The following is a 121,896-nucleotide window of genomic DNA, read 5'->3' on the forward strand; positions in this document are numbered from 1 at the left end:
GAGAAGATGAAACAGTTTGTGTTGTTATCATTATGAGATGGCTAAGTCGTAATTATTTCTCTGAGCTTGTCTCACATAGACACATTCACAGTGTCATAAAACAGCAGGGGTTTGGTTTTTGATTCTTTGTTTCTGTATTACATCTGAATCTCATCAGGATCAAGCTTTCCTCCTAGCCTAAATCATAATCTCCCTCAGGGTCATAGCAAGTCATAAAACAAAAGAGCTTCAATTCTATAGGGAAACGCTTTCAAATAACTGCTGTTTTACTATGTTTTCCCATTATATAGTCCATCTAAAATATGCAGGACACATTCCTTTGGAGCCAGAAATGTGCATCTCTGTTTTTAGACATATTTGTCCCCTTTTTTTTTAATTTTACATGAGGTGTGTTCAACTCAAATTTTATCCTCTTTTACGATTTTCTGCCATAGAGACAACAGACCTGGGAGGGGAATTCAGACTCTTCAACATATTCAGCTCCTCCTTAGCAATTATATGTCACTTTATGTTGGCGACATCTGTAAAATAGTTTGAAATGTGTGGTACTAATGTGTCAAGATGTGTAAAGGTCCAACAGGAATAAATACTTTTGCAAGACATTTAATTCTTTAAGGGATTTCTGGATTCGCCGTTTAGGTTTCCTCCCACTCAGACATTCCCGGAAGAAACTTAAAGGAAAGCAGCTTCCAAATCAGGAGTCATAATCAGCTCAGCTGTCTCTTTCTGTGTCACAGGAAAAATAGCTACAATCTGTGCTCTTGTAATTTTTATGAGCAACATAAAAATGAAATGTTGTTTAACACTAAACATCCAGGCAATTAAAAGTGCATAGACAATAAAGTTTATTAACCATCATTATGATGAATAAATAATAAAAACTTTAGAGATAAAAATTTATAAGCTGGAGAATAAAATTTATCCTAAATGCCACTCAAGAAGAAACAATGAGGTGATAAAACTAATAAGTCCCAGTGATCAGAATCAGTTTACAGAGAAGGTGGAGGCACTGTTTGATGGTAACAGGGTTCTTGAAAAATGTTAAGAATTTGCAGTATTTAAATCTCCAAATGACAATGCCGCCAACAGAAGGCTGGGAATGATAGTTTGAAGTTTACCCTGCTGAAATCAATGATTATCTCCAAACTGATGTTGAATGTCATGTTATGAAACCAAGTTATGAGCTGTTCACATAAACTAAAGCATCATGATCAAACTTTATGAGATAAAAGTTAACACTGAGCATCCTTTAGGTGATCATTGTCTCAATGAAAATATTTTTTGCCAACTCCTGTGATTTTTGTATCTCTGCAGAAATGTCCACATGCAGGTTTAATAATGTGAGAAAGATTACTCTATTTTCCATAGGACTCAACATCAAAGCAGATAAAAAATCTTTCAGTCTTTCAGACTCAGTTTACAGAAAATGCACTTTCTGTAACTGAAGATGACACAGATCTCCGTTTTTGAATGTTGTTTTAGTGGGAGATCACAGTAGAACTCAACTGTCTTACTGTGACAGATTGATGGATTTTCTTCTGCAGCTCAGAGGTTTCTTTTCCACAGCTGATGTGCAGTGTTGAATTGCATGAAATGAGAGATAATGCTGGAACAAACTCAAAAGACAAAACAAAGTGGGCTTCTGTTTTCCAGACACACACACAAAAAAACATCCAAGAACTATTTTAAACCTTATTATCTATGCAAAAGTGCAGTACTTATATCCATTTAACTTTTTCACATTCCCTCACATTAGTTCCATAAATCTTATTTTATTGGAATTAAAATGTTTGATTAAAAAAACTGTATAAAGTAGCACATGGTTGTAAAGCAGAGGGGAAATTATAAATTATTTTGGAAATGTGGATATGTTACTGATGGATGGACGGACGGACGGATGGATGGAGAACCAATTATGTATCTTCCTGATTGAAATTCCAAAGAATGCTTGATTTGGTCAAAACCCTACATTTTTTCGCGAGGAAAAATAGCCTGGAATACATTAAAACTTACATCTCATCTTTACTATTATCCAATTTTCACAGTTTCCACAAAGTCTTTTGTTTAGGTTCTTCAGCAAACCAGAAGGTTGGTATTATACTGAGATTAACGGCTGCCTCATCCTAACATATTAACTCATTAACGGCACTAATGAATGTGAGTTTAGCCTTTATCTTTGCTTTGATCTGAAAGGACCATTGGTCCTTGCATTTTTAATGAACCTTGTTTTATTTTTTTCAAATGTTTTTCTTTGCTCTCTCCTATGGTTTATTAATCACTGGGAAGCAAAGCCCATTTAATTTAAAAGCACACTTTTTCAAAAAGTAAAGCAAGTTCCTTTTATCACACTGACATTGCAACATAGGAGCTATCTCCTTTACTATTTTGTGTTCATTGCAGAAGCTTAAATCAGGTCTCCTGGGGAAAAAACACAAAACACTTTTCCATGCAGTGCAATGGCTTAGACTTTGAGTTGTCTTGCTGATTTAAATTGGCTCTGGGCCATAGTGTTGCTTTAACTTTGGAGACATTAAACTCCCTTATAGGTTGTTCAGAGTAACACAGAAGGAAGAAGGGACTCATTCAAACTGATATACTGCGTAATTTGCTCTCACACCTGACAATACACTACCCTGTAATTCCCCATATAAACAAGAAAGAGATTAAATGGCTTAATAGCTGTGACAATTAATCTGAGAAACAAAAGTCACATTAAGTTTGTTTGAGTGCCATGAAAGGCCTGAATGTAATAAAGTGTGTTAAACCTGAGTTTTCCCGGCATGTAAATCTGCAGGAGCTTGTAATTTTGTGAGTGTGATCTTCCTGTCACCTGCTTCTCCACTTCTTTATTTTGCTAGAGAACTTGGAGTGTCTCTCAAGGCTGACTGCTGCAGTTCCCAGTAACAACATGTGACAAGTCATTTATCAGTTTGCCGCCATTCCTGTCTCATTTTCTAAAGCCTCTCTGACTGTTTTACTTCTCTTTTCTCCTTTCTTTTTTTTTGTTGCTGTGACGATAAATAGATAAATGTCAGCTGAGGAATGCAATCACCATCCCACATGTTTGATCACAGGCTAACTGGGCAATTCAATAAAGGACTCTGCCCCAGCTGGAGTTTTGTCAGGCTTTTGTATGAAAACACAATTCCTCTTAGTTAGAGGTATTGATGTGTTGCTCCAATGCCTGACTTGTTGCTCAAATCCCCTCATCCTATGCCGCTGAAACAAGCCAGCTTGGAAGACGTAAAATCATTGTCAGCATCAACGTAGAAAGACTTCACTGATCTCTAATAGAGCTCAACAGAAAATTTGTTTCATATTAACATTTACTAGCCTTATTGAATGGGTCGTCACTCATCAGAAGGTAGGCAAACACCAAAAATAATTGGTTAGGTTGGCTTAATAAATTTCTAAAAGTACAGCTTGGATGTGCTTTCTCACTCCGGGGAAATATTCTCTCATTACGCAGTGTGTGGGGGAGGAAGGAGGCAGCAATAAGTTAGATTTCATCCGAGGCTCAGGAGAAAATGAAACCTTCCAATGACAGTAGAGCATGTTATGTTTTCATCTGCTTCCACCCGTGGAGGAAAATTAAATGAAAATTACCGCAGGATGCTTTCCCTCCTTTTCTTTCATTTGCTCTGCGACAAATTGTTTCCTTTACAAAATTTAATATGAATGGTAGTCTTAACTGAGCTAATTTCTTTATAGTTACATGATCACATGTTGAGCTAAAAATAAATGAAAGCACTTTTTGGTTCAGGACATGAGAATATTGTTGAGTTCGCTCCAGTTATCACTGCCTACAAACCCAATATAATCACTTAATAAAGATGTTTATTTTTCTGAAATATTTTCAAATTCAAGAAACATTCCATGTAAATGGTAAAGAAAAACTGCAAAAGTTATGCAACAGGGCAGTTATCCAACCCCAACAGTACACCCACCTATGAAGAAAGAAGCGAAGTAAAGTTTTTGGAGTGGTCTAGTCAAAGCCAGGATTGAAATTTAACTGAGATTCTAAAAAAAAAAAAAAGATTCTCAAATGTGTTTTAAAACTGTCCGAGATGATTGCTGCAGAATTCTTCCACAGGACTGTAAAATACTTATTGTTAGTAATAACAAGTGCTTAATAGCACTTGCTGCAGGTCACCAGTCCATCACAATGCAACACAGAGACACACAGGACAAACAACCATGCACACACACAGACACAGGCAAACCTTAGGGCAATTTAAGAGCAACCAACCGCACCACCATGTTTCTCTTTTTTTTATATAAAACTGTTGGAGGATCTGAAACATGTTGGTTTGACAAAAATTATATGTTTAAGCTAAAAAAAAATATCCACACACATTAAAAGTTTAAACTCTAACCAATATTTAATTTTTAATCTCACTGTGTGATTTGTCATTTCAGTCTTCCCATACATGCGGGACAATGAATGCCTACTATGTCTACAAGCACTGCTTTTGTCAATGAGTGGGTGATAAGCACTTTTACATAATTTGGTACAATTATATTAGATACATGCTATATTAGGTTTTGAAGCACCCAAGAGAAGAAATCAATTTCAATTGTCTTCAAGAATACAGAATATAAGATTACTTTTATTCTTTGTTTTTTTTTTTGTTTGTTTGTTTTTTTAATATTTCCTTTTTCAGTCTATAACCATTAGCATAAATCTGCTCTGGGATATATTTAACAAACCATTCCCATGCATCATCATGAGACTTCCACTGAATTTCAGTGAATGGAAATCATCCAACTGGAAGACCTTTTTTGACACATTTTGCATATCAATATAGGCATCCAAGAATCAAAATCTTCTTTTTTTTTAAGAGATTGCATTTCAATGAATTCTCATTACAGGACTGCTGGCTATGGGTCAAATGGAAATGTCATCACAGGCTGAGCAGAGGCTGTGCGGCAGGGGCGCTCTCCGATGGGTAAACAGTCTTTTTACAGTTTGAACACCTTCTCCTGGGAGATGAATCATGGAGTTCGACAAAGAGGGCAGATGGTGAGGAGAGGGTGAATGAGCGATTGACGAGGTGCCAGTCAGCCTTTTTGTTATCACCTAATATAGCTGCTATGGTGTTACTCACATGCCATGATCGGTTTTAGTCAAACTGCTATTTTATTTATTTATTTTTTTGTTAAAATTCAGGAAAACTCACAAACCAGCGCAATTATGAATAAAGTAGACATTGTTTTTCTTTTTTTTTTCTTTTTGCATTAATGGTGCCAATGGGATAAATCTGTACCACCCATTTGATTCATACAATTTTTCTGTTTACACAAGTTCTCTATAAAAGTGTTGCATGTAAGAATGGAGATTTCCATTTGATTCACTGAGACTTTTTCCAACAATCAACTTCCCAAACTATTTGAAGAATCTGTTAAAAAGAAAAAAAAAAACAGAATAACATGTAACCTGATTGCGGAGGATGGGTTACCGGTTGGTGGCCTATGCCTCTTGAGGGTAAGTGTTTTGTCTTAATGTATGTTGTTGTTTCTAACTTCTATGTATAACCACTTTGAGCTGCCCTAGGATGAAAGGTGCTATGTAAATAAAGTTGCCTTGCCTTACCAAATGCAGAAATTATACTTCAGCTTTCTTACGTTTAAGTAAAAGGCTCTTGTAATTTACTTAAAAGTGTGTGTCCTTGCATACCATCAGATTGCAAAGCAGATAATTAGCACTGTATATAAATGTGAATGGTAATGTCAAAGTCAACTTTAAAACAAACGCCCAGCACCAAAGAGATGCTGAGCAAGAACACAATAGTAATTCAAGGCCCATTGGTGTGACAAAGATAATTGTTTTCTTTCCCTTGCAGGTTAAATATGTTTGATTAGCCAAATAATTGACAATAAAAAACTATTTCACGGGGCTGCACAGTGGCGCAGCTGGTTGCACTGTTACCTTGCAGCAAGAAGATCCTGGGCCCTTCTTGCTGCAAGGTGAATCTCGGCCCGGGGTCTTTCTGCATGGAGTTTGCATGGCCTCCCTGTGCATGCGTGGGTTCTCTCCGGGTTCTCCTGCTTCCTCCCACAGTCCAAAAACATGACTGTTAGGTTAATTGGTTTCTCTAAATTCTTCCTAGGTGTGAGTGTGTGTGTGCATGGTTGTTTGTCCTGTGTGTCTCTGTGTTGCCCTGCGACAGACTGGCGACCTGTCCAGGGTGAACCCCGCCGCTCGCCCGGAACGTTAGCTGGAGATAAACACCAGCACCCCTCCCGACCCCACTAGGGACAAAGATGTAAGAAAATGGATGGATGGATAGAAGCTATTTCACTCTAAATCTTTTAACATCTTCAAAGCATGAGGCTTTTTGTGTAATGTGCTTCACTTTTTATAACGTTATCTGAATTGACTTTTTCTCCGCTCTCAGTGGCATTGAGTTTTGAATGGAATGAATTCACTGAAGGACGCTCACCATGGTGAGCTTGACTCAGGCTTTTTCAATAGCCCCTTCAGCACAAATATCAAGTTTGTGTCTATTCAGCTCCACATTAGTGGAATCTTAGTCGAGGTTGGGAGCCAAAACAGTTCAGAAACTTTACCTTTGTCGCCGTGGAAACACTTCTGCCATTACTTCAACTTCAAGGTGCACGCTGCCTCCCATCCCACTCAGTGCCATCTCTGTGTACTCAGCTTATACAGCCGAAATATTTCACAGACGAAATGCTGCGGGGGGACAACGCGGCTGGTTTGTATATTGGTTCTCACAGTTTTGCATTGTCTATTTTGATGAGCAGGAGGTCACAGACGACGACGCTGAAGCCGATGTCCACTGATGTAGAAGTTCAAGCTGCGAGGAGAAAGGCGGTAACGAGCCACCTGTAGTGTCGCTGGCTCACGAGTCTGGAGTGTCAATCCGGTAATGAGGTTTCATTCAGACAGAGGCAGCCCCTACATCAGCCTCATGTGTATGGAGAAATATCTGTTTCACCACAAAAACGTTGTGTATTTGCCTATACAGTCTAATGATTAGCACTACTGAAAATGAGACAAGGAGACGGGGGCATGATGAAAAGTGGAGGGATGTGGATATGCGCTCATACTAATATCTGATTAATTACATCTCCATTCTCTGACTCCTCTTTTGTTTGTGTGCAGGGGGGAGCCGAGGTCCACCGGCTGATTTGGGAATGGTGTGCTAATGCTGGGGAGACATTAACCCCTGATCCCTTTTGATGCGAGATCACTTGTCAAGCTTTAATCCCTAGAGCACTGTGGCATGTCTCCATCTGCCTGCCAATCTTATTTCCTGGATGGCTTGAATGCTTATTTCATTTTAGCCTGTTTCACAGCCTCATATCGATTTTAAAACATCAGGTCAGAACGTAGATTGAGGGCCCTTCTCTGAACACTGGTGCACATAATGGGCTTGTTGTGCTTTGCTCCTAGTTGAGTTTTCTTCTCCTTTAAAATATAATTCCTGGATAACATATCCCATTATGATTTGATTTTTCATGTTCAGCCTTTGCCATTCAGTTAATTTTTTCCATCCCTTCAGCGCGGTACTTGTGCTGTATGATCTTTTCCTCGAGTTTCATGCTCTTTTATCTCAGTTTGACTAACCTTTCTGTTTCCTGTCGTTTATTTCCCCTGTTGCGTTTTATACCTAGTGTGCTTCTTCTTTCTGTGGCAAAAACCAGCAGATATGAGACAGCAGCAGGGTATCTATGGCGGCGTCGTCTGTCTCTCAGTCCCTTTGGTACATTAGCAGTCCCTCACCATGTATTATTGATTCCCTCCCTCTAATCACTGTCTCCAGTGTTGCGGATGAAGCTTTACTATGAGCAGCACCTGGACTCGGAGGAGTTTATAGTGACCAAAGGTGTAACTCTGAAAGACAAAGAAGAACTAAAAACAACAGGTAAGCTTGTAATAAAGCTCTATTTCAGAGGAGTTTAATTTGACTATCTTTATGATGTGTTCATCACACACTTTAACAAAAAAACATTATGAACTGGGGCAGATATAGCGATACTCCTTCAGATTTAACCGTGGGATTGTTTTGTAAGGAAACAACTGAAGAGTGCGCACTATAATAGGCAAATCCCTTCATGCGTCTTTTATTTTCTCAGTTCAAAGAGTCTGAACGACGCTTCTCTCAGAATACAGAAATACTACTCTCACTCAGATCTTCGAAACCCACAATTCAAGAGAAAAAAAAACATTTTACAACTGATGCTATTTAGAATTTTAAAAAAGCTCTACATTTCTGCTAAAAGATCAACGAACTTATCTGAGAGTTTCTCTCTGGCTGTCTGAGTGTGAGCACAGCTCTGTTTTCTGCTTGTTGCTTTTTCCTGATGCAGCAAAATGAAACTTTTTTAAGAAAACCACATTTCATTCTTATGAAGATTACACAAGCCGGCCTGTAATAATGGTGCCTTAAATGACATTTTTTCCTTTCTCTTCAAATTGGCTGACTAGCAAATCCACACACAGATACAAATTTGTATTTCTGAGGTTTTTAATATTTCATGTTGATTTCCATTCAATATAGCAACTCCATTTGTGCCTAAACCTGATGCTAACCCTAAACATACAAATGGAGGTCTGATACATTAAAAGCAGGCTTTGGTCTCCATAATGCCTATCAAAAATGGTAACTGATTACACCAGAAATGTCCTAGCAGGATAAAACAAAGAAATAGACATGCATGCATAAACACACACAAAGGAAAGCTGCAGGTTAAATTGAGAAGATAGGACCTAATTATAAGTGATCAAATTTAAAACCTGTGAAATCTTCTGAATTACTTGATCATTTTTAACCAGTAGTTAGTTAGAATTATGGCTCTTTTACAGATTTATTTTCAAATGTATTCAAAACATCAGGAGTTACATCTGCTCTCCAAATTAAGAAAACTAAATGTGGTTTTTAATCAAATATATTTATCTAAAGACTTTCACAAAACCAGATTTTTGCACTTTAATTTGAGGAACAAAAACACAAGAAGTTGTTTCTGACCAGTTTATTACATATTCTACATGAATTCAAGTACTAACTCTTCCCTACCACTGCAGCCTTTGTCAGTGGCCTTTGGCCCACATTAAATTTCTGTCCAATCGCACAGAAGTTATGAGAACTACCTAACCCAAAGTTTGAAAATACAATATATTTAAAATATATAATTTTATTCTTGCAGCCCTGGCAGATGGAATAAATTTCTTCTGTTGTAGGAGTGACTGAGAGCACAACCTCTGGTACCAGTGAAAAGTATAGTTAAGCAGTTTGTGTTGACTACTAACCATATGTAGCAAACTATATCGTTAAGTAATGTAGCTTTAGCAACTTTGAAAAATATACAGTTAGTTTTAATTGAATAAATGTGAAGTGATGTAAAACTTTATGTCCATCTATTCATCGTCTTCTGCTTAAGATCAGGTAATAAAGGGTAGTGGCTCCAAGAGGAAAATTTAGACTTATCTTTCTGTAGTAATCCTCTCAAGGTTATTCAGGGGATTCTAAGATGTTCTGAGCAAAGAAGGCACATATAGCCATTTCAACAGGTTTGGGATCAGTCCCAGAGTCTCTTCCCAAACGGATGTAAAATCAAACTAATTCAACAAACTCCTTTTGGTGCAAAATAGAATCAGCCCTATATGTAGGACATTCTTTTTTATCTGCTTTTATCTGGGATGTCATTCTTTTTGGTCACTGTCCAGCTCTATACTCAGAGCTATATCCCTCTGTGTCCTTGCTTTCTATTTCCTGTTTCCATTCATGTTTCTCACCACATTCCCAACCTGCAACTGAAAAAGTGATACTTAAAAAAGTCAAACACAAAGTTAATTGGGTCCCAAGACACTAGACGCCACATTATTATCCATGTAAGACATATTTTACCTTTCATGATAGTGCAAGAGCATCCCACTGACTGCACTCCTCTTGAGGATGACACTAGAAACCAAACCCAGTCGTGTGTGATGCTGAGGCAAAACCATGGCTCCAACTTTTCATGAGGTAGATAAGATTATGCTCCTGCTACTGTGTATGTGCTGATACACATCAGTGCTTTCTAGATTGTTCATAGCTCCTCTGCGTGTTAAAATAGAGCTGAAGTCGTAGTTAAATCCGCAACTATAATTAACCGCAGGACATTTATTCAGACCCATCCTCCTAATGTTTGAAAAATGAAGGTATAATTATGTCATAAATAATTTAATGTTGGTGTTACCACAGAATTTGGATTTGCTTGCAAGGGAGTTTTTGTTTGCATATAAGAATTCAGGGCTGGTTATTGCTCCCATGATCTGCACAACCCATGATAGTCTGTAGAAATGAAGTATATAAGAATAAGAAACGTGCCACCTCCAAAGAGAAGTAACTTAGCTCAAGTTAAGCCACAAATAAAGAGAATATAAATATTTATAATATATTATAGAAAACTGTCAAAAATCCTGTGAATTAAGATGGACAAATGGAAATTCTCCTTTAAGATTCACTCTATGATTCAAATGATCAAGTATTCCACCAAGACTGTCTGATTTTTGCTCTAAACATCTTTCACTCTTGGCTAAGAAAAGGAAAATCTGACACATCCTTTGTTTTAATTTAGATTTTAGACAGTAGCAGCTGTGAAGTGCACACTGTGTGGCAGTGCTGATCATATGTTTGCGTGAGATAGAGGAGTCTGAAAGGTGAAAGGTTCGGATTGTTGCAGTGGATCAAAATATTCTGTATAATCAAACAGTCTTGTGTGCCATGAACTGAGAATGGCTGATTAAAATCCATTTCAGTTTTAAAAAGTGTTTATGATAATATTTGGTGAAGTAATTTTATGTAGGAAGTTGGAGCCCATGAGTTTAATTTTTACTGCCAATACTAAGATTTCCTCTGTTTTCTTTTCGTACTGAAGGAATCCCTTTTGCAGCGATTGCGTTTTTAGGTTTGGAAGGAACAATTGTTTATTTACTTTTTGTTTTCTTACCCACAGAAAGTACTGCTGGCTTAGTACTTCTTTGTTTTTGTCTCTATGCTCTATAACGCTTAACCCCCAAGTGTTTGCAGCACTCATACCAATCCTGGTTCTTCGTGTTTAAAGAGAGTGATTTCCTCCCACTTTTGCCATATGCTTGCTGAGGATGAGGGATTGCTGCTCAGTCAGTGATTTGATACAATCAGCTGGCTTCTTTACAAAAGTGAAATTTTACTAATTGCCGTTAAAGGATCAGATACATTTGATGGTACTGTATTATTTTACAATTTCTTTTGTATCTTATATATAATATAAATATCCATATCATTAAATCTGAATTCCATTATATGATTAGATTTTAGTTGGATGGGTTACAGCTTGCGTCAAACAAATTTGAATACAATTTGGACAAAGCTTTGTTTAATTAAATTGAAAATTTAAAACATCATTACAAATTTCAAGAAAAAACTCAAATCATGAGGAAATTCAATACATAAAAACTTGATTTTTTTATGTATTTATGTACCTATCCTTCCTCTTAATATTCATGCATTTTCCGTGTTTTTGGCTATGATGACTTTTGGCTGTCCTTAATCAAACATAATTTGCATACAGTCATCTGACAGGTATCAATCTGTAATGAAGCAACGACATCCATAAAAAGGTCTGACTCTCTCCGTGCCTTTGACAGAGATTAGCTGACAGAGCTCAGAGATAGAGCTCAGATTTTCACTGCCCTTTAACTGTTCTGTTAGTGTTTGTTCACCGTCTGAGAGACAGATTTCTCACAGCAGGGAATCAATTACATCCAAACCACTATGGATCAGAGACCGTTGGGTTTCTGCATTTTCTCTTTTTCGCCATGTGTCTTACTGAAGAACAAAACATCCAAAGTTTTTTGTCTGTAAGGGCTGAGTACGTTTGTGTGAGTCTCCGGCGGGTGCATTGGCTCATTGCATGACACATCTCCAACAGGGGGTGGGCTTCTTGTGGGAGGAAGAGGACTGGCCCTGAGGGAATGTGCAAGAAAAGGTGGCAATACACAAAGAGGTTGTATAAGTCAGAGCATAATAAAGTGTCTGATGTCAGGCTGACATCACAAACACCCTCACTGGCCACACACTCAACACAAACATTAACATAACTCTTAGTTATGCTGCAGCTTGATGAAGTGGATCAATATAAAAATCGTTTCTTATGAACTGAAATGACAGGCACCTCAATCTCGTTAACATGTTTATCACCTTGAAACTATAATTCCTCCACAAACTTTGTGTTGCCCTAAGAAGATCGTCACTCTAAAGTTTGACTTTAAACCAAACTTTCACATGTTGAAAAGATTGCACCTCTTTTTCAAGAAGTGCAGCATTCAAGCCAGACCTCAGGGTTACTTCTTTTTTCACACTTTTACACAAAGCGCAGATGGAGAAGTGTTTGCTGCTTCTCAACAACAAAAGGCACAAAACCTAAAAGAGGCTTACGCAACCCATGTCTGATTCATAAGGGTCCTTGACTAAATTACTCATGGTTGGAAAGAATGTCACTGCCTCAATAAAAGGTGATATTACAGAAATTAAAAGAGATTGAAGTACAGGAGAAAATCAAAGAGTATGAACGATGAGAACTACTTTAAAAATTGAAGGCTGACTGCAGGCTTTATGTGGGAAATTGCAGGAGAAGTCAATCCCCTATTAAAGCCAGGCATTTTTTTACTGCTATAATTCCTTGTCAAAAAGGGACAATATTTCCTAAGTCTTAAACCTGTCATAAAACTTGCAATTTTTGGTCTTTTCTACATGCTTGGGTTTTCAAGTAGTGGTAAGATGCAAACACACTCTTGGAGGCAGACGAACAGTTGAAGGTGACTATTAAATATTCATTCAACCAAGACAAGATGTTGAAGATGTTGTAAGAAGAAAAGGAAATAATCCTCACAGAGCACAGAAAGTAAATAATCAAACTACAACAGATACGATAGACTCAATAGAAGCCATTTTACTCATTTGGATTTGCATATTTGTTGATTGGACAGCCATGACATGTAGATCCTATTCCACCATTTCCCAGAGGTGCTCTATTGGACTACAGTGGCCACTGGAGTACAGTATTTATGTTGAAGAAATCAGTTTGAAATAGCTTGACATTTTTGTCATCAACAATACACAAGTTGTCTGCTTAAACGATGCTAAAGTGGGCCAGGTCAATATACTCCTACCGTTCATTCAAGGTGGAATGGATCAATGCCTTCATGAAGTTTACAGCAAATTCTTACTCTGCCATTTAAACTGAACTGAAACTGAGAGTAATGAGACCAGGAAACACTGTCCAATATTGGTGACAAAAATGAAGAACAACTCGTAGCTCAGTTTTCTGTTGTTAGCCAACAAGAGTGGCTGCTTCAAGGTTCAACATGCTGTGCATTTTCATAACTGGTTAATTTAGCTGATATTATCTTTCAATCATGTTGAATGAGTCTGCCTATTTCTCTTTGACGCCTCACACCCTTCTTGCAAATTTAAGAGATGAATGTGTATGAAAATAGCGGTAGAGCAGCAGTTTCTGAAATCCTTAGACATAATCACCTGGAACTAAAAACCAGCCTGTCTCCTTTGTTCCAGTAGTTAGCTTAAACTCCAGCCTGCAAGTTGTCTTCTCCATATCTGGATGCATTGATATGGTTGGTGCCATGTGATTGGCTATATGACAAACAATTGAACAAATTTATCTGATAAACGGGAAATGTAGGTGTACAAAAACTAGAAAACAGAAACAAGTCTGCAGGAAAAGTGAAAGAAGATTTAAACAACCAGTGGCATTAACTGGACAGTTAAGCAGGAAACAAACACAAGAAGAACAATAATCTTTTACAAAGCTGAAAAACTAGTCAAGATAAACAGGACATGAAACACAAAGAAAGGGGTCTTGAGAATACCAAGTAAAACATGACCTTAATACATAAAAAAAAAACAAAAAAACATTGAATATCTGATGAAATGAAAATCTTTTTTCATTGCCAAATATAGTCTTCCAGTGACTGTGATTTCTTTGCTCAGAAGAAAATCTATTGTAAATCAAAACTAATTAGGTCCATACATGCTTTCCAAATTCATCGAAAATGAATACTCTTGATTAGTTCATTTACACCAACAAGATTTCAGTCACATTTCCATGGACATTGTTTTGTGGATGTCTTTCCCATTTTGAAAATTTTCCGCCATATTAAAACGTTCTCTCTAGTCAATTAAAGCAGCATCGTATTTTCTTTGCCGTTCCAACAAAATTTGGTTCTCTTTCCTTTTTATTTAGCTTATTGTAAATAAATGGTATAGGATGAAAAAAAAAAGTATGTCACCGGGTGTTATCATTCCACAGTGTATTTATCATAACCCGACACACCAAACAGGAATAATAGCAAACAATATGGCTTAACATTGTAATACTGTATTATACTGAGCAAGCTAAGGTTAAAGCATTGGGATATACTGTTGACATCCATGGTTAAAATATCTTCAAAAAGCTTTAACTCTACACCAGATGCAGTGAAGATGGTAATAACCATAACAGTACTGGAAGTTGGTTGGTTGTAATCTTAATGGCTATTATTATTCATGTAGCAACATTTTCAAAATAATAACAAAACATTTTTTGTCCCATGTTGACTTCAGTAGTTTCTTGCCAGAACCCCTCATGAAGCACACAGCTTTTCATATTTGGTCAAAAATTTATTCTGCGGCACACAACATCAACTCTTGTTGCTCTGCAAAAATTATGAAGAACCACTTTAGGAATCAAGAAGAAAAGCAAGTGTTGAGATTGATTGCACAGTCCCCTCAGAGCTCTGCTCACAACACCTTGCAGTCAGTCAATGATTTTAAGTGAGAGCAAGCAACACAGGAATAGAATACACAGAGGAACCTTCCACGGTGAGCCTGCACGTCTTCTAGTTGAGTAAGTATATCAAGAGGAAACGTAAAACCTAAATAAGTCACATTCGATCACTCTGCCTGAAAGTAACAAAGTAATAATATTAAAAGCATAAACAGGTTTTTGTCTTGGACACAGCACTTTCAGTGAATTGAAAAAGAGCATTTCCAAATCCAATGCTGTCAGCAAAACAAGAAAGTGACTTAACTGAACTCAATGCATAAAGTCAATATCCCTGGCATTTTCCAGGTGAAGTCTGACTTATGCCTCCCACACAAGCTTACTCTACTACTATCACAATGGCTTCAGCAAGGGGACTTGGGTTTTTTTTTGCAAAAGTAACTATTGTAATTCAAAGCTGACCAGGTACTTTCTTGTCAGACAAACAAAGGAAACTTACAAGATAATGCCATGGAACAATATATAAGTTCCAGAAAAGCACCTGGTAAATTCCTTGAAAGTTTCAAAGAATTACATTACGTTTCCAAGCAGTGTTCCAGGAGACTCCCGAAAGCGTAGATACCCAGTAGGTTCAATTAAATTTTCATTAATATATAAAGTAAATTCCAGGGAGTGCTCTCAGTATGAACATGATAAATTCCACAAAAGTTTGATGAAAACACCTACTAAGTTAAATAAAAAAAATGATCCAGGGAAATAAAAAATGATCCAGGGAAGCTGTCAGAAAGAACAGTTACTATAAAATTTTCATTAGAAAAAAATTTTTAATTCTGAGAAAATGTTTCTGATAAGTACATGGTTCAGTTCAGTGAAATATATAGTAGACCTGGTAAGTTCTGGGAATATTCTGTGCTCTAAGTTGTGAAAAGCTAATCTTTAGTTGTTTTTTTTTCTAAGTAACCTTTGAGCAAGTTCAGGCAGTAGAACAAAGTGATATTAAATGCTTGGTGTCATTAAGTGGAATAAAAATAATAGCTATTTTACTCATTCCTTGAAGTCATTGAAGATGCATGTGTTTCCTTATGTATTCTGCTTTTCCTGTTTTCTTGAGACCACTTTGCTATAAAACGAAAGTTTCCAATTAGCAATGGTTTTATTTTTCAGCCTGAATTTTCATTTCCTGGTGCCACCAGCAATTATCTCCTTGCCATCCTCAAACAAAACAACCTGATTACCTGAGTCAAAAAAATGTAACCTCGACTGCAACAAATATTATGTACCTATCACACACCTGCATGCACACAATCCCTTGCTGATAAGCAGATGACTGTTAATGAAGCTCAGTAAAAAAAAAAGCTCAAGAGCTAAGATATAATGTGACACCAAGCAGCAAATACCCATATAATCCTATTTCTTTTAGAGGAGATAATCATGTGTTAGCTGGATAAGTGTCAAGGGAGTATGGATGAAAAGAAATGTTTTCAAGTTATTTTGATTGCGATGAAGATAGTGTTATTTTATAGAAAAGACAATCATACATTTTTATTAAAAACAAACATAGCACAGGTATTTCTCTTTTTGGATTTTGCTTTTTAATACAAGATGAACACCAGCCAGTACTAAAAAAAATCAATCTGTAAGAATAATCCACTCCAGATATGTGCAAATGTAAGAGAAGTACAGTTGAACAAAGTTTGTTCAGATGAATGTAGTTCAGGGAGAATAGATCTTTGCCTCACTGGTGGATTCAAGATCGACTTAGGCATTAACATTTCATGATTCAGGGAATTACCTGACTACAATTTGTCAGGCTGATGATAAATGCAACGTAATGACTCCTAAACTCCAAACACCACATTTTTGGATTTATAAGGTATAAAAGTGTGAAAATGTACCTTGGCAGTAAAAAGCAAGGCAGTATATCAACGTTATACATCATTTGAAGGTGTATAAGCTTTAAATAGGTTTTTGGTCCATCTTGACTCTTGATCTCTTTTTAATAATTTCTAAATTTTTAAAATTACTTACATCTTTTATGCGCTCACCATTTCACTCTAGCTGTTAAATTTGTAATGGCAGATCTATTGGCAGTAGCATTTTATAGCATTTTCTGTACTGCTACTGATTCATGCATACAAAAGTAAGTATGAATCAAGATGTCGTTTTTATGTTAATGTTTGAAAGCAAGTGCATTGTAACTTCAAATGTGTGCATGTTTTATTGTTTATTTTTAAATGACCTTCATTTTGCAGTACCATAAGTATCATGGACATAATTGTAAGTTAATAATGAGGCTATTGAATAGAAAGCAGGACTATTTTTACATTGTAAGAAGAAAAACAATGTGCTGTTGTGGGAGAAACAAAACTCTAGTTGAAAGTAAAGCTAAAAATTTGCAGAACTGTAACATCCATGAATCGGACAAAGGGCAACTGAAAACCTACAACTTGATGCTTCTGCTTCAATGCAGGGAGCTGAAATTTAACAGGATGCAAATGAAAACCAGCTATGAATTCAGGATTTTTTGCGATTTCATACATGCACTATAATGTTTCATCCCAAATTTGTACTCATGAAAAAACTGATGACTTAAGAAATACATCAGAGAGCAATAGGAAAACATGACAAAGCCCCAGGAACCTAATAGTGGTTCCTGAAAGAAGAACACTTTTTAATTTAGGAATTTAAACACTTCTGATATTTGATTAATTAATTCTTGTTAAAATAGCATTTTTCTTTGTCACAGTCGCCCTGTGCTTGATCAAGGTTTGCTTTGATGGTTTCCATAGAGTTTTCTACAATTATTCTGAATTCAATTTTTGGAGAACATAATTTTAATTGGATCAAATGACTCTAAGGATCATAATTATGAATGAAAGAATGGTACTAGATTTTAATTTAGCCAAACTATTGTCAAGTCCCTAGAAGTGTCTTCTGATTTTTCACTGTATAAAAAAGGCAATGCCACAAGCACTAACTAAATCATTAAAATACTTACTTTCTTTTTAGCTTTATTCATTTTGTCTCTATTAACCATAAGTCCATGCCTGTTGTCCTGAAGCAGAATATATATATATATATATATATATATATATATATATATATATATATATATATATATATATATATAAGCGTACATCGAACGACATAACCAAGTTGCAGGCATAGTGTACAGAAACATCTGTGCAGAATATGGACTGGAAACCCCGAGATCAAAGTGGGAAACACCCCCAAAGGTGGCGGAGAACGCCAGAGCTAAGATCCTGTGGGACTTCCAGATCCAGACAGACAAAATGGTAATGGCGAACCAACCAGACATTGTCGTAGTGGATAAACAACAGAGGAAAGCCGTTGTGGTAGATGTAGCAATACCAAGCGACTGCAACATCAGGAAAAAGGAGCACGAGAAACTAGAGAAATACCAGGGCCTCAGGGAGGAACTGGAGAGGGCCTGGAAGGTGAAGACCACAGTGGTGCCTGTGGTCATGGGGGCCCTCGGGGCAGTCACCCCCAAACTGGACCAATGGCTACAACAGATCCCAGGAACAACATTAGACATCTCAGTCCAAAAATGTGCAATCCTTGGCACAGACAAGATACTGCGCAGAACCCTCAAGCTCCCAGGCCTCTGGTAGAGGACCCGAGCTCAGAGGATAAGAACCACCCGCGGTGGGTGAGAAGGGAATTTTTATATATATATATATATATATATATATATATATATATATATATATATATACATATATATATATATATATTCTGCTTATTTATACTTAAGATGTGCTTAATTATACTTAAATTACTGCTAAAATGGATAATTGGGGTGACACTTAATTATGTTAGGATGAAACGTACCACTCAGCCTCTTTGAAAACAATATTGCGATATTAAAATTAACCACTTAACACCACAAGAGATCTCTGATGTTAGTCTTCACCAAGCTGGATTCTCTTTAGACATGTCTTTACCAATATACTCTGTGAAATGGGTTAAAAAGGAACAATATTTATGATTTTCCCTCGCCAGGGCAGTGCTTAATTCAAGGATCACCATTCATTAATTTAATTACTCACCGGCCGAATGGGCCGACCCACCTGAGGTGCCCTCAGCTTTTCCTAATTTAGCGCGTGGAGGGTCATGTGGATTCAGATCATCTGTTGTATTTGCTCAGTGGCTCCCAGAGACTTCTCAGCCCCTGACGCAATCTCACCTCATTAACATTTTAGGTGACGAGGATGTCAAGGCCATAATTAACAATTCATGAGGCTGGCTTATAGCTATATTAACATTTTACAGCCAATAAATCACCTCCTCTAATCTGCTGTGTGTATCTCTGTGCTCAGACTTGTATCTGCATGGAGGTGGGAGGCTTTGTGTGTGAGTGTGAGTTGGCGTGGGTGGGTGTGCATTATTTGTGTACATCCACAACAGCCAACAATATCTCGCCCTTTGTCTCCAAGCTCATCTTCGTGTCTGCATCTGACCATGACATTTGTTTGAACTTTCCCTTAATCTTGTGTTCTGATTGTGTCATTGGAGGAAGCCATGTTGATTATTTTTCTTTATCAGATAAACTTGAAAAACCAAACCTTTAAAATAGATCTGGTAAAGTTATTCACCGTTCTTTCAATAAATAATACAAAGGAACTAATTGTGATAAGGGTCACAGATAATTGCTGAATGATTATGTTTTTTATTTTCATTTGCAAAAGTGAGCAATAAAAAGTGACAGTACCAGTGATTGTTTGGGTCCTTCCCAAATAATATGCAAACAATATGATGGATCTTTTTGACTGGCAGTGTCAGGTGAAATTTGCTTGACAGAAGGGACGTTGTGAGTTTTCTTCATGTGGAGTAAATGACTTTATGGCATCACAGACCTATTCTGGTAGATGCTTAAAGTGGACAGATTACAACAGTTAGAAGCAAAATATGACGACCAGTGGAGCCAACAAGAATCACAACTATAACACTTAGTGATTCTGGATCAATTTATCCCTTTTACAAGTCATATCCCCATTTCAAAACTACTCTTAACCAGTCCATCCTTTGCTTCTTCCATTTTGTACTTGTTAGCAATCATGTTGTAGCCCTATACTTACACCATTGTGAATCAATTACACAAGGCTGTAATTGCACAATTCTGTTTTTTTAGCTACAAAAAATGCCAATTTTATTTTTGTAGCTAAATATTTAACTTCAAAAAAAGTATCTTTGTACTTTTTCAGATTTTCAGATTCTTGAGCCTGGTACTAGGCATTGCAAGGGGTTGCACCTGCCTCCCCAGCTTAGTAGGTACAAATCATGGTAAATGTGAAATATAGAAAAATACGATACTGTTTCATATCCGCTCATCACATGGGTACAATACGAAGCAATTAACACTACAAGTTTTTGCAAATGGGAAAATGGCCAACATTTGTGACAGAGCAGGAAGAAGATAAAAAGTGCTTCTAATCTTTTCTTTGGTAAGCTAAAAAGCAGATAATATGAGTGGTACAACAAGACATGGAGGATAAATCTGCAATAGCACTAGAAGGTAGTGTGGTACAAAGGATTTCTTTAGGTGAAACAAATTCAGACTCCCTTGCACTAAGCACATCTTAAGAAATCTTCTAAGAGTGGATGAATCAGCCAGCAGTGGCAGATGATTTCTCAGCTACTTTATTTTCCTATGAAATGTTTTTGTGTGTCTGTAGGAAGTATGGTATAGATTCAAACATCTGCTTCTATGAGGTTTCATAACAAATAATTTAAATTCTAGTCAGATCCAAAGAGCTTTACAGTGAGCATATAAAGTAGAATGCATGACCAAAACATCTCAGTCACAATACTAAGAGTTAAAGGAGAGAAAACTGAGTATATGACTTCAGTATCCTTAGGCAGCCCCTTGACCCCAGGTTGAAAAGTCCCCATGTGGGCTGCATGCACAGACCTATGCCCTCCCACTGAGTCACCTGGTGAAAGTGAAGTACAAACAGGGCATGATGCACACGATAACCTGTGGTGATTGCCTGCCAAATCAAAGAGATCCCTTCAACAGTGTTCACTCTCACCATAGGTGTCAGGTAAGTATCGAGAAATAAATGGATATTTAGTGTTGAGAGGCCTCAGTTCCCACAAAGTCTACAGGGTATCTATATGTTCCAGTTACATCTGCTTGAAATTTAGCATGGATAAAAGGAATGTTTGCGTGTGCAAGTTTGGTGTCAAGGATCTGACACAGAGCACAAATGTGGTCCTTTGAAAAGAAAAGTCTGCTTTGTGTTGTCTCAACATCCGCAACCCCCCATATCCTCCAGGCAAGCCAGCCCGTTTAAGGTAAAAGATCAAGGTCACAGCTATGATGAATTTAAAGGAATCAAAATGAGATGGAGCGTGTGTAAAATGGATCTCTCTGTGACAAATGCCTTAGATGCTGCAAGGGATTCTCCACAGCTTCAATTCAGACCTCTCCAATTCCAATCAGTCCTCCTGACTTCTGCAAAGTCGAAAAATAAGACATTGATCCAAGAGGGGCGGAAAGTAGAAATATCCCTAGGATTTATGGGTGAAACCGTGCTGAGATCTTTTATCCTCTTAATGAAAGATATAGCTTGGTATTTTCCTTCAGTTGTGACTCATCTGGCTTCATGCTCCCTATGAATGTCAGGGCAAACGTGAAGTTAATGACTATTTTTAACTTGAATAGACGACAGGTGTTATACAGCCTGATAATGTCAAGACAGGAGATTTGGTAAATCTATCAACAATTTAGTCAGTGAAAACAAAGTTATCTCTTGTAACAACAGGTTATGAATGCTAATGCATAACAACAGAAAAATCAGAACATGGCTCTGTCTTTTTTACTGTGATCCCAATGTGATCTTCATGGGGGATGCAGAGATATGAATCCAGAGCTCATACTGGAGATAACTGGCATTAGCATAATAAGGTATTGAAACTGGAAATATAGCCGTCATATAGCAGTAATGAAATGTTCTGTACTCAGCAAAGCACTTTTGGTAAGAAAAAGCTCAGAGTAAAAGTGGCTTCTTTATTGCTGTTATGCTGCCCTCTTCTGGTCACTAAATTCACCAATTGACTCATGAAGTGCCCTGCGACAGACTGGCGACCTGTCCAGGGTGTACCCCGCCTCTCGCCCGGAACGTAGCTGGAGATGGGCACCAGCAACCCTCCCGACCCCATTAGGGACAAGGGTGAACAGAAAATGGATGGATGGATGGATGGACTCATGAAGTAAGCATGAATACGCTTTTACAAATGAAATAAGCCTTTGAGTAGCCTTAATAAAATTCTGTGTGCGATTAAATTGGAAATATTAAAGACTAATTCCTCTGTTGCTCATTCTGTTGCCAAAGTTGAACTCTGAGCAAACACTGTCCGTCTTCATAGTGTATTCCAGCATCCATTACTTGGCAGACCTGGTGCTGGTTGTTTGACGAAACAGTGCGGTGTTATTCTGGGAATAGCTGTCTCTGTTCTGACAACAGTTCAGTCAAAAAACATGTTCGGTGGTAAAAGGTTGTCTGGGGTGGGAATGAGCTGCATCTATTTCTTCTGCTGCCCAGCATCCTTTCTGAATCCCAGCAAACACTCTGACTTTATTTACAGTCCTTCTCAATGTTTCCTGGTTGCAGCCGCACCTCACATCCCCTAAATACTGTCAGTTATTCTCTTTCATTCCCACCTGCCTGTACAGTGCTTGCCAAACTATTCATACCCTTTGAACATTTTGTCACATTTTTTCATGTTTCTTCAAATGTCCTTGTATTTTATTGGGATTTTATGTGATAGGGTGGCACAAAGTATTGTTTACCTGTGAAAGGAAGGAAAATGATAACTGCAGTGCACATTTGTACTCAGACCATTGAGTCAGTATTTTGTAAAACCTTTGTTGGCTATAATTATATTTGCAAATCATTTGGGAGTGTGTCTCTACCAGCTTTGCACATCTAAACAATGCTGTTTTTCCCCATAAATTTACGTTTTCTAAACTGAATTTATTCCTTGATTTTAGCTACGCCACTCTAACAGGCTTTGATCAAAATCAGGGAAGCCCACATCCAGTTATTGGGAGCAGTTCTGCTGCAACTTTTAGATGCATCCCTTCTCCAAAACACCTGAATCCACAAAGTAGGGATTCATCTAAAAGTTGCAGCTCTGGAGATCTAATGCTGGGCACCTTTGAACTGTTAGCTCTGGTGGTAATTAACTGGTGTTGTTTGCAAGAATTGTTAAAAAATATTGCATTGTATTTACTGGCCCTACTAAAGTAAATCATCCACACAGCATGATGCTGCCAGCACCATGGAAAATTATGTGCTTGGGGTCTCCCACAAAAACACCACAGCACATTTTGTGACATGTTTGCTGTACTGCCTCCATGGCTTGTGGTTGGCTTCAAGCAGGACTTCTTTTGGCTTTCTTTCAGCATTAGCGTTCTTCTTGCTACTCTTCTAGATTACTCAACTAATAGTTGTCCTTTTGATAGATTGTCTTTAGCTGAGCAGTGAAACACTAGAGCCCCTCCAGAATTGCAATGGGTGACTTGGCTGCTTCTCTGACTAAACATCCCTTAGCCTACGGCCATTTTAGGTGAACGTTCATGTCTTGGTAGGTTTGCACTCCTGTCTCGTTAAAGCTTGGGGTCTTGTTTTCTAATATAGCTTTAAACATCTTAACAACTTTATCTTGGGGCTGTCTGGAGTGTTCTCTAACAAATTCTGAAGTACCGGTATTTACACAACAGCTGGTTGATTATATTTAAAAGTTATGTGAAAAAGATTGGCTATCGGATGAATCAAAGATGAATAAATACAATTTCAATCATAATTATGCATTACCCTGTAGGCCCTTTGTGTAAAATGGCAATGAAATATACTTTAAATTAATTTTAAGCACTGTACCCTTTTCACGAACACAGTTTCACAGCATCACAGTGCCTGCTGAAGCTCACACTTTGGAACAGTGATAAAACACTGGCAGTGTATCGGTGCCCTGAGTGCTGTGAGCTGCAGCCCTTGTAGTCTATATCCACTTTCCCACTCAGTGCACGTTAAAAAATCTGCAAATTGCCTAAAATTTGTTTTAAAAATTTAATTGGCACCAATGAGCTGCAACACACATATTACAAAACGTACTAGGAAGGGGGCAAACAGAATGTAAATTACTACTGTTATCCCTGGCTATGAATATCATTAGCACCAGCAGAACACGCACCTCTTTCAACTCCTAAGCACATTACCATGTTATTCATCAGTGAGGTGTGAGTTATTGGCTGATAACTGTCTCCGAGGTGGCAGCGAATGGTGTCCCCTAAAACAATCAGCCCACGACTTAAAAGAGTAATGTAATTAAAGCCAAGCAAAGAAATAAAAGTGTCAGAGAAATCTGGGTGCGTTCCTTTGGAGGAGGGTGTAGTCCCTGAACGTCACTCCCACAGAGTTGCAGTGACTGCGGACTTCCCCAAAGTTCACTTTTTGGAGTTCAGCTGCAATGCAACTTTAGGTTTTGGCCGCGTAGCGCACAATGATGACAGGGTATCGCCTAGTTTATTTTTAAGCAAAAATGCACATGTTAGCACGTTTGTTAAATAAGAAAAATAGGCACCAAGAAATGGACTGGCGGTGGACTGTTTTTACCCTGATCCTAAACTTTCACTTCACCTTTGGGTCCCCGTCTTATTATGACTTATTCCACAGGTCTGCGCACACTGGAGCGGTCCACAGACACAGAAATAGGTGAGTGGCGTGTTTTTCTATGCTTTTAAGACGAATGTGTTAAGCTACCTAGTCTATTTGAGACATATCATATAATGGAGGTTTAAAGAAAAAAGGTGTTAATTTTCTGCGTAGCTCCAAGCCAATAAAAATGCGATAAGTTTCAAATTTCTGACTGGACACCAGGTCTGTGAATTTTTTCTGCCTCTTACGTTTCAAACTGTTGTCTTTCACTGCAGTTTTATCAGGCTGCTCCTAAATGTGGCTCCACTGTTTCAAAATAGGCGATAAGAGCTAGATAAACGCTGGAATGCCGCAGATTACTCCTGTATCTCATCAGCAAGAGAGTAAACGTTTAGTGATATAAAGTAGAATAAATAACATATTCATGATAAATAGCTTAAGGGGAGGGACCTTTTAGTAGAAATACCTTACACATGTGGTACTAATTATGTTGCTTTCTTTAAGCAGTATCTCTAACTTCTGTATACCTCCATCCACAGGAACTGGTGCGCCTATGTGGTGCAGAGGAACGTGAGTTGCGTGGTGCAGGGGAATGGGGCGAGCTTCCAGGAGCCTGTGGTGGCCCCCTGCCCGGCCTATCAGCCCGATTGCCAGCAACAAGTGACGTGAGCATCCAGGGAGCAGAGAAATGGGGGTTGAGAGTGAATGTTGTTTTTTTTAGATATATAAGGAACACTGGAAGCAAAATGCTTCGTTGAAAATCAGCTAGAGGTAGAAATATTAACATTTGCTGAGTAAAAACCAAACAACAAAGTAAGTTGATAAAACCAAGCATGCATGACATCCCTCCACCCCAACAAAGCCCAACTAAGAATGCAAGAAGACATGTGGGGGATGTGACAAAATCACAAGTTAGACTCAATCTCTTTAATAATCTTTTTTGTGTACTATAGAGGGATCGCTTTCATTTTCATTTGTAACAGGGCACCCAGTTTATTCCTGTGGTTTGAAATGCAAATCCTAATTCCCAGTAAATACATTATAATTTCAGAACAATAATTAATTTAAATCGACAATACTGTGATACAAGACTTTTATGTACAACTCAATAAATACCACTGTTCATGGTGTTGGAGATAAAATAATCTCTACCAGTAAACGCAAGCAATAGTTGAGATGATTTTCTGGAAGATAATGTGTCACAACATAAGGATATGATGTTCTGTGAATCATTTTCAGTTCAAAGCACGTGCAGTCTGTGGTTTAGGTTTGTGGTCCACTTACACAAAGAGATGCAGCGAGGCCCTGTGATGTGGAAATGTTTCCTGGAAGATGATCGCTGTTAAGTCACTGGGCCGCAAGTGTCTGCGCAAAGTAGCAAGCGAGTTTCAATTTATCTTCAGCTAAAATGATATTTGACTTCACATTGATGATCAGAGATGAACTATGAATTGATGTTGCTGCACAGGTTTTCATTTTTTTTCTGCTACCTAGAACATTCTTATAAGTAAGTGTTGGGAGGAGATGAAGAATTTTTTCAAACATAATTTTTCCAGATGTTCTTACGTGACATGACCCCAGCCTGCAGAGAAGTGATATCATCTAATATTTTACTTGGGAACATTTGTTTGGCCTGGAAAAGGTATTTTTTCAACAAATACAAAATGCAGGGGACACATAGGGGATAAATGTTTCCAGGAAAATTAATAACAGCAACAGTTTTCATAATTTGAATTGCAAAATATCCTTAACATGGGAAGGAGTTCTATTTGTACTCATAAGTCTAAGTTTCCATTTGGAAATGTTAAGGACTCCCCCTGAATTCAGGATTCTGAATGGAGAAGTTGGACGTCGAGGGCTCCTATAACTCAGTTGCGTATAGCCACGCATGTAAAATGGAGTGAAGGTTATAGCTATAATCTATTTATTAGCCGCTTAGATAAAGTTGGATTATAATTCACCTGTTTCACCAGATTCTATAAAAACTTCCTTAAACTAGGATGTTTATTTCTAATATAAAACGCGTCAAGGAGGTTTCAAAAGACAACAGAATCATGTAAAATAAATATAAATTTTGAGTTTTGGCTATTTGTATTTCTCCACCTATATTTTGATTACTTATTTTTTATGCTAAGTTTAAACTCTCTAAGGTTTGAATGCCTCTTTGCCATCTACTTTATATTTAGCACTATCAACTGATTCACAGTTAAATTCAAATTCAGATTGGGACTGTGACTATACTGCTTCATACAGCTGATATTACTTTCAGTCAAAAGAAACATGTTTGAGAAATGTAAAGATTTGGCCAAACAATTTTGGGCTTAACTGTATGTGTGTAACTTTAGCTTCTAAATACATAAAATGGAAAGAAATACATTACTAGCTTGCATTACCAGTGGTAATTAACACCAAAACAGTTAGTAAAACCCACTGGGTTTTCTGGTTTGCACTTAGAATTCGGGTCTGGTTTCATTCCCAGTTTCAAGCTCCAACAAATCAAATGCACCCAACAATTTTTTTACAAAAAAAAAATGCAGATAGTCTCATTTTGATGTTGACATCTCAAAATGCTAAACATGTTTATGATTTTCCTTTGCATTACAGATACCAAACAGTGTTTAGACCCACGTACAAGATTGCTATCAAAACAGTTACTCAGCTAGAGTGGAAATGCTGTCCTGAGTACAGAGGTCCCAACTGTAAGGATTTAAAGCCACCCACAGATCGGCAAACAGTGCAGGGAGCATTGTCTCTCCAACCAAATCCTGGATACTCACCCAGACACACACAGAGTAAGAAATTTATTTTCTGTTCCACTTTGAAAAAGAAAACTCAAGAAATATGTTTATTTATTGATATTTTTTTATAGAGAACATAGGCAATGATGCACTTTTTGATTGATTATATTTTTATAACATGTCGGCTGATTATAGGGGCCGAGAGGAGGGAGACTCCACATTATGAGACTCAACATGGCGTCACGGATAAGGTGCGTTTTCTCGAACGTGAAGTTCAGCGTCTGTCCCAGACGGTCTCGGATCTTCAATCCACTTTAACAGGATTAGCCACCAACCTCCGCACAGACCTTCAGGACGACACAAAAAAGATGCTGGAGACACTCCTGAACAACATGCGTCCTCCAGAAACTAGCAGCAATGCAGAGGAAACTCCAGTGGTAATAGACGGGCATCAGGCAACCAGGGGAGGGATTGGTGGAGAGAAAACCCTTGAGAAAATTGAAGCTCGCTTAGATGATATTGACAATGCTCTGCGAAACAAGGACGAAGCTTTGGAAGATCTAAGGGGAATCTCATTAAGTCATGAGGGGCAGATACGTGTCTTAATGGATGCCTCTCAGTCTCAGACTCCAGCCATAGCTGATTTTGAAGGCATACAAACCTATGTTGATGGAAAAATTGAAAAACTGAAGAAGGAGCTGGACGAGAATGTAGAGGAACAAATGGTCAAGTTACAGAACCTTTGTAATGACAAGATCTCGGCAGTGCAAAAGACTTGTGAAGATAGCCATGACCAAGTTGGTGTGAAGTTGAGCAAGCTTCTGGAGAGCAAAGAGGCTGACCTGAGAAAAGAGATCCAAACAATACGTTTGAACATGGCTGCTTCAGATGGGCCTGTGCAGACTTCAAGACAGACAGAACCATCTGAAAAGAAGGACTACAGCGACCATAAAGACATATGGCGCGAAATTGATCGCATAGCAGAGGCTCATCGAATCCTTAATGTCCGTTTTGACAATGAACTAGGTCACTTATCATCCCTTCAGGAAATTGGTGATTTAGGTGTACTAATTCAAGAACTGGAGGCACGTGTGAATATTACTGAACAAAATGCAGAAACTCATTGTTTCTACATTGAAGATAAGCTGACACGGATAATTGCAGATGAAGTGGAAGCACTCCGGCAATTGCTGGATCAGCGCCTGATCACAGCTGAGGACCAGTTCACAAACATCCTGGTGGAAATGAGCAACAACTCCTTCCCAAGAGTGTCTGGCGACTCGACGGCTGCCCTAGAGACAGAGATCAACAATAACAAACTCCTTCTGAAGGGGTTGAATCAGAAAGTTAAGGCTGTTGAAGACTTGTACTCTGCTGGATGTCCAGGCTCTAAAATTATAACTGATCAAGGTAGAATTGCATTCATGCCCGGTCGTGTAGAAAACATTGTGACGGACCTGAATCGTTACAGGAATGATTTGGATGTTCTTCGCACAGATGTAAGTTCTAACACACAGAAGCTCCAACAACTGGAGAATCTTTTTATAAGACAGCCAGTTGGAAATGAGAGACAAGTAAAGACCACAGAGGATTTCCAAAAGGGACTGATAAATCTCCAGGATAATGTTCTTGCTTTGGCTGATGCAGTTACTGGGTTAACTGACTCCATGAGTAAATCTAAGCAGGATATCCAACATATAAGCTCAACGTGCTGTAATGCAGAAGTAACTGGCCGTGGAATGCCATTACAGCCCAACTTAGCTTCTGTTGATGGCACCAGCCGTCAGATACAAGAGCTGAAGAACAGACTTGATACACTTAACACACAGGTATCTTCTGAACTGAACAATTGTAGGCAAAATACTGATGGGATCTCAGCAATAGGTGGACGTGTAAGCCGCCTCGAAAATATTTGTGGAAGGTTGGATGGAGTTTCTCTTAACATCAGAGAATTGAAAAATGGACTGGAGCAACATGTTGGGGGCCTGCAGAACTGTGTCCAAAGGATGAACGTAACTTGTGGAAATCATGGAGCAGAGATCACCTCACTGTCGAATTCCTTGCGGAAACTCCAGGCACAGATGTCCATGATAACTAAGCATGTTTTGAAGGATGTTGCTGCTAAAGAGCCAGGTAAGAAGTCTTTTTGATAGCATCACTGGTATTATTTAGGATTTTTTAAAAAGGAATTCTGACAAAAAAGTTCAATATATCAATTTTAATGCCAATCAAAATGATCTTTGTGAAAGTTTAGTAAGGTGGTATGATTTATTGATATTATGTCAATGAGCTATGTATAGTTGGTTGATTGATTGGTATATATTTCGAAAAAATGTTAAATGTAAATGTATCTCTATATATGGGTTGGGTCACACAGTGGAACAGTTGTATTGGCAATACTGTTGCCTGAAGTCTTTTTGTATGAAGTTTGCATGTTCAGCATACAAAACAGATGACTGTTAGGACCTCTCAAGGTCACCATCAATATAGTGCCTCTGACCACTATATTCAGTCACTTCAGATAGTGGTCTTTACAATCCTACATACAGTAGATAAGCAGTATGAACAATGAATGGGTGATTTTGGTGTTACAGGTAGGGCCAACCATAGACCTAAGACAGTGAATACTTTAAATACAGTGGACTCCTGGTATTTGTGGGTAATTGTGGTCCATGCTTATCATAATATGAGCCATTTTATAGCACAATCAAGCAGCTATGTTTCCTTCAGTTGGTAAAACAGTGCTGTGTATGCCAAACATGACTTAAAACAACTTGGACTTCTTAATTTGATGCCTTATAATTGAGAGTCTTTCTTGTATTGCCAACAACATTGCTGCAGTACTGAGCTTTGGTAGTTCATGGTAGTTGTCCGTGAACATCCCAATAAATCTTTGCTTATCTGAGCACTTGGGTTGGAGGGATTCAAAGACATTGATTCCAAACACACCATCAAAACCAGATTTATAATGAATAAAGCAGACTAATAGTACTTTTTATCTAATCTTTATCTAATAGTGGCTCTGACCTTAACCCTGTTGGACATTTATGAACAATGCTTTAAAGCAGTGTTTTTTAATCTTGGTTCTCAAGGCACACTGTCATGCATGTTTTAGGCATTTCCCTGCTCCAACACACGTGATTTCAATTGATGGCTGATTAACAGGCTTTTGCAGAGTTGCTGTCATCTGAATGGGGTGTGTTGAAGCAGGGAAACATCTAAAACACGCAGGTCAGTGTGCCTTGAGGCCCAGGGTTGAAAAACTGTTAGTTAAAATTGGTATGTTTGTCCCTGCAAACATGCCAACCACTTTAAATAAGCTCTGCCAGTTCTGATAAGAACAGTGGACAAATACGTAGTCAAAACTAGGCCATGTGGTTTCTCTGTAACTTCCCAAGCAACATTTAACCAAGTATTAGTGGAGATATGTGTAAATATTTAACTCTATATAATTTGGACTCTTTGTAGTTTTGAGAAATTCCACATCACTCTTAAATAAACAAAAGTTTTTTTCAGATCCGTTTTTTAAAAAGCACATTGTTAATTATGAAGACAGATTTACATCATTTTTATAGTACTAACAGAGAGAAAGAAGATTTAACTTATTGTCACCATAGAGCTATACGAGCTATGCGTAGACAACAATATGCCTCCTGGATATAAAGAGGGACATTTTATGCAAAATGCATACCACAGCTTTAACAATATAATCATTTAGGAACTAAATGACAGTTGTATCTGTGTAAAATGACCTTACTAAAATAGTTAAAATGATCAAAACCTATGTATTTATCTACTACTGGCAGTAAAAAATATTACACATTGTATGTTTGGCTCATTAGCCAGTTGATATGATATGATATGATGACAGTAATTGGCTTGAGATTATGGCCCATTTTTGTCTCTTGAACAAACATTAACAGTCAAGTGCGCAGTAAATACCCCCATTAGTGCAGTCAAGCCAGAAATGAATCAAATAAAATGAACAGTTTTATCTAGAATAGCAGTCTTTCTCAGCTTTCTCTTTTACATCCAGCATTTAGATTTATTAAGTGTGATTAACATCTGTGTAAGCACAAATCTTTCCTCAAGATAATCCTCCATGTAATGCATTCTGCTTTACTTGGTTTAAATGCTGCACTGGAAAAGGAAATGATCAGATCTTGTGAATGGCTGCAGGGTATTTCCCATAGTGGGAGGGCGTGAGTTCATTGGGCCTCCTGTGTTCGCCCCGACTGTGTCATTCAATATGTCCTGACAGCATAAAGGAGAGGCCCGACTTCCTGTGACTTGTGTTGGGTTGAATTCATTTGTTTTATTATAGGAAAAGAGGTAGATGAATAGAAGGATGTAGTTTTCACTACTATTGATTTTTCCCTTCCTGCTACAGTCTAAGTGCACAAGCAGACTGCTCTATCCTCTCTATCTCTTCAATGGCAGGGTTTCTTTTTTTCACCATGATGAAGGTTTTTTTTTTACTCATACCACAGTACTTTAGACCTTAACCTCAGTTCTGATTCTTCCAGTGCATACAAACATACATTAAACCTCCCTTCCTGCTCTTTTTCTCCTAACACATTCCCACATACCAACCTCCAGAGATTCTCGTAGGGTGATCTCAGTCTGATGCGTGGAATCTGGTCCTCATTAAGAGCCCTGACTCACTCACTGCTGAAGTCAGTCTTAAGAGAATGAGGAGAAGCAGGGCTCCACGCCCAGGACCAGATGCTTGAATTACCCTGAGATGTGATGTCACAACTGGGGCCCCTATCATCGGTGCCTCCCTTTATTACACCATCGGTCACAACAATAACTTGATGGTGAGCTGAGGAAAAGAAGTGTGGCAGATGGATGAATGTTTGTAGTGTAAAGGTAGCATTAATGAAGTTTATATTCCTTTCTAGTTTTTGCCAACTACAGATGGCTTCTGAAACTGATTTGATTTCATAACCTCTGCAGCTTTCCGAGATATTTGATCCAAACTCCACAAGTCATCTGATTAGCTGTGAGAGGTCAAACAAGAACAGCTCCTTCTAGGTCATATTCTTAAGTAACAGTGGCAAACGTATTCACACAGCTTGAACCTTCTTCTCAGCTTCTCTTTAAGGAATACCCCTCCAAAAAATATTTTAGTAGTTCATAATGTTAAAATGGAAGTAAAATGGTACATCTTTTTATCTAAAACGGAAAAAGTAAAGTGTGGTGGGCATTTGTATTCAGATTCCTTTCCTATAATACTCTCAAATAAATCCAGTTGCCTTATTAGTGAAGGGCTTTTAGAAGTTTCTTAGAGAACATTACTGAACAGACTGACTCAGAGACCAAGGATCACATCACACATTAAAATAATTTGAAGATTTTTTCCATTCTTGTGCTCAGTGTGATTGGCTAAAACTATGCTTATAGCTGAATGTTTGCATTTGACACAACATAACCTGTCTGACACTGCAGTAGTAGACCATCATAAATTAGCTAAATGATTGGCAAACAGAGGCTCTGCTCTGTCTAAATGTAGCAAACCTCTGACCTCTGGAGCTCTAAGATAAATTAACAGCAACTTTCTGTCAACTTGTTGCCTGGTAACTGGTTGTGGCCACACAACTGCGTGTAATATGCTGAAATGACATGGATAAGATACAGTGACGTGCGGTCAGGGGAGGCAGGTGAGGCAGTGCCTCACCAGCCATCATGGAAAGAAAGAAAATATATAATCATAAAGTAATTTAAATTGTTATATTCATCCGGTGGTTTGTACTAAAAAATATTTATTTTTCATGTAGCTTCACCAATTTCGATTTTTATTTGTTCAAAATCGCTGAATTTTCTTATTTTCCCATTCAAATGCTTGGAAGCGATGCCGGTGAGGCAGCAGCGAGCTCTGCCTCACCTTGGATTGCGCAACCCCTGGCTCTGCGCTGGCTGCTAAGCGGAGAGAGCATGTTGCTGTACGGCGTCAATAAAATGGTTTAAACAAATTTAATATGTGAACTTATTTCCAATAATTTAGCTTATGTATATAATGTACAGTGCTTTTTGTCACCAACTGTGTTTGTGTAACGTGTTTCGTGTAATGAGCGATTATAAACGGCAGAGAACAGGTTCGAGGTGAGGCAGGCAGTTCTCTTGCCTCATGGCAGGGGGCGCTCAAGATCCCAGACGTTCGTCTTGTTCACTCCTCAACTGCCGAGTAAGTGACAGCGAGCTAGGCTAAACGATTCGGGAAGCAAGTCAAGTGCAGCAATAGATTATAATAGAGATAGTGATTTTTTTCCTCTCGCTTATCCCGACTTTCGACATGGATGACTACATTACAACACTAAAAAGGTTTTCTCAAGTGGACTTTCAATCGAAGCAGGTAAGACAGTAATAACATTTATTTTGTTTTGTTTTTTAAGGAAATGTGTGTTTTGTGAGCTACAGTTTGTATGTGTAAGAATGCAGAAGTGAAACAACCTGTAAACTGCTGTCAATCTATGCATCTATTTGCAAATCTGATTCTGATGACGTCAGTGCCTCACCAGCTATGAACCTCACCGCACGTCACTGAAAGATATTTTTACCCAATGTTAACAAACCCTGCACTATATTTGAATTATTTCAGTGTAAGGAAGCTGACTACAATTTTCATTTTCTATTTATGACATAAAAGCTTTATAATAGAAAAATCATATTTTGTATTATATGTGCAGCATGACTGGTTACAGGTCAGAGCACTGTCATTAAAATAAAAAGTAAACTATAGAGTTTTTAAAAATATATTTTAACAAACATTGTAACAGATGAGTATATCCAAAAAAAGAACAGTAGGTGTCAGATATTGCCTAAACTTCCTAAGCTTCTTAAAAGTGATATTAAAAAAAAAAAAAAACTGTGTCCTGCATCTCAAACAGACATCAAAAAGCAACTGATTGTTATGTTGGTGTAAGAACTTTGTTACAAATTAAACAGTGCTTAAATATTTGCTGCCATATTTGTTCTCATTAATGGTGACAAAATGATGGCACCTTCTACTTTGGCAGGTCTGTCTTCCGTTGCTCCAGCTGGTTTTATACATTCCCAATTTGAATGTGGTGAGTGTAAACCTGACCCAATACCAGTAAATCCTCATTGCTTTACCTCCATCTGTAGCAGATCTTTCCAACCTTTCGGGTTTCACCCTTTCAAGTTTATGGCAAATGTTTGGCTCCCACCAAGTGGAAAGTTTATGCAGGAAAGAGGGTGTGTTTTGTTTTTTGGTCTCTTGTTCACACCCCGATTTATGTAAAGGATGTAAAGGAGTCACAGTCACGAAAATGTAAAAAAAATAAGCCTCTATTATTTTCTAGCAAACAACCAACTCTGCCTGTAGCTGGGCGGCAGGAGACACTCCATGGTGTTACACCCAGTGATCCTTTCCATAGCATCAACAATGCTGTTTTAACAACCCAAAAATGGAGCCTAGTAATCTCTCTGAACGTGGCATAGTCCAGCATAAAAATTTGCACCCTTTAATCCTCATGACATAAATACCACAAAACAACTAAGTGACATATGTCCACCACTAATGCCTGTATGTGCATATTCAACACATACCAAAGTTATATTGGAAGCACACCTTTAATCCTAATAATGACTTAAATCCACCTAAAAACCACAACACAAATAAGTGACATATGTCCACCATTAATGCCTGCATGTGCATATTCAATACATACCAAAGTCATATTGGAAACACAGCTTTCAAGTTGTTAAGCAGATAACTCTAAGCTTTCTACCAGAGGACATAGTCAACTAATTTATCAACTAATATCGACTTGTTTTACTTCCAGTGCTCATTTGTAAAAAGTAGAACAAAATACATTATATTATGCACAATAAATAAACTTTAACAGGTGATCAATCTATTTTTTTTCTTTAGTAAATAAGACAATGTTGTTCAAAACATCTAAAATCAGCATGTTACTTTGGTCAACAGTTGGAATAATTGGCTGTTCTTTTAAATGTTTTTGTTTTAACTTTTATGTTAATACTATGTTACAGTGGCATTTTAATCAAACACTAAAATCATACTTTGCCGCATTAGTACTAGTATTGTTCTTTGGGCAGCATCCTGAACTTTGAAAAAGTGAAAAGAATTTCACCTTCTGAACTTGTTTACCATGCCTTGGGCAATTCTGGAGTATCAGGCCACAACATAGTAGCTATGCTGATACCTAACCTCTGGCACTATTTCTTAACATACCTAAGAAAATAAAACTTACACAAGTCCTTTGAGTGTAATTATCTGTTTCTTGTTCAAAAAACAGTGCAATGCAATGTGTGGTTCAAAACTCCGTGGTTTCCTCAAGCTTGGAAAGGACAAAGTTTGAACAGAGATAAAATATCCACAAAATTTCCCAGCTCTCAGGGTGTGGTGTTGGTTTCCTCTCAGTATTTGAGCTCATGTTCTCCACGCAGTCATATGATGACCTCGAGGAGGTTTAGAACAGTTGAAGCGTTGTAACACATAACTAAAAGATTAACAAGAATAGCCTTGCTCTGTCACAGTGTGACTGCTGGATGAAATTCTGTGACTTAAGTTGCAAAATGTTGGCACTGCTGCAGCTGCAGATGTTTAATTCTGCCCTGACAACATGAGTCTTTTAGTGTTTTCCTCTTCCTTGAGGTTTACCAAAAGGGGCTCTTTCTGCATTTACACTGCTTTGCAAAAGTGTCCACATCCATTAAGTGGTACAGCATTTTGTAACTTTACAACCACTAAAATCAAGAGGACTGAGATTTTGGGAAATTGGAAGATTGGTACTTGGGATTTTATGCGATAGCCTTACTCACAGTAGAGCCTAATTCTTAATTGTGAACTGAAAGAAAAAATGATAAATTATTTATTTTTAAGAAATCAGAAAAAAATCATAGAGTGTAATTATCTGTTTCACTCAATAATTTGACCTTTTTTTGTTCAAATTACATTAAATGTTGTTTTAATCATTATTGTACAGCTACAAATTCTTTGGTCATTCTTCGTAAAATAACAAAATCTCATTTACATTAAATAGGGAGCATTTGTGAATATTATATCAAAGCACATATCAACTGCATTTTGTTTGGATTTATTAGAGTAAATTTTATTCTAACAAAATTTAAATTTTATGTTTACTCTAACATAAAACTATGTTAGAGTAAACATAATTTTGCAAGGCACAGTAAATATTTAAACATTGAAGGTATCGGAAATAATCCGAGACATTTCACTGTGCAATCTATTAAAGTATGTTTTATGCATTTTAGTCAGTTTCTCTAGTTTTACAAAGTGACGAATCAACCTTTTTGTACTTGTTTGATCCTCAATCAGCTTTTTTTTAAAAAGCACTTATCTCTTTCTTTCGGTCTCTCTTTACTGTCTCACCAGTCTCTGTCTGAACTCTTTTTCTTTTCAATTTGTCCTTCCAGCAGCGCTAGAGGACTTCTCTTTCTCCTCTCCCTCCACTTTGTGCTGTAATAGTATATTGACAGAGGAGGCCATCAGTAACCCAAAAAGAAAAGCAGGGATAAAATAAAGGCTTTGATTTCATGGATCAATGCTTAGCAATTGATCACTCTTGCTTTTTATTGGACAGACAGGCAAAAAGATTATGTGTCTGCTGTGATGAGGAAGTACAAGAAGCGCAAGACATAAAAGCCTCTTTGAAGTCAAAGGGTGTCTGTTGGGAAAGAATGGAAAATTGTATTTGACAACCCCCCTGTGACACACACACACACGTACACACACGCCTGTCCTGTATATATTTAGGCACTACCAGAATTTTGAGGAGCTCTTTGACAGCAAGTGTTTCCCTGGTGAGGTATCTAAAGCTGAGAGGTGAGGTGTTTCCATTTCTGACCCAGGAGCCCATCTGGAAGTCTTCAGAGGAGAAACACACACACCATAGGAGACAGTACACAATTAAAGCTTGCCGTCATTAGTGACATTGCTGGAAAACAAGGGGTGGAGGATGAAATTACGTCCATGTGCACAGCGAGAAATTAGAATAAGAAATAGAAACACGCATTCCGGACTGTGAGTGATGCCGCATTGTATTTCTGTAAGCACCACGCCCTGCTCTATGGCCAGACCCTCGAGACCGTTTTCCATTGCGCGATCAGTCTATCTAATGCAATAGTTCTTGTTGCTTTTACGCACTGCTCCACACTCACAAGCTGCCACCTAATTCTGAGGAGGCGCAAGTGACGAAACCATCCATCTCCCCCCTGCTCTGTCTCGCCCCTGAATGTTAACATCTGGTTCTGTGGATGCTTTTCTATGTATTTCAAACTGTTGTGCCTCTCTCTCTGTGTGAGTTTTTTTTCTCTTTTTTTTTCTAACTCTGCGGTTGCCCCCTCAGCGAGAAAAAAACAGACTGAGAGCTCATGGGAAATATGCACTCTGGCAGTCGGTATTCTGAAGGAGGCACGGGGAGGAAATGAGGAAGAGATTTCTGATTATCTCAGAGCAACATGATTGCTGAGCTTAATTTATTTCTGATTATACATGTGGCTTCTGAGTAGTTTGTGGTAACATTTGAGGGAAGAGGGGAGAATTTATTGGCAGTTGATGATTTTTTATTTGGTAGTAAAAGAGAACCTGGCAGGCTGCAATATAACGTAGTCTTAGATACTCTACGACTGATCTCTGGCTCAATTTACAATGAAATTACCTGTTACCGTTTGATTTATTTTAACATATCTGAAAGAGGAAGGGAAAAATCTACAGAATTTGATACAAATATTTATTTAGTGAGATGATCCTTTACACATAAAGGTCCAAAATGACATATCTAAAATACTATGAAAAAGATTTCTTTATCTATAGCCTCAATTTAAATCTATAACAACTTAAGTGAAAAGTCTTATGTCCATGTGAATCCAGCCCCCTTGACTCAGCATTTAGTATCACGTTTTACTGCTGCAGTTACAGCTACAAGTCTTGTTTCTACCAGCTTTGCACATATGATTGAGAGCGTCTGCTAACATCAGTTTTCAATTGTATCTAGGTCTGGGCCTTACCAGGGGCCTTTCTAGCACATACACATGTTTTATTCTGAACCATGACATGTTTTTTTTTTTGTCCTGTTGAAAGGTGAACCTGTGCCCAAGTCTCAACTATTTGGCATCTAACAGATTTTCTTTCAGAATTAGCCTGTATTTAGCCCTACCCATCCTCCCATGACCTCAAACAAACCTCACACTTACTCCAGTCCGACTCTATTATTCTATAATCATGTTGTGTTACAATGGAAATACCACATTCCCTGTTATGTATAATGATAGCTTTCAAAAATGTAATTTTTCACACTCCAAAATGTACATGTTTTGTCTTCACTAACTAGAGTATATTCCCTGTTTGCTATATTTCCTACATAACTTTTGGCTAACTTTAAATGGAACTTGTAGGGTTTTTTTTGTTTTGTTTTGGGGTTTTTTGCCAAAGGTGTAATTTATGCCACACTTACATATACAGTAGATCAAAGTTGAATTTAAGTGCATAACTGACAGCTTTCATGAGTGGCAACTCTAAACAGCTCCTCCAAAGCTGGTTTGGAGGAGCTAGTTACATCTTTGATTAATGCTCTCGGGGCCAAGGAGTCAGTTTAGCTGGACGGTTTTGTCTTTATAGTTTTTGAATATTGGTAATTTCTTTCCCTTGTTCTCATGATGTTCTTTCCTCATTAATATTCTAACATGTTAAGCTTTCACAGAATAGCTGAATATATAATGAGAACAAAAGTACACCTAGTTGGAGTCTACTTTGTATTTGACTTAAAATGACTTTTGGGGTATCGAAGAAAAGTGGGCTAAACATGAATACAGAGCACACTTTTTAAAATTATAATTCTAAAAAACAATTTCAATTTGAAGACCACATATAAATTTATTTCCCTTTCACAATCATACACTGTTTGTGTTGGTCTATCTAAAAAAAAAAAAATACTATTAAACACAGAATCCTGTGGTTGCAATATAACACATTGTGAAACAGTGACAGCGGTACTTTTGCAAGGCACTGGAACTTAATCTGTTATTTAAAATAATTGTCTGTTTTGTCGGCTTTTTTACTAAATTTATTTGAGCTTGAAAGCAGTGAATGATCAACTACAATAAAACTGAGCAGGAGAAGTTTCTAAAGCCCCAAAAAGCACATTTGGGTCTGTTTGTACAGAACACGTTCCAGACAAAGCAAAGACACACTCTGTGAAATTCAAAACTGATTTAAAACTAATCTCAAGCCAGATGGTTGGTTACACAGAACCACCTGGGAACTATTTGGAGAAGACCCTCTATGTTCGGCAAATACAGTGTATCATTGCAAGGTTTCATTGATTTAGAGCGTGGATGGTGGAGACTGTTTCTAAATTTAAAATTCTTGCCCACACCAAGTGATGGAAAAGCTTTCATCTTTAACGATGATTATGCAAAAACACTCTTTTATTTCCGGTATAAGGCATTCATTAAGAACGCTAAAGGCAGCCGGTGTTGACTGTTGTTACACTAACAGCTTTCTACAGTTATGATGGATTGTCCATAACTTTTATGATTATATATTTCTTTAACAAATTCTACATAAATATTTTTTTCAAATTGTTGATTTAATGTATGTAAAACAAAAAAAACAGCACCAGGTAAAATTACTAATTAATAACTGGTAGTTCAACATTTCTCAACATTTTGATTAACAAAAGGTTTACCATAAAACTTTGGTTACATTTATTTTGTAGGAATTGTTAACAGTGCCAAGGACTGTAATATAGGTCATTTTATAACATATTATCATCTTATAATTTCTTTTCATTTTTTTCCCACTCATTACATGGACTAAGTGTTTGCATCTGTCTAAAATCATTGCAAGGTGACAGTATGCTACTGCAATGAAAGATTAACTTATTTTAATGAAGTTTATATGTGTTTATCAGGGGTGTGAATAAGTGTGCCAGCAGATGCTTTGGATGCAGTAGGTTTTAGGAGTTGGTGTTAGCTGTGAATGTCAACATCTTGAGCTCCTTAACATGTTGCTTGATCCAGAGCGGTGGGGCACGCTGACCTGCTGGAAACCACAGATTGAGATAATTTGCATGAGTAATTTGACAGGAGGGTAAAAAGAAGAACACCTAAATGCTTTAGGGATTTCTATCTGTTATTGGCAGCTTTAAAGAGGTCATATTATACTTTTTGTGGATTTAACCTTAAGTTTAATCAACTTTTGTGGGGCATGTCAAAATGTTTTAAAAGTATTCTTCAAAGAAGAGTGGGCCGACATTTATCTGCAGAGATGTAAAAGGCTCATTCCCACTAATGGCAACTTCCTCATGGCAGCTGCTACTGGCAGTTATAATACTGCCTATTATAACTGACACAAGTAGTTATAATAGGCAAAATACACTTTCATTTCAGGCTACATTAGTTGGAGAGCTTCTTTCCAAGTAAATTAATTAATCCTTTAAAGTGTTTGCTGTTTGTTTTTTGTATTTTGTTAGGTTATCTCTGTCTGATGATAAAAATTATTTGATGGTCTAAAAGTTTAAGCAGACATTTGACAGAAGTATTTGGTACTGGAGTACATGCTCTTTTAGCCATAAGATGTGTTAGTTTTTCTTTGTCCTGTTATCAACACAAATGAATTACTTGCGTAAGCTGACTATCAGATGGTTTCTGTGTGTCAGCAGACTGCTGACTACCAGAAGCATGTGATTCGATGTAGAAAGTGGCCTTTGTGACTCCAGCTATGCAATAATATTTCCTCCATGCTGAAGCCATTGTTAAATTCCATGTAAGAAACAGTAGAGCTTGGCCGATGTGTGATATTTTAATATTTCTAGTTCACTGAATGCCATTACTTTATCTATTCTCAATATAATTAACATCACTCCCTAGTTCTCTGCAAAAAGCATCAAACAGAACAATTTATTGTAACTGCATTGAGAGAAAAGTTTCTCTGACCTCTAACTGTTAGAAACAGCTGGATCAGTAAAGAGATATTCAGAATATTTGTCCTCAGGACACTCACTGCTTGCTTTCACTTCAGACGACACTTTTGTGATGTCCTATTCCTTCAGGAGATCCAGGAGGCAGTGATGTTGTCTCCTTCTTCACTTGAACCTCCTTGCTTAGAACCCTTTTCAGTGCATGCTTTCATGAAGGGTAATGTGACTGAGAGGTGCAGTGATAGGTAAAACTCAGTATGTCAACTAAATACAAACTTTTTATTTGAAGATTCATAGGACAGGAGACATGTCCAGGGAGATTCTGAAGGATTCCTATTTTGTACATCTGCCTTTGTACTGGTTTGTAGGGAAATGCTTTCTGTTTAAGTGAAAGAACAAGTGAACTTTACATTTTCTGCTCTTTTGTTCTCCAAGGAATGACACTGAGACCAGATCGTCCCTCTTCTTTGCCTGATACATCTCAGAGAAGAGCCCAAATCAAACAAATCCACTTCCCCGTCATCATTCCTCCACCGTCCTCGGGCTCCAACCAGCCTACACAGGGCAACAAACACGCAATCAGGATCAGTAAACCAAACCAGCCATTGAATCCCCAGCATCCCCGTTTGCCGACGCTGCCTCTGGTTCCTGTAAGGCCTGTGGTGGAAACAGGAGAGGCCGGACCTCCGGGATACATCCGACGACTCAATGTGCGCAGAGGAGCCGAGGACTCATTGAGCAAACCTGTCCAAGGGTTTGCTGGAGCGCCAGGTGAGCTCTGCTGGGGTTAAAGTTAGGCTTATTGTGACATTACTGTCTTGTTTATTTTTTTTAATGATCACCTGACCATTTCGGGCTGAAGCTTAGATGGTTTGAACACAATCTAGCAGTGCCACAATTTGGTCAAATAAATATCAGGTGAATTGTTAGGAATATATTTTGCACAACCCAGATGTTTTGAGTCACATTAAGCAGTCAGCACACTGAGGTGAATGAATCTTTGTTTGTGTAGACAGAAGGTCTGCATTACGTTGCATGAGGCAGCATGCAACTTAATGCAGTTGCATGCTGCCTCAACGCATCAAGTCGTATTCACAAAGTTGCAACCAACCTCCTACGCCTTACCAACCACCAAACTCACTCACATAATAAAATAAGATGCTAAATGCCCACTTCTGAAGTCACTGATTAGTGGTTTCTGCTTGGCTCATGTCATTGCATGTGAAAAGGTGAGTTGAACAATCCATTTTACTTTCTGGATTGTTTTATTTACCGTTTTATTTACTATATTTCACACAGTAAATACAGCTTACTGTGTGAAAATACAATAAGCTGTATTTTCACACGTCGGTAGAAATTTAAATATTGGCATAAACATATTACATTTTTCTAAATAAAGCATCATCACACCATTTCACTATTTGTCAACTATTGTTACTTTTTGTTTGACTTCATAAAGAGTGGTGACTAATCTTAAATGTTCTGTTTGATCCTCTTTATTAGTACATCTGGTAATATGAATGCTTGTATTGCATGTAGGGTAAAGAAGGTATGTAAAAGAACAGGCAAGTTTTTTTAGATTATAGTTTTTTAAGCTTTAGGTAAGAATAAGCTGCATAGGAAAAAAAAATCTAAATCTAGCATAAGTGTACATGATTAAAAACCTACCAAATAATAAGTAAAAGCCTCTGTTTTAAATGTGAATTTGATCTTCTACTCCATCCACAGGCTTTACTCCCGAGTTCAGTTACATGGGGTTTGTTTATTTCTTCTGAGCTTGACATGCATAACACATAACAAGGCTATAAATTACATAACGTTATAAATTTGCATTAGATGTTCTGTCATCCCCATTAATTGTTCTTACAGCTTGCCCAGGGCATGTCAGTGCAGGCCAAATCCAATAAAATAGCAGACAACAAAAGGAAACAGACTTTGCTCTGGAGTTAATTAATGCATTGTAAATGCGTTGCATGGACGAAGTTTAAATAACAAAGGAAAAAAAATAAGACAAAGGCTGTGTTCTCACCTTTATCTTGTTTGGCAGTAAAGCGTAGAGAACAGCCTACATCAGTTATAATCGTACCTTATCGTGTGGGAGATCGAGTCATGTACTGCCAGTGAGCTTCAAAATCTTAACCCAAGAGACAAAACTTATTTTCAGAAATAACATTTCTTGTGTTTTACTTGTAGTTTTATGTTTATTTGGGGGCGAGGATTGTTCTTCTAGATTCTACAGAGTTAATATTCAACATAGTTAAAATAATAAAACATCTTTATTCATTTTTTAGATATAACTCACCAGGATTAGAAACTCAGCAAACTTAAGAATTTTATTTTTAGACGTTACATATGTTTTAATTTTAATTAACATTATTTCCTAACTTCACCCCACAGGTTAGAAAACATGGAAAACTGCTAAAAATTGATTATGAAAAGTCTGAAACAGAGAATCCAAAGGTAGAAATTAGAATATTTGACATGTTTCCATACCTCTTTAACATTTTCACATTTTGTTACAATACAGCCATACACTTTACTGCTTTTTATTGGGAACTGACATGATTGAATGGAAGAAAGGATTGAGTTTCAACATTTTCTACAAATAAAACTGAAATGTATAGCATGCATTTGTATACCCGGACGTCAAAGAGCTGCTGGAATTCTGCTGTAATTGCAGCTGCAAATTGTTTGTTGCCATTTATCTTTGCAAATAGCTCAAGCTCAGTCAGATTGGATGTACATCGTCAGTGAACATAAAGTTTTAAGATTGTTGATCAATCTAACTCTTGAATAGACTTTTATCTAGCATTTCACTGTAGCTCTGGCTCAGAGGCTTCACCTCTGTCTCAAGTCCTAAGCAGCTTCTAAAATGGTTTCTTTTTTTTTCTGGATTGCTCTGTGTCTAGTAGTTAATCTTCAGCATAGTTCCATCTTTATATGAACTCTTGCAATTTTCCATTTTCCTGCCGATGGAAGCAAGCATAATGTCACCACTACCCTACTCCATAGTGAAGGTACTGTATCCAGGATCATGTGCAGTGGTAGTTTGTCGTCACACAGTTTTCTGCATTACACGGAGACTCAATTTTTAACTTTATTTGAATTACTTTGAATTGGTTTGAGATGTAAAACCCAGATGAAATAGCATTAAGGTCCATAATTGTAAAGTGACAAAATATGTACCAGGTATGGATATATTGCAAGTGTTGTGAATGTTGTTTTACTTTTTCTACCATCTCTGGCATGATATTTAGACATGAAACCAAACTACTTCTGGCAGAAGCACCCTAACTCATCTCCGTCTTCAGTTGATGATAAAACATAATGTGTTTGTCATCTGTCTCTTCCAGGCTATCCTCCTCTGCAGTCTATGCCTTCCGAGCCTAAACCAGCCAGCCAAGGAGGTACGGCAGCTGTTACAGTGCATGCATCTGCAGCTTTTCTTTTACACCAAAGCAAAAAATAAATAAAAAAATAGCTGGAACAAAGCTGTGAATAATTTGTAGCCTGGAAGTGCGAGGGAGTGGGAACTGGATGTGTTTTTCTCAAGAAGGTGTGGGCAGATTGTGAAAGATTTTAAATTGTATGCAGGCACCCGGTACAAAGTTTTAAACTGGCTCTGATAACTGATTTTATTTAAATTATTATTGCAGATCATTCTCAGCTTGCTGTGCATTTGAACTTTACATTGATGCTGAAGAGAGAAGAAATATAAATAAAGCATTAATGAAAATAAAGATGCCCGTTTTCAAGTTTTCTGCACTTAAGATAACATTTTGACCACAATGTTTTACTTTGTAGCTACAGCAACACCAAAAGCGCATTTGAGCCCGGTGAATCCACATATATCAGAATCGCCAGGTAGTCTTTCTTCAAACTACCTTTCTATTTTAAAAAAATATATATATGTTGCATTTGTTTTCAGAGTTTAATATTGATCCCTGATATTGGGACTTGTTATAAGTTTATGATCAGGTTTATGTAGCAATATATAAGCCTGTGTCACTCTTCCTGATCTAGATTCAGTGAACAGCAGCATCTCTGCAGACCAGTTCTCCTTCTCTGCTGGCCTCACACAGAGCCCAACCTTCAGTGATGATGTTGGGCTCAACATCATTCTCTTTAACAAGGTGCTAGTCAACGATGGAGGACACTACAACCCCCAAACAGGTACAAACTCATGTTCACTTTCACCTCAGGATTTTTGGTTGTTCATAAATCAAACATTAAATTCTTGTAAAAATATCAGAAAGAAAAACTGTCACATCTTCAATGTCTCGGAAAAGTCTTGATGCCTCTTGAGCATTTTCTAACTTTGTCATGTTACAACTTCAAAGATCTTTAATTTAACAGTATCGGCACAAAGACATCTTAAAAAGCAAAAGACAATGCTCAGGCCAAAAGAAATTCAGGAACAGAGGACCTAATTCATTGGTGTCTATTGGTTATGACAGGGTTGCAAACTTTTGCTAACATTTTGGAACTCCAGACAACCACAGCGAGAGCCATTATCCCCAAACTGAGGTGAACCTTCTCAGAAATGTCCGCCCTACCCAAGTTAGTCCAAGAACAAATCAATGACTCATCCAAGGGGTCAAAAGAAACCCCAGAACAATTTGTAAAAATTTGCAGACCTCATGATTCCACAATGAGAGACAATAACCATTTATGTATTCTATTCCAATCCCAGCTAACCCAAAACAGGAACAATTTATCCTGTTTTAGTGTCAAACAGTAAGACAGAAGGTTAGCTTGTCTTTATTTACAGCGAATGTATAAAGTGTTGAGATGTGCTGGTCTTTATACAAGGTTCATCCACAACACATAACAGCATGTTGATGATTATTCAGTGAGTTTAAAAGGATCACTCTAATATTACATCTTTTTTCCTGTCTACAGGAGTTTTTACTGTTCCACACAGGGGCCGATACTCGATTTCAGGCTTGCTGACTGCAAAGCAGGGCGACTGGATAGATGCAGTGCTCTCCGTTTCAAACCGCAGTGTACACAGACTCAGGAGCTCAACCAGGGCCTCGGACGGTGCTAACTGCGCCTGTGGAGGAACCGTGTCCTTCAGTCTGATTCTACCACTGAGGAAAGGAGACCGTGTCAGTCTGGTGAGGACCGAAGGCCAGCTGGCCTCGACTAACTCCGGGGAGGTTCTTTCCACCTACAGTGCCATTTACTTGTACTCGCCGGCGGCCAAAAGTTAGCCAGAATGCAGTTGAGACGCTCATTATCAGACGCCCGGACTGGACGGAATGATGAAACCTTATTTTACACTGACTTGCTGGGATGCTGCAGATTAATATGCTGTGTTTTTGTGTGAACACTCCCAGTAATATGTTCATTTAAGAAGCCGTTACATTGCAAGCCACTAATAGAAAGACACCTGAGCTCAAGAGGCAGGGTTTGTATCTAATATATTGTTACAATGAAATTTTGTATCTATTGTGAATTGTTGTTTACCAATAAAATGCATAAAAACTTGACTTTTCTGTAACAACAAAAATGTCTCAAAAATATTGTCAGCTGACAATATTTGAGGCTCTTTGATATGGGCAGCTGTCCAGGGGAGCATGATAAAGAAGAGCAGAAATATAACTTGTTCTGTTGCGATTTCATCCCACCCCAGAATCTGCAAAGAATTTTAATTGGTTGGGATGGAAACTGAAGGAGTTCATCCATGCAAGACCTCTCATTGATCAACGAAGACTTGAAAATATACAAGGCAGAACTATAAACACCTGTGCCTTGCAAAAGTCTTTACATCAATTTTCATTTTTTTTCCACTTTTTTGTTTCTGGGAACTTAATTGTATAACATTATATAATGTACAGATTAAATTAGATTTAATCTGTCATTTTAAATCTGTCAATTTAAAATGACAGATTGAAACAAAGTTGTGCGTATTTGTTAAGTGGAAGGAAAATCGTACATAGATTTAAATTTTTAGGGAATTACAAATCAGAAAATCGGTACGCATAATTTTCTAGAATTTTCTTCCTACATAAAATTAGTGGAATCGGTTGTAAGCCGTTTAATTTCAAGGGTCAGGCAAAGGAAACAATCCAAGAAGCAGCAAAGAGGCCTGTGAAAACAATGGAGGAGATGCACCAATCCACAGCTGAGGAGGGAGGATGTGTTGACATGGCAACCATTAGCAGTGCACTCCACACAAGATGGGCGAAAGAAAAGGCAGAAGAAATCCTGTTTAAATAACAGCAGTAAACGTGTGCTCTGTTCAGATAAAACCAAAACTACAGTTTTGCTCCATGTGTGGCAAAGTCATTCAGGACATCATTTTCACTGTTAAACATGGTGGCGACAACATCTTGTGGGACTGCTTTTCTTGAGCAGAGACATAGATGTTGGTCTGAGCTGATGGGAAGATGGATCTAGGGGGCTCACTGTGTTGCAACAAAAAGAGGTTCTATAAATGGGTTTTTGATTTTCAACAAAAAATCCACTCTACAATGATTCTCTACTTGTGTTGTTCCTAGAGAGACATAAAGTGTCACAATGAGAAAAGTTTAGGAGTGAATACTTTTGGTGGGTATTCCAACACAAAAATAAGAGCCTCCTTTTTTCCCTACTGTGTACAAGATACCAAGAAAGAAACTGCAGATGATTAACAAATGTATTGTAAATAACATTAAGATAGAGAGATTGCAACATATTCTTTTAAAATGTCAAACTTGGCCGCCTTCAGAAGATGTTCTAAGAAAGACGAGGTTAGAAGGCAAAAATACTCCCTGGGAATATTGCGTAAAGTGGGTGTGCATGAAAGTCTCCCCCCGTCACTCCTGAGATTTGGAAAATGTTCCAAAGGCAAGAACTTTCTAGACATCAATTCAGTTTCTGCTAAGCCCTAAAAGTCAGACTCTGGTTTTAATTAAAAACTGCTCTGCTTACTGTTTCTATTTGATGTTCAGTAAAATTTGTGAAATATTTAACAACCTAAGGGAGTTGAGCTAAAATATATTTTTAATGCATTTTATAAATGGCATCAAGTATCAGGCTAAAAGTCGAAGCAACTCCAGCAGCCTTTGGTTTTAAGTTTTATTGACTTGAAATGAAAAGCAATTCAGAGACAAATGGATTTAGTTAGATATTTAATACAAATAAGACCACAAGCCACATATTGCTAATTTCATCAGGCCTGTATTTTTCTTCTTCTCACCAGAGATTTGTTTCTTCAAACATACTTTAAACCACATCTCTATACAAATCAAACACAGCATACGTATAAGGTGTTTATATTTGTCAGAAACAATCAAAGAGCAAGCGTTACATCCAAACAAAACAAATTATGATATACATTTGTAAGAAATGACATGAACAAAAAAGGCATCGAGACAGAAAAATGTGATGATTAGCATATACACCGGATCCTTTTTCACAGCAGTGAATATGAGCATTTTATATTATATATCCTGGAATCATAGAGGATGAAGTGTGATTCTTTCACACAAGATGCTTTACTTTCATAGAAAGAATGAAATTCCTTTTGTTAATTCTAAGATAAACGTATCTAACTTCAAACTTTGTAGAGAAGAAGCTAAGGAATCAAAAAACACATCATATATCACAAAACATCAGAGCAACATTACTCGAGCTAAGAGAAACTAGATGTAGCTATAGCTTTTACGTTGTGCTTTTTTTCTTTTTTTTCATCCACGTAATCTGGTTCCATTTGTTCCAACTCCGTCAGTTCTCTAAAGCACATCCTATGTCATACTCGGGAGAAAGATATGATCCTGGTCATTAAATCATGTTCTTCGAAATCACACATAAAGCCAAGGAAGAGCTTCAAAAAGCTTCCCGGACAGAGTCAAGTATTTCCTGTTTATGTCCAAACTAGAACTAATGTCTCTTCCTCTGCTCATTGAAGAAACTCCATCGGTTCTCATATTATCTGTCATACAAATAAACATGCAAAACTACACACGCATAATGAAGCTACAGGGGGGATCGGAATGACAGCCTTATGTTAGTTTTATGATTTCATTCTCAGTTTTGACTGGCAAAACAAGAAAACCCTCCACCGTTAAACACTTCTTCAAATCATTATATTTGAGATAAAACTGATAGATGTTAAAGATAAAACTAGAACTCTTGATTTTGTAATAATGGCATACTTTAGGTTACTTCCTATGAAGCGCATGTTGGTTAGATGCAAGTGTTTAAGTCTGCAGCTTAGACAAAGTGCATTGGACAAGTCTCGGAAAAGCCACTGAGGGAGAATAAAGGAGTGCAGAACACTGCCACCCCACCAGCAGCACTCAGTGATTAGGTAAGCACACATACATGCATGTACACACACACACACACACACACACACACACACACACACCAACATCCTATAATCTTTCATAGAAGAAGCTTTCAAACGGAAATCCCTAATTTTTAAGCTGCTTTCGGATCAGCCCATCTTCGCTGTCGCAACTTGAGCGTCATCGCTTATATTTACATGTATTAATACTAGAGCTGTGGACTTTGAGGTTTGCTAGGAATCTTTATGTGCCTTACATGTCGAGAGCTTCACCATTAAATAAAATAAACAGCTTGCTGTGGGAGACATGACTGAAGAGAGATCGGACAAAGCTGAGCAGCTCTGGTTAAGCGCGTAAGAATTTGTGGCCAACCACACAAAATACCATTTTAAGCATTTTCTCATTGCACTGGAGATAAATTACTTTTTTCCTGACAGGCAATGGAATTACAACAGAAATCAATAACTTAATATATTAATTTTAAATAATGACTGTTAACAGAACACATCTGGTCTGTAAAGCTTGTACAACAGAACAAACATTTTACAACAACCGCTGGACAATATACCATGAAGCTGCTTCATTTTTGCCACAACTAAGTGTGGATCCATACATTCTTGGCATACTCTGAGTTTTTACCTCGATTACAAACAATATCAAACATAACTCACTGCGCATGTAGTTCATGACCTTTAGAAGAAGCCAACAGAAATGTGCGATGTAATTAAAGAGTGTCAGAAAAATTTTACTTCAAGCAGCATTGCTACAGTAGGCTCCTGCAAACTAATGAGTTCGAGCATCACGGTTGGGGAAATCTGACACCAACCAGCTATTACAATCATTGTTCACTTTTTTGTCAGGTCACACTACGCCTGCTTAGTGCCAAACTCCTCTCACACGGTATAATTAAGAAATGTGTAAAATGAAATGAAAAAAAGTAAACTGAGTGCCTTCTGAGTTACTAAAAGTATTTTGTTTGAAAAAAATATTTATTTTAGATTGCTATCCCTGCACAACTCAACTACAGGCCGGTCGTCGAGTAGAGCGACCTGGCATTAGTAAGCGATTAGTCCGTTTTCCAGTGTTGAAGTTTCAGCTGATGTTAATCTCCACTCGTTAAAATAAATACAGTTTTCAAGTTATGTTTTAGTTTAGTCTTAACCCTGTTTCTCTGGTAATCGTAGAGCTGTGTGTGCCTAAGTGCTATTGGATCCACTCCACATGTGTTTAAGTTTAGTCCCACATAGATGAATGGCTGGGTGAGTGTGCAGCGTTAGAGCGGTTCATCGAGGTTGATTTCTGGTAGCGGCTGTCTCCAATAACAGAAGGAGCTAAATTCAGGCATCACAAAGGCTTCGTTCTGCTCCTTACTCAGCAGAGGGAAAACGTGCTCCACCAGCTCACTAAGTCTGCCGTAGCTGTGGACGGAAAGAAGCGTGTTAGCAAATTTTAGTCAGACGTATTATATTTATAGAAAAGCAGCTTACAAGAAGTGATGTACAACATTTATTCAATAGTAAAGGACCCCCAACATGCATTTAGGTAATGACTGATTACTAGTATGTAGGTATAACAAGGTTTTGAAAAGTTATATTTTATTGTAAGAGATGTTTTTATTTGATGATTGAGAGTAGTGGTCGCTCTTAAACCAACTTAATTTGAATCCAGGTGGTTCTGTTTGGTTAACCTGTGAGCAAATGGAAAACTGAACTTTTGTTACTTTAAATAGGACCAGAAGCAGCAGAATTGCTCTTTAGTTTTCAGCTTGGCCAGAGTTCACAGTAGTTTTTTTAAAGACAAAGACTAGCTAAATGTCGACAAAATAAGTGTCCACAGAAGCATCATTAGACAGACTGGAGAATAATTGAGACAATTACAAGCATGATGTTACTTAAGGATGCGAGTTTAGAGCTTTGATGTTGAATGTGAGGAAGTGAAGAAAAGTCCCTGTGAGACAGTGATTTGCAGTATCAATCAGATCATTCTTTTTTTTAAATTTACTCACGATGACTTGTTGCCCTTGGTCTGCTCCTGGATCAGCTCCCCTTTGGGGTTAACTGTGAAGATCCGACACAGCGGGACGCCAACCTCTTTATAGGCAAAAACATCCTGAATGGAGACAATGATAAGGGGCTTACTGTATATGCTGAAAATTAGAATTGAAACGAATCCAAATGAAGTGTTAAATGTCTTGGGTGTGCATGTTCTGTGGACGGAAATACACATAAGGGTCTCTTCACCCTCTTAAAAAATAGGGTGAAATTATAACCTCAATAAAGAACATCTATAAAAGCCACACGAGAGAAACGTCGATAACCTCACATAAACATCCACACTGATATGTCACTAACATTAATCACACATTTCCTGTTTTTGTTCCTCTAAGAGCATTCGATGGAAATATTTCAGCTGTTAGAATAGATCAGCTTTTGTGTTTGTTTATTTAATTTAGTTTTTTCCTGTGCTGAGTAACAAAGTTTCTATGGTTGCTTCATGGGGTGTATGTGTTTATACAGCTGAAGACAGAAGAGGATGATACTCTGCCCATGCTTCCCTCCCTTCCACATGAGGTCACACAGACTCAAACTTACCAAGTGACCTCAACTCTGGTTCAGCCCTGTACTGATTCCACTTGTTTGTGTCTGCTAACTGATAGCCAAAGAGTCATGTTGACATTGCAATACACCCTTGAGTGCAACAGCTTGTAATATAAAAAAAAGAAAAGGAAAAAATAAAAAAACAAGTTCATGTAGAAAAACAAGCACTTCAATATCTGGCAGCCTGAGCTTTTCTAACACGCATTTACTCACATTAGCTCGATTCCCAAAGGCAGCGTAGAAAGGCTGCTTATTATTCTGAAACAGGTTCTTGATGTCTGTAAGGCATTCGATCTTGAAGATCTCTGGTTTTTTCTCGATGACCTCCCTGAAAAAAAAAATGGTTTTATGAGTCCTCTGTTTGCTACCATATTAAATCAGAAGGTTTTACGTCAAACATACTTTTTAATAATCCATTCTATTAAATTTATCATTTCAATAGACAAGAAAACCCAACCCAAAGATACCAAGACCCCTTAAGAAGTAAAATACTTTGATGAACAAGGTTTTTACAGAAAAATGTTTGAAGCAAATAAAATAAGACACTCAATTTGAAAAGGCAACATTTGAAAATGACTGACGTCCACCGGATACCAGGCTATAGTACATTGCCATAACAACTACAATGTATAGTCTTCAAGGTTGTAAAACATTCCCATGGCTCTGACGCACAACTCAAAATACACCTAAGTAGTGTTAAATTAAAATATAAACACTGATCTACTACATACTTTTGCAGCATTACTTTTTCAGATCATATCTGATGATAAACCAGTACAGATCGTTGTATATTAAAAACGGAAGACATGCAAGGACAAAATGATGTACCAAAGCCAACAAACCACTGACAGTGAAGTCCACACAAATCTAGCAACTCTGACAGAAGGTGAAAGGCTACACTGGTTCAACAGTCAACAAGATATCATGGGTAAAAGCAAAAATGCTGCAAGCTATCCAATGCTAAATGATTTGTTTAAACCCCCGATACATCTTGTTGACCAGAAAATATGATTTTTTCTGTCTGAATCTATTGGCAAATAGAATTAAATTGTCATTTATACCCCGACTACAAAATATCAGCTACGATTCTTAACATACATTAGCTCAAGTCTTAAATAAACATAGATATGTATCTATTTACCTAAGAAATAATCTAAGTTTAAAGAGAGAAACGCAAGGTTTGGTATTATGGACATGAGAACTTTCTAGATGAAAGTGTTGGTCATAATCACACTTTATTGTACCTGTGGAATGCAGAGAAGAGACTGCTAGGAGACAGCATGAGCGGTCCTCGTGGCAGGATGATGCCTCCATCATTGACCCACTGCAGGTAGCCTCTCGTCATGTCGGCCATGCCAATAGCCCGAGCTGAGCAGTACAAGAATTTGTAGCCATTCCTGCAAATGAGAGAATGAGACTCAAAGTCTGCACAAACCACCACCACCACCACCATCATCATCATCATCATAACCCATAAGTTCTATATAAAAGTTCCAAGATTTTTATTGTTACTTAAGTGCAGATTTATAGACTCTGTCCTAGTCACCAAGGTTTCTCCTGTGTGGCGGTAATTTTTCTTATCTTTACTAAAGCAGCAAATATAAGACTACAAATTTAATTACTGTCTTTTAGCAAGAATTAAGTTGTGATTATAATTGAGCACACTGAGTCATCCACTTCACAGCATCCCACGCAAACACTGAGAAGAAATATCAACTCCTCAGAAAGCCAACTGGGAATCAAAGACGGGCACTCCTAACCACTGACCAAACATTCATTCTGTCCCTGTAATTAATCCCGGTTGTTGTGCACTTACTCGGCCACAGAGTGGTACAGCTTGGCAATGCCCTGGTGGGTCCAGTCTTTCCCCAACTGTGGGAGAATCTGTCCAAAAACATCTGATCTAAAAAACAAACAAACATTATTGACATTATGTTGAAAACGCCCCCAAGTTGGAGGCAGGCCACTCAAAAAGCAAAATGGAAGAAATGTAAAGTCACACCTTAAATATACAAAGAGAAAAATATATAGGATTCTTAGTACAGACTGTTCAGAGAAGGTTAAATAAGCCACACCCCACTACATTAACATTTCATCATGAATATGAAACTTTATGGGATTTCCTTTGCTAATGAGAATTACTGGCCCCATAGGGAAGAAACAGAGTCACCCTTAGCTTATGGCTGTGTGCACTGACAGAACGAGATGTAAATGGGCTCATTATAGATCCTGTACTTTTCAACCTGTTCTTGAAAGAGCACCACGTCACATGCTGGCTTTGGGGTTTGCAGAGATAATAAGCTCCAGTCGATCTGGACTTGTTTGATGTCAAACGTCAGAGAACAGGCATGAAATAAGCTGCAGTCAGTTTTGGTTCAAAAGAGGAGCCATCGGTGAGATAATTTACTAAAACAGAAATAACATTCTGGATAGTTTTAAGAGACAGTAGAGATTTATAATGTACAATATTGTTGTAGTCTTGATCAACATATTTGATGTGTAGAATTTTAGTGATGGCACTCATCAAAATGTAATGTTTGTTCAATTGTTGACTGTATGGCATTTTCTTTACAATTTTATTATGTAAAGCACCGTGAACCGCCTTGCTGCTGAAATGTGATATACAAATAAACTTGATTGCTGGGTTGAAATGGGGCTCGCAGCACAAAAATTAGATTCTGCTCATGTGGAGATGTTTCCCCATCAGCCTTGTGGTAAAATATCAACAAGATGAACAAGTGACAATATATGTGAACGATGCAGCAAACCTTCCACATGAGTTACAAATATTTATTTATAGCGTTATTGTCTGCCCTGCAGTCTAATCTGATCATCTAAACTGAAAGCCATTATTGTCACTGATATAACTAGAAGTTATATCAGTGACAATAAAGAGTGCTGAGCTACAGATAAAGAAAAAAAACAAAAACGTTTCCACTTCTGCATAATGAATGTTTACGGAGCAAGATCCAAGACTGACAATCTGAGCCTTCACTGATTTTAAAATAGATCACCATTTTGCAGCAAAAGTCAAAGAGGCTCCAGCATGGCAAAAGAATGAATCGCAGTTTCTAAAAATATGCAGTGTGGTAAGCCAGTACATCTGCATGTATTTATACAAAAGAAACCCAATAAAGTGTTCCAAAATTAATCCCCCCCAACTCCCCATATGTGCTGCACTAAATGAAAAAAAATTAAAAATACAAGACAGACATAGTTTTGGACTTTTATTTCCTACTGAGACTTTAAATTTTCTTTTGAGACACCTACTTGGTAATGGTACCATCAATGTCAGAGATGATGACTTTGTCATCCCAGTTCCACAGGTAGATGGTCCCCTCACAACGGCATGTGCCTTGGTACTGAGTGGTAATGCTAAATGTCACGTCATTTGGTCCCTCCTTTAGTTTCAAACTAGCCTAGGGAAAAAACAACAGAATGAAAAATGTGAGGCCATCTGGAGGAAAAATCTATTTCATTCACAAGAAAAAAAACGAAACATTGCAGACCATTGCAAACCCAGCAGGCAATGGTCTGCTGAACAAACTGTTTAGTCATAATGCAAAAATCTGCACAGGTCTTTAGAGCCCCCTACTGGCACCAAGCGTGACAATATATAGCCAGCAGGGGGAGCTCTAAAACACAGAATAGAGGCTTAGACAGTGGAAAGGTCAGTTACTTGCACCATCGAAGCACTACAACGTTTCCTAAAATGAAATTGTGGGGAAAAAAAAGAAAAACTATAATGAGACAATAGAACTATTCTATTTTAGAAAGCAACAAAGCACTTACTATCTGATCTGAGGAAAGACGTAGTGACTTCCTGTAAGTGTGGGGGGTGGGATGATGTCCATCTGCTGGCTGCAGCCTCTCTTGGCAGGACGCAGCACTGACCTCCTTGGATTCCTCATCACTTGATGTGTCTCCTGCTTTTGGCCTACAGGACAAAACAGTTATGTTTATTATTTACCCCATGAAATACTAGTGAAAAAATAAAGTGATAAAACATATAGTAGACATTAAATGAAGTCACTTTATAGTTACAAGTTGCAGGTAACTATAAAGTGACTTTATTGTTAGTTTAAAGTAAAAATAAAGTCACTTTCAGCAAAATATCATAGATGGATGAACTTATTTCAGTAAGTCAATTCAAAAAGTGAATTATTAAAAGATGAGATTATTAATCTTGATTTTGAATTATTGCTGATAATCCTAAATTTCGTTTGTATAAAAACAGAATATTTAATAAGACCAATAAAAAACATAGATGCAAACTGTTGAGGAAGACGACTAATTTGAGTCGCCCAGCAGACTGCCCAGCATAAAAAGGTCAATGATGAAGCTTGATGTTCAGTATCGTATTCAAGAATGTTAATGTAAAATTAAATGTGAAAAAAAATTTATTCCCTCTGTATTTCATCTTACAATGTTGCAAACTACATTAATTCTCAATGTTGATATTTAAATTGGACTTTTTCTCATTTTTTTCATGAAATTCTTAACACACAGTACAACAGTATTCCTCCAAAGTGCTGTGTGTGCAGTGAGTCCGTTCAATATGTATGTGCATCTGTAAATTAGTGTGTCAAGTCACTCAAAAGCAACAAAGCATAAAAGAGGTCTGGATACTCTTTAAGTTTTGCTATTAACTGCAGTAGCAGAGTGATGCAGGAGAAGAAGCAGAGATCTGTTGGCAGGGATCATGATGAGCCAGAAAGAAAAAAAACTACAGCGAACCACCCCTCCCCCCAAGCTGTTAAACGCACTCTGAAGTTAGACAGGTGTTCTATCAATGACATTTTTGACCTACATTTGACTGATAAGCTACCTCCATGTGTTGATGTGCTAATTTAATGCTAAACCCAAAATTAATAAATACATAAAGATAATTAGATCACTTATTCAAAGACGAAATCCATAAATTATCCCAAAGAAAGACTCCTTTAATGGCAACTCTAGCATAAAACTGTGTGTATAAAATATCCGATATAACATGAGTTTCAGTTTTTGAATTGAATAACTGAAATGACTCTTTAAAAATCTAATTTAATGAGATGAACCTGAATTGACAAACATCTTTATTCCAATTCCATACCAAGTCAAGATTTAGTTTGCTGTTCAATATTTCAACATTTTTAAACATGAATGTATAGTACATACAGTAAAGACAATTTCTCATGAGAAATAGAGGGTTCTCCTTCCTCTAACTGAGACTCCTCCTTGGTTTCAAGCTTTGTTTCAGACTAAAGAAAAAAAAGAAAAGAGAAGGAATTAGGAGCAATTAATGTAGCTTATAATCTAGGTTTGGCCAAACATATTGTTAAAAAAATGTGGGCAAAGTGTTTTCTTGCATTACCTATGAGATTATATACCTACCTGTTTGACTGAACTATCTGCTCTTTTTCGCCAGAACCACCAGCGACCTGATTTCTTTGGCATTTTTTCCTTCATCCAAGCCTCCTCTGTAGCCTGTAAACAAGAACAAAAAATACTTACTACCGAGTTAATCATTCTTTGAGTTTGGTAAATAATTAAGATGCAAAATAAATTTAATTTAAAAAATTACCTTTGGTAAATTCTTCTGAAATGCCTGTAGACTTAGAATCAAGGGTGCAGCTAGTGTCCAGTTATAATACCTAATAAACAAACAAAAACTAATTCAGACACATGAACTCCTACAAAACAAAGCTTTCAAATTAGATAGAATAAAACAAAAAGCTTACAAACCTATTTCCTATCTTTACAACCAAGTTAGGGTTGTCTATGATTGCTGGATTTTCAGCAAATTCATGATATGTGATGATATGTTCCACAAATTTTTCTGCAAACACAGATAGGATTCAAGATTAATTACAAACATGTATCTAAACTGGTAATAAAAAAAATCTGTTTGTGTATAAAAGATTCTATGACAACATAATATGAATGTCTTATCTGAAAACAGCAGGCAAACTTTATTGCTGACCTTTGGATATTTCAGCATTTTCTGTGAGACCTCCGCATAGAGAAAGAGTGACATCAGGGAGGTCACTGGCCGAGTCAGAAAGACATTCTGTCCCGCTGTCAGCAGCTGCACTACCCACGGACTGTGGAGACTGGGAACCAGAATGCATCTCTGAGTCGATCCAGTGCTTTGCTGTTGCCTCAGATTCACTGATGGAAGAAAGAATGAAGAGACCAGAAAGGCAGACAAAAAGTAAGGATGTTCAAAGCTGTAGGTTGAAATTGATATTATTTCAAGTTTTAAAATACAGCACCTGTTTAATAAATAAGAAGTGAATGTATTAAGTGTTTCTTGCGTGAACAAACCTCTTGGGAAAATATCTTGCAGCCACGTCAGGTTCAAGGACATTTAGGTCATCTAGGTAAATGTCCTCTGGACCCTGATGCTGACTCCTCTTTGGGACTCCTGCACATAAAACATAAAATCACTTGCTACTTTACAGTGACTTAGGAAAGTATTAACAGCCCTTATACCTTCTTACAATTTGCCAAATTACAACCATAAGCAATGTATTTTTTGAGTTGTTGTGTAATTAAACCAACAAAAGTAGTGGATAGCTGTGCCTTTCTATTCAGCTACCCTTAGGCAATGCTTTGCTGAACCTGTTACAATTGCAGCTGCATGTTTTGAATTTTATTTGATTTCTGCCTCTGGATCTCTATGGGTTGGCGACACAAGTGAGTCAGTGGCAAAGATGAACAATGTGAAGTCTACAGACCAGCTGAATTTATAATGAGGTTGAGAAGACAGGGACTGTTTACTAATTAGGAGTCATTTTTTAAATTTTATTTATCAGCAGGAATCATTTTTCTTCTACTGCATAGTTATGCACTGCTTTCCTTTGGGTCGATTATAACCAGTTATATTAAAATACACAGACATTTGTAGTTGTAATGTGACAACATGTCAAAGTTCAAGGGCTTTGTGAGACTCTGCTTATATTTTTTTTTTTTTATTCACTGCAAACCAGAATGTGTGACACCCGGTGTACCTTTCTTCTTGGAGGGTGAATCGGTATGTTGGCTGTTTGAAGGGGTGGAGGTGGTCACGTTGGATGGAAGGACATCAGGAGGTTCTGTTGGAGTTAAAGGACTCACAGACATTACGGTGCTGATGCTTGATAGACTATCAGGTGTTACAGTGGTGACAGGGGTACGTGGCTCAGGCTTGACTATGGTACACACTGAGGGCCCTCCATCTTCCTTTTCAGTCTCTGTTTCATTCGCCATAGCCTCTGAGCTGAGGATGACGCGGAAGTGGGTGCTTTCTGATGGGGTGATGGTCACTGTCTTTAGTGGTTCAGGTTTTTCTTTCCTTGTGACCTAAACATTAAAACGGCAGATGTCACTTCAGAAAACATGGCAACTTGGCATCTGCTGTGACTTTTACAGGAAAGAAGTGCTTACCCTGGTTGTTTCTGGAAACTCCCCCCAGGTCCACTGCATATGGGACTCAGCCCTCAGCAAACTCTCTGAAGACTTCATCACCAGTTCAGAGTCACTCTTTGGGGAAAAGGCCTGAGACAAGCTGTGACTGAAAGACAGGAAGTGAAAAACAAACAATGAGCAAAACATGAACTTTTTATGCATCTATGCTAAACACATACTCGAGATGCAAAGCTTAGCTTTACACATACCTATCACCTGATGGCCATTCACCGTCAGACAGGGGGTAACCTTCCAGATTATGTCTGACTGTAGGCAGTTTGGGGTCAATGTCACGGATTGTTGAAGTTGAAGGTGACCTACATCCAGAATGCAAAATATATATAAATATACAGTATATGTTGTTAAAAGCCTTTCCCAGCAGTCCTTGAATCCAAAACTACCTCGATACATGTGGTGCAGATTCTTCATCAGAGCTGAGATCCATCTCAAAAATCTCTTCGTTTTGTCCAGTGCCTGACACAGCAGTGGTTGTAGCAGCGACAGAATTACCAGAAGACACCGGTGGGGTCAGCTCTTCTCTGCGAGGGTCTCCTTTGTGCTTCTTTCTTCGTCTTTTTTTCTTTTTTGTGGCAGTGGCACTGGGAGCAGGGGGCTCAGGTGGGTCTTCTGGGTCGAGAGGATCATCATCATTTAGATCTTTAGGTGCCCGGTTCTCTACCTCCGAGATCCAGAACAGGTGACTCTCAGTGGGTATTGGGGATGTGGCCAAGTGGGCAGGAATAATCTGCTGAAGAGGAAATATGTCAATATATGCCTGAAAGCTTAAGCAACAACAAAACAATAGATGTAGAGATGTAAGTACCAATGCAACGCAAGTAGCTGTCACAATAGGAGAAACATTTGCAACTGTCAAATGTGTCAACTGAACAAAGTGGGTGGATTTCTCAATACAGACCTTGCTGTTTTTTTTACAAACACATCCGAAAGTGGTTTGTTGAAAAGGGGATTATAAACTGCTTAACTTCTTCTCAAATGCATTATTTGGAACTTGATCTAACATTTTTCTTTCAGTCATAAACAGTTTAACTTTATTTCCAAATTAATGATGTGTGTCTTTATTATGCTTACATTTTCCTCTTCGGCTTCCTGGACAAAAAAAGCCTCTCCGTTGTCACCGAGTTTCATATGCAGGTCTACAGGATCACCATTTACTTCAATATCAATCTGAAAACATTAAAGAAAATTCAGGCTGATATTTGTAACAACATGAAACAACATGAAAACTAAGAAAGTAATCAGTTATATTGGCAGAGGGTTTTATAAGAAGATTTTGGCAAACAGCGGTTTAAGATGGCCAGTTTGAGGCCATTTGAAAGAATTTCCCTTTTAGTCTAAAACTCAAAAGTTGAGCTCAGTGAACACACCAAGCTGAGCGCAAAAATATATTTAAAGGCAAGATGTTTTCTCTGCTGCATGCCAAGACTTGTCTGTGGTTCAGTCAGGGGGCAAGAGATTGAGTGACAGACGTTAACAGGAAGTTTTAACATTGTGCAGGTAAGTTGCTCCATTTTGTTCTTTCAAGCTTTCTACCTGAAGGTCAGACTGGTCCAAAAGCTAGCTAGCTATATAGCTATATAGATATACAGTATATCTATAGATATATGTAGGTATCTAGATATGTAGATATCTAGATAGATAGATATTTAGATAGATATCTAGATAGATAAGATATATTTAAAGAATATACTTTTTGTTTATGTTTGAATATGAATGTAAATAGTTTGGAGTGCTATTTTACATGAGGAGCAGTTCAATATGTATGCAATCAGAGACATTACAGTGCTTCAGAGATGTGTTTATGCCTGAAGGCAACAAAAAGAAGGGATGTAAAATGGGAGACGATTAAAAAAAAGCAGTTAGCTGCCAACAGAACAAGTTGTAAAAATGTTTTTTCTCTGCTGTATTTTTCCAAAGGTATTCTTTCTCAACTTCTCACATGGGGACAGATTCATGTTTAGTTAGACTGGGCCAAGCACAGTCTACATTTTTTTTCTGCCAAGAAAGCAATGGTTTAATCAGCTATGCAATCTAAAAATCAGAGATGGCACTTAAAGTAAAAAAATACATAAACTATTTAGGTAAGCTCATGTTTCACCTGAGGGATTATAAATCCTAATAAGCATTCAAGTACCCAGGGCTTTTATTCTGTGGAGAGGCCAATAAAACAAGGCTTTTTGAGTTTGCTGGGGAAACCCCAGTGGAATGAAGCCAATTCTGTAATTTAACACCACAATGAAAAAAAAGTAGTAACATCTGTAAAATACTACCGAACAGGCTGGCTATGGCACACAAGTGCTCTGCAACATAACACCATATCATCAATATTGGGTTGAAAACCACAGCCACAAGAACGTTCTTTGTCCACCCTTTAATAGATTGCTGCTTGGATTTTTCCATGTGTTGTACTAAACTTTCCAGCAGATGCTGGATTCTTTACAGGTTTGAGATGAAATTTCACCTGGTGAAGGAAACTATAGCAACTAATCTGAGTGTGGCTTTGAATTTCTGGCTCTAATTAATAATGAGACAGAATAAATGAGGCTTCTCCTTATCCACTTACAGTCAGTGAGAGGTTAGATTCACTTCAAGTGGTTATATTCATTCCAACAGCTCATTGCCAATATCATCCTTGAGCTACTTTTCAGTACCTTCTGATGTCATTGATTAGTTTATTACATGAACTTGCATTAGTTTCACTAAATTAATTTACTTTCATATTGCAAAGCAGAATTTAGAGGAAGATAGTAGCTGCCATGGTAAAATTGTGTTCAATAAATATTATTTTCAAATGGAAGGAATACTTTGTGGTTGCCATCCAGAGTGACTAATTAACTAATGTTGAAAAATGTCTGCATATAAGAGACAAATATATTTCATGAAATAACTTCCCAAAAGGCTATAAATACACAAAGCAGCAGTCCTCACTTATTTGAAAACTGTGCTTAATAACAGGTATAAATGTTCGTTACACAACAGCCCTTCTGTGAGCCACTGAGGACCTTTTCTTCCCTCCCCCATGCATTCAAGTTGTAGAGCAGTTGCCATAGAAACAACTCATTCATTCCTTTCCAAGCCCATCAGCATTCTAGCTAAGTCGGTAGACAGACTCAGGTTAAAACAAATTTTTCTTGTATACCAAGTTAAAAGGATTTTTCAGAGACTCTCTAAACAAGCGCTCCACTCAAATTATATATTATAAGTATAGGCACAAATATAAAAATATTTCATTCATTCATTTGAGTAAACCAATGTAAATTTTCACTAACCACATTAATACATCCACTTTCTAAAAAAAAAAATGAGAAGTGCAATTTCATGGTCATGACAAATTAGTTTTTATCTGTATGCTTTTTCTAAGATTTGGTTAATTTCTCTGCTCAGATTAAAAAGACAATGTACTAATGGCAAGTGAACTGAAGTTATGCTGCGCTTTCCAAGTTATACAAACAGCTCACACATTCTTACAACTTGCAATTAAACATACCAGTAGTGGAAACTGAAATCGAACGCACAACTCTCCTATTGCACGATAAGACCTCTTCTTGTTAACAGCAATACTGACATATTTTGAGCCTTTGTAATTAGCATTCTCTTAGAGATCATTTTCTCATTGTCAAAAAGATTGAAGAGCTGACATTTTAATCCATCTTTAGCAACTTGTTTTAGATATCTGCACATCACAAGACATAAGGGAGTTTTGGAGATCCTGAATGGTTATCCCTTTGTCTCTGCATGTATAGGACAGTGTTTAAAAAAAATATGGAAAAAGAAAACTCACAATTCATTTTTAAATTGTATTTTAACTTTAAATGCCAGTCCTGATTTTAATGTGTCGAACATAAAAAAAGATGGGCATGCTACAACAGACTGATGTAAATCTCTCTCCTGATAACTGAAGCATCACTACCAAACTGGACGTATCCTTCTGCCCCTTCTCAGCAATTAGGCTAATGAAAAATGTGCTACAAAAATAGTTTTTACCCTAGTGAGAAGCAAGCACTCAAAATAACCTAACTGTTCCAAAGCCAATATTAACTGAGCTATCTTGGAAAAAAAGAAATGGTCTCAACTATTTTTGGGAAAAAAGAAGCATCTTTGTTCTGCAAGCGCAAAAGATTCCACTGGCGGAGTCGCATGTTGTGATCTCTATGTATAAAACTTTGTTTGTTTAATGGAAAGCCAGAGCCATTCTTGTGGATGATAAAAAATTAAAAAACAAGTATGCATCTTTAAGGCTGCACCCAGTAATCTATTTTTGTTTTAATGAATGAGTTGCATCATAACAGTTGATAAGGAACGCAAATTTATGGACAAAATAATGATATACATCTTTTTTTAAATTATCTGTATGACGTGTTTTACACATGAACTCATGTGTTTTACATAATGAGTTCATAAAAAAATATTTCACATCAGAATTATTAAATGTAGCTGTTCACAGGCAGGGAAGTGGTCCACAAAACAATTCCTAGAGGGTCACCTTCCTCAGATTCTGTTGTGGCCATGCTTCAACACACACGTTTCCAATGGTTGTTTTACTTCCCTGGTGTCATGTGCCACAGAGGCCTAACAATAACTCATCCATTCAAGTAAGGTGTGGTTACATACAAAAACATTTGAAGGACAAACTGTTAGACGGTGGTCTTCCAGGGCTGGAGTTGGACACAACAAGTGCAGCACTAGTTGTATGCAATCAGTTGTAGAACTTAGTTGCATTAGTGTTATTCTAATCAAATTCTTTGCATCACATTAAAGTATGTTTTCATTGCTCTTTTTACGACTGGAAAAAAGATTTTAGCACATCAAGGGAGCAAAGTACAATGTTATGTAATTCACAGTAATGTTGATAAGCTCACATATACCACCTGAATATCCTTAATGACACACGTACTATTATCACAAAGAAGAAAAGCATAATATTGAGGAAAACCAAACTACTGAAAACCAACAACTGACTTTTTTTAAACTGTTATGCCTGCAGATTACTTATCCATTGCCAATTGACTCATGACTGACGCAGGTAGGATGAAAAAAAACTATCAAGGACAGATAAGTGAATCGTTTTATCTTTCAGTGATGGCTCAAATTAATTCCTTCGTGTACACTGCTAGCAAAAAGCTTTAACTTTTATGTAGACCAAAAGCTGCTTGCTTGTAGAAGCAACCAGATAACAGCAGTTGTACCATGGGGCGGATCCAGAAATATGCTTTTGGTTTCTTTTATACATTGCTGTTTTTAACTGTGTAACAGTTAGTTATAGAATTTGATTTTGATACATCTATGTTGAAAGTTAATCAAAAATGTCCATGTGCTAGGCATAACAGTTTAAAAAGAGAAAAAGTGTATTAAAAAAAAATCTTGGTGCCAAGACTTCCACCTTGGCACCAAGATGGAATTCAGTTGTAAATAAAATAAAGGCAATTATTTAATACAACTTGAAATGCTTTTTTCCACAAGAACTTTAAAACCATCAATCTACATAAAAGTATAAAGGAAAAAACTTGAGGACGAAAAGTTAAACTTACTACTTTTTCTTTAGAGCGCAGGACACCCAGTTTGCCGAAGCGCACGTGGAACGGGGAACATTGGTAGGTCCCATCTCTCTGGCGGACAACAACAACATCAATACAGCCCGACAGCGTGGCCTGATTGATGCCTTTATACAGTTCTTTGACTGTTACAAGAACTTGACCAGCCAATTGTCCCACGTAGTTCATGGTGTCCGTCTTCAAGGGAAAAAAAGAGAGAAAAAAAACAATTTTTACTTACATTTAAAAGACCTTATAAATACACAAAACAATACAGTTCAACTGCTTATGAAGTAACTTTGTCCTTTTTTTTTTAAACTTTTCCTTTCAGATTTTAGTGTTCTCTCTGCTTGCTTTCGCTACAGTTGTTTGTCTGAACCTAAAGACTGACAAAGAGCATTGTTTTCCTATCTTTGGCTACTGTCCAACATGAGCAACAACAGAGCGAGCAGCAAATGGATGGACCAAAACAATGAGATAACCCCAAACAGAGGTCCCCACTGCTCTGCAAAAATGGAAGCAGCTGACATTCTGCTTACAGTCACAGCTCCCAGCGAACTGCATTACTCATGTTCTACTGCCTTATTAAATTTGTAAATATGGTTGAGAATTAGTATTAAAATGATTTTCAAAACATTAATCCTTACAGATATATTTGTTTAAGCAGGAAGTTATTTTTGCAGTTTGCTGAAATTACTAAAGCAAAGAAAATGGCATACAGGCCAAGATTGAATTTGATAAAAGTTATTGGTGCACAGCAACAGAGTTATGTGTAACCACTAACTTCACAAATAAACGTGATTTCAGTTTTCTGGGTCAGGGTCTAATTTGGTGAAGCCAGTAAATAAATTCCCATGTTGACTTCATCATGTTTATATAACCTGATTTTTCCCAATACCACAGTAACCTTTGTTCGCAATCTCACCATGAGAGGACTAACAGAGGATTTAAGTGGGAGCAAATGAGGCAAGTTTTCAAGGGCAGAATAAATAAATATGAACATTTGGTGAGATATTAACCTCATTAGAGCAAGCTGCTAATGTATGCACCTAAATGTCACCAAAATAAAGAAAAGAAAACCATTCAACACCAACATGTTTCAGTAATGGAGGCAATTTTCCATGAGACTAAATGAAAAAACAAATGTGTACACATAGATCAATGTTAATTTCATGTTCTTGGCTCTGTTTCCAAACAAGTTTCTTTTACAACCTATAAATTTTGATATTGAAAAAGATAAAAACATACACAGATAATTTCCTTGGTGTTGAACTTGCTGATATTTTCCAATAAAGTTGGCATGTTAAGAGCTTAAAACAACTTGAGCCAACATACAAACTAATCTTCTACATTATTAAATACAAGTGAGAAGAGGTCAATGCTAGCAACATGTTTTCTGCTGACCACAAAAGTTGCTTTCCAATCACTCATCATGTGAACACAATTGAATAAGAGATGTACTGATAGTTACAGGCTTTTACTGACCACTACTGATGTCCATTTTTCTAACTGCTAAAACTGGAACTTTAAAGTTATATAAAATTACACATTAATTTGTCTAAGGCTTGTTTTAAAATCAAAACTTAAAAGCAAAAACATACTGACAGTAAAATAAAAAGAACAAGTTTCTGCTAGAAGCAGTACCTTTGAATAAAAAATTTTATATTTCCATTCATGTATCAAAGTACATATTCAACTTTATCAGATTTTTACTGAATTCAAAATTATATTTATCAAACAACAGTAAATGTGTTATATAGTTTATTCCACTTACAGGCAAATAGAAACTAAACAAGTACAAACAAATTGATGCATTCTTTTCAATCAACAGTTCAATAAATTGCTAAACATTTTTTGTGAATGTAACTACAGTTCAAACCATTTTCAGGTTGGGTAAGATGCGCATTAAAACAAGGTCAAATCAAAAAGTGAAGAGCTTGTCTGGGAGACAGTAAAAAAATCATCTCGCTGGCAAGGAGAGTAAAAAAACTCATTTAGAAACTAAAAGTGAAAGACAACGGTCACAAGAAAGCCGTAAAATTACAAATTCAAAGGCCGGCTCTTCTGAATGACAACAAGAAAAAGTCTAAAGAATGCATTACAAAAACTGCACCATATTAATATAGAGAATGAGAAGAAAAGAATCAGTCTTCAACATAAGCAGACATGAGAAGGTCTCACGTCAAACATGATTGAACTGTTTCAAACCATTGCCCTGTTCTATGAACTAAGCAAAAACACAGTTGACTAGCAGACCCACAAATTTTAAAATCCCAGTCCCATTTTCACAAAATTGAGTTCTTAAAAAACATTAGGGTCTCCAGTCTTTTACCATAAGCTGTGACCAATTACAAAACCCTTTCAGACTCACCAGGGACCAAGATGACCTCAGAGAGGACGACTCATCAGCTTCACTATAGTCTGTGTTGTCCTCTGTGTTGCTCCCCAGGAGCTCCCAGCTTGCCAGGGATCTCTGCCTCTTCATCTCAATAAGTGGAGGGGAGGCCGTACATGACAGACCTTAGGATACTCTCCTGGGACCAATACCTTTTGCCTTTGGATTCCGGCGATAGTTTAATGCTGCCATGCTGAATCCAATATTCAATAGGAACCACCTACTCACCTTTGAATGACTGCCCCCGAGGTAAATACAAATACGTTATCTGGAACTTGTGGCAATTGTGCAAGACAGTCGTAAACGCTGCCATCCTTCTGGGATTTTCTCTTGAGAACGTGTACTTGTACTCATCCAGTCAGCTGCCAGGGTACAGCGATGTAAGCCAATGGGATGGGATCTTTACAGTGGCAGTGTACGGCTGATAAGGTGAAGCTATTTCCTCTGAACGAATACGCAATGTTTTCTTCTGATAAGAGTAAAAGCTCAGGGGGGAAAAAATACCAAGCCGCTGTCGTCTGCACCATTTTTCTGTCACATGTACATTACAATCTTCACTGTGTGTTCTTGTGCAAAACTTATCAAAAGCGAGGTGGAGGTGAACGACACCAAGTTGCTAAGGTCAGCCTATAGTTGAGCCAGTGTGCTGGACTTCAACATGTTTTCTGCTGCTCATTATCAATAAGACGTTTCACCAAATGAACAGGCGATTGCAAAACAAACTGCAAACACCGAAAGCATGAGAACATTAGAAATGATTGAATGTTTATATTCAACAGTCTAATGACAGATTTGTGGGACTAACAGATGAAATGGAGTCCAACTAATAATGACAAAAACATGTTTTTCTCATCAAGGAGCTCTCCCTGATCTGGCCTCGCGGATCACTCTGGCTAGTCTGGGTCCCCACTGACTGCCCAGGATGAAAATAATGCAAGAGGCTGCTCCAGAAAGGGCCTCAACCCTGCCGTCTCATCTGCTCAGCCTTTTGTAAACAAACCAAAAAGAAGCACTTGGGCTTATAGAGCTGAGGACTTATTTCCTTGCTGTGCTAAAACTCATTTTGAAAGTAAAAACAGCAATGAAGTATAAATTAATAAATGATAATATTTTTTTCAAATATGTGTAATGATACACACAATGCCTAGGGACATACCAGGATCTCACAATATTAAAATGGGATAATTTTCTCATCCAGAGGAAGTGTCTCACACAGCATGTTTCATTTGTTGTCAACGTTACTTCGTCATGGCTAAATTAGCATTTAAGAACCCTCATGGGTATACAGTAGATAATAAATAAATGGTGAGTCAAAAACAATAAAAGAACAGTATGTAAGCACTGAACAGAACATTTGAAGACACTGAGTAAAAATTGTAAGTGAAAAGGTTTTCCTTTGTTTTTGAAGGATTTTGAACTAGATCAGCTGCACACCGTTATCTAAAGCATTTACACTGATCGAACCAAAACTGAAAACTCTATAAGAGTTGTGTTAAAATAGTTTGTGATCTACAAAACGACTACTCTACCTACAACAAAATAATAATCCATCAACTTTTTTTTCTCCTGTAGACATGTAGATAATGTAAACATCAGATTCCCAGCTTCAGCAGTTGGCCGTTTTGCTGTTATCAAAATAACTTGCACTGCTTAAAATTAAATATTGAGCTCAAAGTCTTTTTTAGTGTAAAATAATTTGATCAAGCCTGAATAATTCCATACTGATATGAGATTTATTAACATTCAGTAAGTACATTTTGGAGTCAATCTTTTGTCTGGGTGACATCAACATGTTTTCTTTGTAGTATTCAACACTAGGCATGTTACAATAAGCAGTAAATCAATTAATCACATGATATATTAAAACAAGCTTAATGATATCCATTTGCATTATTTATAGTTTTTCTCTCTCTATTTCTAAACTGGATGACAAAAGTTTTCAGCCTGGTTTATTGTTCTCATCTAGCCATTTTGTAAGGGACAATTTTGTTTACAAATATTTTATAATTCATTTTATTTTTTGTTTTGGGTCTTTTTTGTTTGTTTCCTTTGGATATTCAAAATGTCTTCTAGTACCAGTGTTAAATGTTCATTAAGATTTTAAGTTTATTGCTCTTTGACAATGTGTTTTTTCTGTATTATGTCATTAGCATTATATTACTTGGAAATAGTCAAAAAAAACATTGTTTATCTCAATAACTTCTGGGACCATTTATCGACCAGCAAATTTTTTATTGTGACAGGCCTATCGAACACAGGGTAGATTTTAGCTAAAAATTACCTTTGATTTGTGAAACATTTTAAAAACATGTTGAAGTCTGATCTTATATCCAGAACAAAACAGCATCGAAAGTCAAAGTCCTGTGAGCTGAATGTATTTCACTTCTAATGATAAAAAAACACTATAATATTATAGCACATGAAAGGTAGCAAATAACCAAGCTACATACTGTAAGTTAGTAAAAATGAACATAGAAACCTTTAACTCATAATCCCAATGTGACTAAGCCAAATAATTCACTGACTAGGTTCATGTTACACTACATCAAGCATAAACACAAAACTGAATTACCTCTTCCAACTCATTATGTGGGTATAATTAAACTAAGACAAACAGGCAGAGCCCTCTTCAATTTTTCCACATTCCGCAGTGCTAATAATCCCTAATATTCCTCTAAAGTATAATTTCCTTGCTTATTTTCCACAGTGCTCCAAAAATTCCTAGCTGCTGGGAATAAGTCATTTACAAAACAAAGAGCATAAATGTTAAGTCTGACATTTTCAAATCATACTTCTTTTATAACAGAAAGTAAAGGGTTTTTTTAAGGATACCAGTCCTTGCTCTTTAAATAGTAAAGACAGTAACATGTGTTGATCACTAAAAAGGACGCCAATTAGTAGGATTTAGTTCAATTTAAAAACCAGGGTTTCCTCAGGAAATGACATACGCAGTATTTGTATATAACTTCAAATTTAACTTGGCTCCTGCAGCCCACACCCTTTTCAGGAAGTTTAAAGAGTGACACAGTCAACAATATCAGGAGAAGCTGCCCTGTTATTAGCTTTAGAAAGCATAAATTTATGCTACTCAGGTTGAAAGGCTTGCCAACTAAAACGAATCATTCATTTACTACTGGTGTGCCAGCCTGAAAGGTTTGTTAAAGTAACAAAGTTTTGATCAATCTAGAAGGAACAACAGTTTCCAAATTTCCGGGCTCATCGGGGATATGTGATTATATACAAAAACAATAGGCATACGCTAAATTCACTAATCACCTTTTGTTGAAAAATCTGTTGTTTTTTTCCTTATTTAAAAGATATTAACCATGAACCAGTATGAGAATCTTACTGAATGATAAAAATGAAATGCACAATCTAATTGCTTTTATTGGAACGAGTGAAAGATTTATTTCTACTTTAAACAATACACCATATTGATTAGAGTCATAAAGCCTGCATCATTATAATTCTAGAAATTATTTTCTTAAATAAATGATCTGAACCAGTTATGCACTTTTAAGTGATAGTGACTTCAAAACTGTTATACTAGAGTTTCATTAACCCATTCACACACAAAATGCTCACAAATTCATACACCAGTACAAAGACAGACAACTTAGAGGTTATCGTAGTAGTGTTCTATTTCATATTATGCCGAAACATGCCTTCTGCCATTTTGGTCTTTCTAGAATAAAACTGGGAGTGTAACACACTAATATCAGGCCTGATTTATTAACACTGTCCACTTGCCTGTGTGCCAAAAATGGTGTCTACTGTCCATTCAAAGGTTAGATTCCATCAGAAAGCAGGTAAAGAAGTTGAGGGTTCAGATTATGAGCAGAAAGAAAATAAAGAAGAAATGCCACTTTTTAGGAAATAGAGCACTCATGAGATCTGGTGCTTTCTTCATTTTGACAATTCATCTCTGATTAACCACAAGAACATAAAGTGAGAAAACACTTCACTCTTACAGTTCTTTCAGCCAGCTGATGAACAGAGCACAGCAACATGTGAAGGAAGGGCAGTGCTGGGTTTTCTCCATATACCATAAAACAAACAAAACTTCAGTCACCCCCTCACTTTGTCTGCCAACATTAAAAGGTCTGTGGGAACAATTAATGGCTACTGGTTTGGATCAAATTAATTTGAATTCCATAAATGACTCATCACACTTACTTTAATGAACTATGCTTATTATCAATAAATTATATTTTGCCTCTAGATAAAAAAGCTGAGCAAATGGGTAGTTAATTTGCTTAAATACACAACTAAACATGTCTGGCTCAAAATTAAGTGACTTTGGCTTCAATGCTTAAATGGCACTATATGTCAGGATCTGATATATACTGGTGTTGTTATTAAATTTGAAGTGTTTTAGTATTAAAGTTGCTGCATAACAGTTTGAGTTACAAGGTGCTTGTGTTTTCAGTGTCCCCCCAGATAGGTGTTTTGTTCGGCGGTGTCAGCACGCTACAACTCCTGCAACCTATTTTAAATCGCAAATTAACACAGGTCAGCTGATCTCAACACCGTGTACTTTGCCATCTTCGCACTTATACACATACATCTGAAAATTATAATAGAAATCATAATATTATAAATCACAGCTTCGACAAAAAAAAAAAAGAAAAACGCGATACATTACACACGCTGGAATAAAACAGGCGGAAATACAAAGAGAAAACGAAAACAAAAAATAGCATCCGCTTTGACCCACATTGCTTCTCGGTTTTACACATTAACTTCATGAAAACGTGAATGAAAAACAGTGGAAAGCTGGAGAGATGGAAATGAATGGAGTCGAGGCTCTGCTAAGCTCAGCTAGCTCCATAGTTATCGCCTGGTTGGAGCTTACGTTATCGTTAATGTCAAACGGACAGGCGTTAGGTAATGACAGCAACTCAATCGGCAGATGGTTCCGATGAACACTCGGTAGGTACATTCATTAGTTTGATAAATAAATGACAAACCCAGTAATTTTGGCTCGCAGTCAAACTGCTTCCATATAGCTAAAGGGCAGGTTAGCCAGCTTACCATGCTAGCTACCATTAGCCATGGTAGAATAAAGAAATATACGTTAACATGCATCTCAACAACATTAGTCCAAATCATTCACCTAATACGTTCTTACTTCTCGGTTCCTTGAGCCTGACTGCTGCCTACTCAGGAAAGTTGTAATGTCTTCAGTGAATCTCCATAATTTTCTTCGTGAAACTCCTCTGAAGCCTCTTGACGTGTCCCTGTTTGGACCACCGTGACCGACTGGTTTGTGTGTAAGTGTGTGTGTGTGTGTGTGTGTTGAGGTGAATAGACACTGAGTCGGCGCAGCTGGTGGGACGGTCGACAACTCACAGCTGACTAATTATTCCAGTAGTCAAAAATACATTTCAAGAGCAGCGAATTTTAACACAAGGTTTATAGAATTATATTGAACTTTGTTCTTATGTTATCAAGCACAAAACAATTTAAAACTATATACTGTACATTGTAGTTTGATTTGGTTTCTTTTAACTTGTCATATTATGTGGGCATGTTATATTTTTTTTATTTTACTATTAAGTAATTGTTTACTCTACCAAGTTTATTTGTTTGTATTACTTGCAGTATATTTCAATCTCTTGTCTCAATATGGAGCCATGCTTGTGTCGTTTGTGTGAGATATTGCTTTTTAGGGATGTGTGGATCTGTTTTTATACCTGATTTTGGTGTTCTTTTGCATCCTATTTTCCACATAAAGATGCACCAATGACTTGACCAGAGATCGGAATTGGCCAATTTTCTCCTGAAAATGCAAATATTTGAAAACTTGTTTTTTTCTAATTCATTGTGTAAAGTCAAAACTAAGAACTCTAATAACGATCTATCTATAAATACACAAATCAACTGCAACAACTAAAAGAGGCATGAAAATGAATGTATTCATTTAACAGCTTTATTGCACCAGCATGTGCCTTGGTAACATTATTTAGAGACAGCTCAGCAAATTATCTCCATTTTCTTCCTGACATTTAGTCTTTCTTGTCCTCTCTGCTCTCCTCGTCAGGGTTGTACACGCTGACAGTGAACTCGCCGGCCTCCTTGCCGTACTTGTTCTTCACCACGAGGGCGTATTTGCCAGAGTCGGCCGTGGTGACAGCTGCGATTGTGATGCTGGCAAACTTGCCATGCTCAAACTTCAGCTTGTAGTGGTCATCCGACACCAGCTCCTTGTCGTTCTTCACCCAGCACACCTCAGGCGCCGGCTCGCCCCACACGTTGCCAGTCAAGTTCAGGGACTGAGAGAGAGAGGAGAATTTAGTTTTACAGGTTTTACAAACATGCATTTGGCAGGAGCCTCGATCAGATTTCAAAGAAAGGAGGCACTCAAAGGGATGATACATTGATGTACAGAGGTCAATAGTATGTTTGCAGTTAACACTATTTAATTTCCTTACCTTGCCCTCCTGGATTGCAACCACATCTGGCAGGCCTCCAACAACACGAGCGCGGTCTAAGCAAGAAAAACAGGATCAAAAGCCAAGAATGTTTACCACATTTTGTTTTCCTGCTTTGCACTTTGACTCTATAAGTATTTTAAAAGATTTTTTTATTTTTTATTTGTGAAATAAAAGAGAATTTTTAATGCACAAATATTAAACCAGTGTAAAATATGTATATGTATTGCATTGTATATTTTCCAATACTTTTTCCTGGGTAAGAATGTATGAATCACTGCATCAGTTAGTATAAGTACTGGTATATAGCTCATCTGCATGATTGGGAATGTTTAACCATATTTCTCTTGACAACACACAATGAGGCTTTAGGTCAAAAGATTTTGCTGAACAATCAAGCACAGTCACACAATGGACATTAAAAACCACGTGAGAAAGCCCAGCCTGTGCTGATTTGAATAGAGCGGAATAACTCTCCAATCAGTCATGGGATTCTGGGACCTTGATTTCCAACTGAAAAATAAAGTGTACTTTGATCTGAAAAGAGGGCTTTTGGAAGAAAAACATTTTTTTTTTCCTTCACAGAGTCAAGATGATTCCGACAGTGTCTCTGTTTTATAACATAAGTGATACAACAGTGACTCCAGCTGCAGTCCACACTTTCTGAATCTTTCCCTAATTTGAAAATTTACTTCACAATTTTCTCGAGGCAATACATATCCTTATGTTTTCTAATACATTTTACCTTGCACTTAACTTTTGTTAATATGTGTGGATGCAAAACTCTGTAAAGCACAGACGTCTGTAACAATAACCTTTACTGACTTATTCCTCTTGTGGAGAGTGCCAAAAACTCTGCTGGACACCTGTTAACTCAGCGGATATCTCCATGATTGCATAGGCCACAACATGACTATAAAACAACATGCATAGATTAAAACAATTTTTTTATTAGTCTTATCTAGTTCTCTACTTGTCAGAGAAATTGAATTTTAGGTTTTTGGTAGCTGTAGACCATAGTCATCAAGATTAGTAGGAGTACATGTTTGAAATACATCACTCTGTGAGTATAAATCCAGAACGTAAGAGTTCCAATTAAACTGAGAAATGTTACATTACTTTATGAAAGACAAATTCCAGTAAGATTAGGAAGAATAATAACTTACTTCTTTCTGCAATTGCTGCTGCTCTAAAGAAAGGAAGAGACAAAAGATTGTCAGAAGTGTCTAAAAATAGTATTGGGGTTATTAATTAAGTTACATAATAATAGGAAATGTGTTGTGTTTGTCTCAGAGGTTCACAAAGTACACTGTAGGTTTGAGACAACTTTTACTATTTTTGCACATAAACATCCTTGAATACAAAACCCAGAATCGCAGAAATGAACAATGGAGTTGGATGAGTTTATTTACTTACTTGAGCCTTTGGAATTCTTCAAATGCATCCTGCCATGCTGCAAAGCAGAAAAATAACATTTATAATATAATTAGAACAAGACTAATAAAGCACAACTCAAATAGGATGTAATTTTTTTCTAATTGTAAGGAGTAATTGTCTGATTGAAAACTTTGACTTACCCTTGCCAGTCAGATCCAAGACTCTCTTTACTCCATCCTTGCCATCAAAGATATCCATGGTGTATTTGCCCTTGTCCTTCTCTGTGGGTTCATTGATCTTAAGCCAAAGCTGCTCCCCTGTGACGCCGGACTTAACTCTCTCTGAAGCTGCAATCTTGGCATCTCTGATCAAGAAATCCAGAGCAAAAAGATCAAATAGCTTCAGACGGCCTTTTTAGTGAGACTTCAAATCCAGAACACTGAAATGTGGTAGTTTTAGGGGTCAGCTTCAGTCTCTCTGCTACAATAGTTTTTTTTCCAATTCTATGTTATAATAAATAACATGTTTTGAACTAAACAGGGTTTGTTCTGATCTTTTTCTTTTCTCAACATAAATCTGAAAGTATTTTGATAATCTTTCTAAAGTGTATGTATTTATAGCATAATGTTGAGAGCGGACCCTAATAAATATAAGAATAAATTGCAGCACAAAATTATGTTCAACTGTTAAAGTGTGATGTATGTTGATCAATCCCTTGCTACTGATACAGTGGGCCAGAGTTCCTGCTTAATGCTGTGAGATATATCTATGATGTTAATTTTACATACTTGTGAAGCCAGCCGACACGCAGGTCCTCATCATAATATGTCACATTGGAGTAGAGGATGATGCCATTTTCAGAACTCTGAATTTGAATGTCACTGGAAGAATTGGCTGCAAGGAAAATAACAAAAACAGTCTCTTCTTTAACACCCTGTGGAAACTATGAGAAAATTGTTATACAATTAGATAGAGCATTTTAAGAAAATTGCACACACTGATGCACTTTTCATTTTGTATGTTTCCCTTAGGAGTTGTTCTTTAGTGTGAAAAACTACTTACCAATAACTCTGAAGAGCTCATTCATTACAGCTTGGTATCCTGGGGAAAATAACAGCAATAATTCATGTGACTTTTAAAAAAATAAAACCTTTTATGTAACTTTAACAAATCTTCACTTTTTCTCCTAATTTCCTGCTAATGAAATCCACAAAGAGTACTTCACCTGCTTCTGTAAGATTGAAGGCGCTCTTATCTTTTCCTCTCTCGTCTCTCAGGAAGACCTCGTAGATACCTGCGTCTTGCTTGGAGATCTAATATTTAAAAAAAAGTCACATAAGTATCCTTAAGGCAATAATGATTCCCCTTCCAAATTAAATTAAGTGGAACACAATATAATTCTCGAGACAGTCAACAGAATAAAAGGAACACAGTGACCAGGTAAACCGAAAAGCCAGGCTTTTCTGGCGCCCGTGATGCTGCAGGCGATAAAACATGAAATGATGGAGGAAAACATGAAAAAGGTAAGACGACGAGGACACATTGAGACATTAAGTGAAACTTATGACAGATAGATTATGTCCAGACTTTAGGCCTTGGTGGCAGGAGAACGTCCTTTGCAGATGGTTTTTTCCTTCCTTTCTTTTGCTCTTGCTTAATAACCCACTGTGAATTAGACAGATGAGACAGGCAATGCAAATGTGACTGACCGGAGCTTATGCAAAAACACCAACCCTTTGGTGTTGAGTGACGTTTGAACAACTATGATGACAGATCAATATAACTTCTCTGGCACTTTCAGTCACTTCAGTCAAAGAATCATGAGTCTGACAAAAGCAGTTACTATTCTTTAATTAAAGTGACCAGAGGAGTTACATTGAATTGAGAGTTAGAGATGAAATGAATGAATGGATGAAACACACAGATAGACCACATGCTGTAGGCTCAATAAATAGTTCCAGTCAGAAAATTGGATAAACTCATTATCAGAAAATATTTATTTATTTATTTTATTTTTGGATTTTAATGATGCATTTGACCTGTTCTTTTTTCACAGTGGTTTAATAAGGCAATATATACATTATTTATTTATTTATTTTTTGTCAAAGATCCACAAATGAATAGATTTTCTGTAATTCATAGAGGAACAAAATTACACTTAGAGTCTAAAATATATAGATAAACCTCCAGTGACATTTAGTTTACAGTTTCGAAGCTCATTACCAAGAATTTGGCATAAAATTGGCTGAATAATTGATCACTTTTATTTTTATTATTTATAGAGTTCATTTAAGTTAATTGTATGGTTTCTTGTAGCAAACAAGAAAAGCACAGTCCACAAGTTTTAACATGATTGAACAGGGAGCTTTAAGGAAAATGTTATAGAAGCTTAACATCAGCCTGCTTTTTACATTTCACTTTAAGGTTGAACTCAACATCATTGTTGAACACAAAAAAACTGTCTTTCTCTGTCATAATCTTTAGACCTTGGAAGTTGTTCTGAGCTCTGAGTTTATTCTGTGTTTTATTGTGTTTAATAAAAAATTCATTCCTGATCAGTTATTTTCCCATGTGTTCCCTTCCCAGTAATTGTTGCCATTCTTCCTCAGTAACTGGGGCACGTTCATTTTATTTTACTCATCTGTTCCTCGCAACAGTAGGCATTGTTCTAGAATTTAATCTCTTTGTTTTCAACCACTTTTTGTTGGATTCTTCTATTGTAAGCCAATTTTTTCTCAATTTGGCTTCCAGTTGGTCTCAGCCTGTGTTTTACCCAAAATGAAATCTTTTCACCATTATTCTGCCTACCTCCTGCTTATGACCCTCAGATGAACAGAAATTGGTTAGGATATTCAAAAGAAACCTGTAGTCTGCTTTAACTAAAACCTGTCATGAAGTGGAAGCTGTCAAAAGTGATCAGTTTAAATCGCCATAGGTTTGTTTTAGTGCTAATGAATAAAAAACCCACTACCTCTTCCCAAATTAACACATTCAGCCATCACTGAAAATTGTATCTGTATGTATGGAGAATCTAAATACCTTCTGGAGAAATGTCGAATATGTATACAAAATTGTGCCAGAAGCTTGCTGGCACCAAACAGGCAGAGAAGAACTTCAAAATTTAAATATTCATCCAAGAATAGAGCTGTATGTTCACATTTAAGCCTATATATATAATTTTCATAGTTTGTGGATCAAAGAAAACTGCAAAAGATTCAAACCAATTTTTCCAGTTTTTTCTTTTTTAGATGAGAACATTGTGTAATCTCTCCACCTCAGATAAATACTGTACTGTTCAAATGCTTCAGTAAAATCCAAATTTAAAATGACTTCTGTTTGAAATGAATTAGTAAATAAAACTCTGACTGGAACTGGGCTGAAAAAGATACAATTTGTCAGAAAAAATAGAACAATTTAATGTTTCTTCAGACTTCTGACTAGAAATATTTGCTGTTCTGAGTCTAGCAGTGCTTACAAGAATATACAGTATAAATATGTCTATAAAAACATATAAAATTATATTTTATTCTGTGTCAGAGGTGTATGACTAGCAGCACATTTTGTAAAGCTCTAAAATGAAAGCAGAGCTGGATCACTACAATTTTAGCTCTTAACTCATAAACACTCAACTCCTCACAATGTACACCGTCAGACTGACCTTTCCAATATTAAAGGTCAGGTCGCAGTCCTTTTTCTCGATTTTCACAGCATCCTCATCATCCTCTGCAATCTCAATGCTGTCCTTAGACCATATGATCTCAGTCACTGGTTTGATATTTCCAAGCTGTAGAAAAAGGAGGCGATCAACAAGGGTACATGAATTAAAAAGGGTAATATTGGTAGCTTTATATTGTTAAAGTTTTTTGTTTCACCTTGCATTTTAGCAGCACATCACATTCTTGAGTGACAGTAAAGCCAAGGTACTCAACAAAGTGAGGACCTGTTTATTGGAAACAGAAAATAGTTAAAGAAAAATACCAATAAGCAAAAATCTTAACATGTTACAGATAAAGCATTACTCCTTACCTTGTTTCCTGACCCATTCTGCTCTCTCAAACTCAGATTTCCTTTGTAGCTCCCTAAATTCTGGATAAAAAAAAGTGCAGATATTCAGTCCTAGACCATTTTTAAAAATCTTAGATAAACTTATCACCAACACAAAAATATAAAGAATGATCTGCTGCCCCTCAGTGGACACATGCTTTACCTGCAGAGTACCTTATTCGTCTGTCGTTATAAACCATCTGTATTTGCAGATGTCTATTATGTATTTGAGATCTTACCATCTCCAATTAGCACTAGACTTGTAGTGCCCTTAGCCTTGCCATCCACCAGGTTAAAGGTAAATGTTCCTTCATCAGTGACTTCCAGAGAGTCCATAAATAGTTCTATAAGGCCGCTGGACTTGTCGAACTTCATCGTGTATTTCTGCAGACAGGGAAGCACACAAATGCACATATTTCAGTACAAATGCTCACTAGAACAAAATATGTGCATTTATTGTTCCATTTATGCCCACCTTTCCTTGTTCAATGATGACATCATTGAAAACATACTCCACTTGGCAGGCAGAAGTGAATTTCTCCATCTGAGCCCAAAACCGCACACAGCCTTTCTCAAGCAGCTCCATGGCCATTTCATTCTTGAAGGGAATAACTAAAACATTGAACAGGTAATTGAGCAACCAAGCACATAAGGAATGACTTGACTAGTTTTGTGCAGTGTTAGTAATATCTTAGACTGTCTCTATAAGTTGTTTTTCCAATTTATATCTACATGAATGATAAATGATATTTGAGCTAAGATTTAATATTCACCAGGGAACTTGTGTTCATGGCTAAGGTCCAGGAGACGCAGGAGGGCTGTCAAACAGGAGAACAGTAAGACAGGGAAAAAAAGTTGAATAATATCCATTCAGTCAGCCACACACATCCTGGTGTATGAAAATAATATCAAGCAGCTGTTCAAGCAGGCTAGGACAGACAAGTATGCACTGCCAAGACTGTGGGCTGACTCACCCTCCTCAGTGAGAATGTAGCTAGAGGAGATGCCTTCGGTGTTGGTGACCATACAGGAGAAGGTGCCCAGATCCTCCATAGAGAGACTGTTAAAGATAGCTCTGGATCTAAACACAAGGCAACAACCATGGGAAGTGAGATAAACAAAGGAGCTTTACTCATTTAGGCTGATGAGTCAGATATGTTGGAGAAACACAGTGAAAAGTTCACATACTGTACATTCATAATGTACATAAGATTTATGCATGCCATAAGTTTCTCTTAGGGATGGATTAAGATTAAGAATGGATTTAGAGCTGATTAAGAAATACAGCTCCAGTGGTTTTAAAAACAAAATATGTACATATATCAATTGCTTTTTGATTTATTGTCTCTTTGCAAGTTGCATTCTTCTTGACTTCAAACTCTCATGAGCCATCAACAAGCAACAAACAAATTTAAGTGGGCTCTACTAATTCTCTCAAGAAGTCAAATACCTAGCCAAAATTATACAAGAAACCTATTCAACCCATACAACAAGCATGTGTACAGGGTGCAGTTGAGGAGAAAACTATGAGGACTGGAGACAGCTTGTTCAATCAATCCTTATTTTAAAGTCAAAATCAAGAAAATTTGAAATGCATGTAGAAAAGCTTAAAATTATTCTGATATTCATGCCAAAGATAAGTGTATATAAGCTCCTTGCTGGAATCGTGTGTTGGACTCAATCACAATGAGGACACATACTTGCCGCCCTGGGTGGCAATAGTGAGACGAGATGTGTCTGTGATTTCCTGGTAGTTCTTGAACCAGACAAACTGTGAGCCTTCTTTCATCTCAGAGCATTCAAAAATCATAGAAATGACACCGTTGTCATCAACATCCACATAAATCTCCTTGGTGCCTAAAAGAAATAAGACCAAACAAAATAGTCAGTTCAGCAACAGATCATCAAAATGTATGTAACTGCAAACATAAAATGTCAAAGCTTGCATTTGTACCAAGCAATATGTTTTTTCTCTATATTTCTAACTTGACATGTGCAAGAATCAAGTGAGACTAAATGTGTGACTTAAATATTAATTGCACTCACCAGGGCGAGTCTGGGCCAGAATTGGACCCAAATCTTGGGAGGGTTTTCCAACTCCAACAAGATTCTGAGAACGCACACGGAAGACGTAGGCTGTTCCTGCTGTCAGCCCAGTCACCTAATTTAGCACAAAAAGAGTCGGAAAGGAGGCACTTAAAAACAGTATGTTTCATTCCCTCATCTAACTATGCTTATTTTATTTACCTTCATGAACTTTCCCTTGTTGGTCTTCTCATGCACAGCCTTCCAGCCTTCCTCGCCTGCAGACGCGTCCTTGATGTCCAGGTAGTAGCCGTTGACGGGGCTGCGTCCATCAAACACAGGAGGTTCCCACAAGACCACAACAGAGGTGTCACGAACCTCCATCACATAGAGACCAACAGGGGGTCCTTGGAAGATCAAAAACCAAAGTTGTATCGCTTGAAGAATTTTTCTTCAACAGGAGACTATTTTACTTATACTTATTCTTACAATGCATACCTATTTTAAGTAGAAATTTCTTAAAAGACTGAGGAATATTAGGTATTTAGCATGAGGCAAGAGAAAGAACTAAATCCAATCATCTTAAATCAGATTAGATGTTAGATTACTCCTCAAAATGACTGATAAATTTTCACTGAATCAGATTAAAGGTTAGGCAATCAATCATCTTTTTTTGCCTTATCAAACTACAATCTTGTACCTGGAATAGTAATGGTCCATTCCTTGCACTCCAAACTTGCAGTGGGCAGAGAGGGTTTACTCACACCTGCCATGTTCATTGCACGGACTTGGAACTGATAGAAGACGTTTTCCTTCAGGTTCTCGGCCTAAAGGAACATAACAGATCAAGATGCAGATTACGCAGAGCCACTCTTTTAAACTAATCAAGTCAGTGATGAAGATGTTTGCACTTGTGAACAGCAAGACAATAAGTAAACCGCTTGACATTTTCAGTATGAATTTACCTTATAGGAAGTTGTGGTTAGAGCCTTTTGGTTCATTTCATGCCATTTTCCATAAATGTTCCCCTTCACTGTTCTGTAATCCACAAAGTATCCTCTAATGTCGGCTCCTCCGTTGTCAGTGGGTGCAGTCCAACCCAGAACCATGTAGTCCTTCACGGCTTCCAGTAGGTTCACATTGGTGGGGCTTGCAGGTACAGCTGCCGTCAGCAATAGTGGTGAGACAAAAATGATTAGAGATACCTTTTTATTTAAAAAAAAAAAAAAACAACAACAAAAACAAAACAATAAATCAACAAACTTTTTAATTGCCTAAGTGTTTTAATCTTTGTGATATTGAATGTTGCAATTTTTAGGTCATCTTAAATCATAAGTCACCAGTGAAGAGGCAAATACTTTCTGGACACACAAAAAGTACAAAAGCTATTGGTTATGAGCTTCACACACAGATGCAACACACTGTTTTGAGAGTTGCTTAACTGGGTAAAATACTTACTCTCGAGGGCAGAAAGTCGGCAAGTGTCATTCTAAGAAAATTACTGGAGACAGGCGGGACTCTCCACAGGAACATGCTGTTTCAAAACACACTGCTTTAGCCTTCAGCTTGGTCATGCACCAACAGGCTCCCTGAAGACTTATCAAACAGTAGAACAAAACTCCAGCAAAATCCAGTTAAAAAGAAATCAATACTGACATGTAGTAAAGCATCTTAAAACATTAGCTAATGTCTTTGCCTAAAGAAGGCAAAGAAAATGGGCGGAAATGGTTGCATGTAGAGTTAGAAATGACTTTTTCCTCATGCAGACACATGCTGCATTAGTATTCAGTAAATGCATTTCTGTTGGCAGCTCAGGGGAGTTAAATTGTGAAGTGATGGTAAAAGTAAAAATACATCCTTTAAGGGAGTTCTTCAGCAGGATTTCTCTTTTAAATATTTAAATGAGTCAGTAATTATTTAAACCCATCCCAGCAGGCAGGAGAGCGGGTCAAAGCGTGGGCCGAATATGACAGGGTATGTGAACAATGGAGAAATCATTTGTAAAAAGTTGCACTCACAGATAGCAGCCTGTACAAGCACGGCATCAGAATTGGAGGAGTTCTGGCTATATCCAGCAGCGTTCACCGCCTTTACTCTGAACACGTAGTTGGACCCTGTGGTGAGGCCGTGGCACACAAACCTGAAAGGAATACATTTCAACCAGGTATATTTTATTGATATATTCTGCTGGCCGCCAAGGAGCACTTCTCCTCTGGGGGAAGAATATCTATTAGGATTCAGCTGTAAGGTCATGTGCAAATTCTGGGTAGTTCTTTTGCAGTGGAGACACACTTAAAATGGATTGCCCAAAACTATGAAAGCAACTGTAGGACATATCCCAAGACTAATTCTAATTTCTGTGGCTTTGAGGAAAAGCAAACATTTCCCACCTGGTCTGCTTGACAGGTTTATTGTTGCAAGGCATCCACACATCAGTTCCCGTCACACTAGATTCAATGTAATAGCCAACCAAGTGCTTTACATCCTTAGATGCCCCCCAGGTGACAACCACTGAGGTATCTGTGTTCCTGGTGGCCACTGGATTGCCTGGGGCAGAGGGAAGATCTGCAGGAAAATAAAAGACACAAAATGCGTATCTTAAAGGATGTCACTTATCGAAATTCTATAAAGATGAAGCACTTGGATCAGAAACAGGACTGGCATAAACTACAGATATTATCCTGTTAAATAATGCAGCAGGGTTCTCTGTATGCAAAGTCTGTAGTGATGCGGCTGCAAGTTTTGTCAGCTCACCAAGTTTGTCACCAACTATGGTGTCTCCAGTGGGTACGGAGGGCTCGCCCACGCCAGCGGAGTTGCAGCATCGCACACGGAAGTTGTATGATTTACCCTCTGCCAGGTCAAAAATCGCAAAGCGAGGGGACTTCACTGGCATCCCAGTGTTCACCCTCTGCCAGGTGTCTGTCCCTTGAATACACTGAGAACAGAGAGCAGGAAAACTTTTAAAGTTGAAGTTTGAAGAGAGTGCTTTTGCTTATAAAAAGCTAATTATGTTATATTCAGCCATATTCTGTTGGAGGTTATTTCACTGTGAAAGACCCGTGGCCTATCCAGTGTATAATGTGCCTCTAAGCCCTTAAGTCCTTGAGATATTCGCCAATTAATCCCAGAATAAAAACCTTTCACACATAATATTTGCTGGCTGACTAAGGGGAAAACAATGTCTCATCTCTTGAGGGGTTTGCTTCCTATGCTAAATGAACTTAGATGTGTGTTCAAATTGGTTTTCTTTGTCAACAATATAACAGTACTGACAAAAAATAGACAGATAGATAGATAGATAGATAGATAGATAGATAGATAGATAGATAGATAGATAGATAATCAATATACAACACCTGCTGAAGTGTGATAGATTTGTTCCTAAGCAACAACAAGCTCAATATCTAATGTCACAATGGTCCATATAGTTATATATGAAGGAATCAAATATTCATGTACTCTCCTAATAGTTTGTTGTTATCAAACCAGAACAACACAGTGTTTATTTGTGATATACCTTTGTATTTGATTAAATGCAATTATTTTATTATTGGCTTGTATTGCAAGTAGTAATTTGTCTGGTACTGCAACACACCAAATTCCTCGGGTTAATCGACTTGAAACTAAAACTCAACTCGGGTGTGATGTGTCATGAAGTGGTTCGGTGAAGGGTGGTGAGGCAGACGCAGCGGACCCAGGTAAGATGAATTTGGTGATTTAATGATGAAACTCACAGTCCAAAACAACGAACAGCAGGCACATGCACACATCGACAACAAATTGACAACGACAAATAAGCTAGACATTGACGAGGACCCGACGAGGAACAAGGAATACAGGTGGAGTTAAATACACGGGAGGGTAATCACAGAAACGAGACACACCTGGGAACAATCAAGGGGAGGACAGGACAACGAAGAGACTTAAGGACACAGAACACTCTAAATAAACAGGGAAAAACACAGATCCTGACATGATGTCATTCCCATATAGAGGACAAATGAATGAAAGCAGCAAGAATGTCTGAAACAATCAATTGGAAACCTGGGAATATGCATATTGTGGAAAGATAATAAAAAACCCATTGCAGGAAAGATTATTAGAAATCCAAATGAAGTGACAAATAAGACTAGCATAAAGGACAAGCAACTATATGAAAAATGTTCTTACTTTCTCAATGTAATACATGACTCCCTCATGACCCCTTTGCTCTGGGGGCTTCCAGGCAAGCACCACATAACTCTTGGTGGCCTCAGTGACCACAACATCAGTAGGTTCTCCAGGAATCACACCCACTGTGTGTAAAAAAAAACACACTCATGGTTTACTCCAAAATGGTAATCTAGACTTACGTATGGTAACTGGTTGGCACAACAGATGACTCAGTTAAAATGAAAATAGCAAGCGTCCTAGTTGATGTTTTATCAACACTAGCAGTAATGTAGAATTTAGTTTTCTTTAGACGTTTTAGTTTTATAGATAGAAATGAGCCAACACTTTAATATGTATACTTAAAATCTGAAATATTTTAAATAGTCCACCTCTGTTTGCCTAGAATTTGATCCAACCAAAGCATTTGCTGGATGTTTAAAGCTGGTTTGGGCAGACACATTGTGTTGAGTTGGTGTTTGCAGAACTGAAAATTTTGATCTTTGAGAAGGGAGCTTGCAGTAAAGAATGTAATTAGAGGACAAAATATTTAGCAGTAATACTGTATATTGAAGAAATATATGCTGGGTCATGATCTGAGTTACATTATCTTAAACTTTACATTTTACATTTTTACATTACTATTTACTATTTAAAAAGTCAATGTTAGGTCACATTAACATGACAGGTGGTCTAAATTACGGCCCTGAAAGGCTTTCTGAAATTTATTTGCTAAAATGTAAGACATTAAAGGAGATGCAACAGAATGTGCAAAAAAGTTCTGTGGGTTAATTTCAAGTTTATTTTGACTAAATTAGAAATCAGTAGTGGTGATTCCCAGATTTACTCAACTTTATCAGGAAAAAAATCACATGAATTGTTATACCAGTGGGTTCCTCTTCTGTGAACTTGATCACCCCAGTCCAAGGTGCCAGTGGTCCAGCTGTTATGGAGAGGACAATCATCAGCAATTTACATAGAGAAGGGTGTTAACAGGTTTCTTTTATGTCTCAAACCTCTGAGTCGAGCTCGGTCTGAAGGATCCATGGCAACCACAGGATCAGAGATGCGGGATGGACGACTGACTCCCACGTTGTTAAAGGCACGCACCCTAAAGACATAAGAACGCCCCTCCACCAGCCCTGTAACAGGGAACCGGGCGTACTTGACTGGGGCATCATTACACTGAGCCCAGTGATGGGTGCCCACTTCACACCTTCCAACACAAAACACCAACATATATGCATGTCAGTTGTTGAAATAGCTTTTTCTAAAAGAAACCTGCTGGCTTACAGTGCTCTGAAAAAATATTTACCCCTTTACAGATTTCTTTGGATTTCCTTTTTTTGTAACATTTAAAATATATATTTTAAATCTTGAACACATTTCAATATCATACAGAGATAACTGGAACAAATACAAAAAGCAAATTTCCCTTTAAGGCAGCAGCTTGGGATTCTCCTGTAGGAGCTTCTCCAAGTGAATAGGGAACAGATGGATGGACGGATGGATGGACTGACCACTGTCAGCAGTGGGGTTTTTTGTCTAGCAGCTCCCCAATAGATACATTTTTTATCCAGTACTCTTCATTATAATTTAATTAATAACACTAAAATTAAATAAGGCAAAAGAGAATTGCATTCCTTTAGGGGTTTTGGGGGGGTTTTGTGACCTCCAGATGAGTCATTGATGCCCCTTTAGAGTAGCTTTGGTTAGCATGTTACTCCTAAGAAGGTTCCCCACTTTTCCATTTCAGGTGTGTATGATATTTAAATTTCAGTCAAAATTTGAAACATTTAAATGTGATGAAAAATCAGGGTATTCCATGGGGTCAGATATTTCTACAGCACTGTGACAACTGAACAACTGGAAGAAGTAAACAGTTATAAATCAAAGAAGTTTGGACAAATGTCAATACAATAAATACTTTTTGTGCGTATTTCAATATAAATACAAGTTTCTTGTGTGCTCTAAACGCAGAATGAATTTTAATTACTGAGTCTTTTTTCACAGATATTTCCAGTAAAATACATTAAAGCTAAGCAACCTGTCGATGTAGTATCCGAGGATGGGGCTGCTGCCCTCCACTGCTGGCTGCTTCCAGGTTACCACCACATAGTCCTTGTTGGCATCGTGACAACACACATCCAGGGGGGCCACGGGAACCCCCTCAAGCTCCACATCAGCATCTGGTAAAGCGAGAAACGCACAACCATGTCAACGGATCCACTCATACTTGTGGTGTTTCTAAATTAGGTGGATCTTCAGTATGCTCTCAGGTTTCATTGCCTCACTTACAGTTAATATGGCCTCACTGTAACTAGCTGAGATGCAACACATTATGGTCTAAGCATTATGGTTAGCAGAAAAATTATCTCTGTTCAAAGGCTGAACTTTTATTTTGCCATAACATTTCCAGGCAATGAATTTAGGTACTTTACCTTTGACAAATACATAGGCTGAGTAGGAGTCAAAGCCGGATTTTGTGTTGACGCGCAAGGTGTACATGCCCTCATCTTCCTTGTTAAGGTGGGTTAGAGTGAGAGTGGCGCGTTCTCCAGACCAGTGTGTGTGCACCCACTTGGAGGGCTTCAAAGGTACAGCTGACAAGAAAAGCAAAAATAAATGACTATTACACTTTGCTTTAAAACAAAGACAAAAAAGTTACTTGCATTTAATCTTCTAACTTACAGTTTCTGTACCACACAACTTCAGGCTGGTACTTTTTCACAGTGGGAAAAATGATGACAGTGCAGCCCAGACTCAGTGTTTCCCCCTCACAACCAAAGGCCACTTCAAATTTGTCAATAATGCTTGTATGAAAAGTAACCCCATGCTCAGGGCAAAAACCATCTGAAAACAGAGAATAGATACCATCAAATATTATTTTTTAAAATTATGTCCTATGTTTTCTTCCACTATTTGTGGTCAATGATTGTAAAATACAAATTATGCTCTATAGAACAGAAGACACATAAATGTAGAAGCTTGTTATCATTGTAAGCATTTTACAGTAAAAATAATAATAAATAGTCATTTAAAATCTTTTTTTTTAAAGCTAACGTGCAAATATTACATAAAAATTTGTCTTACGTGGTTTGGGATCAAATGGACCTTCTTCTCTATCTTGGAACCCTGTGAAGAAATTTAGATCTATAATTTTGTGTGACAAAAATTCTTGCAGTATAACAAACTAAATTCACAAAAATGAATTTCCACTCTCTAATTTTTTCTTGACAACTGGCCATTTAACAATATTTGATTCCTGAGAAAAATGCTCTTATAAGCAGCTGTCCATGCAGCAATAGTTTCTAGCACTTCCACATACAAGTATGCTTAGATACAAGAACCTTTCAGCTTATATATTAGCTCAGTTGTGCTGGAATAGCCAAAGCAGCAGCATATGTTGTTACTCAGAGATCTTCGTGGTGGAAGTACATATTTTTATGGCATCATTAGCAACACAAATGTTGTTAATGACAACATAGGTAGATAATATCTGACTATTATCTACCTATATTATAGGTAGGTAACTACAAAATAGGTTATCATATACATTCATTAAATATGACAAAAAGTATGGGTTTGCATAATCTTTTGACACAGTAAATAACAGAAACAGTGCTAAGTTCACTAGCTGCTAAAGTGCTAATGCTAGCCTGTACAAAAACAGGGTGTGTTATTGTTTATTTTGCCGTTTGTGACAAAACTACTATTTTTCATTTTATTAGGATCTTTGTTTATGAGAGACTAAGATGTTCTTTGGTGCTGCTTCATTCTCTAAATCTATTGCTTTTGTTGAAATAAAAGCAAAAGGTACATCCATCTGCCACAAAAATGGAGAAAAGGGTTATTGTGGCATTCATAGCCCCCATCTGATGATGATGCTTGGAAATGTAGCAAATGACGCAATTATAGATCTCATCTTTTATCTTTAATTCCAGGAGTCATTAGCTGCAGCTAAGAAAGGTAGAACTACATGTAAAAGAAAACACCTACTTTTGACAACAACAGTAGCTGCAGAGGAAGCTTCCCCTTTCACATTGAGAGCGGAGACATAATACTGAGCAGTGTCCAAGAAATCGCAACTAAAAATAAAATGCAAGAAATGAGCAGTCTGTTTACATTTGACAAAGCAGAAGGTTGAACATGTGGATTATTTGCATAATGGGTGATTGATTGGAGCTGAAGCAATGCAGAGTGTGAGGTGAATGATTACCTACTTCTTGATCTCCAAGGAGTGCATGTTGTAAGTGCTTTCGGCTGTGTACTTCTCAGGATGGGCCTTGGCATCGATCAGCACATTGTTCTTATACCTTCAAAGCAGTTTTAAGATTTTCATTAACTTTTGTAATTTATCTTTCTGACATGAAATTAATGTGTACAGTTTTTATGCTCTGGTTTTTGGGGGTGGGGGGATGGGGAGGACATTGTTTCCTTTGAATTTCCACATGGTAGCTGATTGTTGTGATCAGCCTATTGTAATAATAATGCTACTAAACTTAAACTGTAACCTACCAAGCAATCCTTGGTTTTGGCCATCCGGCCACGGTGCAGTGCAGCCTGACTGTTTTGCCCTCCCACACAGTCTGTCCACGGGGCTTGACAATAAACTCCGGAGGGTGCGTCAGCCTATCTGGGTGCATTTTCTTACGAAACTCTGACCACTCCTCCAACTTCACCACGATGGGGATCCCATGTTGGGATGGAAAGAGTAAATAAGAATTGGCTTTGTGAGTCCCAATTAAGTGAAAACAGAATAAACAGGACTTACCGCTCTGTCAAATTCCATGCGCTCTGCTGATTCCCTGACATGCTTTGATCTTGTTTTCTTTTCAACCTTTACCTCCATGGCCTCCCTGGCCTCCCTGACAAACAGGTTCCTCATTGCCACATAGTTAATACCCTCCTCTGTAACATCATCCTCCTGAGCCTCCATCAGTCCCCGTACGACGTCATGGCTAAAGAAAACCAAAACCACGAGGATGTGAAAGCAGAAAAATTACTTCAAAATGCATTTAGTGTTTAATAAAATCAACACCGGATTTCTTGTACTCACTTTGCTCTAAACATAGGAATGACGTAGCCTATTACTTCTTTGTCCTTGTCCATGGCCAGGTAGGTACGTTTGGCTCTTTTGGGTAGCGGGCTCAGTTTAACCACCTGCTGCCCCTTGTCTGTCTTCACAGAGGTCTTCAGGCTTAGAGGTAGGAGATGACATCCAAATTAAAAACAGTTTGTCAATAAACTGCTGTATAAAGGTGGAGATGTTATAAATAAAGGACAAGACATTTTCTTTGAATTCAAAGCTTGCTGTTGGGTTTTTTATGACTGAATTGACATAATTCAATGTCCAAAAACAAGATCTAAAGTTGTGAATTTTGTGTTTGTCCCACACTGGTTGCAAACACACAAGAAGGAAAGGTTTGTAAAAAATATCTTTGCAGAAATTCTCCTAATAAAATCAAGCACATTCATTTAACTAAATCCCCAAGCAAAGCTGTGTGGAAAATATAAATTATTCACCATTAGACAGAAGTAAGGCAGGCAACAGTCGCAGATAGATAAAAAAAAAGAATCAAAATGAGAAATATTACATATCACTACAAATTCTAAAAAATATTCTTATCAGTTTACAAAAGACTTGAAGGGAAAGTTGAAAGTTTACCAAAAAATTCTTGTCTAAGAACTGAAACATTAAATCAGCTTATGAAGTACTGCTAGAATTTTTTTAAAAGCTCTGATCGATTTTGATATGAGGAATGTAGTGTTCTATTCAGGGCTGCACACCATGAGTGGGGACACCATAAGACAAAAAGGACCTTAGCATAGAACAAGTTTGAAAAGTATGATATAATGAATCTGCACATATTTGGACTGAATTATGCTTTCTAGATGCTTTTAAAATCCCCAAAACTCTATGTAAAAACAGAAGACATTTAGTTTTCCAAAATGTATTGTTTAAATCTGTCTAGCTCATATATTTATCTCTCTATATAAAACAATACAAGGAATATTTGTTCATTCTTAATGTTTCTGACATCTAATAAATGGTTTTTCCTTGACAAGAATGAATTGTCAGGTAATAAATTATGTGTTTGGTTGTGTTTTGGGGGAGGCAAAAGGAGCGACCTGCCCAGGGCAACATTTGTGGAAGAACCACCACTGGCTGTGATGTAAGTTCCACTTTTTAAACTGCCAGCTGACACATTTCTTTGTAAAAATAAACACAATCATCCAAAAAAGTAAAAAAATAGAAAGAAAAGCTGCAGTGCATTTCTGAAATAACTCCACTTGCTCATTGGCCTTATGTATACCTCCTTAAATAAACATGCTTGTTACATAAAGCCATCTAAAACCAATTCTCCAGTCCTACTCAGAAAAGATGTTGCATTTACTTCCACCCTCCAGACCCTGACTCGACACTACTCTCTGACTCATTTTCCTCTCAGACTTTCTTTTTGTTTGCAGGGTTTATAAATGGAACAAAAACTAGCGGATATGAAGCGTGGTGTAAAGGTCCACTTTAAAGCCTTGCTTTCACTTAAAATATGCCTTCCTCTCTCTAGATGGCTTAACGCAGGGTTGGATATCTGTTTCAGACTTTCAGGATCATGGTCACGCAGTATGCTGGGTGCAAGTCACAGGAAAACATCTGAAGTGAGTGCGTTAAGAAGTTATTTCCGCTGCTGACTCACAAGGTGCACTGAATGGGCACTCAGGGGCATAAAAAGTTTTTAGCTTAAAGTCTAAGAAGAAATTATGTTCCACTCAGTCACATGAATTCTATAGGGGGAAATATTTTCACCCTAAAGAAAATTAGAAACAGAATGTAGTTCTAGAAGCATAAGAGCACGTACAGCCAGTATCGTACAGCTGCAGTGGAATTATTTACAACAGAGTTAACCTTTAATGGGGGTTTGGGAAAATTTCCAGTCTTTCATAGAGTGTATTTACAGTTGGCCTGAAGGCAATGCTTCATGTCAAAGAGTTCAGAAATAGCTCAGTTGTCTATGAATACAGCTGGCAGCTCTCAGTTACAGCTGAAATTCTTTCCCTGACCTCATTTAGAAAGCAACATGTCCAGCATGTACATGAGCCCCACTAAGCTTAAAACAGACAACAAAAAACCATCTTCCCCTGAGTTACAAGGTGAGTGCTGGTGGCACAATGGTGTCATTATATGTACCAATGTACCAATCAAGTACCAAGGGTGTAAGAAAATGGATGGACGGCTGGATGGATGTACCAATCTCTAATAATGTGGTTTAGCAATTGTAAATCCATTGACTTTGCATAATGAAGCCTTGATGTCTTAAAATGCCTAGAATTAAAACAATTATATGTTGTCTGAAAGATTAAGGTAATGTTTCCACCATATCTGAGAACAGCAATACTGATAACAACAGTAATTATCTGTTTGGTGTGTTGAGCATTTCCAAGCTGACATCTTAAAACCTTTATTCCATAATGTAAAGTTGTAAATGTAAATGCAATGTAAATGTAAAGTACTTTTATTTAAGCCTTTCCTTTGAAGAAGGGAAGAGTTGTTTTATTTTATTCATTAGTATAACTGCATAGAGTCAGCAAACACCTTTTCATATTGCTCTACTCCACTCACAGTCATTCTAAAATACAGTAACAAAACAGGTAAATTAGTCTGAAATATAGATTTTAATACATTACATATAGAGATGTCTAAAACTAGGAATAATAGATAACAAATTAATGTCACAACTGTTGTTATAGCAACTGCAAGATTCAGTGTGGAGACAAGGACACGTTTTAAAAATCATCAAAAGATACATTTTAATCTGATTAGAAACTTAATTACAACACAGTAAACTAATCTAATTTAGGCCATCAGGTTTAGTAAATATGAACATAACTTTATTGAGTTGTTAAGACAAGAGTTTCAGAATTATGACAGTAACAGAATGACACCATAAGCACAACTAAAAGAATGAATAACCAGTTTTTAGATTTGAAAGGGAAAAACAACTCAACAATATATCTTCATAAATTTGGATTGTAAATGTTCAAATAGTGAATCTTGCTAAAAAAAAAAAGAGAGTATTTGCTAAAAGAATATTCTGACCTGGTTTTAAGGAGAAAACACTGTTTTAAAAAAATAAATGAGAAAGAACTCTGAGTTAGAAAAAAAACTTGTTCTTTCTGCACTAAGGTGCACCTCAAACTGCTTGCTTAATCATACCACCAGACTCCAAGTAAAAATGCAAATATGTCTAGGAAGCTGCATTTTAGGCACCTTGATTAAAGGTGGATAGCAACCCATATCCAAAGAAGTTTGCTTTAGCTTATTTCTTGCTGTTATTTAGAGACTATATTACTTTGAGCCTCTTACCGATGGCTGCTGGTCTTGTGAGTTGAGAAGGCCTGCTTGCTAACAGATGACCTGGTGCTCAGGTAATAGCTGCTCTCATAGTGCTGCTTCTCCTCCAGCTGTTGATGCAGCTGCAGCTTCTGCTGCTGCTTCTGAGTCACTTGCACTGATCCTGACATCCCGAAGGGCCGCTCCGCCAACTTACAATGGCTGCCCTCTAGTTTACCCACTCTGTAAATCAATCTCACTGTTATTACGATAAACTGATTTCTGAGCTGGAGGTTAGGGGAAAGCAGAGCATGATCATTAGGAATTAGAAAGGATGGTTTAGGGAATTAGTGACTGATAAAAACACGTTGTTTTCTTTTTCCAAGTCGGGGTTATGAATGGTTATGTTTTAACAGTTGAAGGGTTAGCTCTGCCCAGGATCTACCTCTACTGTGTTAAATGAAGCAGCGAGTTATAAATGAACTGCAGCAGAAGTTTTCAACATTCACTATTTTTATTTTGTGGTAGTTTAATTCAGAAAATCTCCAGAAGAGGAAGATAAATCACAAAAATACTGTGATATTTATCTCTACTATGGTTAAAAGCTATTCAATTATCGTGTTTAATGTAATGTATATATGTATATAATGTATGTATTTTTATGAAGAGGTCTTTTTATTAGCTTATTAATACAGAAAAGAAGTACATAATGAAATCATGGACACATTACAGAATAGTTTTGCAGAGTTCAGGCCCATATGTCATTTAGTGGGTAGGGGTCTAGCTAGTGGTCGTTCCTACTGAGTAAACTATCAAAAAAGATAAGCTAAAAAAAAGAAAGTAAGAAAGATAATATGCAGACATTCTGAGAAAAATGCTCAACTTAGGCATAATGCCATAAAAAGTGTGAAGAATTAGTCAAGTCTCTTAGGACAAGCTGTCATAAATATGACAGCATAACATTACACACAGTATGAGACACAAACATAAAGTGAGCCACAACAATGTCAAAAACCCCCTGCAAAATACCACTAGAGACACAAGTAACAACATTGTCAGGAAACTATTTTGTATGATGTTTCTTAGGGCAGAGTTTCAGGATAAACTAGAACAAATTGGAGACAAATGATCCCAGGATCCTTTGTTTCATAATCCCTTAATGGTCACAATAACTGGTTAGTAACTAATAAGTAACTAATGAATGGCTTGACGGATTGAAAAAATGCATGTAAAGTTTGTTCACAGTGATACGTTTAAACTGAACTATAAGCAGAATCAGCAGCCTAGACCATGTTATAATTATGTTATTGTAAATCAAAGACATGCAATTCAGAATATGATTCTAAAACAAACAAGACTTTGTTAGAGAGGGGCATAATTTAAAAAATAAATTAACATGTTCTTAAAGATCAATTAACCAGTTATTGAAAACTCATGACACAAAAACAAGGCCCATTGCAAGTATTGGAAATTTACAGACACAAACAAGACAAACCATAATTTAATGAAGTTAATGGAACTTAAAAAGAAGATACAAGCCTTTACTTACCACCAACAAAAATTTACCAGTCCACAACAAGAAGAAAATGTGTTTTATTCCAAACAAACAAGCTCAGATCCAGCAAAAGCAGTAGGGTGAGGGTCAGTGGACAGGACAGCAGTCCACTGAGCAAAAATAAGGCTGCCACTCGGCAGAAAGAGCAAGACACCGTCAGGACCTTTTAAGGTGAGGGCAGCTTTAAATTTAGACCATGAGAAGGGCCACAGGAACCGCAGTGCCTGCCCCTCAGCTGTTCCACTGTACTTCAGAGACATGTTTAAAACACCTCTAGTGCTGTGCCTGAAGCACAATCATGTGAAACTTCACAATCACATTCCAATGAAAGACACAAGACCATTTGTTCACTAAGCTAATTTATGTCTACCTTTCCGGTCATGTTTATCACCCTTACTGTTAGCATTTAACATTAAGCTATGTTGCATCATACATTTGGATCACAAAAATGTATATTTCTTCTTTCACTTGGATGTGTGAAGAAGTCTAAAAGCTATGACTGCTTAAAACAAGTTTACTAAAACACATAGCATTGCTGCCACCTAGTGGTGGAAAATAGTAATGCTAAACATTATGACAAAACACTTTATCATGGCTCTACTTTGTTAACTTCAGAAAATGCATTCCCTTCTATCACTATAGATAATCATTTATTTGTTACATTTTTTTTCTAATGTTAACCTAAAGTAATGGGGACGATTCGGAATGAATGGAACATTCCAGATAGTTGGTTCTTTCCAGCTCTGACGGTGGGATGTGCTGATAGCTTTATGTACAGCTATTTTTCTACACATTTTGCATTTTTTCTAAGGTGGGTCAATCATTTTCCGTCCAAAGAACGCTCACGAAACCTATTGGATTTAAGAACAAGCAATATATTTTCTCTTTGACTTCGTTGTAGCTACTATTCTGAAGCTAACTGTTATGTAGGTCAGAGGAGATGGCTAATATGTTTTGATTAAATTATGTTATATACGGAAAGCATGCTGGGTTGTACATGGATTATTGCAGAGGAGAAGTGTCAGTATATATACCCCCAGAATTAAAGACTTGGTTTATTTAATGTATTTTACGTTTGGCACAGTAGCGCTAGCATAATATGTTCTGATGATCTTTAATAACAACACAAATAACTTGCATAAATATGATTATATTACATCTGAAAAAATAAAAAAAACGTTTTTACAAAAATATGTATATGTCAATATGTGATTATGAAGAGGTTCTGCAAGATGGGAATTCATGTATTTTACATTGACTGCTAAATTTCCTACGTCCTTTGAATGCGGTCTACCAGTTGCCTTCACCTCCAGTTTTCAGTGGGAGTTTCACTCTGAAATTAAATAAAACAGGCTGTAGGATCTCATACTTTTGATGGAAAATTGTAATAGTCAAGTAAACAATACCTTATATGCTTACAGCGAGGTCTGGATAAAGTAAACAGAATATGAAAAGTTTTCAAACTTTTTTTTTTATCCAACTGTGTGTAGTTTTCCAGATCTGACCATCTTTCTCAGCCTCCATTCAGCTGTCCATCACCCATCCATCAATTTACTTCTACTTACTTACTTTGGTTTGCCCATTCATCTGTCCGTTTTTTCTGTTTACCCATCTTGTCAATTTGTTTTTGTATGTTTTCCATCCATCTTGAATCTTTGCATTATACTTTGAAAAAGACCAAACATGGACTAAGAATTCTGGAAAATGTGTGGATTCTTGCAACTATAAATAAAGCCCAGCTTGTCAGCTCTGTAAAAAGTATTTTTACAAAATAAAACTTTTTGTGACTTACTACTTCATAGATAGTAATTTTGTCATCTATCTGCCTCTAGAGGTAGTTAATTGAGTTAAAAGATTTCATATTGCTGCCCAGCCCAGGCTGACGGCTACACCGTTGTCTCCATTACAGGTAGAGAGGGAGCCACCAGACGGCAGCATGTCGAGTAAAAGGGCCAAGGGGAAGAACACCAAGAAGCGTCCCCAGCGGGCCACCTCCAATGTGTTTGCCATGTTCGATCAGTCTCAGATCCAGGAGTTCAAAGAGGCTTTTAACATGATCGACCAAAACAGAGACGGATTTATTGACAAAGAAGATCTCCATGACATGCTCGCCTCATTAGGTGACATTTGTAATCACAGATATTCCTGTTCAGCTGATCAATAATAAAACTCTTGATAAAGGCATTTTCCAACATAAGAATAAAAAATATTTAAAATCACGATGTACTATTTCATTTTGTAAAGCCATTCAAGTTTAAATATGGGACTAAGGCAGAGCAACATTAACCTTTTGTTTTGTTTAACATTTGCCAGGTAAAAATCCTACTGATGAGTACCTGGAGACCATGATGAATGAAGCCCCTGGCCCAATTAACTTCACCATGTTTCTGACCATGTTTGGAGAAAAGCTGAACGGCACTGATCCAGAGGACGTGATTCGCAATGCGTTTGGCTGCTTCGATGAAGAGGGCGCAGGTATGTTGAACTTTCACCGAACCGCATTTTCACTTCCCTGTCTACAAAGTGAGGAAATCAATAACATTTCAACCTGTTTTCTCCTCTCAGGTGTGATCCAGGAGGAGTACCTGCGGGAGCTGCTCACCACCATGGGCGACAGGTTCACCGACGAAGAAGTGGATGAGCTCTTCCGCGAGGCGCCGATTGACAAGAAGGGCAACTTCAACTATGTAGCTTTCACACGTATTTTAAAACATGGCGCCAAGGACAAGGACGATTAGTGACGGGGGATGTTCCTGTTGAGGTTCATTATCTACTTCATTTGCATCTTAAAACGGGTTAATATTTTATTTAGATCAGCTATATCCTTAGTTTGGCTCATGAAAAAGCTTCTCTGTGGTATAGTCTGTTGAAGGTCATTTGTTTAAGCTGCTTCCTGGACCTCTGGGTCCCCTTCTAATCTTTATTTCAGAGCTCATTTTGCACATCTTTGACAACATTTCAGGGTCCAATTATGTAGGAAAGGACCCTCGTGGAGAAAGCTGGAAATAAACTGACACGAGGTGTTTACTTAAGACTAAATAACTTGTGTTTTTGTAGGAATGTTTTGACATTAAATTGTGTTCTGATACCAGTGACAGAATCTCTGATCATTTTTCAAAACATTTTATTTCAAAACAAAGGCAGATGCTTATGACTTGTCTTTCCATTCTACAAAAGAAGACAATAAATTTGACCAAAACTGCAGGTGACTCAGGATTTCTTTATGTGGAATAACAATGCACGTACAAATGAAGAACTAATTCTGCCCATAGTGGGCAGTGTTGTTGACAGTGGGTGTAGTTTCAATGATTTCCTTTTTGATGCATTAAGCAGCAGGCTTACATGTTTAAAATCTACAGTCAAAACCCCAAATAAGTTTTTTGTGTACTTAAGAAAAGTTCTGAAAGTTTAGTAACAATTGCTTTAAAAATCCCAAATTTAAGTATTCTCCTTTTTGTACTAAAACAAAAAACGCTTTCATGTATCCTGGGATTACTTTATATATGCACCTACATTCGAGTGAATGAACCTGACTAACCTACAGATTTAGGAAGGCTTCTGGGAAAATTTCCCAAACTTTAAAAGTACCAGCCATGATAAGACCTGGGATCATTTGCCTTCGTTTGTGTGTTCTTGTGTCCAATGACGACACATCTCATTTACGTGATGATTGGAGTATTAAACATGTAAGCACCCAACTTCAACAATATTCAATATAACTACATTAATGACAGCTGCATCCAGGTTCAGTGTTCTTAACATTTCCTACTGTGATGATTACGTTCCTACGCAATCTGAAAAAGTAGACACATTAATTTTGGTATCTTTCAAGTCTGGATCAATGGCGTAAAAAGACAAAATGGAAAATATTCTATATTCAACTGCTAAAACTTGTATGAAGAATTCTTCAAATTTGACAAAACAAGACTGAGAACTTTGGAAAGTTGATTCTGAAAAATATTTGAGTCCCAGATTACTTTTTGACCTCTTGATTTCAAGTAGAAGTAGGGACAGAGGATGAAAGAACGCAACATAAATGTGGCCTTGACCTCAAGTACACATCTAACGCCTGAAAAATGAATATAAACCACAAATGCCTTTGCTGTTACAGAATGGGTGCAAGCCCCTGTAGAATCGACCTCAATCTTGAACAAGACTGGAGTGTTATGGTAGAAAGCACACACACTGCAGAGGTCCAGTCTGTATTCAGACACCAATGTTGATAACCAACAGCCCATGTTTTCAAATGATTGATTGTTTGTCCCATACAGCACCCTCTTCACAATAAATAAAGTAGGATCTGCTTCTTACTTGAAGCACTCTGAGACCTTTGCATTGCTCACAGAGCAACTTAAAGCACAAAACATAGGAGAGTTGATTACTCTGCCAGAGCCAGGTTTTTAGACTGGATCTTTGATAGGTGGTCTGATATACAAGCCTCAATCCTGTCGCACTGAGCCAGAAAATCCTAGAAATATACAATGATTGTAGTTATTTTTTTTATCAAGACTGTTTTCAATAAAACATGAATGTGCCTTTTAGGGAAAAAAAAACACAAAACTGCAGATAGGCTAACCTGCACTGCTTTCACAAGACCCTTCTTCTTTGTTCTGCAGTCGGCAAAATTTTCTGGGATGGCCTTAAAAGAGAAGATGGTAATATTAGGTCATACAAGTCACAATAATAATAATAGAAAAACACCACATGAATACAAAATAGCAGAACAGATTACCATGGCATCTATCTGCTCCAGGATTTTCATGAACTGCTCAGCTGCTATTTTTACTCTGTGATCTAGTTTACTCAGCGCTTCTGCCTGGAGGTCTTTTGCAAGGAAGCCCTAAAGAAAGAAAGAGCAAAGAAATATTGATGTTGACAATAGACTGAAAGACATGTTATTGACAACAATGATTAGTAAACAAAAGTTACCATGCCGTAACTGACTGCTTACATTCTTTAATCCAGTTAATTCCCCATCTACCGCCTCCAGTTTCTTAGCTGTCTGCTCCACAGACTTTTCAATTTCTTTCAGCTTCTTTAGTTCAGCCTCTTCCTCTGGGCTGTTCTGTTTGTTTGCAGATTACAGTGAGTATCTCCTTATTTACACACCATCAGACACCAGACATGGTGCACGTAAAGTCCTCACCCGCTTTCCAATCATCATGAGTTTGCAGCCCTCTTTTACTCCACAGCTGGAGAGACTCGCTTCCATGTCCTTCAGAGACTTTCCTGCAAAATTTGGTGTTAGAGATTAAACAGAAAATTCAAGTTCACTTCTGAGTTCAGTGATAGCTTACCTTTAAAAATGAGTTTCTGTGAGGCCGGTGGGACACCAGTAGCTTCATTAAGAGCATCTGACAAGTCTTTAACAGTGGGCTCCGTTCCGTCCTCTTGACTTGTTAGTGTGATGCTGTGTTTAGTTGATCCTGAAAAGGAAAATTAAACTGAATTTGAGAAAATATTAGCACCACTACCTAAAAGTGTGATCATTGTTTCATCAGTAAGTTGAGATTTTGAATTGGAAATTATTGTTGTCAATAACAATAAATGACTTTGTTTTGCTTTTGATTATTTTTGATTCATGAGAGATTTTAAGTAACTACAAATTAATAACAATAGTACAAAAAGTTACTATTTAAAAATATTTTTACTTGTTATTTTTATTTTAGGTTTTGCTTAGCAATGAGGGTAAGCTACACTAGTATTTAAAAATACATTCCGTCATTGTGTGCTTGTTTTAAATGCTGGCCTGAGAAAAATGGATAAAGTATAGCAAAACATGAGGTAAAAGACTCAAATCCTTGGAAGCTGCATGGTGTTATCCTTTTACTTTTTAAATAGTACTGCTAGCATAAACATCAGCGACAAAACAAATCACGTCTATGTTGCTCGATTAAGATGGTTTTGTACATCATAACGTGACAAAATGTATTCTAAACATGTCACATTAATAGTGACTTATTTAAAACATACACAACTGTTAAAATAACAATGCAGTTTAGAACAAAAATAAATATAAAACACCGATTTCAATCAACCCCTAGCTGTAGTTAATTTAGTTGAAACTAACCAATTTACTGGATCTGTTTTCTTTGATTTTGAATGTTTAAAATGTGATAACCCCATTCAAATATGAATTGTAATGAGATACATCAGCTTAGCATCACCTCGCACCTAACCACACTAAAAAAACAACTAAAACAATCATTTAATGACAAACTTAACGTTATAATGTAGAAGAGTTTTACCGTATGCGACAGTCACAGTGATTGTTTGCGCTGACATTGTTGCGTTCTAGATTCCGTCCTCACATACAACGATAATACAGCTAACTGTTGCTAACTGCGAACATTTCCGGTGAACACCGGAAGCACTTGTTTATTTAATTATATGTCTTTATAAAAATATTTTTATATAAAAGTACATACATAGGAAAATTAACTCTTCAAAATACTGATCATAAGGTTTTATTATTGTTAAATATATTTATAAACATAGTGCCAAAAAGTACATGTGCGATCACCCGGGAGATCTGACACAGTTTCTCCAACTGGCTCTGTGGCGCAATGGATAGCGCATTGGACTTCTAGCAAAACTCTAGAGAAGAGATTCAAAGGTTGTGGGTTCGAGTCCCACCAGAGTCGCACTTTTCTGGAAAGTAAAACAAAATTTGGTGGTAACAACTTTACCATTAAGTACTGACCACTACTTCATTAACTCTCTGAAGTGTAAGTGGGTCCTTTTTGACCCAGTGAGGTCATCTTTTTTGCAATATCTTTGTAATGAAAAGTTTTCATCACTTCATATTCCAGGTATTCTTCAAAAAATATGTTACTGATATCATGCAATTCAAATTTTTAATTTACCTTTTTAATTTGCTTTTAAGAAATAGCATGTTTTATATTACTACCCCTTTCTTCCGTGAGGGGGTCAAAAATGGCCCGCATTCATGTCCTATGGAATTGAATGGGAATCTTTGTCAGGAATTTTTTTTTTTTGAGAAACGGGGAAGACCCAGGGCACGCTGGAGGGACTATGTTTCCCAGGTGGCCTGGAAATGTCTTGAGATTCCCCCGGAGGAGTTGGAACAAGTGGCTGAGGAGAGCGAAGTCTGGGCCTCCTTACTTAGGCTGCTGACCCCACGACCTAGCCCCGGATAAGCGGAAGAAGATGGATGGATGGATGGATGGATGGCTGGATGGATAAATAATTGCACACACATACATACACTCACATGCGTGATACACATAGAATACAGACAGTAATGTTAGCTAGCTTGATTAGCTAGTTTAAAAAATTTTCTACAAATTGTCACAAATGTTCTACAAATTGTTCTAAAAACATTTTAAATGAAAAATGAAAATATTTCAAAAATGAAATAATTCTTGTGTGAAATAAAACTCAGTAGAAAGTATTATACAAAACATTATTTTGAATCAAAATGACAAAAGTAGCATAAAAACACACTGATTGTAACCAAAAAAGTCAAAAAAAGACCCAGTCATGGAAAACTGTACAGTCAGTCACTCACGCATCAGAGGGTTAAAGACTGAGAAAAATTATTAAATGTCAAATTCAGATATTGATAAATTGTCAAAACTGAGCAGTCACAAAATGTTTGTTTTACCAGCCTTTATTCTTTTTCCCTGTGATTTTTATAAGCAGACTGCTCTCAACATTTTTGTTTTTTAACCTTGCAATGAGCTAAAATACTGAGCCTTGCAAAAGACATATACGGAAAAACATGTTTTTATTACATATTTATATAGCTTGGGCTATTTATTTTTATTTTTTGCGGATTTTGTAAAAGTAACTCTGGATCTCTGCAAAATATTAAACAAATTAAAACATTTTGCTAGCTTCTGCAAAAGAAGAAACCTTTGCAGAACATAGTGAATGCTTAAATATTTTCCTCCAAAAGTTTGCTTTGTCATTAGCTTTCCGTTGATTTTGTAATCTCCAACACCAGAATAAAATGTTCCAGGATGTAACAGTATTTCTACAAAAGTGTATCTTTTTTTTCCCTTGAGAAGTCCAAATTTTCTTTCCAAAGGTTTTGCAATAGCTTGCACAAACAGAATACATTCATGGGATATAGCTGTAGGTCACAAAATAATTCAAAAGAAGAAGACAGGTTTTGCGGGATATGATCAGTAATCATATGATGATCAGATCAGTGCAAAAGCATATTTATGAATGCTATCTAAACATTGGTTTCAACACTTGTTTTTAATTTTTCATTGTATTTCTATATTGTATTACTTGGTAAATAAGTTGAAGGGTAGTTCAGCAGGAAAACTGTCCCTAATAAAGAAGAGACAAACCCCTACAGAGACAAAAACAATACAATTATTATCAATAAATTACAAACACAATGCTAAGATAAAAGACATCATTTATTTTGCACGTTTCAAGTACCCCTGCAGATATTTTAAACAAGCAGAGCGAGGAAATCAGCTCCACCTTGGAGAACTCAAAACCAACTGTAAGGACTTAACCGAGACACAAAGCTCATAAATAGACAAATAAATTAATAATAAGTCATGAACAAAACCAAAAAATTGGTGAGGACAACAGGTCGAAAACGATGGTGAATACTGTTTTTAAAGGCCACATGCTAACATGGTAGTAGTAACCATAGTAGTAACAATCCAACACCAGGGCAGCTTCAAAAGAGTAGTGTGTTCATATCCAACAGATTTGCATGTATAAATGTTACTCTACATAGAAAAGTGTTTTCAGTTGAAGTGCAGTCGTCTTCATGCCATCTTTGTTTACGAGGCAGGAATCTGTGGAAGGCCAAACTCATCCACCAAAACCCCGTCCTGAAAGAGAAACAGAGAGTTTTCTATTATTGTATAATTCATTTATTTTACAGAAACTGCCTAAAAGACACATCTTACTAAACTGAGATTTATTTTTAAAAAAAGGGCATAGACCTCAACTATTACATTTATGTCCTTGAGATCCCTTTTTCTCAAATATAATTTCTGAATAAAATAACGTAAACAGACCACAGTGTGGATTTAGGGGAACACCTACTCATATTTCTACTAGAAAAAATAAATAAATAAAAAGCAAACATCCTTTTCCTTCCATTTTAACATATACTTTGTATTAGTTTAACGCATAAAATCCATTAAAGTAACATTGAAATTTGTGGTTGTGATGTGATAAAAAGCAGAAAGGTTCAAGTAATACTTCTACAAAGCAGTGGAGAGGATACTGCACTGCGAGGCTTAAATGTCACACTGGATCCGTTGATAGCGGTGATAACTGGACCGCTACCTTGTTTGTCTTGCTGTCGCTGGGAATTCCTTCTGGGATAGATGGAGCGGCTGACGCTTCGTCCAAATAGGAGGTGTCATCATCCAGCAGCAGCTCATCCCCCAGGGCATCCAGCTCTGAAACAGTTTCAAATCCACGCTTATTTTGGAAAACTAAGAAAGCCGTGATTATCATTTCCAGTCAAATTTACAATTCATTTCATCAGTTCATTTTCAGCACAGCCCGTCCTGCTTAACGTGGCTCATTTCTTTTGCTGTCAGCGAGGCCGGCAGACATGACTGATTTGCAGGATATTATTTTCTCTCATCGCTTGTGCCATGTAATTGGAAGTCTGCTGTTGATGCTTTCGCTCTCATTAACTGTGATCAGTCATTGTGAAATACCCATTCGCCCAAAATACCTGCTTCAAGATCCTCCTCGTCGATGTCTGGAGTGCAGTAGCTGCGGCTCAGGGACTCCTGCACCTCACCGGCTTCCTCCATCATGTCTTCCAGCTGGTCTTGTAAATCCTGCGAGTCCGGAGAAACAAATTTCACATGAAACAAACAATAAGTTAAAGTTATATGAGAAACAGAAGCTATTTCCAATTAGCTCTATCCCTGTTTTTAATGCAACACCTCGTCCATTAAAATTTCACCTGCTCTTCAAGTTTTACTTAGCTTTCTGTGCATCCCTGCATGCTGCTGAAATTCTTAATTACACTTAACATACCTTTGTGTTTTTAAGTAAAAACCACTGCAAGAAAAGTCTGACCCATCTCAAGAAGTACTGTGAATAATTTCAAACCATTTTAAGAAAAAATGACAGTCATAAAATTGTAAAAATAATTTCCACTTTGACCGCTGGTCCCATCTTTTTAAAGTGCTGAGGTCTCCAGCTGTGTGTTTCCCATCTGTTTTCTGATAACCTGTTTCAAGCAGGATCTCTTCTGCCAGCTGGGTTTTCTGTTTGCTAGCCCTCTGTTGCTTTCTTAAAAAGTATACAGCCCTTTGGAGAAAAAACCAGGACAGAAAGACACAGACTTATGGTGAAGATGTGAACACAAGCTTGTGTTATGCTTATGAGCAGAATGGTAAAATCATATACTGGCAAAACAAGGGTGTACAAAGTATTTTCATTTGTCATAAAAACACTGTTTTCCCATAACGTGATCAAATTAAACAGTAAATATTTCAAACATTTTGAATCAGAGGTTAAGCTACAGCAATGAAATCTTCATTCCTTTACAATTTTTTGACCCACAATTTAGTGAGGGAAAGTAAAAATGACATTCCTCTTGTTCATTAAATGCTGTTTAACCATGCCAGCCTGCTAGTTTTTTATTACTGTTTCCTAAAAATCCTAAAATATTTGCTGGTGTATCAAAGAACATAATGTTCCTTGTGCTAGTTGGCAGCCTTTTGTAACAGAATCAATCAAAGGACAGGAGAAGAAGAGTGTGTCCCAAACATACATCGATCTGATCAAGCTTGACGTCCTTGTAAGCTTTTTTCATTTCCTTTGCACCGATCTTCATCGCCTCCACCTGGGGAGAGAAAACAGGCAGAAGAATGTATATTTAGTCGCCGCCACTATAATCGGACTTGTTGAGAAGAAGACGGGTCAAGACAAATCTGTGTCCTGTGATCTTTGGACTGTAGAACAAAACAGGATTAGATGACTGGAGGTTTAGCTGCAGGTTCTACTCTGGTGTTTTAATGTCACAAAGGTGGCTCTCTGTCAAGACCCTTTCCTTTCTGATGTCTTCATATGTTTTTAACGTGAGCCATTTCTTTAATATTTTATCATTCACTGAACTCACCTCCAAATGTTTCTATAATTGTTAATCTAGCCTAAATTGTTTTAAATACAATGGGAATTTAAAGTAATTTGGTGAGCAATTTCCAAAGGATTGCTGATAAAAAAAGATTAAAAACTAACATTTGTAAAATCAAAAGAAAATTAAACCCATATGTTTAGATCCTGCAGGGTGGATGATAACCAAAATAGCAATTACAAAAGCACTGCTGGTTACCAATGCGTTGTGTTTATTGTCAGTTGGGCTGAATGTATTAAACTTAATAATCTAAAAGTAATTTACATGCATTAAAAAAACAAAATGATTATATTATTACACTCTAATATTTAAATTTTCCCATTGACACAATAGGCATACTGTTTGTTTGAGCTCCTTTCTTCATTTAAGCCTCAGTCTAGTCTAGCCTGTAGCATGGAAATTATATGTGTTAAATGAGTTTTCCAGAGAAACGTGTGTGATTGGCCATTTTGCTTTAGCACTCACATTTCATGAATAACTATGCTTGTATTCAGCATAACACCATATAGATGATATGACTGAAATATCTGACAAGGCAAATGACATGCAGATAATTTTCAACAACAACTTCTTGTTTTGCTTCTATTCTTCGGTTCATTTGTTGATTTCATCATTGTAAAATCTCCAGAATAGTCTGGTGTTTTTCAGTCTTTACAATAATTTTCACATTGGAACAAAGGCCATACTGGCTGCTGCAACTCCCTGTCTGTCTGTGTCATGTAGCTTGCTTTACATGTTGTGCTCAAAGTGAGAGCTGAGCAGAAAGCAGATGAAAATTTTACAACGTCCAAAACAAGAGCACAAAGTTTATGGCGCAGGACAACAATATTTGTTTTCCTTTTTCTTTTTAAAGATTTGTTCGACTATCTGTTTGTCAATTAAACCAGAGATAGGATCTTTTATGTCATTGGTAACAGTTTGGTAACAAAAAACAAGGCCTTAATTTTTATTTTTATTTTACCTCTAATGTAATATCAGATCTGGACCTCCCTAATCCTGACAGATTTCTTATTCACAATTTTAGTCTCTTACTGTAGTTTTTGTGTCCTTCAAAGTCTGGATTGTGTAGTTAGCTTGCTCCATATTGAATGACTGCTGGGCCAGCTGCTCCCTTTGACCTTCATACCTGAGAGAAAAAAACGGTACAAAAGTTTCAGACATCTCATCCATCCACTGAGCATGTTTTGACATTTAAATAAACTTGCACTGTCACCATCCTACTTGTCAAGTTCTACATCCCGCAAACAGTCGCAATTTGTTTTCTTAAGGACTTTTTAACCATTTCATCTGTCACATTCAGAGATAAGCAAAAGCGGCTTCTCAAATGCTGTCCCCTCATCCTGAAACTCCCTACAGCGACACTTTGAAAATGTTAAATTTTAACAGCCATTTAAAGACAAGTTTCAATGGACGTCTGTTGTTGCTTTTGGTACTCATCTTCTCACTGGTGTTATATAAGTTGGCGTGTAGATTTATTAAAAAGTCCCTCTTCAAAATGAGGTTGGGAATCTCAGTGAGGTTAACCTGCATAAGTATAGGTGACATTTTTAAAGCCAGAGCAACATGTCTTAAGGAACAATATTATAATACTTTTATATTCCTATTTGGAGTTTAAAAACATTTGTTTGGAATATAATAAAATAAAACGATCCTTTAATTGCCCTCCGATGGGGAAAATTGCAGTGTATTAGCACTTGAATAAAAAGTAAATGTAGACCCTGTAAATACAAGTGTATATATGCATCTGTAGAAATTGTGTTTTTCTTTGATACAAATATGTAATATGTACAAGAATATGGAGATCTGACAGCAGGAGTGTGAACAGTTCATTTGGTGGTTTGGGGGGATTACCGGTGAAGCAGTCTGATTTAAAATTGATCATTGTTCAAGATTACAAAAAACACAAATTATAAACTAATTTAAGCTGAAATGACTGAATTCTGAAGGTTACAATGATGAAAAGCTAGCCAATCCTAAATGCCCTCTGATGCCACAAAACTCCATCCAAGAGTTCCTGAGTGCTACTACCTACCAGGACCTTTTTCTGAAGTAAACTGGCTTAGTAACTTGGTCTTAACCAGATAGTTTAACCTGGAAATAGTGGGTGGAAAACAAATGTCTCCTGTTGTCAAAACCCACGTTTAAGCAGCCGCTAGCTCTTGTTCCTAACTCACTTTCATCTGTCATTTGTTTTCATCTCGCAAATAATTATTACAAGAGTTTATTATGACCATACTATGGTGCCCAGGTACCACATTTTGAGAACCTTAAATGTAGTCAATGAAGTTGTTGTAAATATTCATTTGCAGCAGAGAAGTAGATCCAATGTCAGTCTGAGTATACTCACATTCTCTTCTGCTTTAGGACTCTCATGGCCTTCTGCTTCACCATATTCTGCATTCAGGATTAAAAACAAACATCAACACTCAACATGTTTTCCTTTATTCAGAAGAACAATTTCAGCAAATCGTTTCCATACCTTTGAGGGCCCATCTCTCATCTTTTTCAGCTGATCTTTGTACTTCAGCAGCTCGGCATCGAGCCTGCCTACTTTCTTTTCAATGGACTCTGACCTGGCATCCACCTAAAAGAGGATGGGATCAATTGAAGGTAATGATTTCCAGCATCCTGTGTTTAAAATGACCTGCATTTGTGAATGTGTTTGCATTAGAGGTAACAGTGAGGTAAAGGCTTTTCAAATAATTGAGGCTAGCAAACACATTCATTGTTCCATATCTAACGCAGCAGGTTCGGGTGTAAAAGAGCAGATGCTTTGTTTGTGTTATATGTCAGCGGGGATAATTAACAGTAAGCTGTGAGGTAATTAGCACAGTATTGACAGCATTTCTGTGGCCGTGTTAGCTAAGTAACGCCGTCGTTGGTCACATAAAGCAGCCATAAACAACAATACCTCTGATGTTGACAATACTCACAGTGCTGATGCAGTCCGACAGGTTCGGAGGAGGCGCTTTGGGCTTCCCGCGTCCGAATATTCTGTTCATTTTTCAAAGTCTTTAATTACCTTGAGGTTTTTAGTTTCCTTTAAAATAAATAATAAGCATCAAACGGAAACGATTCCTGCATTGGAGCCGACCGGAAATAACGGTGCAAACGCAAAATCGACATGATTGGTTAGTGCGGAGATCGTGACCAATAAGAGACTGGACTACATGTTGCCGCCCAGCGGTGAGCTGAGGTACTGCAGATTTCAAAGAAACCCTTTTGTCCCAACAGACATCATCCATCATCAGTCTTTGTTAGTTCTCCTCTGCAGAGGGGGCAGGCATATAATGGAGACTTTAATCAAGATTGATCTATCCATCTATCAATCACATTCTTTAATATCATTGTGAATTATTATTTGTAAATATTTGTATAAATAGTAACTATTACAGATTTTTTTGTCGCTTTGATACATTTCTCACATCACTTTTAGACATTTGCGCAACAGCTAGTGCGTTTTTCAAAACAACTAGTACAAACTGCAAAACATGGTTGATACTCACAACCATGCTGTCCACTTTGCAGAAGTGAGTCAAAATGGAAAGTTTATTTATCAAGAACCAAATGCTATGAATGAAAATGTTATCAAAATTTAAGTCCCAACAACGTATTTATGAACAAGATAGTCAAATGGCTTAGTCTTGTTTTATGACAATTGTCACAAAATAAGAATTCTGATGCAGTTGCAGGTTTTTTTTTTCAATTTTTTTATTGCTTTCATGCAGGCGTCAACTCAAGCTTCAGATTTTCAAGACTACCACACAGGCCTAAACAGCAGCACTTGTGGAGAAACATTTTGTTTGCAAAAGGCTTTAGCCGTGCCAAAATAATTCAAATGTGACACAAAATCAAATCTTGCCTTCAAACACTTGCAACCAAATCTATGAGCTTTTCCAGTCATATCATAATGGACAAAATACAGCACTAGTTCAACGTGTTTGCAATGTATAAATCAAGCAATGAAATAAAGAATATTGGTTTTATAGTTAATGATCAAACTGCATTCAGAAATATAGTTGCTTTTGACTGACATGGCAAAAGCAAATGTTAATGTTATAAGATCAAGTTCGTAACATGCAAACTGCTCTCTTGATTTAAAAAGACATTTGTGAGGCATTTAGAAACAAAAAATAACACCAATCACCAAAAAATCTTATTTATTGCTCTTTTGGAGCACAAAACATCCTTCTAAGCAAAACATTCACAATTTATGTTTTAATCAGTGACCCAACATGCACCTCATGTGGAACAATTTTCTCTTTGAAAAGTGAGGCTTATCGGATTCTTAACACGAACAAGAATCTATTACGCAGCCCGCTACATGTAAGAGCTAATTCACATGCAACTTGACAGACATACACTGAGAAAAGAAAAAAAATGCTGTAATCTTTTGTGATTGGAGCTGACAGTTTCATCAATTCACCCAAGGACAGATTGATTTCATTTCTCCGTTTCTGACTCTGTATAATGATTGCACCAATAGGACTATAAGCTGCTCCAAGAAACATGGATTTGAGAAATTGTTGAGGTGAAAGAAAAACTCTGCAGGGGTCCAGCTCTTAGCCCCCAGCTTTGCTTCCGAGTGGTGATGTCTACCACTCAGCTGCAGTAATCCCAAAGATCTCAAAGGTTTCCGAACTGTTCATTTCAGAGTGAATTTCTTCTTCTCTTGAGAAAATATTTGACAAGTGCTATTTAAAAAGCATAAAGAGTTTTAGTGCTTATTCAGTTGTTTCAGATCTACATTATGTAATGATCTGCTCCCTTTTGAGTACAGCCACTTAGTCAAGTAACTATTTTTAAAAAAATATTTCTTTGTGAACAAAACCCTCAAAGAATGACCCAATCAATGAAATATACTCTCTATCATGGAAAAAGTTTTTGACAAGCCTGGAGTCCTGGCTCATTTAGCTGCATCACTCATGTTTTTGTATCACAACCTTGATGGAAAAGGAAATGTCAACTGTCTCAATCAGTTTAAAAGCTTCACAGTTACCCTCGCAGGTGGAAACACAAGAAACAAGGTGATGACAGTATACAACAGGGGATACACAGGACTGTTCATATGAGGTATATTTCTGTGAAATTACACTTTATCAATGTAATGCAAGGAACGTCAGTTGCCCTAAAGCATATCAATAACATTTGGGATAAGGGAGACGTGGAGGTTTTTAATTATCCAAACAGGTGGCTTAGAACAACAACCTGCAGTTAACAGCTTGAACACAGTGAGAGAACAAACTCTGAGAGTCAGAGCAAGATTTAACAATTTTACACAATGTCAATTTTTATTTGCTTTCAGGATATTTTCTCTTACGTAAAATAAACAACAATTAAGATTTAAGATTTGGCACAGAAAGGGATAACTAAACAGGAAAACAAAAGAATAGGTTTGTAGATTTACTTTGGTAGTGGTATTATTTTATGTTGTTTTTTTTTTAGATTGTATGACTTTCTGTTGAATCATCACACCAGGGTAAGCGCATAAATATGATAAAGAGGGGAATTTTTTTCTGGAGCTTCAGCTCCTGGTAGGGTTTCTCCAGGGCAAATTGGCCTTTGAATGAGAAGTCAGGTGATCCTAATGATCAAGCGTTTGCCTCTGGAGCTAGAGGAAGCACCCTCTATTTGTGCCCACTACCATAAGAGAGGAACATCAGGATCCAATTCCATGCAAGCTGGGTAACAGGTGAGGGCCAGGCCTTTGACAAGCTACTTCCTCTTGACGTAATCTGGTTTTAGGAATGTGCAATGTCACTATTCTTTCAGGTAAGTTGGTCTCACCTCTACGTACTTCTTGGGCTCTTGATCCAAGCTCCTGCAGGTACTGGACTCTCTCCTTCCCAGGAGTTGTCCAGTTACTGCCTGAGGTGTCAGGCAGGAGTGGAGATACTCACAAACCCCTGACTGTGCGCCTTGATTTTAGAGTTTTCTATAATCAGCAACAGGCTTTGCGACTTCAGGATAGATTTATTTATAGGCCTCTGGCACCAGTCACTCCTTAAAGAATTTTCCTGTTGCCTGACAGCAACATGTCAGGTTCCATGTTTCCACTTGTTGATTTTTCATGTTGCTTCCCATTTGCTGTCATTATTTTTTTCAATTTTAAGTTAAATTAAATTTTTTTTTGCAACAATTAAGACTGCTTACCTGCTCCCTGCAATTCCAGCAAAATCTACACACCACACACTGTCATGCTCAACTTATGCTTTGCTCTTCATTCACAACTATCTACATAAATCTGTCATATAGACAGAATTGAAAGAAAACAGAACAAAGACATAATGTCTTTGATCACTTTAAAACCTTGCAACCATTAAAAGCAATTCCAATTAGAAATAATTTATTTGAATTATGACATGTTTGAACTAATTTAAATTATACTTTTTCTTGCCCTTTAATTGTGACATGACTTGTGCAACTCACTCAGATCTTGCTGTTGTGATTGCTTTCAAAGATGGATTGACATTTCAGTGGCTTACAAGAAACTGAAAAAATGTGGGTGGCTTTTTGGCAATAATGACTCAATCGTGAAAAAAACCCAGTCTTAAACTAATTTCTCTGGACATTTTTATGTGTAGCACAGGTGTCACGCCTTCAGAATAACTTCTTCTCGCGTCTTTGATTTAACGTAACCTTGATTTGTCAGATTGGGACAGTTTTTATTCTCTTTTCAAATTCCTCTGCAAGGCCACAGCACAAAGTCCCTTACAATTAATGAAACAAGCCTTGGACCGCCACCGTCTTTCAGTCAGCATTCTCACCATGGAAACGCTGCCATTGTATGTGAGCTGAATTGAGTAATGCAAAAAAGAAAGAAAAAAGCAGTCATGGTAAGGTGAGAAATAATTTCATGGGTGATTTGTGTCTTTTTGGAACCCATATGGATGTGAATAACAACTGCATTTTTGTTTTTTTAACAGCCACACTGCCAAAAAGAAAGGAAAAAAACTAATTTCCAACTTTTTTACTTATTTATTCTGACTTAATACTGCATTTACAAAGCGTCATTTGACACCCAAAGCTAATATACATTGAAATATCAGATGCGACACGAGGGGCACTTTTTGCATGCTTGACTCCCAGAGCTGAGCTCAAATTAAAAGATTTTTGTTCATGAATAAAGTTTTAAAATGTCAAGGAAACATAATATGAGAGACAACACTGACTAAAATAGTTGGGATATCAACTGTAAGACTGATAGTTTGACAAGATACTATCATAAATATGAGTAAAAATAAAAGTAATAGAAGAATGAAGGCACAAAAACAAGGCACAATAACAACTTCCTAATAGCACTACTTCAGTAATATAACTTTGAAGCTAATCTTTAGAACATACACAATTCAATTCAGTCAGACTGACCACTGTTTTACTGTATTCAAGAAAAAAGCAAGGCAGTAAAGTCTCAGGAAGGATTTTTTTGCAATAAAAAAGCAGGATGCATATTTCAGCTAATATAAGCCAAGCTTTGTGACATTAAATATATTTTATGTACACAATCTAAAAAGTACTGTGCTTGTGTAAATTCAGAGGTTGGTGGTTATTAAAGTTTCCTTCTAGAACACTGCCCATGTGTGTGGTTAAAACGAAGTCTGCATATTGATATTTAAATTATCCCTCCAGTATCACATAATAGGATTCATCACACATTCACAAGTGCACAAATACCAAGCTGTAAAGATGAAGTGCTAAGCAGAAATTTACACCAAGCAAGATAATTTTGTGCTCATTAGACACGTGCGGATGTATTTTATTTTACATATATGCTATCTTCATATTGGTTTTAGCCTTGAAGTTCTCTCAGCGTTAAGGAGATACTGAATATTTCACAAAGGTGTATCGTCAAAAAGGAGTTGGCAAATATATTGTACTCCAAATCACAAAAACACCAATTAAGAACTATTGATAATAAGCTGAAAAGATGCTTACAATTAATGCCTTTCCTAAAATAATTAGGGAATATATTTTTACTCTCTGTCTGAAACTGCAGTAATTGTGTATTAAAGCAACGTAGTAATAATTTCCCTACCAGAGTTCAAATACTACGGTCCCTTGTTGCTAGTTTGATTGGATTTTTTAACGCAAATTAATAGACTGTGATTTTCAGACATGTTGGATTTGCAGGTTGAGGTTGCTTCCAAAAGTTCAAATTCTGACTTCATGGGAGGATCATAATATTGAATTTTGATATGAATCGAATGCATACCTAGCCTGTTGGAAACAAAACAAAACAAAAAAAAAAACATGCAGAGATGTTGCTTTCATTCAGTCTCTTTCCTTAAACCAACTTAAGAAATAACTGCAATATTTTAGACAAAATGTTTTCATATAAATGAGATGAAGTGGGGTCAAATCACTCTTGGTTTTGGTCTTTTCATGGGATTTATTAATCAATACTGATACTACTTCTCAGATTGTGGTAGTGATTTGAGTCAAACACAGATCAATGGAGTCCTCCCAGCTCTGGTACGGCCTGGAGGACATGTTCATGGCTAGTCATACGGGCCTGGCTTGTCTCCCGTCACCCCTCCCTTCGGTGGCGCAGGTGTGATCCCGAAGCGTGCTCCTCACTCTGCTCACCCCGTGACAGTCACCGTGACCCCGCCCTCCAGGGCAGCAGAAGTCTCTGAAGCACCTCTTAAAGTTCTCGTCCAGGAACGCATAAAGGATGGGGTTGAGGCTGCTGTTGGTGTAGCCCAGCGCCACGCAGAAGAAGTAGGCAGCCATGACAGCGGTGGTCTCGGGCACGTTGGCTGACAACGCTTTGACCAGGATGAAGATGTGGATGGGGGTCCAGCACACCACAAATACCGCAACCACCACCAGAACCAGACGGGTGATCCGTCGAAGGTTGCGGTCTTTCTCGCGCGAGCCAGACAGGAGGCGCACGCTCTTCAGCCGCAGCACCATCAGGGTGTAGCAGACAGTGATGATGATGAGGGGCGCCACAAAGGCGAAGATGAAAACACATATCTTCATCAGGGTGTCCCAATAGGTGTAGGGATCAGGGAACTGTAAAGCACATTCTGTGGTTCCTGTTAGTTATGGAAAAGTTGCAGAACAATTAGAAGAGAACATGTAGGGAGTCAGTTACAAATACACAAAATCAGGCAGAGTATTCTGCTTTAAGAGATTTCAAATCTTGGTCTTCTACAAAAAAAAAAAAAAAATCAGCGGTCAACAATTTTAAATATGTTCTAAAAGTTTTATAATTTTGAACTTCTTATCTTTTGATACATAGGCCTTGTGCTTGTAGATTCCCTACATCAGGGGTGCCCAAAGTCGGTCCTCGAGGGCCAGCATCCTGCATGTTTTAGTTCTCTCCGTGGTGGTAGTAACAATCTTTTCAGCATGTCAATGTTCTTCTTAGGCCTTCTAATGAGCCGTCATTGGATGGCCCTTGAGGACAGACGTTGGGCACCACTGCCCTATATTAATGTATAGTTTAGCTTACATCCTGCTAACGTCTTGTCTGGAACCACAGACCGAAAGTACATGGTACCTCAATGGTATCCATGCCCTGCAAAAGTTTGAATCTTTCACATTTTGTCATAATACAACCACAAACTTTTGTGTATTTTATTATTATTTAAAGTATGCGGTAGAACATATTGTGAAGTGGAAAGATATTTATGCCTAATTTTTGTGATTCACTTTCACAAATGAAACATGGAAAAGTGTGGGGTGCATCTCTTAAAAATCTCCTGAGTCTTTATGGTCATAATGTGGCAGAATGTGAACAGATTCAGGGGGTGTGCATTCTTTTGAAAAACTCTTAAAGTGCAGATGTAAAATCATTTATCACTTAGCACTGCAAAGTTTTGAGGTCAGATTGAAATTATGAGTCAGTGATCTAATAGCTTTCTGTAAAATAAATGTCATAATTTTCCTGTCAAGTCTGGAAGCCTTTGTAAACTTTTATAAAATTAAAGAACATCTTTTTCAAGAAATTGAAGCAGTCGGCTAGACTAATTAGGGTCAAATATTCTTGAGAGAAGTTATATTTTAGATTGGCTTTTGGAATACGAAGGAAGACTATAGAGAATAGAGCTGAAGCTGATGTACCGTTGTTGGTGTTGGTGTTGCCAAGGACCATGGCAGGAATCCCAGCAGCTGAGGACAGAACCCAGATGATCACATTGATGATCTTTGCCTTCACTGGCGTACGGAAATCCAGAGCCTTGACCGGGTGACACACAGCAATGTAGCGATCCACGCTCATCATCGTCAGGGTGAAGATACTGGTGAACATGTTGTAGTAGTCGATGGAGATGAAGACTTTGCATGCCACCTCGCCAAACGGCCAGGAACTGAGCAGGTAGTCAGTGCTCTGGAAGGGCATAGTGGTGGTAACCAGGGCGTCGGCCACCGCCAGGTTGAAGATGTAGATGTTGGTGGCTGTTTTCATCTTGGTGTATCTGCAGGGGGTGAAGATGCAAACACGGGGTACAAAGGCAGTTATGGTGTAGCTGACTTACACTGCACACTGTTAAAAGCTAAAAATAATTAAAGAGTTTAATACAATTTGGTGTTTTCCCTGTTATGATGATGGATGCTGTATTATTTTAGGCCTTCAAATTGTTCATTTGAGTTGCTCTTTTTTCAGGGTGGAATAGTTGTGCAAAATATTTATTCAGTCTTTAGGTATGACTTTGACTCATAAGAATTCCAGAGAAAAAAACAAAATATTTTTATTATAAAAATTGATTTGATTGATTTACTTAATTATTTGGGAAAGTTCCAGCAGGCATTTCAACATTGCATAACTTTTTCACTCTGTTCTTGCCTTTGTACAACTCGTTTGTACACATTCCTATTAAACATAATTAATTTCTCAGGTACAGCCTGTATTTGGTGCTTTTTTGATGCAATATTCTGATTCTTGAGAAAATATTGTGGTAAGTAAGATACAACTTGGATTTCTTTTAATGTAAAAAACAATCAGTGTAATAAAGGGATGGGATCGTCATTTTAGATTAAATTGTTCAGCTCTCCTGCAGAAATTCTGACGCAAAGTAAAACTTGTGGACACTTAATTAAAAATATAATAAAGATCGGTCCTTTCATCCCTCTTTTTCTGATATCTGAATCAGTATTCAAAGCTTTGCATTGGGCTTCTCAGGACTTCCCGTGTAATTGAACAGATGACATTTACTAATGAAAAATAAGCTGTGCAGCTTCTACAAACCTTACAGCTTGGAAGGTAGTTCAAAGATTAACAGAATAAAAAGGAAAACACATGCTACTGTTTCAATAGGGTCGAAATCCACAATCCCACTAAGGAGACAAACAGAGACAAACAGAGAAAAATCCAATATATATGTAAATAAAGAAAAAAAGCAATTATTTTTGCTACGTGATGTACTAGTTGAAATTACTTAAACAGAAGGCATTCATGACTGCCGCTGAAAAGATACTCATCAGTCTCACAATAACGCGCCGCCTCTGTGCGCGCATGTTGGCTACGTGGGGCGCCTGACACTTACTGACATGTCACAGAAACCGCACACACACACACGCATACCAAGCATCCAAACTCACCTGATGATGACATACATCACCAAACAGTTGCCCACCAAGCCCACCACAAACACCACCGAGTAAACGGCGACTATGATGGGGATGATGGGTGACATCGGCTCAGGTTCCGCGTCCCAGGTGCCGTTCGGGGTGTCGTTGAAGATGTCCGACAAGCCGGGCTGCCAGGTGAAGTTCGGGACGCACTGCCCCGGCTGGCCCAAGGGACAGCGGTCCTCTTTGAAAATGTGCACCACGCCGCTCTCCATGGTGCTGAACGCTGGCTCTCCTTCTTCTGCTGTTGCTGGGCGCAAACTCACCACCCGAAAACAAGTGAATCGCCTAATTAGGGCGGAAGAAGGTAGCATTTTCAATTTAAACAAGTCTCAGTTTGTTGTGAGGAAAAACTACGCGCAAAAGCCCCGCGCTCAAGGACATCTTCACACAGGAGTAAAACCACCTTACCTCTTTTTAGTCCTTTCCTTCCCCTCAAAAAAAAAAAGCTCCTTCGAAAGAAACCAAGGCTGATTAGGACTCTTTGAGGACTCTCGACCAGAAAATCGGTTGTAGAAAAATATGAGCAGAAACAGCAGGTTTCTGTGCAGAGTGTGCAGGAAGAGGACAATTCACAGGCTGTGCCACCGCTGCGCGCCCGAAGGTGCGCACTGGAAGCCCGCACTGCTCATTCAGTGACATCAGAGCCTGAGCCAACACATATGACAGCCAGCAGATAGATAGGTTCAGACCATATGTAGTCAACTTCTGTCAGACTTTACTTAAATTTGAGTGATTTTTGCATTACTAATGAATCCGCACACAGGCGATAGCATATAGATTCTGACCTTTGCGAACTGTGCTGTCCAAATCCTCAAAAATTTTCAAACTTTTATTTTTTGCACTGTGCAAATTAAAGTTGCCAAAATGTCCAGCAGAACATATTTTCTAAAATTTCATACCCTTTTTACCATAGAAATGTTAAAAATCAAAGTATTAATGGCATGAACAGTATCATGACATGGGAATGCTGCCCCTCAGCAAGTACCAGTCAGGTAAGAGCAAAACGCTATTTTTTGGCTTGTAGCAAGAAATTAACTCTGCACATCACCCTGGATGTATTATTTCCTTGGTGAACCATGGTAGTGTTGGCATCATGCAATGGATGTTTTAATCTACCAGAGAAGAGGAAGTTCTGTAGATGAATTTTACTCAATAAAAGGCAGTTTTAGGAGAAAACTTGTTAGAAGCTGCAAAAGATGTTTGTTTTGGATCTGTAATCTACTTAGAAAATGACCCTAAAAATACAGCCAAAGCTACAACTGAAGGGATTGGATCAGAGCACATTCATGGTCTGATCAAAAACCAGACAAAATGCAATTTAGAATCAACAGCAATACTTGAAAAAAGGTGCTCACAAATTTGACAAACCCAGTCTAATTGAGCTTGTGCAGAGAAAAAGAGAAACACAGATTTGGAGTGATTCTCCAAATCACTTGCTGCTGTAATTACACAGAAAGGTTAAAAAAAGCATCAATTTAGGGGATTGAATACAGATGCACAACTCATTTTCCATGCATCACTTTGTGTTGCTCTATCAAGCAAATTCGCATTGTTTTTGATTACAATATGAGTAAATGTGTAAAAAGTATGTTGTGTGAATACTTTGGCCAAGACATTGCATGACCTCAGTGTAAAACAAGCACCTAATTTATAAGCTGTTATTGCAGTTTTCATCAACAGGGTAAGGATTTCATAAAGTATTACGAACAAGATTATACACAAAAACAAGGAGGAATTTGGAACGGCTTCAAAGAAAATAAAAAAAAAAGACTTAATTACCTCCTTAGCACCTTCTGACTCATTTTTTTTTTATCAGCGTTATTTTTGCTCTGAACAAAGTTGACTCCCAATTTCACCAAAGATTCTTAGCTGGGTGGTCTTGTTGCACACAACCTCTTTCATGTGCATCATTGTCCCTGTTTTATCAGTTCCATTTTTCTCTCCACCGTGACACCACCCTCACAACAACGTCACAGCTCTGAAGGCTCAACATGAAAAGACACCGAGGATCTAAATGAAGAAAACTCCTCTTGACTTAAATCACATGCTTCCCCACTCGAGCAGCTCCTCTACTCCTTCCTGCAGGAGATATGAGACAGGTTTCGACCAGCGCATCATTAAGCAGGTGCTGTTTCCCTTCCCTTTCTTTCATGCACTAACAGTAGTTGCTTAGAGACCCATCACAGCCAGGTGTTTGCTTGAGTGACAAAGGCTTTTCGTCATTGTGTTCCCACATTGTCAAGACCGTCCTCGCTTGACTTTGTGAGGCGGCCCCTGTCTGTCAGTACAAATATATGATAAAAAAAAACTAAAAAAAAAGAAAAAAACTATCTCAGAGGTCCAACTTGAACCTTGAACTGAGAGCGAGTGAATCACCTCCTCTGTTGTGCGAGGGACTCAGTGAAACAGTTGCAGTGTTTACCTTTAATCTTAATATTGCAGTGCCAAAGGTCTGTTTATTCACAGATACAATCAGGTCTGCCTCTTCTGGCACTCGAAGCAATGCTTTTTTTTTATTTCAAAGGGAGGATGGCAAATGGCTTTTTTGTTGCCTGCGGAAAAGAGGTCAAGGCTAGCGATGCTTTTTTACAGCGCTTTTTTCTCTTTACGCATAAAACTTTGGGTACTGTCCATTCAATTTGGCTAAAAACAAGGAAGTAAGATCCTGGATATTCAGATACAGTCAACACATGAGGTATATCAAGAAATGTAATTTAATTTCAACCTTTATAATGCATTTTCTCTAATTGATTTAGGGTCAAAATCTTTCAATTAAGTTCAGCTCATTTATATAAAGCACCAATCCACAAAAGAAATGGTCTCGAAACATTTTACTAACAAGCAATTTCAATCCTAGTTATCAAATAGTGAATTACGTTCAGTTCATTATTCAAATTAGTTTAACAGACTGCATTGAGTCATTAACTTGCAGAATTCACTCCTCCTGGAACAGCATGTGGTGACAGTAGACGATCGCCTGCGTTGTGTTGTTGACTTTACATCGATCCCTCATGCCGACGTAGCAACAGTGGAGAGGAAGAAACTTCTGGCTGAACCAGAACCTGGCTCAGTACTGGCGGCAATCTTTTCTGTCTGACCTTAACCTTGTTAAGATGGTAGGAAGCTAACACCTAGTTTAAATTTGTACTCCCCGTTTCTTCAGTTTGCAAATTATTGAAGCTGTAGGTTATAAAATCAGCCCACACTAGAAAAAGAAGGTTTAACAGTATCATTAAACTCTCCAAATTGGAATGACTTTCATGACCATGAGTGGATGGAAATTTCTAACTGCATTCCATAATTGATTTTACATTATTTTTATAACAAGACACTCATTTTACGTGTATTTCAGCAGCCATTAACTGTTTAAATGCATTATTTTCTCCATTGATCCTTTCCTGCTTCCAGGATAAATACATTTCTGTAATAAGATTTTATAAATCACAAAGCCATACAGATTTATCAAATGCTTTTGATTGTTTTGTAAAATTGTCCCGACATCTAAACTGAACAATGCTTATTACTTTAAGAAAATTAAAGTAAAGTCGTTGGCTTTGTTGCAATAACTAAGTGTAGCAAAATAACCAACTTGTGTTTTCCCATGTCAAAAAAAAAAGCGAGGAAAATTGCTGCAGAAAGCTTGGCTTGGTATTGATGTTGCCAAAAATAACCATAATAAGTTGAGTGGTAATTTTATTGATTCTGACGTTGTTGATCTAAGAGCAGATGAATGCTGGAAATGAGAGTAATGAGAGGAAAATGAGTGAAAAGTGGTGAATCCACACACTTTCAGAGCTACTGATCTCTGTACAGCTGGAGGACAGCAAAAGCAGTGAAAACTTTTAAATTACCCTTGACAGGACATCTATTAATAATATTCTCTACAGTTCTGGTTTTCATATAAGTGGCAATAGGGAG

At 37.4% G+C, this 121,896-nt stretch overlaps 7 protein-coding genes and 1 non-coding gene across 15 annotated transcripts; 3 read left to right on the forward strand and 5 right to left on the reverse strand.

Annotated features, from left to right (window-relative positions):
- The first annotated feature begins 24,232 nt into the window (after positions 1–24,232).
- emilin2a (elastin microfibril interfacer 2a) lies at positions 24,233–46,619 on the forward strand. 3 transcript variants are annotated; one of them, XM_028020572.1, is made up of 9 exons: positions 24,233–24,512; positions 24,995–25,120; positions 27,060–27,247; positions 27,389–29,326; positions 41,560–41,895; positions 44,478–44,531; positions 44,929–44,988; positions 45,148–45,297; positions 46,027–46,619. In XM_028020572.1, exons 1-9 carry the CDS (start codon positions 24,340–24,342, stop codon positions 46,338–46,340), a joined length of 3,339 nt encoding a protein of 1,112 aa, XP_027876373.1. In that variant the 5' UTR covers positions 24,233–24,339; the 3' UTR covers positions 46,341–46,619. The 3 variants fall into 3 exon arrangements, with proteins under 3 accessions (XP_027876373.1, XP_027876374.1, XP_027876375.1); XM_028020573.1 differs by having other exon boundaries at positions 45,175–45,297; XM_028020574.1 differs by lacking the exon at positions 44,929–44,988.
- Positions 46,620–48,225: 1,606 nt separating this feature from the next.
- Positions 48,226–72,673, reverse strand: lpin2 (lipin 2). 4 transcript variants are annotated; one of them, XM_028021067.1, is made up of 20 exons: positions 72,507–72,673; positions 64,978–65,178; positions 60,521–60,616; positions 59,833–60,179; positions 59,641–59,748; positions 59,411–59,537; positions 58,996–59,326; positions 58,310–58,409; positions 57,966–58,153; positions 57,728–57,821; positions 57,567–57,636; positions 57,377–57,469; positions 57,161–57,243; positions 55,793–55,937; positions 55,271–55,419; positions 53,817–53,903; positions 53,245–53,397; positions 52,214–52,328; positions 51,409–51,512; positions 48,226–50,821 (listed from the first exon to the last, which is right to left on the reverse strand). In XM_028021067.1, exons 2-20 carry the CDS (start codon positions 65,167–65,169, stop codon positions 50,677–50,679), a joined length of 2,727 nt encoding a protein of 908 aa, XP_027876868.1. In that variant the 5' UTR covers positions 65,170–65,178; positions 72,507–72,673; the 3' UTR covers positions 48,226–50,676. The 4 variants fall into 4 exon arrangements, with proteins under 4 accessions (XP_027876868.1, XP_027876869.1, XP_027876867.1 ...); XM_028021068.1 differs by having other exon boundaries at positions 72,492–72,673; XM_028021066.1 differs by lacking the exon at positions 72,507–72,673 and adding an exon at positions 67,352–67,589 and having other exon boundaries at positions 59,833–60,176.
- A 612-nt stretch (positions 72,674–73,285) lies between these two features.
- Positions 73,286–95,426, reverse strand: myom1a (myomesin 1a (skelemin)). Of its 3 annotated transcripts, XM_028020712.1 has the most exons (38): positions 95,289–95,426; positions 93,773–93,982; positions 90,467–90,607; positions 90,182–90,368; positions 89,926–90,083; positions 89,631–89,723; positions 89,407–89,495; positions 88,501–88,542; positions 88,099–88,260; positions 87,849–88,010; positions 87,455–87,596; positions 86,424–86,623; positions 86,294–86,350; positions 85,429–85,553; positions 84,010–84,193; positions 83,646–83,820; positions 83,274–83,395; positions 82,221–82,417; positions 81,956–82,082; positions 81,478–81,662; positions 81,277–81,391; positions 80,931–81,087; positions 80,205–80,311; positions 80,004–80,048; positions 79,706–79,842; positions 79,470–79,614; positions 79,213–79,272; positions 79,059–79,126; positions 78,845–78,970; positions 76,774–76,851; positions 76,412–76,499; positions 76,249–76,287; positions 75,975–76,080; positions 75,387–75,550; positions 75,226–75,262; positions 74,976–74,998; positions 73,810–73,865; positions 73,286–73,650 (listed from the first exon to the last, which is right to left on the reverse strand). In XM_028020712.1, the coding sequence occupies exons 2-38, from the start codon at positions 93,928–93,930 to the stop codon at positions 73,384–73,386; spliced, it is 4,524 nt and encodes a 1,507-aa protein (XP_027876513.1). In that variant the 5' UTR covers positions 93,931–93,982; positions 95,289–95,426; the 3' UTR covers positions 73,286–73,383. The 3 variants fall into 3 exon arrangements, with proteins under 3 accessions (XP_027876513.1, XP_027876515.1, XP_027876514.1); XM_028020714.1 differs by lacking the exon at positions 93,773–93,982; XM_028020713.1 differs by lacking the exon at positions 76,774–76,851.
- A 541-nt stretch (positions 95,427–95,967) lies between these two features.
- myl12.2 (myosin, light chain 12, genome duplicate 2) lies at positions 95,968–98,496 on the forward strand. Its single transcript, XM_028020717.1, has 4 exons — positions 95,968–96,105; positions 97,204–97,414; positions 97,608–97,769; positions 97,860–98,496. Exons 2-4 carry the CDS (start codon positions 97,231–97,233, stop codon positions 98,030–98,032), a joined length of 519 nt encoding a protein of 172 aa, XP_027876518.1. The 5' UTR covers positions 95,968–96,105; positions 97,204–97,230; the 3' UTR covers positions 98,033–98,496.
- On the reverse strand, positions 98,402–101,652 carry bag1 (BCL2 associated athanogene 1). Its single transcript, XM_028020715.1, has 7 exons — positions 101,543–101,652; positions 100,592–100,720; positions 100,441–100,523; positions 100,246–100,359; positions 100,027–100,134; positions 99,871–99,933; positions 98,402–99,762 (listed from the first exon to the last, which is right to left on the reverse strand). Exons 1-7 carry the CDS (start codon positions 101,577–101,579, stop codon positions 99,673–99,675), a joined length of 624 nt encoding a protein of 207 aa, XP_027876516.1. The 5' UTR covers positions 101,580–101,652; the 3' UTR covers positions 98,402–99,672.
- A 194-nt stretch (positions 101,653–101,846) lies between these two features.
- trnar-ucu (transfer RNA arginine (anticodon UCU)) lies at positions 101,847–101,938 on the forward strand. The gene is given in 2 exon segments: positions 101,847–101,883; positions 101,903–101,938. It is a non-coding gene; the product is annotated as a tRNA-Arg (tRNA).
- Positions 101,939–103,672: 1,734 nt separating this feature from the next.
- On the reverse strand, positions 103,673–109,400 carry chmp5a (charged multivesicular body protein 5a). Its single transcript, XM_028021800.1, has 8 exons — positions 109,332–109,400; positions 108,878–108,982; positions 108,746–108,792; positions 107,431–107,524; positions 106,036–106,107; positions 104,983–105,091; positions 104,583–104,698; positions 103,673–104,119 (listed from the first exon to the last, which is right to left on the reverse strand). The coding sequence occupies exons 1-8, from the start codon at positions 109,398–109,400 to the stop codon at positions 104,069–104,071; spliced, it is 663 nt and encodes a 220-aa protein (XP_027877601.1). The 3' UTR covers positions 103,673–104,068.
- A 3,956-nt stretch (positions 109,401–113,356) lies between these two features.
- Positions 113,357–118,614, reverse strand: oprk1 (opioid receptor, kappa 1). Its single transcript, XM_028019657.1, has 4 exons — positions 118,387–118,614; positions 117,946–118,263; positions 116,470–116,822; positions 113,357–115,439 (listed from the first exon to the last, which is right to left on the reverse strand). Exons 2-4 carry the CDS (start codon positions 118,188–118,190, stop codon positions 114,901–114,903), a joined length of 1,137 nt encoding a protein of 378 aa, XP_027875458.1. The 5' UTR covers positions 118,191–118,263; positions 118,387–118,614; the 3' UTR covers positions 113,357–114,900.
- Positions 118,615–121,896: the final 3,282 nt, after the last annotated feature.

The sequence above is a fragment of the Xiphophorus couchianus genome, chromosome 6, assembly GCF_001444195.1.
Source record: "Xiphophorus couchianus chromosome 6, X_couchianus-1.0, whole genome shotgun sequence".
Lineage (NCBI taxonomy): Eukaryota > Metazoa > Chordata > Actinopteri > Cyprinodontiformes > Poeciliidae > Xiphophorus > Xiphophorus couchianus.

What these genes read in the sequence shown, in the direction of transcription:
- emilin2a (XM_028020572.1), top strand. Translation starts at nt 24,340, where the DNA reads ATGCACATGTTAGCACGTTTGTTAAATAAGAAAAATAGGCACCAAGAA. An exon ending in CTCACCCAGACACACACAGA is followed by an intron (nt 27,248 to 27,388) that starts GTAAGAAATTTA and finishes GGCTGATTATAG; the next exon opens with GGGCCGAGAGGAGGGAGACT. An exon ending in TAAACCAGCCAGCCAAGGAG is followed by an intron (nt 44,532 to 44,928) that starts GTACGGCAGCTG and finishes TTTACTTTGTAG; the next exon opens with CTACAGCAACACCAAAAGCG.
- lpin2 (XM_028021064.1), bottom strand. Translation starts at nt 67,465, where the DNA reads ATGAAGAGGCAGAGATCCCTGGCAAGCTGGGAGCTCCTGGGGAGCAAC. An exon ending in GAATGGCCATCAGGTGATAG is followed by an intron (nt 59,538 to 59,640) that starts GTATGTGTAAAG and finishes CCTGTCTTTCAG; the next exon opens with TCACAGCTTGTCTCAGGCCT. An exon ending in CTCTTCTCTGCATTCCACAG is followed by an intron (nt 52,329 to 53,244) that starts GTACAATAAAGT and finishes TTTTTTTTTCAG; the next exon opens with GGAGGTCATCGAGAAAAAAC.
- myom1a (XM_028020712.1), bottom strand. Translation starts at nt 93,930, where the DNA reads ATGTCAGGATCAGTGCAAGTGACTCAGAAGCAGCAGCAGAAGCTGCAG. An exon ending in CATAGTTGGTGACAAACTTG is followed by an intron (nt 83,821 to 84,009) that starts GTGAGCTGACAA and finishes ATTTTCCTGCAG; the next exon opens with ATCTTCCCTCTGCCCCAGGC. An exon ending in TCCTGCCACCAAGGCCTAAA is followed by an intron (nt 76,500 to 76,773) that starts GTCTGGACATAA and finishes TTTAAATATTAG; the next exon opens with ATCTCCAAGCAAGACGCAGG.
- myl12.2 (XM_028020717.1), top strand. Translation starts at nt 97,231, where the DNA reads ATGTCGAGTAAAAGGGCCAAGGGGAAGAACACCAAGAAGCGTCCCCAG. An exon ending in TGACATGCTCGCCTCATTAG is followed by an intron (nt 97,415 to 97,607) that starts GTGACATTTGTA and finishes AACATTTGCCAG; the next exon opens with GTAAAAATCCTACTGATGAG. An exon ending in CTTCGATGAAGAGGGCGCAG is followed by an intron (nt 97,770 to 97,859) that starts GTATGTTGAACT and finishes TTCTCCTCTCAG; the next exon opens with GTGTGATCCAGGAGGAGTAC.
- bag1 (XM_028020715.1), bottom strand. Translation starts at nt 101,579, where the DNA reads ATGTCAGCGCAAACAATCACTGTGACTGTCGCATACG. An exon ending in CACTGTGACTGTCGCATACG is followed by an intron (nt 100,721 to 101,542) that starts GTAAAACTCTTC and finishes TTTCCTTTTCAG; the next exon opens with GATCAACTAAACACAGCATC. An exon ending in GTCTTGTGAAAGCAGTGCAG is followed by an intron (nt 99,763 to 99,870) that starts GTTAGCCTATCT and finishes GTATATTTCTAG; the next exon opens with GATTTTCTGGCTCAGTGCGA.
- chmp5a (XM_028021800.1), bottom strand. Translation starts at nt 109,400, where the DNA reads ATGAACAGAATATTCGGACGCGGGAAGCCCAAAGCGCCTCCTCCGAAC. An exon ending in TGAAGGACACAAAAACTACA is followed by an intron (nt 106,108 to 107,430) that starts GTAAGAGACTAA and finishes TTCTCTCCCCAG; the next exon opens with GTGGAGGCGATGAAGATCGG. An exon ending in GCGACAGCAAGACAAACAAG is followed by an intron (nt 104,120 to 104,582) that starts GTAGCGGTCCAG and finishes TTTCTCTTTCAG; the next exon opens with GACGGGGTTTTGGTGGATGA.
- oprk1 (XM_028019657.1), bottom strand. Translation starts at nt 118,190, where the DNA reads ATGGAGAGCGGCGTGGTGCACATTTTCAAAGAGGACCGCTGTCCCTTG. An exon ending in GTGATGTATGTCATCATCAG is followed by an intron (nt 116,823 to 117,945) that starts GTGAGTTTGGAT and finishes CACCCCCTGCAG; the next exon opens with ATACACCAAGATGAAAACAG. An exon ending in CAACACCAACACCAACAACG is followed by an intron (nt 115,440 to 116,469) that starts GTACATCAGCTT and finishes CATAACTAACAG; the next exon opens with GAACCACAGAATGTGCTTTA.